Source organism: Tetrao urogallus, assembly GCF_951394365.1.
Source record: "Tetrao urogallus genome assembly, chromosome: 4".
In the NCBI taxonomy this organism is placed as follows: Eukaryota; Metazoa; Chordata; class Aves; order Galliformes; family Phasianidae; genus Tetrao; species Tetrao urogallus.
This window is the reverse complement of record NC_136817.1, coordinates 14405282-14527177: the sequence shown is the minus strand read 5'-3', so window position 1 is coordinate 14527177 and position 121896 is coordinate 14405282. Positions and strand designations below refer to the sequence as shown.

Below are 121896 nucleotides of genomic sequence, written 5' to 3'. Positions count from 1 at the left end.
GGCAGTGCCACGTCTTCCCCATATCATAGACGGAAGTGCTGCTCTGAAATTCCCTGGGGCATAAATCCTGTCCTTGCTCCCCACCACCCCCTCCTGCCTTTCCATTCCTCTACTTTGGTGGGAAGCATTTGTCTCTGTTCACAAGCCCCTTCTCCCACTGTTTCTTTGCCAACAAAACACACTGAAAACAACCATCAGATGGGAACACATGCAGGAACTCAAGGTTAACCAGCAGCTGACATGGAAGGTATCTTTTCCTCAAATGAATCTGTTCAGAGCAAATGATCGAGATTAAGAAGTGACCAGACATAAAGCCCTTCTACCTGTGAAAGGGACTTGCCCTACAGCGACTAAGTGATCAGCCTTGCAGCCACATCTTTAACCAAGAGCTTGGATGCTGGAGTTGTTGCCCCTTCCCATTCGACAGTACTGCTTAGTACAGGTTTAAACACTTAAAAGGCAGCATACATCCCTGCAAAGAAGGTACAGTGCCCGCATTCTGAAGAGCTAGTGATTCCCATGTGCCTCATGAAGCATTTTGAGGTAGCCTGTCAACCAGGGAAATGATTACAAAGTCATTAGCGACAGTGTTATTGGGGTGGTATTTGGGTACGTTGATGTTGGGCCAATGTTTGTACCTCTGAGGATGGTACAAAAACAAAACACGTTCAACACGCACAAAAAGGCCAGAGCGTAACACCAGTGTATAGATTTCCAGAAGTTAATGTAAAGACAAGGCCCTTGAGGCTGCTGGCCTACGTTTTGCACGGCGCCTTGGCATGCAGCAGGAATAATCTAATCACATTAATCACAGAAATGACAAAGCGCCATCCAAGTTCTGAAACCTCAGTGTATGCTTTGACATTTCTAAAAAAACAATTTTTATTCAATGTCACCTACCACTTTCCTTGAAATTATTAAAGAAATTAAGATGTAAGAATTCTCTGTTGGAGAAGCCAGAAATTAAGATGTAAGAATTCTCTAGCTTCTCCATTAAGTGCCAGCAAGAAAAAATACCTGGTGATACCTACAAGTAATTCCCCTGCCATATTTAATTAGGGGAATGCCAGTGGAAATGCACTGCTTTGGCCACGCTGCTGCAGCCAAGTTGCAGATGTCAGAACCTATCCAAGCTCTCTGTAACTCCTGGCATCCTATTTTATCTTGACGCTTTAAAATATCATCAACTTGAAGGAGATACAGGTGGGGAACCAAGCATGAGCACGAGAAAATATTAGGAAGAACAACTCCAGCACGATGTAGCACCAGAATTATCGTGTAAAAACTGGTGTCAGCCTATTAAAGCTTCTTTGGGTTCGGGAAAAACAGAGCGGTGAGAGATGTGGCTTCAACCTCTTCCAAATGCCTGAGTCCTGAAGCACCTCATGCCCTCAAGCCCAGGGTGTTTTCCTGTGATCGTATGGATTTCAGCCAGTTTTAGGCAAGGCTGAATTACCACAGATGTTCACTGCTGTACACGCATAGCCCCAACAGGCCAAGAGATAAGAAGCCATGAGCACCTTGGACAAGGAGGGAGAAACTGCAAAGCTTCTCAAGAACTGCAGCCCCATATGGGCTGCATGCCCATCAAAGAGAGCAAAGCACAGCAGGTAGGTCTTGCTTCTCCACCTGCTCAAATCTGCTTGGTTTTGCAACCATGCAATGAAATTTTCACAACTCCAGATGACAATAACACAACAGTGGGGTCAACAAAAGACATCACTATGGGTAGTGTGAAAAACAAAAAGGTGACACAGCCACTGCTGATCGGAGACAATGCCTTACAGCCCCATGGATAGAAAAAACACCATCAATTGCCATGCATGTAGAGCATCATTCCTAAAGACAAGAAGAACAGCTTCAGCCTGCAGCCACTTCAGGCTGCTGCCTGTGTGCCTGTCAAGCACGATGAGCTCTGAGGCTTGAGCACAACAGGGCAGCTACACAAGCACATCAGGCTCGTGCCCAGCAAACACCATGTCTGCAACCGTGCCGCTGTCATCTTTTCCAGGATTTCTGCTCAAAGCACCCATGAGGAGGACTAACATGCAAGTAGCTTGTGATGCGTTCAGTGTAGCCTTTATTTCCAGTCTTACTTGGAGAAACTAGGTATTTCAAATGCAACCTTTGTCTAAAAGGAATGGAGGAGCAGGAGGGGGAAGGCAGATTTTAGGGGTCACAATATGTTAAGTCACTAAAAATAAAGGACATTTTAATTTTGGAGGAAACAGCGTAGAAAATTAAATTGAAGGTATACTTTTCTTTAAGAATTACTTTAAAATGTATATATATATACCATATGTACAGCAAAAAGTATGCAAAAGAACTAAAACCTACTTATTCACTAATTTTACATAGGGTGCAAAGTCTGCACAATAAAAATACACACTAATAAACTCTTTTCTGCTAGAAAAATTAATACACGTGGATAAAAGAGCTGCAAGTCAAGCAAGCAGCAGGCTTCCTGGCCACTACCAGCTGCCTTTCCCACAGGTTTAGGTCACCGGCACAGGCCTTGGGAAATAAACAGTGCAACCATTAGACTACAACATCTTCAGCAGAAAAAAAATGGATGCCAACTCTGATTTTGGTAATTGATTGGGATTTTTTTGAATAAAGGACAGGTTTTTTTAATCTTTACAATGGCATATTTTATGAATGTAAAGGTTTGCAGAGTAGAGGGATTTTAAAACGGCGTGGGAATGCAACATGACCCGTGGGGCAGCAACGGGCTGATACCTGCAGCTCTTGCTTTACCTGCACTGCGCCTCGAAGTAAAGTTTTCCCTTCTCTTGCCTATGTTTTCCTTGCAGCCTCACTGAAAACCTAAGAGATGAAAGTGCTTAAAAGCCAAAATCTTAAAAGGGCGATGATAAGCAGCAGGCAAAGTGCTCTCAGTGAAATAATGCGCTTATCCAAACTGATAGTATGAGAAACTGCCTTTTAAGCCCCATCTTTAGACTGTGTACTTCAGATAAATAGATTATTTTGTTACGAGCTACTACAGGCTACAATATACTCACATAAATATATCAATGCCTAGACGTGAATATGAATTTTTATATATTGAGTACATACAAGAAACACGACAAAGAGCAGATTACTGCCACGGCTGCATCTTTCAGGGTGGAGCCCACCACGCGTGTCCCCAAGACATGATTTTCGTCACCTTCAAGCAGTGCCATGTGGGGAACCTGGCCACAGGAAGCCTCCAGTCCCTTGTTAACATGCTTTTCTGCTAGCCCTTTGCCAAGAAAGGCAGCTTCTTCACAGCAGGTGGGGGTCAGCTGGCAAAGTCTCCACGACACCTTATTCTCAAAGCAAGACCTTGAGGGATGGCACAAGCATCTGTGCCAATGGAAGGGAAAGCTAAGCATAAGAACTTGGTGTGGCCTTGAAAATCTTGTTTGTCAGGCTCAGCAACAGCATTCAGAGCGGACCTAAACTGCCGGAGAGCCACAGCAGGCACTGCCACCAGCTCAGGCTGTTCAGCAGCACTGCATACTACATCTCAGTGTCTCGCTTTGACGAGCTCAGAGGATCTGTACCACCACACCTGTCCAGGAGCTGGGTCAAGAAGGTACAAGAGGTCCATATCAGACACGTGCACACAGGATACGACCTCTTCAAGATTCAGATTACAATGCTGAAGCACCCCCTGCCAGACCAGTGGCAGAAATATGCTCCTATTATTTACACAATATAAAGTGCATTAGGATTTTCTTATTGAACTGACAGACTTCTATCTGGACCATACAATTTTGAAACAGAGTTGAGGACTTTAATAGGAATTCTCTCGTGAGAAAAGAGGTTCAGATTGGTACTCTTCACCCTGTCCTCCTAGAATTGTTTTTGGCCGTTCTTTCTAGTGCAAATAAGCTTGTGTTTTCTCAAGTTTAAGGGACATGGCAGTTTTAGGGCACAGAGAATGAACATTTGAAATGCATGAGGAACACAGCATTCTCAAGCATTGCAACGGGCCCTTCTGCACACAAGCAGCTTACATTATTGCTGCTCTCAGAGGTTGAAAATGCACTGCCAAAAATAATGATGAACCCGTTTCCAAATCTAACTGGTACAATTTTGCATTGCTACATTTTGAGTTAGTCTGTTTTATCCTCCCATGACAATATTTGCAAGCACCAGTAGTTTTTATATTTCTGTGGAAACCTGTCGCTAGTGGTTTATCCATTGGTAGTCGGTTGTGAACTTGAAGATCCCATCCAGTTTTGGATACTAAGGTGCATCCCACACAGGGAGAGTACATGCATTAGTGAATCCTGTGGAACCAGCCCTGCCACACAGCCAGCACTGGATTCCTGGCTGCTATTTACAATACACTAATGCAATCAGAAGGCCAATTAATTAACTCAGGAAAAAGATTTAAAAAAAATAAATGGGTTAAACGCACAGAGATACCAGTCTTACTAAGATACAGCCAGCTGCATTTAGACACCCTTTTATCAAAATGGCAAGTGAGTAGCAATAACAAAAGCCATTTTGCATCTCATCTCATCTTTTTTCTTTTTTTTTTTTTTAAGCAAAAGACAGGATTAATAAACAGGCCTTTTCAATCACTTTGCCCATTGCAAGTATTTTCCTTACTAACACCAAAGGAACAGAAGGAATGCATGACCACTTACAACACACAGCTAACCTAAGCAAATTCCAACGTGGTAGCTTTTACGATGCATTGACAGACGTGGGACTGGAAGATGTCAAGGGCGTAGGGGAGGAGTGCCACACGGGAGCAGGAAGGCGAGCATAAAAGAGTTGTACATTCATAGCTCCAGTTGGTTAGGATCTGTGATAAGTTCATTGTAACTCCAGGCACTGTAAAGGGCAGCAGCAGCCAGCGACGTGCTGACTTGTACATCCGGGACTTGCTTGCTAAACTCTTGTTTCACACCAACTGGGACAAGAAGTTATTGTAATTGTTTGCTAACCAAACCTGTTACAAACATTGCGACCAAAAGCCTAGAAGCAAAGATGAACCAGTACCCCATAATGCCTCTAGCTGATTCATTGTGGTCTGCTAGCAGTTCAAGTGGTGAAAATCTCTTACAGACTTGAAAAAGTACCTGAAAGAGCAATCTGTGCAGAAATGGATGGTTGTTGTGACACTAAGCCAAATGTTTGCTTGCTGTAACTGCTATATGTAGTTTTATGTAAAGGGCAAATCACCTAAAACAGTGAAATTAACTTTCTTACTTTCTGTCACAACTGTGACATTTCCTAAAGATTCTTTGGTGATTTTGATGCAAGCTTTTTTTTTTTCTTTCCTCTTTTTCTTTTTTTTTTTTTTTCTTTTTTTTAAAGTTAAAACAGATTGACTGTTATTAGTACCCAAAGTAAAGCCCAGATTATCCTCTCAGTTCCCACCCCTGCCTCCCTAGCTTCTCTTGCTACGGTTAATATCATAACAGGCAATAGCTTTTGGATTTAGCGTGGCCATGCAGCGTGCAGGTGGGTCCAGACTAAGAGTGAAGATAAAAACCTTTCTGAACAGATTTAAAAAACAGTGGAATGGTTGAGTTGGAAAACATCTGGTCCACGTGCACACTTGGCCACTCTGCAAAATACAATGCAAGTGATTATAAATATCTGACTAGTCACGCATCCTTCAAAAAAACCTTAGAGGTGGGAAACACATTCTTTAAAGTACCTGGAACTCAACCAAATTCCCAATGATTTCAGAAGGCTGAAAAAGTCCCTTGAATGATATGTATCCATTTGCTAAGAAATGACCAAGAATTTTCAAAGTCTTCAGGCCTGCTAATTCTATGCATTTTCCCTCCCAGCAGAGAATTCTTCTGACAAGGACTGTAAGGTTCAGGCTGCAGAGCTGCCAGTAGACTTTGCACAAAGCTAGAAATCAAATTGCTGGATTTCAGCTCCAGCTTTGACAGGGCGGGAAGGAGGTGATGGCAGGGCACTGGTCTTATGTTGTACTAATAACATCTGTAAAGTCAACGTGACAGAAAATCTGATGCAGCCATGGCTTTGAAAATGCGTTACAGATCAATAGGACAGAGATGCATTTTGATACGAATCAAATAATGCACCAGACCCCCCAGAGATCTTCCTCACAGCAGGAGGAGAGAAGTGCCCAGGTGTTGTCCTCACGTGTGTAACATCGTGGCCGCATTCATTTCACAATTGGGAGGGAACTCTGGAACCTCAATCACAGCAGCCATCTGGCTCAGCACACCCGTTGCACAGCCTCCTGCCAGAACCCACAACACCCCGGCTACAAAAATAGCTTCTGAAATTTGGAGGAATGCATTAAAAAAATCATCAGCCCCGTGTGGGCAGAACACGGAGATGAAGAATGGATTATGACTTGTTGCCATGAATTTGGAAGGCTTAGCACTCGAGCACAGTTTCATATCCTGGGATACTCAGGTTATTAGGTTAGCACAAAACTAAGGGATTAATAACAAATCTTCTGCTCTCCACTAGCACAGTATTAAAGGTCTGACTGGTTACTGAGATTTCTCCCACAAAGAACATCATTTCAAACTCAGTAACCAGCAGATACCAATTTTTAAACATCTCCCTCTCCTCATATATGTCTGAGCAATTAACATGAAGACAGTTTTTGCAGTAAGTGCCCTATGGCTCAGCTCTTCAGCCTTCTTACCGAGTACAGGCAGAGTTCAGTTCCAGAAAAACTGCCATAAGGAGAAACCGATACATTTCAGTGTGAGGGCTTTTTTTGTACCACGCTGAAGTGCAACACAAGCCTTATCTAGACTATTTAAAGGTCAGAATGCCGTCTTTTTTGTGCTGATACGCATAGTTTCATAGTCTTACACACTCAAAGAAGCTGACTCATACAGACTTGGGAGGTTGGTACTTTCTTAAGAAATACAGAGATATTTTGGGTGTAATATAGCATGATAACCAGACTCCCATAACATTATGTACTGACTACCAGAAAAGGACTTTAAAAAAAAAAAAAAAAAAAGGGCAACTTCAAATTACTATAGATCAGTCCCTCTCACCAATATCTGCTTTTTGTTTTATTTTGCCAGACGGCCAGTTCAGTGCACTCTATTCGAGACCCTCTTGCTCTTCACCACTGTCCCCTCTGATATCCATCCTTTTTTCTTTATGGCTGTTGCAAATTCTCCTCATCTCTTCTTCATACTTGATAAAATTTTCCCCAAACCTTGTCCATGCTTTGTATGGAACTGTGATGGTGTTACGGTAGGGTGGTCTCACCTCACTTACCTTCAGAAAAATGCCATACCTGTTGGATCCCACATCAAAGTAGAACCTCTTGTTGTCCACCCGAAAGGAGGTGCCCTCAGGGAGCTCAGGGGGCTCATCTCCCCCACCCCTGCGATCCTCCATGTCCCCCTCGCCGTATTCTTCAATCAGCTGGACCAAAGCATCCCTGAACTCGATCATCCCTTGCGCCGGAAGGACAATAGTCTGCTCCTGTCCCAAGCTGTGGCCAAAATAACCAATCATGCCAGGTCCCCGGCTCATCGTCTGCCTGATCCGCAAGAAGCGGCCCCGCTGATTCTCCTTCAGGTCAAGGTAATATTTTCTGTTGTCCCTCTCGATGTACTCTGTTTTGAGGACGCTATGAGGGTGCTCTTCAGAGCCCACAGAGCCCGAGGGTGAGGGCGGCGGGTGCTGCTGGCGCTGCCTCGAGTGCTGCTCCTTGCCATTGCTGTGCTCATGCCTGTGGCCACTTTTCAGGCCCAGGTGGGCGTAGTGCTCAATGAAATCGCCCAGGCAGTCCTTCAGCTCGGCGGCCACGGACAGGGAGAGTGTCAGCTTGCTTTTCCTGATGTTGTCCTGCCTGCCTCTCCCAATCCAGACCTCTGCGATCTTCAGGAATCGGCCCCGGGAGCTCTGCTTCACATCCAGATAAAATCGCTTCTTCTGGATGTCCACCCTCTTGGAGGCCAGCTCCTGGATCTCCATGCAGCCCCCCTGAGAGGGGGCCGTGTAATGGTACTGCTGCTGGGACTGGGAATAGATGCTCCTGTGCAGGCCGGAGCCTCCCACGTTCCTTCCTCCTCCGCCTCCTCCTCCTCCTCTCCCTCTTTCCATCTTTACCAATCAGCTGGAAATAACACATAACAGAGACGCAGATGACAACATCAGCACCAGGGGCCTGTTCTGCTTCCTGGCGGCGGCTCTGCTCGCTGCTGCTCCCCCTACCCACGCTGCTGCCTGCATCCCAGCTCCCCGCTGCCAGCCGCCCCCGTCGAAGCTCCGTTCCCCACCCTGGCAGCCACGTGTCCCCTGAACCCCATTCTCAGCAGCCAGTGCTCCCGGCTCTGCGTCCTTAGGTTCTGCCTCCTCGCACCTCTCGTGACCTTTTTGCCTCAGTATTGATCGCCCACCGGGACCCCCGGTGCCACAGACCTCCCTGCGTCTCCAGCCCACCCGTGGTGGGCACCCCATGCCGTTTCCCTCCCAACCCCACGCATCCCGACCCCTACACCCACCCCAACGGACGCCGAGCTCCCCCTCCCCCGGGTGCTCCTACCCCTTTCCCCCTTTGGGTGCTGCCGCTGGCACTGCCCTCAGCGCTGCCCCCAGCATCCTGGCCGCCGGTGCCCCCAGCACGGCTCCTCTGCCCCCCCGGCACCACATCTCCTCCTCGGTGCCCCCAGTGGCGCTTCCCGGCGCCCCCGTAGGTCCGCTCGCGCCCCGCAGCGCTCCCCAGCATCGCATCCCCGCAGCATTGCTCCCCAGTGCCCCCACAAGGGCCCCCGTGCGCCCCCGGCTGAGTCTCCCGGCACCCCTCAGCACCGCATCTCTCCCGCCGTGCCCCCAGCACCGCTCGCCGGAGCCCCTCCTGCTCTCTCCGCGCCGCGCCTCCCCCCGCCGCTGCCCCCAACTCACCCCATAGCACCCATCGCCGTCGTTGCCCTTCACCCGCCGCCGCCGCCACCGCCCGCAGCCGGCGGCCCCGCCGCCCCCCGCCGCGCAGAGCCCCGGGCTAGCGCACCCCCGCCGCTCCGCTCCGCTCCGCCCCGCCGGCCCGGCCCGGCCCCGCCCGGTGGAGAACGACGACGACGACGACGGCGGCGGCGGCGGCGGCGGCGGCGGCAACGCGGTGGGCGCCGCCGGCTCGCCGGAGGGTGCGCGGCCCGCCCGGACACGGGACTACAGCGCCCACAATGCCCCGCGGCCGCTCGTCCCGCCGCGCACGCGTGTCACCTCGGGTAACCTCCCGCCGCCGCCGCTAGAGGTGACGCGGGGCGATGCTCGGCAGGAGGCTGTTTCGGTGACGCGGTCAGCGTGCGACGCGCGGGCTGGATAGGCGCGGAGCCGGGGCCCGGTGAGCGCCGGGGCTGCCGCCGCTTTAACGTGCCTCCGCGCAGGGCGCGGTGTGGGTGCGCGGCGTCCTGCTGTGGCAGGAGCGGCCCGGTGTTGTGGAAACACGCGGCACGCGGGCGGGGGGCGGGAAGAAGCGGGTTGAGAGCCTCGGTCCGCCCCTGAGGCGTCTGTTCTGCCGCCAGCACGGCCTCCGCGCCGGGAGCCACTCTGCTGCCCTGCGAGGAAACCGTAGCTGTGGAGCGGATGCCTCTCTGAGGCCTGCCTGCCCGGCTCGGCCCGGGGCTGCCCGCTTCGTCGCCTTAGGCCCGGCCTTAGGACTAGGCGTAGGCTGACGCCTGACAGCAGTAGAGCCTTACGGCTCTAGCGGTTTGGCTTGGGCAGCGCCGCGGGTGCCCTTTTGCCTGGAGGGCTGATTACCGCCCAGGTAATCTCGTTCTGGCCTCGTCGTGCTGATAGCTACGCTCTGTACAGACTTTTGACTAATCTACTTCTTTATTTTTCAATGGAAAGGTAACACGAATGTGGATAAAATGAATAAAGTGGATTTGGAGAACAAGTATCCCCAGTGGATGCGAGCACGTAGCCAGGAGGGCATTTTGGGTGATAAGAAGGTATGCTATCACAAGGGGGGGAAATTGATTTGGTGTTAGGCTGTGTAACAAAGCAGTGTGGGTCTGTGTGCTTGTGGTGCCTCTTTTCCTGCTCAGAGAGAATAATATATCATAAAGATTGTATCTAAATTTCTAGTTTTCCGAGAATGCTAAAGTGACCTTGGATGCATTTATCTCTGCACATATAAGCAACTTTAGGTATAAAATTTCTCACTAGAAGGGACACAGCCCTGTGACGTCACAGACTGCTTTGATAATTAGAAAGCTACATCATGAGAGAAAAGCAGAAGACTCACTTAAGCAGTTTTTCTTGCATTAGGTGATAAGAAGGAACTGGTAGCATAGGCTTTATTTCATGAAATCATAGGATGGTTTGGGTTGGAAGGGACCTTTAAGATCACCTAGTTCCAGCTCCTCCCATAGACCAGGTTGTTCAAAGCCATATCTAGCCTTGCCTTGGATGCTCTAGGGAGGGAGCATCCACAACCTTGCTGGGTAACCTCTTCTAGGGCCTCACTGCCTTCACAGTAAATAATTTCTTCCTAATATCTAGTCTAAATCTAACCTCTTCCAGTTTAAAGCTATTTCCCCTCAACCTGTCGCTACACATTCTTATAAAAAGTCTCTCTCCAGCTTTCCTGTTGACCCCTTTCAGATACTGGAAGGCTGCTATGAAGTCCCTCTGGAGCCTTCTCTTCTTGAGGCAAGAGTCCCAGCTCTCTCAACCTGTCTTCACAGGGGAGGTGTTGCAGCCCTCTGACTATCTTTGTGGCCCTCCTTTGGACCCACTCCAACACCTCAGTGTCCTTGTGCTGGGGGCTCCAGAACTGGATACAGTATTCCAGGTGGCATCTCACAAGAGCAGAGTAGAGGGGCAGAATCGTTTCTCTTGACCTGCTGGTTACGCTTCTTTTGATGCAGCCCAGGATACTGTTGGCCTTCTGGGCTGCAAGCACACATTGCTGGCTCATGTTGAGTCTTCCATCAACCAGCGCTCCCAGATGCTTCTCCTCAAGGCTGCTCTCAAGCCATTCTCCACCCAACCTGTATCTCTGCCTGGGGTTTCCCCAGCCCAAGTGCAGGACCTTGCACTTTGACCTTCTAGTAAGTTAAACCAACAGTTTTTGGTTAAGCTTTAACCCTTCATTAACTGAAATAAATGTTTCATTGTGTGAGCATAGAATTATCAGTATCTTTTCTGTCGTTTCAGGATTGTCCTCTTCCAGGCAATTTATTGTTTCTGAATCTATATTATAAAGCTGTTTTGCATGTGATGACTTGTGGTGATTGACAGATGTTGTTCTTCAAGTCTTACTGTGCAATGCTGTTGTATTTGTTAGTACTGACATCTCATAGCTTACCTGTATATTTTTAAGTAACTTGATGATTTTGCAAACAGGTGAATGTTATCAGTATTCCTAGAGTTCGAGATAGTTTCTCAGTCAATAAATTTTAGTAAGTAGGTTTCTGGAGAGGAAAAGGAAAGAACTGCCTGGAGCCATTGATGTCACCTTTTCCTGCAGGCTTAAAATTTCAATTTTTAAACCAGCATTCAGTTGATGGAGGATCTCTCTCTTTTTAAATGTCACATGTAGTTTTAAACTGGGTTTTACTTCATGCATGGGGAACTTAACAGAGATCTGTTGTCTTGAAGTGCAGTGGGCTAGTTGAGATGTGGGACCAAGGAAATAAGGGGACAAAGCTGTGTGGTACAGCCAAACACTTGTAGCCCTGTGCTTTTCCAGTGCACAACTGCACCGAACCACAGATCTTATCTCGTGTTGTTCCTTCAGTGTCCTCTTCAGAAATTCTTGGTTTGTTTCTGTGCTTTGTGTGTTCAGAAATTCTTTGATGTGCCTGTGAGTTACTGGTTTACGTTGAATTCCTACTGAAATAGGGATTTTTCCATGGATTATAGCTGAATGGGTTTGAATAATTCAGGCAACTACTTAAATTTAAAAATTATTGAACTTTGGAAGTGCTGTAGCATTTTAAAATAGCATTGAGGAGCTTGTGACACTGTCAGAAATAAATATTTTTCCTAGCCTTGTTGTTGAAAGCTGCTGAATCTCTTTGGCTGGAAGAATGCAGAGAAATAAAATGGAGGTGAGAATTTAGCCTGCTAGCTTTCAGTCCGAGTGCTTGAAGTTTGGGAAACAGATCGGGGGTCTGAACACTTACGTGTCATCTACATCAGTGCTGGGTTTGCTGGGGTACAGCACTGAGGCAGCACTCAATGGCTGTGGTGCTGATGTGTCTCTGTGCTGAGGTTACATCTGACCAGTAACAGAGTCTTTTCCAAATGCTGTCCCACAGACTTCTAACATTCAGAGGAGCATTTTGGAAGATGGGCTGCCATTCCTAGAGTTCCGTGGCTCCATCATTTACAGCTATGAAGCCAGTGACTGCTCCCTTCTCTCAGAAGACATCAGGTAATAGCTCTTTCTCTGTTCCTTTGGAGAACCCCTTACTTTCTGAAAAGGGATTGGCTATTCTCTCTCTACTTCTTCTTGCTGATTGTGCGTTCAGAGTGCCTAGAGTTGAACGGTTTGACCAGAGAAACCTCTGGTTGCACAGGCTTTTTTGATCTCCGTGCCAAATATGTCTTGTGTGTTGGCTATAAGCACACGCTGAACCTATTCCTGGTGACAGTGAATTAATTATTTCTCTGAGGATGACCCTGGCTGGTCTATAACAAGTAGTGTTTTCAGGACACCTCTTTCCAGCGTGCTGCACAGTTGTAGCTTCCCCAGTTGGAATTCTTCTGGCAGATATCCTGCCTGCACCTGGCACTCTCTTTAAGAGGAAGCATACAGTGAAAAGCCCTACTGCAGTTTCTCTGCTTTTTATGGTATTTATAGTTTCTTGAGCCTTGCTGACTTCATTGGGAGATAAGAGCTGCAGTAAATCAGGTGTATATGTTATTTCATAATGGGAGTGTAGGTTTGAAGGTCATTCATTCGTGATGCAAATAGATTTTTTTTCCCCAGTTCTTGCATAGCACAGCTTACCTTACTAGGGGAAGCAGTTGTGTTCAGGACTATCTGTTGTAGCATGATAAATAAAAAGCAAGTTTTCAAGGAACTAGAAAGTTCCTTGAATTAGATCCCCTTTTGTATCTGTCTGTTTCCTGAGGTTTGCTATGCTGCCATCTGTGTACTGTGAGATCTGCTAGGAATCTGTCTGGTTTGGGAGTTACAGTGTAGCTTTCTGTACCAGCAGGAATTTCACTTGCTGAGGGTCTTAGTAGTAAAATGATTTGTGTCTTACACATGTGCAGGAGAAGATGCACTGTAGCTGTGCATCCCTTAGTCATCTTTGTGAGACGACTCACGCGTGCCGTTCTATGTGCTGGTAGAAAAACAGTTAAATGTGAGGAATATCCATTTCTTTTCAGGCAGACTTTATCAGATGGGGCTGCAGTTGGATTTGATATTGAATGGCCGCCTTCGTACACTAAAGGAAAAATGGCAAAGATAGCTGTAATCCAAATATGTGTAACCGAGGAAAAATGTTATTTGTTTCACATCTCTTCAATGTCAGGTACTGTACTGCCTCTATTCCTATTACTTAGGGCTCTCTCTTTCTTGTGATTTACTGTGAACCTTAGCATCGAGCAGTAGTATATTTCACATTATGTTTGATAGTGAAGTTTAAAAAAATACATCCATCTTCTTCCCCATGCTGGGTATAAAGCAGGGAGTGACTCACTGAGCATTAACTGTGTGTTACAATGTCTTTAGTCCAAAGCTTGAGCAGCACAGTTCTACCGTACAGCATTTTAGGTTCTGAGAAGGGCAAAAGAATTAAGGATTATTTTTTCTTTCCGGGAAAGAATATTTTCATTTAGTTTTCAAAAATTGAATTCCCTGCTCACGTAATGAGCTTTCATCTCTTTGGTGCTAAAATTAACAAGAGCACCTAAATTTAGCAGGCTCTTTCCTCTTGGTTTGGTTTGAGTAACAAAACGCCTCAAAAATGACGGCCATCACGCTGCTTCTTCCTATTTTTGTGCCATTCTTTCCCAGAAAGAATACTGAATACCTGGTGCGAGGCAGCTGTGGGTAGAGGGGGGATGTGTGCCCAACATTCTGAATCCATTACAGCTGTGAACAAAAGCACCCAAATTGGAAAAATAGAAAAGCAGGGAAGGAGGCTGCAATTCTATAACCTTTGGTTTGAATGTTAGATTGAAACTGTGCATGTGAGATGTCTCTGATTTCCCTAGGGTGTGCATGCTGAGGTATAATAGTGATAATTTAAATGTTGGTGTTCGGTCTTTTGTCATTTATAGCAAATGAGGTGGAAAATTTAATTGCCGGAGGCTGTTCAGTCCAGGAGGCAAAAATGTACAGATGCACAGAAGAGACGTTTGAAGAAAGGAAGAGAAGGGGGGGAGAGATGTTTGGAGCTGAAATGCTTCTGATTCTAAAGTGAAGGTGTTTGCCTGTTGATGCCAGGCATGGATGCATTTATGCTACAGCTAAGTGCGTAGCAGCAGAAGATGGTGTTTCTGCCTAAATAATCTTTTAAAGCTTTATGCCGAAGAGAGATGCACTTTGAACTGGGTGTGATGCCAGCCTTTTGGCAGGCACCACTGCCAAGTTTTGCTTAGTCAGAATGACTGATTTACAAAAACTTAGATGTGAAACAAGGCTTTTCAGTTTTCACTGGGGAAAAATGAAAATACTTTCTCCTGCAGGAGGGAGGTCTGTGTATAAACACATCTCATAAAGGACAAAATTTAACTGTATGTACTTATCAAGAAGGTTCTTGATAACACTCCGCTTCTGAATGGTCTGGAACCCAGACTTTTTAGATCATACAATACTTTTTTTCTAGAAATGAGATGGAGGAAATGGAGCAGGAGTTGTCACCCTTGAAGATTTTCATATATTTTTAGACAGAGGAAATCCCTCATTCAGTAAGTCAGCTGCAGCTGCTGTGCCTGTATTCTGCTCTCCTAGATTTGCCTCTTCAGAGGAATCCCTGTGCTGCATTATGGTGGAGGTGCTCTGGATACCGCATTTCTTTCTAAGGAAGAATAACTTTTCTGGTGACTCATATCTGAGCTGCAACTTTGCAGTCCACAGCACCCTGCTGCTTGTTATGGCTGCACGTGTCTGTATTGTGTCAGCAGAATCCATACAAGTACAGAGGTCAATATGGTCAGTGATGCAAAGTGATTGTTGAAATACGTAAGTAATTATTACAGTAGAAAAATGTGATAGTAAATCAAAGCCAAGCCAGATCCTAAGTGCAAGTGTATATGGGGAAATTATGAGTAGTATGTATTTGTAGAGAGAAGAAGAGAGAAGAATTAAGCTCGAGACTAATTCAGGGTATTCAGCTTTGTGCTCCTGAATGTATATATTTAAATAAGATGCTCCTGCAGAGGCAGGTATGACAGCTGTGTGTTTTTGCCTGATTCTGTGAACTTGAAAATGCCGTTTGATCCAGGATTGCTGTGTGATCAGTTGGGGCTGAATCAAAATGTAGCACGTAGCATCTGTGTGCATGCTTGCATGACTTCATTTTTTCTTTTACTCACAAGAATGACTTATCTGGGCTTTTGTGGAGCATGTGGTTGGTTGATTTTGTTTTCCAAATGCTGTTCTTGGACCAGCCCACAATTAGCACTGAAAATGCATATGCAGAATCAGTCTTCCTGGTCATTCTCCATGTTTTTGGGTTAGTGCTTCCTCTGAATGTGGAGCAGCACTAACTGGGGAAGAATACTCTGTGGAAAACAGTAAAATAAATAAATAAATAATGCATTTGGTGTCATGAGCATCCAGGGCTGAGGATTAAAATATTTTTTCTCCATGGAGGGGTTGCTTTTTCGTTGTCATGCATACTACTGATCAGTTAGATAAAATGAGGTCTTTCATTTTTTGTTTTTTTTTTTACTTAATTTATTTTCAAATACCAAAAGAATTTGCACATTTCAGAGATTTCACTGCTGCTTGCTTCAAATGATACATTACAGCAAATTGGTGTTTGTCATCCCAGTGCACAAGCAGGAACATAAACATAACTTCTTGAGCGTTTCCTCCTTAAGAACAGGTTTTTGCAAGCAGCCTTTTTGCAAGATTTTGTCATTTCCATTTGTCTATGTGACGTCTTTCAGTATCTAGTTTCTCATGTTTGGGCTTAATCTATTTTAGGTTTTCCCAAGGGACTCAAAAGGCTGCTGGAAGATGAAACAATTAAAAAGGCTGGCGTAGGAATTGAGGGAGATCACTGGAAGCTGATGAGTGACTTTGAAGTCAAATTGAAGAGCTTCGTGGAGCTCGCTGACGTTGCTAATGAGAAAGTAAAGCTTAAAACCTTTTTGTTGTGGAAGGGAACCTTATTAATGTGCTAAATGAAAGGAGGCTTCCTCATCTCTACAGCATATTCTGTAGAATAATGCAGAGAAATGGTACAGCTTTAAAAAAAAAAATAAATAAAATAAAAATGCTCCTATTTCCAGAGAACTCTAGGTCTGCATAATTAGGCTGTGTGTTTCAGTGAGCTGGTTCTTAATGCATGCGGCCCCCTTCTCAGGTCTGTCCACATTTACAGCCTTTTTAATCCAGCTGCAGATGCATTTCTTGTGTTTACTAATGATGGAGATTGCCAGATCGTGTCACCCTGGGCTTCTGTCAGCCATGGCATATGTGTCCCAGCAGTGGCCAAACCCACAGAGTCTGATGTGGCCAGTTATTCTGCCAGTCTCTAGTCTAGAGCTGGTTGTCGCCTGACCTGCAGCACTGCAGATATTTTTCTTCGTGGCTCTGAAGTTGGTGCTACCTGCTCACATGGGGCAGCTTCCTGCCCGCTTAGGAGCGGTGTTATGTCAGGTACATCCCAAATCACAGTGTGGCTGAATGCTACTTTCATTCTGTCTGGCATAGGTAAACCTGTGCCATCACTGAAGACAGAGGGCTGTGATGCTTTGAAGCTTCAGTTCCTTGTGGGCTGGAAACTATGCAGAGTAAATAGTTTGCTCAAGCAATAAAAGCTCTTTTTAGATTTGGAGTTTCCACGTTTCACCCCATGCTTTTTTTTTTTTTTTTTTTTTTTTAATCTCCCAACATCCAACACCAGGATATTTTTTGAGGATAAGCACTTGTGATCTCTGATTGCAGCCTTGAAGTCTTTTGCTAAGGAGATAACAGACCAAAAATGAACTTGACAGTGAAGGTTGAGAGAACAAAGAAGAACATCTGATGTAATGGTACAATGGAAGGAGGAGAGGAGGGGGCCTAAGATCAGCCATTGGTAGGCTTTTGATTCCCAGTTCAAGGGAATGAGCTGATAATGCCAAGCTGTTGCTACTGCTGCCGGACTTGACAGTCTGCATGTTTTGCAAGTGCTCTTGGGTTAGAATAGAGGAGATCTGTGCCTGTGAGCCCCGGAGCTGGAAAGAAAGCTGCCCAAACTCTGAGAGAGCCGGTCCCGACAATAGCACATAGCAGCTGTGATTGATGACTGTGATTATGAAAGCAATTGCAAACAGCAGCATAGCAGGGTGATTTCTGGAGTCTTCCAAGAACTGCTTTGTAGTACACTGAATAATGGTTAGCGTGGTATAAAGCTGCTGTCTTTGATGCATGCTTGGTTTCTCAAACTTGCTATAGATGACAAAACAGTTACAAGCTGACTTTGATATTCGTGCTTTTCTATTAAATAAAATCTTGCTATTATTTGCAAATACTGATATCCTGGAGGAGAGACGGGTTGGTGTTTAAGTTTCAGGCTTTTGTTTAATCAGCCTTGTACTTACATTGTACAGATGTTTCTTTTTTGCATGTGCTGTTGCACCACCTCACAGCACATGGACTCACCTGAACCTAGGGTAATCTTTCCAGGATGATAATGCAGGGATGCCCTACAACTGTAGTTTCAGGAGTGGAAAGTAGAGGTTCCCAATGACCAATATGATGAGAACAGAGCAAGGCCTGAAGAACAATTGCTGTTTTGAAGACGTCATTTGTTCTGACTAATCCAGTGCGCTCTCTGCTCCTACTGAAGTATTAGGTGTGCTTTGTGGTTCCTGTGACTATGTTTTGACAAACAGTTATTTTCCCCTTTTAAACAACTTTTTTTTTTTCCCCAGCTGAAGTGTAAGGAGGTATGGAGTCTAAATGGCTTGGTAAAACATCTCTTTGGGAAGCAGCTTCTGAAAGACAAGTCTATCCGCTGTGGCAACTGGGAAAAGTTTCCACTCAGTGAGGAGCAGAAGTTGTATGCAGCCACAGATGCTTACGTACGTGCCAAAAAAAATCTACTACCACTTGCTCTAGCATACTGTTTGCTGCTGTTTTTAATGCCTTTATGTTACAGACCATTCTGAACACTAGAATGTCCCATGGTCTAAAGTGGCTATTAGGTGTTTGAAGGTGGGAGTCCTACAGTGTAGTTCACAGTCTGATTCCTTGTTTGTTTTGATTTGCTTTTTAATCTTCAGTGTTTGTCATAATATCTTCTATGCAGAAGATGCTACCTCTTGTATTTGACTCAGCAATGAGACAGGTTACTGAAATAACTTGAAGAGCATATTGTGTTGTGTGTTTCATGTATAAAATTCAGTGTAGAAAGAAAAGAGAAACTCAATTCCACAGAATCCTTGAGCCTCTTGTGAGGCGGTATGACGTTGCAAGTTTGCCTTTTTCTTGAAGCCCATTTGTGAATCAGATCTCTTGGAAGCTCTGCTGTTACCGGGTTGTGCCAAGTAAAACAGGCATCAAAAAGTACGTCAGAGGAATCTCTGTCCACTTGGACTGACTGGGAAGTGAATTTTGATGTAGGGATCATGTTAATTTTATCTGCATTTGTATGGAGTGAGCCTGAGGTCTTTCTGAGCGATTATCTCGCATGACACAGTTGATGCATATTTCTCAAGAGTGATAATTGCTCAGTGCACTTGGAGTAGTTTTTCTTGGGTTCTGTTGTCTGCTGCTGTGTGCTGTAGCTTGTTAGTGTTTGCAGATATGTTTACTGTTGGGGGCTTCTTAGTTATCTTTCCTGAGCTGCTTAAGGACCAAAATCCAGTTTTTTCAGTTATTCCTAAATATGATACACGAGATGAAGTTAATGAGAAGCTTTGAAGAAATTTAGCCTCCTCCAGTGGGTAATTCCGCAGGGCCAACTTGCATGTGAATTATTTTAACTCTGTAAAAGTCTCTGATTTTTCACCATTTTGAAAGGAAAGGGATGTTCCTTCAGTTCTGAGTTCTGTAAAGAGATTTATCCATGTGCAGCTGGGTGCTACCTGCTTCCTAGGAGAAGATCTTTCTTTGTGATGGTACTGGAATATCACCCTTCATCTCTTCTCTCCTGAGGATTTTATTTCTGTGGCCAACTTGAACAGAGGAAGGGAAATGGGGCAATGTTCCTTGTTCTCTTTTCTGACTTAGAAAGCAGTGCACGTTTTCTAGTTAAACATTAAACTGTGGAGTGCTTTGCTCTTGTGAAGACATGGGACACAAACCAATGAAGAAAGGAGCAGTGTTTTTGATCTTCAGCTGTATTTTGGTGCAGCAGCTTGAACCAGCTTTTTCCAGGCAAAGCCTCTTTCTTGCCCTGCTGTCTTTACCACCCAGCCTGCCTTTTGGAGCCTCACAGGGAAATGTTGGAATGTAACTCCTTTCTCTTTTGTCTTTGAGATGCTTTGATTAACATCTGTAGCCTAATCAGCACATTGCTGGCTTTAGGCTGCATTTTCCTGTTAGATTCTGTGTACTTAATATTTCCCTTGTTATTCATAACAAGTTCTGTCTTAGTAGATTCACAACTGCTCTCTTGAAGCATTACAGTAAAGTCTGGGTGAGGTGGAGCAGATGGTGAGACTGGAGGTGGAGCACTTACAGCTCTTTGTGGCTGACTTTGTAAGATAACCACTCTGGGATCTAGTCATATGTGTCCAGTATGATGCAGACCAAAATCAGGACGTTGCCTTTCGTAAAAGGTAAAGTGGTTGTGATTACCAAAGCAATAAGGCAGACCGCTGGCTGTTGTATGACATGACCCAAGAACTCAGAATTTATGGGATTTGCAATAAGTTAATGCCATGGCTTGCTGAAACAATTTTTGACTTTTTTTAATTTAGTCTTTAAGATGTGGTTTCTCTGCAGAGTATTAATATTTCTTTCTCTTTTACTTGCAGGCTGGCTTTATCATTTATCAAAAACTGAAAAATATGAATAGCAGTGACAGGAAATTATTTGGGCAAAGAAGAGGTAAGTTACACAGTCAGGAATAAAGAATATATTCTATTTCCAAGTAGTTCTCTTTATATTATGTGTCAGAATCTTTTGGTTTTTCGGGAGATTTGAGACAGTTTTCAGATAGATTAGGCTGTAAAGGCTCTTAGATGATCTATGTTACTTTACAGATATTATTTCACAGTGAAATGAGAGTGCAGTCTTGGTATGTTGTTTGCCTCTGCGTTATGAAGAGTCTGTAAGAATTCCTGCTGTCATTCCAATTTGTTTCTGGAAACATGTCAGTGAGTTCATGCCAATTCTGCTGATCCAGTGAGGAAAATCTAGCTTAAGAAGAAAAAAGACCACAAAATAAATACATATGAAGTAACGCTTGTCTTGTGGCATATAAATAGTGTCCAACTTTGTTTTGAAACAGTTCAGCTCTGTTTGATCAGAGAAGTGATTCTAAAGTCTTGGTTGTCCTTCACTTACGTAAGGAAAGCTGAAAAGCAGATGCAGTTTATGGCTTAAAAAGAAGGGGAAAAGTTTATTTCATTTTTGTACTGGCTGAATTCTTGCAAACAGTTAGGAGTAGGAATTAGGAGTACAGTCTCTTTAACTGTGAGATACAACCGTCTGGCTCTGGTTTAATCAGCACATCTATGTTTGCAGCTTTGGTAGGGCTGATATCTGGAACCTATGGGATTAACTTCTCTTTTCATGAGAACAGGGCTGAGTAGTTATGTTATACTAAACTGAATTCTTTTGTTACTGCAATCATCTTGAAGTGTGCTCATGCTAAGTAGAGAGCTGTATGTTTCAGGCAGCTGCATTGTGTTCATTAAAACAAAAGCCTGCAGATGAGCAACAAGAGCACCCAACAAACTCATTTATAAATCTCTACTGATGTATATGAGTAGGGACCTGGTGTCTCTGATGTGACATGTCAGAGCTGCTCCCCAGCACACAAGATCACACTGCACGCTTTTCTCCCAGCTGATGAGGGGTAGCAGTGCAGGATGCAAGGATAGCACTGTGTTAATACAACAATGTATGTAACAAGTAGGGTTTCATCACTTAAGAAGTTGTTAAGAGCCTGACAATTAACTTGTATTGACAATCAGGGAGATTGTTTGCTCATCCTAATTACTGAATTTCTGTCAGTGGGGTGGTAGTTTCCAATTGTGCAAAAGAAACTCAGTGAACAACTTGAACTCTGCCACTACAATGTACTTGGCAGCTTTGTGCATCTGTCAACATTGAAGCTAGCAAGCAGAGTGTGTATGTGTGTCCAGGCTTTGGCTGGGAAGAGGAGATGGGACACCTTAAAACAAACAACAAAAGAAACAAAAAGGTAAACATCTCGAGTCATCTGTAGAAGACGAAGATGGAATGATGAGTTAGTTTCTTACAGCTGCAAAATCTGAGAGATTTCAGGTGTAAGTGCAATTGAAGTCCTAGGAGCATGCATATATAACACAGCAGTGTTTGTTTAGGTATGCGAGTTGGTGAAGTAAAGCATACAGGCAGATTCAGAAAGCAACAAGACAAAGTTCAGACAGACTGATCACTGCAGACTCCATCCTGCTTAGCTGCTCCTTTCTCAAAGCTGGAGGGTATTCTGGGGAAGAATCTACTTACAATGGTCTTTTTTTGTATCCTCGTTTTGTAGGTGTTTATAGCAGGCTGCTGAAAAAGACTGTCTTATTAGCTGTAGATCTGGTGGAAATGCAGTGACTTGTATGAACTTGTTTGTGTGTAGATGTTAAACCTGAGTTACTGTGAAGTAACCCTGGTGGCACCTCTTCTAGATGACGCGTTGTCAGATGACGTGAAGGAGCGCTTGACTTCGCTAGCTGAAGAGATGGTATACCTGGCTTCCAAGATCTCTGACTCTTCGGGACAACTCAGAAATTTGCAGAGGTTAGATTTTCATTAACCTGGTTGTACTTTATCTTTTGAGATTCATGTTAATTGCTGAGGTCCAGAACCACGAAATGTGTCGATAGCTGTCTCTGTTACCTGTGCATCTTTTCTTAAGAAAAGGAAGCACAGTTCACTTAATGGGATCCTTTTGCCCTTATACATTAATATGGTGGAATGTAGCTTTTCCCTGATTTTTATTTGCAATGGGTTTGACACTGAATTATGCTGAATCTGTTTGGTTTTTTTTTCTTGCTAAAATGCTCACGAGACGTTTTTAAATAGAAACTTCAGACTTGTGTGTCTACTTAGAAATCCGGAGACTGGCCTAGAGTTGTGGGGACAATACAACACACATATATGGAGAATCTTTGCAGTCTTCTTCAGCATGAAGAAATTTGATCTTTCTTCTGATGACAGAAGATTGCTAACTGCAATTGTGTGATAAGCTTTTGCATATGAAATTTTAGACAAAATTTACCTGGAGAACCTTTAGAATTCTCGTTTCTGTTTGTAGCTGGGATGTATGTAACAACAGTATTTACTGTTTTGGTTCAACTTCTTGTTTTACCTGCAGGTCTGCAGAAATACTAGCTGACATATCAGAGAACGTAAAAGCCTTAGGAAGTACACTCTTTGCTGGTTCAGGTTCTCCTTATGTCCTGGAGAGGAGCTGTGGTGCAACTCTAACCAAACTTGAAGCAAAGTCAGTGAATGTTGAAGCACAAAAAGCTGAAATGCCTGAATTTGCTAAAAAACTTGAAGGTGACTTCAACATCTGCTCTGATGCTACACTAGCTGGCCTCTGGGAAGGAGAAGTTGATGAAGGTGAAGCAGAGGGAGGTCATGCTGTTGTTGAATATGGGATTATAGCAGCTGGCTCTAAGGACACAGCAGACAGAGATGACTTCATGTCATTAGACTTTAATGAGCAAGAGCTACAAATATTGGAGCGTCAGGCTGCAGAAGAAGTTCTCAACAAAGCTGTGCCTGAGGTAATGTGAAAGTCCCTCATTAGTCATGGATGCTCACCAGAGGAACTGATCTTATCCTTACTTTGCCATAAGATTTAAAAAAAAAAAAAAAAAAAAAAACTTGGTGAGAGCAATTTAGGGTGGGCTAGAGTAGGGGCTCAGACTCTGGAAAATATTTCTGTAGGTGATCAAGCACTGAGTTGCTCTTCAGTTACGTAGTTGGGAGAACTACTGAATACGGAAGCTGATATATTCATTTAGTTCATTAATTGATATTCTGATTAGCTTTCCTCTTGTAGTTACTAATGAATTGTGATGTGAAGTTTCTGCAGTATGGGGACAAATTCTGCATTCAAACATCTCAACCTTGGTCATGAATAAAAAGCAAATCTTTGGTGTTCTAAATGACAGCCTTCTAGTGACTGCTTTATGTGGATTGATGCCTCTTAAATGAGGCTGTAATTTCTTTGTGTTCCAAGTCTTTTCCACATTTGGTAATACTGTTGTTTTTGCCTCTTATTATAGGGCCTTGTTGTGTGTTAACAATTTGCAGGTTTGCATTGTTTTCCTGGGCTTCAGAGCTGAATGTTGAGCTTAGTTTATTTTTTTTTCCACTGAGAGGTAAATGCATACAGAGGATAGTTTGTAGCAAAAGGGAGGTAAAAATAGAAATATCTTTATACACGTGTATTTTCTTCTTAGGAGGAATGCTTAACAGACAATGAACAAAATACCTCCTGTGTCATTGAAAGTGATGAAGAACTGGAAATGGAAATGCTTAAAGTGAGTACCTTAGGGGTTTGGCTTATCCACTTTCTGTTTTTTCCCCAGTGGTGATGCTTTCAGGTCACAGCATCATAGAGTGCAGGGAATTAAATAAATAGGTGTTGCTTACAAAAGGTGGATGGAAAAATATGTGGGTAGATGAATTACATTTACCATTGTAGGATCTCATATGATTGTATGATTTTGATATTCCATGTTTTGTTACATCTTCACTGTAGCAGCATAGGCTTTTGACCTACCCATTTCCTGCACTTCAGTTGATAATCATGTGTCAGTTGTCTTGCTGTGTGTCATGCATTCAGACCATTGCAGGTGCTGTTAATCTGAACAATAGGTCAAATAGATTGCTTCATGGCTGTATGTTTTACAGGCACCTTGGGGAAACAAGTGTTACACCATTAAGGCACTTAAGATTATTCAGATGCGTTGTGTTTTCTTTACGCTGCTTTTTTGTCCCGATTCCACAGAGTTCATGCACTTCAAGCGAAGTGATCAAATGGTGTCAGTAGAGCATTCACAGGTTTTTTTAATATTTCTGTGTATATGAAGATTAAGTGTGGGAATACAACTAAATAAGAGGCAGGATAGAAAGGCCTGTAGAAAGAAAGGTTTAATTTTGTATCAGGGAAGGACCAGACCTTTTAGATGGATGCAGTGCTTCAGGTCCATCTTCCATGCTGTAGTCGCATGCCCTTATGTCTTGTTACCTCATGTATTTGTGGTGTCTACCCTTTCGTATCTTGAATTAACTTCTTCTGAATTCAGTCTTTAGAAGATGTGGACAATTCTAAAGAAGGTTTAACTGAAATGGAGTCCAGCAAAGCCAGGAAAACTCCAGACACAGAATTGAATGTTGCACCAGATGGGGATGAAGATGAAGTCATTGAAGAGGAGGAGGAGGAATGTTGGGGTACGTTTTAAATTGTAGTGCAGAATTGAGAAGGTGTTCTCTGTAGAATTGGTTGTGTAAAAACAGTGATATTTTGTGCTTAGTTTCTTAAAGCAGAGAGTAAAAGCTGATCTGGATTTTGATAGGAGTGATTGAGGATATGTCAAGATGAAAGCTTAAAGGTGTCCTTGGTGAAACACAGTTGACTCTTCCCATGATCAGTAGACTCTCCATCTCTTTAAACCGTTATTCAGCAAATGATTACAGGGAACGCGTGTTTGCTCAGCAGACAAAAACTAGATGTAAGTGTAATGCATTTCTCTGCTGAGTAATAGCTATAAATTTAAATGGAGTCTTGAGTGTTTTTCTTCGTCGTTTGCAGCAAGATCAGGATTCTCCCCTATGACATTTTCAGACCATGACTTTGTTAGCAAATTGCAGTGTCAGGTGTTAAATAACGTGACTTCCATAAGGTCTTAAAAGGGATGAATGGTAGAACATCCCTATTACTTCTTCTGAGCATGTCCCAGATAATGTAGTTATGCAGAGCCCATTGCTTTATTATCTCATTAACAAAGCCATATTCTTTCTTCGTGAAGAGTCTCTGAGGTGGGTGTTTGTTCCTCTGTTCGTCCTTTATTTTAGCCTGTAAGTATGTTCAGAACTTGATGCATCTCTTTCTGCTGGGGTTGTCCAAAGCTTAGGCTTAAGCATCACTAACCACAAGCAGAATGTCAAGACAAAGCTTCATCTGTTTAAAATTTAGTTGCGTATAAGGCCTTTTCTGTCTCCCCCTAAAGATCCATTGCTGTCAGTACCTACTGAAATCCACATCTCATGTCTGAAGATGTATTTTGGGCATTCTTCTTTTAAACCGTAAGTATGTTTTCAATTCACTTTCTTTCCTTTTTTCAGCTTTTTAAAATCTATTTTCTACTTTGAGAACCGCTAACAAACTTGGACCTGTGCAAAATCCCTAGTGAAGGCAGCCTTTGCTGGAGTGAAATAGCAAAATAAAACTCATTTACTACAGTACTGTATTTTCATAGTAGAGGGTAAATTTCTTGCTTTATCTGATGGCAAGCCTTCTGCAAGTGAATGTTTCTGTACCTGGTCTAGCTCAGATATTTCAAAGAGAAAACACTGTAAACTAGCACAGATGTGTTCTTTGCATGGTGATAAACTTCCTTAGTCTGATTATCCTTTTGATATGTGGCTTTAATTAAACACAGCTCTTATTTGTCTCTAGAACATCTAATGGGGCGTAATTTCAGTGTAGCGTCTGCTCATAGATTCCAGCATTGCTGGAATTGAGTTCCTGATATCAAGGGGAATGGAGTGAAATCATCCTGAATGACTTGTTTTAGAACACGTGTTGCACAGAACATGTCGAAAGAGCAATGGTTGGGGCTTGAAAGGTGAACCAGCACAAAACAAACAAAACAACAAACCACAACTGTGTAGTAAACTGTTAGAAATTACTAAGGGGATAAATTTTGTTTTAATTCTCTGCACATTATATAGGCCTGTGAGACCATTAAAAAATGAAATTTGTTTGGTAACACTGAAGTCCTGTTTAGAATCCTTTTATGAGATATAATTGTAGTTTCATGAATATTTGTGGATCAGTTAATGACATATGGGAGACATTCTTTTGCAGTCATCATTAAATGACTACATCAAATGCTGCTTACTTTAGTCCTGTTAAGAAATCCCCACTGATCCTACACTGGTAGGACTAACTGCAGTAAACATGGTGTGAGTGTTGCAGCATGCAAAGAGAAAACTGTCAGGCAGCCAAAAAGGTTTCATCAGCACAATTTGCATATTATACAGGTGGTGGCAAAAATAAAATATATTCTTCTTCCTTTAATTCAAAGGGTTCAGTGGAAAGTGATTCGTTCTGTTTTAGAAGACAAAAGAGACAATCTTGTTGTCATGGCAACTGGTAAGTTATTTTTGCGTCTTAAAAGGTGGCAAGAAATCTTTCTCTTTTAGGGGAGGTTAGGGCTTTGAAACTTGAAGACTGTCCACTCTTAGGAGCACAGTGCTCAGGGCTCATCTTTTCTGCTGGAGGCTGCTGATCTTGGCCAGCTATGCTTGCTGCTTGTATTTCTGTCCAGTTCTTTTTCCACCGACCTTGGAGGGAGTGGCACTGAGTGGATGCTAGCAGTATTTATCCTGTGTTTTTGTCTGCTAATGGGGCACGCATCAACTTCCTTCTTAGGGTTCAGTCAGGTGTTAGTACAGAAGCATAAGACAACTCTGCCATAAAATATAACAACTATATGTTGTTTCACTTCTACCTTTGTGTTTGTTTGTTTGTTTTTTAAGGATATGGGAAAAGTCTGTGCTACCAGTTTCCTCCTGTTTACACTGGAGGTACAGGAATAGTCATCAGTCCTCTTATTTCCTTGATGGAGGACCAAGTTCTGCAGCTGACGTAAGTAACACGGTTGTAACAGGCTGATGTTGTGTTTCTTGTGGAAACCCACGGATTCAACTTGTGGCATTTCATAGTGTTTAAGGCTGCAGATTCGTACAGAGAACTGTTTGTGTGTCAGCTGTGAAATATATGTTTCTCCAGAAACATGTGCAAACTATAAATTGCTTGAGATCACTGGATTTGCCAGCTATGGAAACTGTAGGCTGAATTTGCAAAGGATCTGTGCTGGTGGGTGGTTCTTGAGGGTGCATCCTTCTCGATTCTTTTTGTATCCAGAGGCTCTATTTATGTAGAACAAATAGCTGAACAAACTTGGTGTATTTTTTAAGCTTGTCAGAACTATGTCAAAGCTTCATAGAGCTTCTTGTAAGTCTAATCACTAATGTCTGAGCAGATGGAAGATAAAGGCCTTTCAGATCAAGGTTATAGCACAGATGTTGAAGATGGACAGTGAAATAGGTCTGCTAATATCTGGCATCTCCACTTCTTACAACGTCTGATGTAGCACAGTAGTAGGGAATTTGACTTAGGTGAAAGAGAAATGTTCTTAATCTGATTCCTTATTGCACTAATGAAGTATGTGTCTGTGAGAAACAACAAGACGGGAGTGGATGAGCATGTGGCTGTCAGGAATAGTGACTGACTTGTACTGTTTGCTTTTAAAAAGGCTTTTCCCAAGGAGATCCTTGGAAAAAAGTAGTCTCAGGCCCCGCAGCTTGAACTTATTTACCGAATGCTGGCAGTAGGCTAAAACAACAACAACAACAAAACCTGAGGTGGAAAGTTTTTATTTATGAGTAAATTGATACATAACTGCTTTTTTTTTTTACTGCAGAATGTCAGGGATTTCATCTTGCTTGCTTGGTTCAGCTCAGTCGAAAGGCGTCAAAGAGAGCATTAAAGCGTAAGTCTTGTCTAAACATTGTGGGGTTGCAGTTCCTGATGTATTTGAGGGATGGAATGTGTCATCTGATCTGTCACAACAAAGTCTTGGTCCTGGCTCAGATCAAGAATCAGGCAGTCAGTCAAGAGTGTTTGCATTTACCCACTATGCATTTTGGAGGCATAGAGGCACTTTCTTGTGCCCTGTGCATTTGCGGAGACGATGTTTGCTGACTCTGCTTTATGCTGTGATTTATATAGGAATAGCAGGTTTTAAATCTGTTTTTGTCGAAGTCATTACAACTGCTCCTTCCAGTTCTAAGGGCTACAGTAAATCTGTGTTTATTCTCGTGTCACGCTGTCTACTGCCTTGCTTTCCTTCTGATCTGGAATGCCTTACTCTGCCTTCATTGCCTTCCTTTTACTGCTCATCCAGATGTCTGTCCTTGTTCTCGTTTACGTTTTCTAACAATCATGGTTTCATTTTGTTTATTTGAATTCTCCTCCTTTGACACTGTATTCTCTTGATTTTGTAGGGGTCTATACAGAGTTATATACATGACACCAGAGTTCTGTTCAGGAAATTTAGAGCTACTTCAGGATATTGACCAAACTATTGGTAAGTTGGGAATAAGGTTGATGATGAGGTGGCAGACAGCTTCATTTCATAATTAACTTGTTTTAATGCTCTGACAGTGTTAAACTTGTTTCTCACCTTGAGCTTGTAGCTAGGGTAGTGGCTGCCAATACGTAGTGTCAGAAGACTCTGTTGTTAATCAAAAAAAGATGATTATATGCAAATAGAGTCTTTAGCATGGTCTCGGTATGGGAATGTTTGCTAAGTTCCTGAGAACAGAGAGGTTAAAACACTGTTTAAGTTGCAGGAAGTAAGAAATATGACTAAATATTTTGAAGTATTTTAAAACATCCTATTTTTTCAGAATGTGACCATAAACTTGTTTTGAAACACTGTATTAAATCTTGGTAAATAGTTTTTTTTGAACTAGTGACATCTGTTAATATTGACAGTTGGCGAGGAGGTCTGGAAAGAGACGAAAAGGACTCTATTAATGATAGTTAAGATTTCTGCCTTTTGTAGAGATGTACTTGGAGACCTGAAACTTGGAGAAGGAATCAGAGGTGGTAGTACTGGAAATCTGTTAGAGCTCTTAGACATTTTCACAAATGAGGTCAAAATGAAAATGGGCTTGGTGAGTCCTTACAGCAGAAGACATCCGAGGAACAGAACTGAAAGCAGATTGCTGGTACTTTGAGAGGAAAGCTTGAGATTGAACAGAATATGGCGTTTGTATTTTGTAACTTCCCATGTTGGTTTGCCTTGGAAGTGCTGTGTCCATGCTGTGGTTTTTGTCTCCACCAGGTATTGCTCTCATAGCTGTTGATGAAGCTCATTGCATTTCTGAGTGGGGCCATGACTTCAGAAATTCCTTTAGAAAGCTGAGCTCATTAAAGAAGGCTCTACCATCGGTGAGGTTTTAATATGTGCTTGATTTCCAAATTAAGAGAAGGATACTACTTCATTTCACATGATAGCTTTAAGTTTCATCTTTTGATGATGTCTTTTGGGTGTACCCTACCATGCCATTTTGGGAGCTTTTGCAGTCCCTATGAGGACTCAATGAGTGAGTTTTGTGGGCTTTTTGTTTTTAACTGTTACTCGTAAAGGTTTAAATGGAGGGCATTCAGAATCTGGGCTATCAGGAACATTGAAAAAGAGTAATTCTGTTGGATCTCTGTGTGCTGAAAAATGTTGTTCCTAAGTTCCTGGTTTAATACTGAAACATTTTGTTTATGAACCTGGCCAAGCAGCTTGCAAGGAAAGTCAGTTATAACTTCCAAACTTTCCTGAAGTGTTTACTGCACAAACTCCAAAATTTAGACCTGAACTTCAGATTTTATTCTCGAAAGTTTTGTACTATGTTCTCAGAATTTAGCCATCTGTGTCAGACAGCTGCTGCAGCCGCAGTGAAGATGCGACTAAAGGAGACATTAATTAAGAAGAAAACCATGTGTTTCAGGTGTTCTGTTGCTGTCTGTGCTCCTTAACATTGTAGACTGAAGCTCTAGAAGACTAAATATTAACTGTTTTTTCAAATAGCTGAGCTGATCTAGTGAACATGAACAGATAAAAGTGCCTTTGGACATGCTGATCAGTTTTGACGCATCTTAAATCATTGAGAGGTATCTGACTTTTTCTGCTTTTTTTTTTTAATTTCAGGTTCCCATTGTTGCATTAACAGCAACTGCAAGTCCCTCAATTAGAGGAGACATAGTGAATTGTCTGAACCTAAAGAATCCTCAGATCACGTGTACTAGCTTTGACAGACCTAATCTGTACTTAGAAGTTGGACGACAGAGTGGAAATATTCTTAGGGATTTGAAACAGTTCCTTACTAGGAAAGGAAGGTAAGGATTTAGGCCGTTTTTGTTGTTCCTGCAGATATACTTGAGTACTTACGAGGTTATCAGTAGTGCTTACCAAAAACTGGTAGCAGTCTTAAACTGATCTGGTGGGGTGGAGCTTGGGCTCTCACCCCAGCCCGCACCCGATACCATGTTAATCATTCATCGTATCTGCACCCCTGCCCTCCATCTTCTCCCAGTTTAGGAAAAAAAAAAAGTTTGAGGTATCTCACAGTTTGCATGCTGTTAACTGAAGGATCTTCAGGTTCATTTGATGCTTGGAGAAGTTTAAAGCATTGTGGCAGTGTATGACGGTGATGAATCGGCTGGTGGATTCCTTGCTAAACATTGTTGTAGGTAATAAGTGAGTTGGTTATGAATCTGAAATCAGATTTCTTTATGAAGGCTAATTGAGCAGAGCAATTGCAGTGCTTTGGATAGCATGCCCACCGGTGTACCCATGACAGTGGGTTTCCTGCCCCTTTCCTCTCCTTGTCACAAGCTACAATGTTTGCCTCTACAGCAGTATAAATACATTTCACTAATTTGTATGTTGTTACATATATATTGACCTTTTAAAAATGACAGCTGTAAAAGCACATTTCCTGATGACCTTCAGGAAATGGCAGGCCTTATGCTGTTAATCCAGCACAGACCAAAATCATCTGTTTTTTGGCACTAACGATCACCATGTAACTTTCAAGTCTATTTTTACAAAGGATAAACAATTTGTATGTAAGTACCCAATTTTTGTAGAAGGAGAAAAACACCTTCCCTTTCTTGCTTAGCAAGAGCTCATTGGCAAATTCTTCACTTTAGACTGTGAAGTCTGAAGATCGGTCTCGACTGCTGAAAGCTGTGTTGTGCATAATCTGGGAGCACAAATTTGCTTCCATTTGATACGGCAGCTTCACAAGAAGGTGCTAAGCTGTTTTTCATCTGTGGTACCTCTAACGTATGTGAGGTGATGGCATTTCGTGTAAACTGGTATTATCTCTGCATAATAATATATAAAATAAGGGAGCTACAGAATTCAAATCTGTTTATATCTGAGATGAGAATCTTTATATCTAAGATGGTTAACTGCTGCAAAAAGCTGTGTTTCCTTTTCAATTAGGGCAAGGCAGAGTCTTTGCCAAATGGTGGCATCTTCTGTTCTGCATCTTTATGCACTGTTATTACTTGTAGCAGTTCTACGTATGAGTTTGAAGGCCCCACTATTGTCTACTGCCCTTCAAGAAAGGCCACTGAACAAGTTGTGTTGGAACTGAATAAACTTGGTGTGACTTGTGGTGCATATCATGCTGGCATGGGAATTCAAAAAAGGAGAGATACCCATCACCAGTTCATGCGGGATGAAATTCAGGTACTTGGGAAACAAAGTTTGTGTGTTGTTAGTTATAACTGTAGAATTTCTGGTAGAGGAAAGAATTTGGAAATATCAGCATGTTTTGAATTTACTCTGTACATCTCCTGTTCTGGGACAGAAATTTCTGGTCTGTGTTGACAGTAATATAGTTCCTCGTTTATGTTTCTGATTCCCTTAGTAAATCTCTAAACATGTATAGCATGTGAAGAAACTGGTAGCTGGAGTAATGCCCTCCCAACTTCTGTGAGCTACCTTCTTCCTATTGCAGCTGAGCAGGCACAGAGTTATCTCGAGGTTTATTCTATTCCTTTTCAGGGCAGGTTTATCATCCTTTGCTTGAGAATAACTACCTGAAAACACTGCTAACATTTGCCAGGCCATAGCAGCACTCTCACAACTATAATCCTGTGCTCATGTTGTGACCAAAATCAGGCTCCTTACTAAAAGTGAAGTAGAATTCAAGTGCGAGTTTGAAGCTGTTGTACCTTAAGCTGAATTTTTGAGTCTGTGGCAGAAAATTGTCACCAGCAGTGTGAGCATTAATAGAAACCCAAATGTATGTTCTTGTTGATCCTCTGAAAACATCTAGTGTATGGCTTCTGTTTTGTAGTGTGTTGTTGCTACAGTGGCGTTTGGAATGGGCATCAATAAAGCAGATATCCGGATGGTTATTCATTATGGTGCCCCTAAGGAAATGGAATCCTATTATCAAGAAATTGGAAGAGCTGGTCGTGATGGGCTTCCTGCTTCTTGTCACGTCTTGTGGACTGCAGCAGACTTGGTTTTAAACAGGTAAATGTCTGAAGACTGCTGCTTTGACACAGATAGCTAAAGGAAAAAATGCTGTTGATGAGGCACAGGAGAATAGTGGTCAATATTAAGGTTCTTTTTTTTTTTTCTTTTGGCTGGTAGGCGTCTTCTAAATGAGATATACAATGAGAAGTTCAGATTGTACAAACTTAAGATGTTAGAAAAAATGGAGAAGTACCTTTCCTCAAACAGCTGCAGAAGAAAGTGAGTACTGCGAACAGCATGTTATTGCATGTATCTTAAGTTAGCATTAATAAGAGTTGTTGTGACTGTCACAAATGTAGCTTGTAAACATAAGGCTTCTTCAGTATCAAGAAATATAACCTACAGCATATTTATATGAATATTTCAAGTGTTCCTTATTTACTTTTCGGAAATGAACCTTCCTTTTCTTTAGTGGAATCAGGGCCAAAATTGTCTCTGCAGTGAATTAATTATGCTGATTTCTATTCTGTTTTCTGCAATGAATTTAATGACTAAGTTTTTGTTCTTTTATTTAATTCCCTGCTTTCCCTTGGGTAGAATCATCCTGTCTCATTTTGAAGATAAACAACTCCGAAAGGTCTCCTCTGGCATTATGGGCACAGAAGAGTGCTGTGATAATTGCAGGTGCAGGTAAGTGTTCTCCCCTTAAAGGCTGATACAAGAGGATGTGTTCTCTCAGGCTGACTTACAAGGCAAACTATCTGAAATTATTGACTTCTTATGCATTTGGTTTTGCAGATGTTGAGCCTGAAGCTTATCTTTGTTTGAACAGCTGTCCCTAACTTGCTATTCAATAATTCAAGAAGCCATGAGGCAGGTTATAAGCAGTAAGTTCTGCTGTGGGAAGACCTGTAAACAAAGCATGGCCTCAGTTCCCAGAATGGTGTTTAGAGCAACTTTCTCAGACCACGCAAATACTCTTTATAGGTCCTGTTGGGTAATTAATCCCAGAAGAAACTTACTGATAGTGGGATGCAAATCCGCGTGTTTCAGGTTGAATTGCCTTACTTTAATAGGAGCTGCTTTCTTGTTATGGTGTGTGCTGACATATGTTCTTTCCAGCATGTGTAATAATTTCGGAAGTGCTGAGGGGAAACTGAGGGGATCAGTAGCCCCGCAGATTTGAGTAGAAACACTTTCCTCATCTCTTGTGTACATACATGCACACTTTCCTGAAGCTGTAGTAAATATCCATTGTTCTTGCTGGTAGCAAGAACTCTGTGATCAGAGATAAGTTATTACAGTGTGTTGCTCTCAGCAAAAAATGTACCAGCATGGTTACATACAAGGAATAAGGAAACTGTCTGGACCCTATCCCAACTAACCAAGAGTAGAACTTATGGGAGAGATCGCACCTTCAATTTGTTTGCAGTTATGGTGCTGTGCCCCAGTAAAGGGCACACAGTGAATCTGTATTGTTGAACTCAAATGGTTTGAAATGCAGAACACTGTTCTCTTTTTTTGGAAGTGTGTTTTTTTGGTAGGTTTTTCTACTCAGCAGCATGTCCAATAACAAGGCAAAGGAAATGGGGTAGCTCTTTCCTTCTGTTGTTTTCACTTTGTGTTTACTGGGAGGTAAGAAGCAACCTCTTGGCTACTATGTGCAGCTAAAACAAACAAACAAAAGTTTTATACCAAAGACTGTCCATATATTCAAATACTAAAGCCAGAAGATGGGTGAGATGATATTTTGCCATAGCAGGTATCATAAAAAACTGTTTAGTGTTTGGTTGTGCAGCTGTCCTAATCACACATGACATTGATCTTGCTTGGTCTCACACTTTCAGTTCTAGTTCTTTACACCTGTATAAGCAATTAATGATACCTTTAAATGTAACTCAAGATGTGTATTTTATTTTGTTACTACTTAGTAGACAGTGCTTGACAAAGAGGAGGCTTGGTTTGTTTATGCTTAATTTAGTTTTCTTTGTGTCTTTCAGAACTAATTGTTTGGCACCCTCCAGTGATTCAGAAGGTGGTTTACAGGACTTTGGAAAGCAAGCATATCAGCTGCTTTCTGCAGTAAGCGCCCTGGAAGAGAAGTTTGGAACTAGAGTCCCCATTTTGTTTCTCCGAGGTTCTGTAAGTGACACAAGAATTGTTTGCCCTCTGAGAGAAGAGGGATCGTTAGCATGTCCTGCCCTCTTTATTAATAGACAATACATTGATATGCATGTGTATTTTAGTACCTTTTTCTTAGAGAGCTATGTAACTGTGGAGAGGTAGGATAGATTTCCTGAAGCTCTTCAGCAGCGGCACTTCTCATGCAACAAAGTAGATTGTTGCCTTTACATGCAACGTCAATAAAGTGAATCTCTGAAGCATGCTGGACTTAACCTTTGTGTAGGTACAACAAAGGAACGGCTTCTGCCACTGAGCTGTTCTTCTCATAGCTCTGCTTTTCTAAAAGGTGTAATATTCAGCCTGTTACATGGCCCAAGATCTCAGCTTAGAAATGTGTGACGTGTTACCTATGCATGTTTCGTGGGTTACTTTGTTATCAACAGTTGTATATTAACCCAAGCAGTGGCAGAGCTTCCAAAGCTCTTTCTGAAAATCTTGAGCTCTTAAATTCTTTATGGCAAATCTGATGTCCTTGCAGAGGCAATTAAGTGACTTCTCAGTGAAAACTCATCATTTCCATTGTCCTGGAAGGAATAGCCTTTCTAGAACTGAGAACAAACAGGTCTCTGCTTGGTAGTCCATTGCTTTAAAGAAAGATCATGATGATTTGTTTTCTGGCTTTGTTCTGCTGACTGACTTGGAGTGGTGAGACAGGAAGTAGCATATTAAGATGAGTGTAAATGATTTATGCCCGTCTTCACATTCAAAGCATTTGGAATACTGAGGAGAAATGCACCAGAGAGAAAACACAGGAGTAAGAACAAAATCAGTTCAAATGTTTACAGTCTGGAAAAAAAAAAAACTCTTGCAGTGCTTGATAAACTTGGTGAATGATGTCATGCTTTCTTTGTGTACGAAATCTGCTAATTGTCACACAAATGTGCTTAGGGTGAAAATACATCATTGTAGATCTTGAAGTAGTTTGAATAATTTATTTGCTAGACGTTATTGGGAGAATTGTTAATCATGCCAAGCTTGCACTGCTAATGTGGAATAAATTCTTACTGCTTATGAGAACACTTTTCTCTGGACTAACATACCCTTTAAAAATGGTGTTTTTCTTTGCTTTTTGCTTCAGTTTGTCCTTGTCTAGAACAAATGTGTGAAATAATCCACCAGTATCTCTGAAAGTTATACATGCTATTTCTATCTGAAGATGAGTGGTGTATTGCTTCAAAAATTTATGTAGGTGATGGAAAAGTGATGCTTTTAAAGAAGTTAATGGTATCTTTTTACAACAAGCAAGTCCTGGTGGCCTCCAACAGACTTGAGGTAGACCATGGGAGGGACCTGCTTCATATTTGAAAGCTGAGTCAGGCCATAAAGTGAATAAGTTTCTCTGGGAAACCTGGAATTAGAGCTGCATTGGCAGAAATATTACACTAACCAGCTAAACCAAGAAGAATATGATGTTTACAACTGAGCTCCTTTTATCAGCCAACATGTGAATTTATAGCTATGTCAACAATGATTTTATTGTTAATACTAGAGATTGTTAATAATTTAGAGGTTGCCAATGGCTTTAAGTAGTAATTCTAATAATTTCTAAACAGTTAAAATTGTAGGTTTGGCATAGGACTGGCTGTCAGAAGCCAAAATGACATGACGTTGCTCATCCTGAATATAGCTGGAATGTTTACTGTGTTGCATCTTACTCCTTTTATAGAGATATCCAGAGTTGAACTCGCTCTCAGAGTTAAGCCCATATTCTGAAAATGTGCAGCTACTGGAGTAAATAATGTAACTGCAAAACTGAAAGGAATGTTGCTATGCTTTCAGATAATTCATGTTAAGAGTTGAATGAGGTCTCTCTAGACGTGAGGTTGTAAAACTTGGCTTTTACTGCCTCCTGGAGAGGTGACTCACTTCAACTCAGAGTCAGGACTCAGTGCCCAAGTGCCATTAAGCAGTAAGCTGTGCCCCCTTGCATGTAGCTGCCATTCCCTGGGTGCTAAGGCTGAATCAAGAACCTCTTCCTGCTGCTCCTCATGAGCTGAACAGGAATTGCTTGTCCGTCTCTTCCCTGTGAGCCCTGAGGATATGATGGAGCTCAGCAGGCCTCCCTGTGCTGACCATTGCACCATGCAGGCTTTTGTTCATTGCTGGCAGAAATGTATAGAAAATAGTGGTGACCATGTTGAGAAATAGCATTTTATAGCTGAGAACTTGCTTTATGAAAGTGTTGTAACGCTCTTTGTTGTTGTTTCTATGGAAATAAATAGATGGCATTACTTTTGGAGCAACCTGTGTATATACTAGAGCACATGTACTGCATATGTATATGTGTTTGTAATTCAAAAAAATTGCATATTGGCTCTCTCTGTGGTAGGGATGGTCAGCACATGGGCAAATGACAGTCTGAGGCATGTCTTCCTTTTGCTTTCATACACCAGTGGTAAACTGAAACTTCTTTTCCTCTAAGACGTTTTCACTTTCTATCACTTGGGCCCCTGTTACTTTCCTGTGTCAGAAATGTTCTGAACTTTTCAGGTTCATGGGAAGCTTCCCGTTGGATGGAAGGGGCTTTAAGCTCTCTACGGTCCCTTTGGGCATTGAGACTGGGGGATCAGAGAGGACCTAATTGTGGGGCTTTTTTCTAGTCTCAACCATTGATAAGAGATGGTGAAACCAGCAACCATTCCAAACAAAAAGAAATGTTGAAGTGAATGCCTGAACATTGTAACAGGCAGCTGAAGAGGAGGAGCAGTAGAGCAAGCATTTGCAGTCAGCTTGTTGCTGTTTCTGCACCCTTGTCCTGTCGTGTAACTTCCTCTATGTGCAGAGGCAGTTTTATAGTTCTGTCGTATCAGTGTAGTTTGTCATTTGAAGTCATAATGTTTTCACAGCACAAAAATGGATTACATTAGCAAAGGTGAAATCACTCCTTAAGTGGCATTGAACGAGGTGATAAGCATGGTTTATGCTCATCATTGAGTTGTTGTATGGTTGTTGTGGTTACTGTGTAAAGTTGAATTAAATTTTTTTTGGCTTGTGACTTTGCAGAGAAGTTCTTCTAGTAAGTTTATGTTCCTGGGGACTTGTTCCTCGTATCTCATGATAATCTTGCAGGGTATATTGAGAACTTCCTTCTGAAAGGACTGGAGAAACCTGACAGTTTCTCTCAATTTCAGAATTCTCAGCGTCTGCCAGACAGATACAGGAAACACCCTCTGTATGGTAGTGGAAAAGATTGGACAGAGAACTGGTGGAAATCACTCAGCCAGCAGCTGATAATGGAAGGATTCCTCAGAGAAGTCTCTGGGCGCAGCAAGTTTGCAACAACGTGTGGGCTCACCCAGAAGGTACTTCTTGGTGTGAGTCTACCCATCACGGGCTTCTGAGTAATCTATAGCTAAGCCATATTGTCTTTTCCTTACAGGGTAGAAATTGGCTTTTGAAAGCTGAATCTGCCCCAAATCCAAGTCTTCTGTTACAGTCCAATGAAGACTTAAACCTACAGAGAACTCCTCGAAGGTAATTATAGTGTGTGTTTCCTCTTAAGCACTCTATTTTTATCATCTAGGTTATTGGTCCCTGAGGACTAGTTCTGGAAGTGGCAGATTGGACAAGAGATTGCTGCACTGGACTTAGCAGCCAAGGCTTTCCCTTTGGTACTATCACAGTACTGAAAAAAAAAAAAAAAAAAAAAAATTGGAAGATATGCTGAAGGCAGGAAATATTAGAGCAAGATTTACTTTTTTTTTTTTTTTTGCTGCTGTGTTACATAATTGAATTGGTCTTTAACTAGAGCAGCTAACATTTTTTTTCCCAGTTTTGCAGTTGACCTACATTTTCATAAAATTTAGCTTTTCGGTTTCACGTTCTCAGTCTATGTGCTACACGCCTGTGTTGAAAAAAGAATTGATTCAACACAAATGTGTGATGGTTTTCTGTGTAGCTACTTCTGTGAAATCCTAACTTCTTCAGCTCTTGGTGAATAAATCTGCAAAAGTGGTGAGGTTGTTTTTCTTTTTCAGTGGTGGTCATCTGACTTGCCGCCAGAGTAAATTACTTTAAGGAAGTGGCAAGTGAAGCTTTGCTTGTCATCCTCCATTTCCAGCTGTACTTCATAAACAGTGTTCTGTTGGTCTTTGCAAACATGGGCTCAGGCCAACTCTTTTTGAAGTGAAAGATGAAGAACTGGAGGCTTTGCTATAGCAATAAGTAGTGCTGGAACAGAGTTGTTCAGTGCTGGACACCTTCTCAGATGTCTCAATTGTAATTATTTATTTTTCAGTAATGCAAAATGTAAGTGCCAGTTTTCTTTTGCCTTCCCTCTTGTTTCTGTTGTGACACTTTTTTAGTTGCTGTCTTTGTGCCTTCTAGAAGAAAAAATACCTTGTTTGTTTCTAAATAGGAAGTGGCAAAAATTGCACTCAGTGCAGGCTGGGAAGTTGATACTTGTTTTCTCTAGATGAAGAATCTAAAAAATAGATTCTTATGAAGACAGTTTAGTCACAAAACTTTGATTTCTCATAAAAATACCCCTGTTTTTCTCTATATGACAAAATTTTATGTTCCTCTTTAGCATTATTCTATTTTTATCAAACTTTGGGGTCCTCAGTGTTCTCTTTTTAAAAAAGGAGGAAAAAAAAAAAAGTGTATTTAGTAACTTAAAACAAAAACAAAATTGTTATTTGCCCAAAGTAGCCTTACACAAAGTTCTACTTAGTTTGCTTAGTAAAGTGTACAGTGACACGGCCGTGTACAAAAAATTAACAAATGATTCGGTCAATTTAAGCGAAAAGGAATTCTGTTTCATTACAGAAGCAGACCTTCACCTGCGGTCTCAATGCAGCACTCCCCAGACATGAAAGGAACAAAGCAGTCCCCAGTTAAGCAGGTCTGTATGGGTACAGCTACTCTTGTGTGCTTTGGCCCTTCCTTGTTTGTATTAAAAACCTTGCAAGTATTTATGGTGTCACAAATGTATGTTTTCCTGCTTACGGCAGCATCACTGGAAAATAGCATTAAATTAGCATTCATTTGTCTCATTCTTGTGGTTTTTTTATAGATGTCCTTGTATGAAATGTTTGCCTATGAGAGAAAAGCTGGAACTCTTCCAAAAAGCAATACCATGGTTAACAGGTATGCTCTTCTAAGATTTAGTAGTACTGATATTGTTGGTAATGCAGTTCTTCAAACCAGTATTCCACTTTGAACAGACCATAAAAATGTTTGATTGTAAGTAATTAGTATTTAAAGAAAATAAAGTAAAAAAAGAAGATTTTAAACTTGTAGAGCAAGTTTCGTGAACTGTAACAGTGCAAACTTGCTAACTGGCTTGAAAACCAGTACGAATAAAATTAAGAAAATGTATTAAAAATGGAGTAACTTTATATTGGGTACTTTTAATGTGGCCATTCTTTTTTTTTTTTTTTTTTTTTCCAGTCAATGTTTTCTATGTGATGGCTGAAACTGTAATGGATTTTTAATTGTGATTTAAATAAGAAATTAAGAATAATAGTTTTCAGTTAAATTTAATTAAGCCAAAAAGTTAGCAAGCTGTGACTGCATCTTAAAGATGGCAAAACTGAATGTATGTCCCATGCAGTTATTGCGAGTGTTGAGGTTTCTGTCTTTTTTGCAGTGATGTGGAGGAGACTGAGACAAACCCAGGTTCCTTGAGGTCAAAAGAAATAAAACAAGCTTTTGCAAAAGGCAGAAAAAGTAATTTGTTTTCCATGACTATGTGTAGCTTCAGGTTTAAACCCATCTTGCATTTCTGAAAAGTTCCATTCTTCTTTCCAACAAGTGTCCTGATGCTTGCAGAAGACAGGAAAACCAGAAGTCACTTAAGCTGAAAAACTGCCACTGTAGCTGTATGGAGAAAAATCATTTTAGGGACAGCTACAGTCTAAAAAGGAGTTATTTTGTACTTTGCTTGGCAAAACAAGGAGATACTTATTCTAGTTTGCCTGCAGATATTGCAGTATGATGATGGCAGCCTAATTAGAGGTAAAATTTCCTTAGCACGTGAGCCTGTAGGCTGGTCGCTGTGATGTTCTTTCTATGCAGACATGCCTAGAGGTAACATCAGCTAACTGCTTACAGCACAGCAGCTGTGCCTTTGTTACTGATGCTTTTAAAGTGATTAGCTCTTTTTGGCAAAAATCCATGTTAGTGGCCACGGGTAGAAATGCAAGATGTTTCTTGTGGATGCTGTCAGAATACCATCATGAATGGACAAGTGCTTCTAAGAATACTTTTTCTTAACAGTACAACCATACAGATGCAGGCAGTGATACAGGTGGTTTGTTCACAAAATGGCAGTGTTTATCTGAGTTTTTTTTTTTAATAGCAAGAGGCTATTTTTAAGTTATAGGACCATTCACAGAGGAATTTTTCATGAATTTGGTTATGTGATACTACTATTTCTGCTCCAGTCAGCTCAAGTCTCATATCAGTGCTGCTGCCAGCGTGAGATGCTGGCCAAAATCTGACTGCACTGTCAAATACAGGCAAAAAAAACCTCAGAACACGAGAAAAAAAGCAAAACAAATAGAGCTGCTGCTCACTTAAATATTAAAGTTTGTGAATAAATTGATCGGACACAAGTGTTGACTTTATACGTGACTTTCCTCAGTCCCACGGAGAGCTCACCAGTGAAATCACCTTTGAGGTCCCAAGTGCCCACTGTTTCATCCCAAGAAAATGAACTAGAGGTAAGTCTTGAGAAGAGAGGGTGTCTGGGAACTGCAGTCAACCTGTAGAGCACAGTTCTGCAGTATTGGAGCAGCTGTCTTGGGCAGCTCTTTGACATTACACAGATGTTGTGAGTAGGAGTCCTGAAAGAGCATTTCAATGTGAAGTTCTTAAAGGGTTGCAGGATTTTTTGTGTATTAGTGGAAAGATGAGAGAAGCTATAATTTTTCAGCTCGATTTGAATCATTTCTACGTGCTTGATTTAAAGCCTCTTTATGAGAATTTGGCTCTTTTTCACAGACTGCTCTCTATGGCAAGTTGCTGACTGCTAGACAGAAGGTAGCTAATGAGAAAGTAATTCCTCCTGCTGTCTTGGCAACCAATAAGATCCTGGTGGAGATGGCCCGAACAAGGTAAAGCCAGCACACATACGTATTACAAAAACTCAGGAAAAAAAAGTCACAAGTAAAGTCACATTTTCTTTCTGCTTTTGTTAGGTAGCATGTCTCATTTGTAAAGCAGTAGCATTTTTCCTGATCAATTTAATTTGTTATAGTACCTTGTAGAGTACTTAGTAATGTAAGTTAGAAAGCTGCATATATCAGACTTGTGTCTTCATTCTAGTGTTGTTTGTTTGTTTTTAAATAAAATGCCAACTTTGCATGTGTCTCTTTAACTAAACCTCCTGTCAGCTTGACAGTCAGGGAGGAAAAAATGCATTTCCTCCAATTCTTAGCTTCCCAACTTCTCTTCAATGTGTTCTAGTTATTTTACTATGCCCACATGCTGGTAAGGGTTAATACAGATCAAGAACTGTCCCTTATATGGATAGGTGTGTAGCACAGAAGAATAATAAAAATTTAGTGTTGCTCTCAACTACTGAGAGGCAAAAAAAAAGATTTCTTTGATTTTAAGAGAGGGTATCGTAGCGCAGATCAGCATTTAATGCATCTGAAGAGCCTTCCTGAGCTGCTATGCAGCATTAGATAAGAGGAGTACTTGGAATGTGTATGTTCTTTCATGGAATATCTCTAGGCTTATATGCTTTCAGGAGGGAATAGCAAACAAATAATAAATGCAGTTAACACACACTGAAGTATTAACAGTGTATTTGAAATTTTTGCTGTAGTCGAGCTTCAAGATACAGAAGTGCAGGCAGAGAATTTAATACCAGAGATGATAGTACATTAATGAAATTTTCAAGTAGTGACTGATAAATCTGTAGTCCAAGTGCGTGTCACTGAGACACCTCATGATTCAAAGCATCAGTATAGGACATATCCATGCCTTTAATTGTTTGTCTTGGATCAGGCCTACAACTGTTGAGAATGTGAAAAGAATTGATGGTGTATCTGAAGCCAAATCAACAATGCTGGGCCTTCTCCTGGCTGAGATTAAGGACTTCTGCCAAGCGAACAGTTTGCAGGTATGGCTTATTTTTTAAGTGTCTTCTAGCACGCAGGTGCCCTAAGGGTCATAATTTGATTTGCAGCTGTTGGATTCCTCCTTCGGTGTTTGTCCTTAATAAGTTTTCCCATCCAGGCGGGGCAACCTTGCTTATGTATAGGCCTTTCAAATCCAAATGTGTTACGTAGTAATGACATCAGGACGTGGCTGATGTTATGGGTTGGTGGTGTTAGGCATATTTGTAAAGACCACCTGTCTAACCAGGTTGATGGTGCCATATTATTAATAGCTTGTAACTAGTTAATTATGATATGGGTTTGGAGACCAAGGGTATAGGGAATGGCCCCAATCAGGTTATTGCTTCAGTAGATGTTGATGGAAGGACTCTCTGTTTCTGTAAGCTTTTCTTCAGCAGATAGTAGAAGTCCAATGCCTGAATTTTGTCAACACTGTTGATTTACTTCTGAGATTTCCTGTGAAGTAGCTCTTCATCAGTCTTGCCCTCATAATAGTAAGAGGTACTACCAGAGAGGGACTGTGGAGCACAGGATTGGAGGTGATATGCAGCACTTTAAGGGGGTGAATTCCCATATATATCTGTAGATACTGGGATAAGAATGTCTAGAAAGCAAGTAGAGCAGTAATGCTACTTCTGCCATGACTGAGAAATTCCTCAGTGCGTTAAACTTCAAGTCATATTTCTCTTTAAGAGAAAGCTAATGGACCTAGGTATGGGGATTGAAGCCATTCCTGTTTTTCAATAAATCTTTGTTAAGCTTAAGTTGAAAATACATGGAGGAATTTCCCATACAAAAACAACAGGTGGAATACCACAGTTGGTTCTGATGGCATAATTTTACATGTGTAACGAAGACCAACTGAGTTTTGTGTTGACATGCTGTTTTTTGGCTTTTTCCTCTTGAGTTCATTGGGGCAGTCTCATACTTGTTTTATTAAGATGGAAATACACGAGTATCCATCCTGATTCTCTCTTTGCTTTTTTTTTGTGGTCAAAACCAGTCTGCATGGTGATGAATGACTCCATTTCTGTTACTTCTTTGGGTAACAGGAGAGTGATTCGTTAGTTGTTACTGAGATATGATCCTTTTACTCCTCTTTATCTGACTCAGACGGACATATTCCCCAAATCTGAATCTACAGATCAGAAAGAGACATCTCCTTGGAAGAACACTAAAGCTCTGTCTCCCTCAGAGCATGTCACTTATGTCCTGTTCCAAGAGAAAAATCTCTCCCTGGTAAGTTCCTCCCTATGGTGGTCTCTTCCTCTTAGAAAACTAACAGTGGTGACATTGTACCTAAATATGTAGGGGATTTGCACATTAGTTCCCTTTAAATCCTTTGCCAGTGTTGGGAGGGGTAGCTGTGAAACTCTGAAGTGGTGTCTTTAGATTGGCAGGACATGGGGCATAATTTCTGCCATTATTTTATTGGCACGTTTTAGTAGTTTTGGGCAATGTGCTTTTCTGCTACGAGTTCTAGTTCCATCCAGCACTGTATCTCTAGCGCTGCATCTTTGTGTTCACACAGTAAGGGCATGTAGAAAAATTTCCTGACCAGGAAGCCTGTGGGGAAAATACACTAAGCATGAGGCTGTATCCAGTCATGTTCTTAAGGCTAATTACTGCATGGATAAATTTCATTCTGTCACATCTTTAAGTAGCAAACCCCTGTTCCTCTGGCTGTGCCATGTCCATGTGTAAGATAGTAATGTTGCAAAGTGAAGGTCACATGGAGATTCAGTGTAAAGCAGTAAGACTACGTGTCAGTGTGACTTTCTCATTCAGACTTTCTAAAGGTGTGTCTCCTGTTACCAAGAAAAGCTAAGGTCAAATTGCATCTAGGTTGTTCAAGTGCTATGGGGCGTGTGCCTAAATGGATATCGTCCCATGTGCCCTGTAAAGATGAGCACACTGCACTTTACGTAGTGTCCTTTATTGCTTTGTAATTCTGCAGTAGAAAATTGTAGTTGTTTTGTATTTTATTTTGTCCTTTCCGAGAGTATGGATAATACCTGTCAGGTATTTGCTAACTTGAAGTGCATGCAGGGGCTAATTAGCAAGAAGCAATTGTATAGTTACTGGATGGGTAAATTGATACTCTGCTTCCATTAATCTTCATAATTTTATACATGGTTTGTGTATTATCTGTGGAGAACAGAAATAAATGGAGCATAAAAACATGAAGCCTGATCTTTAAAGGCAGAGAAGAAACCAGTCTGAAGTCTCTCCTTGAAATATGCAAGTTTAGATGGAGTAAGTTTCAGATGTTTCTTTTCAGTGCAAGTATTTCCAGATAATTTATCGAACAAACTTGAAATGGAAATTTGTTTAAGTACTGTTAAACATGTTCTTCTCTGGCTCTGTGAATCATGTGGACAACTAGCAGGTCAAGTGCATCACAGCTACTTAGCAGGAAACATCTGAGGCTTTGTCAAGGGAGTACCCCACAAAATAGGAGCTGTACTGATGTTCAACTATGAGACAAAAAGCATCCGTTTCCTTCGTAGTAGAATTTGCTGGGATTCAGCTTCTATTGAGGGTGGAGAGAGGACAGTGTTTAGTTGTGGCATAGGAACACGTGCTATAAAGCAAGCTGAAGGTGGTCACACAAAGCACCATTCCACAGAAGAGTCTGTTTTTGTATGAAGTAGTCTAAGGTCTCATCATGCTTGTGCTAAGAAAAGTATTAGTCTTGAGAGAAATATGCTCTTTATGAGCTGGAAAATAAACTTGAGAAATATTAGAAGAAATAAAGTGTTTGTCAGTTGTTGCACAGCTAGCTATGTGCTGGTATCCCTGGTTGATTTTTGTGGTACAGGAACTTGCCAGGCTTTCAGTTGTATTTCAGGTGCTTCTGCCACCTTGATTTCCTCTTCCTTTGTTTCCCTAGAGGACTATCAGTGAGACCAGATCTCTTCCTCTTACTGAGGTTGGCACTCACTTGTTCCAAGCGGTGAAAGCTGGCTATCCTGTCAATCTGGAGCGAGCAGGTTTGACTCCTGAAGTTCAGCAGATGATTTCTGATATTATCCGTAATTCTCCTATTGACTCAGGTGAGCATCACAGTCTGTCTGAAGCTTCTCATGGTAGTGACATGCTAATGAAGGGAATGAAAAATATCACAGCTCTGCTACTGCTTTAGGTTGCACCTATCATTTTTTTGAAGACTTGCCGCTGTAGCAAGGCAGAGCACTGTGAAGGCAGTTGTTGCTTGCCTTTCAAGTTGCCAGAATAGGGCAGTCAGGCTTCATTAAAGATCAAAAGAAGGTAGCGCTCTATAGATGCTTCCATTTGACTGTATTGTGCTGGAAAAGATCCAGGCACCATTCTTAGAAGTGTATATATTTACTCAGTTGAAAGGCAAGCTAAGAAATCAGTCTGGCAGAATCTTTCCATGTGTACTGGCTTATGGACAATATGATGAAGCAGAGCTGTAAAATTTCTGCAGGGAAGCTTGTCTGCAAATTACTTGTTTATGAGGAGGAAGCAGGATAGTGCAAGAAATACAGCTGTTCATCTTAACCCCGTCATCTGGTACCATGGGCTAGTTCAGAAGCTGGAAGCAACCACATATGGATTTGTGGCTGTGCACGTGAGGCACTGAAAGTTCAGTCTCATCCTTGGAGTTTAATTACTTTAGATTGCAGAATTCTTCTCACTTGCCACTTGCAGTACTCCTGTCCCATTGCAGATTTATGTGTCCTTTTTGCAGCAGTTACAGGCCCAACCAGACTCTCAGCTTTACTTTCTTAAACATACTGCTGTGCAAGTTCTTTCCAGCACAGCAGAAGATGGGAGGCTATTCAACCTGTGTATACAGTCTTCATCTCCATAGAAAATGGTTGACAGGAGAGGCAGGCTGGAGTAGGGTGATTATGATGTTGTACACTAAATGTGAGATGGTATGTTTCTGTGAATCAGTTGGGAATTGATCCCGTGAACTCGTAATATAGTTTCTTATGGGACTTCTAGGCTTTCTATGCCTTAATTCATCCTTTCCTGAGAAACAACTGACTATTTTCTTATATTGTAAAATAGATCAATGTGAGGCAGGGCAATTAAAAAAAAAAAGTCAATTGTATTTATATATTTTTTCCAAGACACCACCAAAATTCAGGAAATCAGAAAACTTGTTCCTGCAAATATTGAACTGTATCTCATCCAGATGGCTATTGCATTGTTGGAGAAAAAGGATGGCAGTAAATCTAAGTATGGTTCAGGTGCCAAAAGGATGCTGGTGTTGTCAGATGGACAGCAGGAAAAGACAGGAGCAGACCAAACGAGCAGGGGCAAAGCGTGGAGTGGAAGAAAGGTTAGTAAAAATCTATAGAACTGGTTTTGTGAAAATGTTTTGTCTTTTTAGAAGCAGGCCAAATGCTGTTCGTTGTTGCTGTACGCAATACTGCTTAGCATCTCCATCTTCCCAGTCCCCCTTTTCCTCAGCTCTGAGTAAGAGTCTTTTTCTCTTCTGGTATTTGACCAAGAGGTTCCTCTTCTGAAGTGCTGACCAAGCGAAGAGATCAGCCCCTGATCAGTCTTGCTGCTATGTATACCATTATAACTCTGACTTAATAATGGGCTCAGAATAGGGATGATCATCTTCTGCTCTTGTCCAGCCATTCAGGAAGTGAATGTAAAAGATTCCCTGTAAAATCCAGGAGTTTTGAGTAGCTGAAATAATGGAAGAATATGAAATTGAAATTTCTGCCCGGTATGAAAGCTCTACATAAGCTAGACCATTTATAGACAGTCCATTTCTGCCTTTATTGGCACCTGATCACCCACCTAATTTGGGAAAACTGAATCCCTTTCTGTCTAGAAAGTTCTAAGACATTCCTGAGTCCCTCTCTTGCTCAAGCCACTGGATGTAGCTATAATAACAAGAAAAGTGTCATGCTATAAGTCTGAGTCACTGGGAGAAATTTCCTCTAGAAGGAAATACTGAGCTTGCTACTGCAGTTGGAAAAGGCTAGGCCAGCCTTTCCAGCCCCATGGTTGCCTCTCAGTGTCTTCACAAGTTGCAGTTCAACACTTAATACAAAAGCCTGCCCTGAGTTGCTCCAAGCGGGATTGGTAAAAAGAAATGGAAAACTGTAAATCCTTCTGCTGCCTGCATGCACAAGGACTTCATATCTGTTCCTTACAGAGGTTTGGGATGGTTTCTTTAACTTGGGACTAAGATAATGTTTCGTGCCTTGCCAAACTGATTGTTTCTTGCCTTCCCGAGTACTGTTTTGTTTCTACAATAAGTGTCTGAGCATGTTTATGTTGTTTCCCAAAGTTGAACTGACAATTCAACTGTATGAGCTATGGTAACTTTTTTTTCCTGCTACTGGTAGCTTCTGGAGCTAGTAACAGGGACATACTAATAGAGATCAAATTCATGTTGTACAAATGAACAAACAGCAAATGTCAAAAAACTAATCAAAATAGACTTCATTCATTTCTAAGAAGAAATGCTCACTCTAGTAATTCCTTGTAGCAAACAGCTTTTGAAAATAGCAATGGATGTTATTTTCTTTTTTTTTTTTTTTAACATTATGTTGTTTCTTTCATAGGATAATTTGACCAATCCTACACTGAAAGGAGATGAAAAAAACCATCCGCAAGTAGTGCCATCAGCTTCGGTAAATAGGTGTTATTAATGTAATAAATCATGTAGTAGCCATTAGCCATTAATGGTTCTTTAAGTGAGATTGAAATTGTGAATCAGAGATGCATAGTTGATGCAAAAATCTTAGCTTCAGTTGTTTCCATCAGTAATGCACAAGCATGATGTAACAATCACAGGTTAATAGATTTCAATAACGCCTTTATCAACTAACACCTTAGCTTGAAAATCATGTCTGAAAATCACAGAATCATAGAACAGCCACAACTGAAAAGGATCTGGAAGGTCATTTAGTTTCACCCTCTGCTGTGGGCAGGGCTGCCAACCACAAGACCAGGCTGCTCAGAGCCACATCCAGCCTGTAAAATACAGCAGTGGTGTAAACATGCAAACAAGTATTTTGAGTTCTTGGAACCACTGGGACAGAGGATACAGTCTTCTTCCCCAGAAGGGAAAAGAAAAGGGGGAAAAAAAAAAAAAGGCCCTAGTGAAAATTTTAGTTCCTTTATTTATAATGAATGTGTTTCACTTGCTCAAATTTTGTTTTGGTGAAATGGATAAGAAATAGCTAGGGATATTATTAAGGAGAGGGTGTTGGAACTCCTTTTTATAATTTACTAATTTACTTCCACAAAATCTACTTTGTACTCTCATACTGTGATACATGTAACAGACTCCTTTGTTACTGTCCTATGCAAAGGTCGCCTGGAGCACAGATGATGCCCAGCCCTCAGGTAACAGGGGTACAACAGACCGCAAGGAGCCCATCGAGTTGGCCTCCAGGAACCAAACAGCCCTCTGTACTGACAAAGAACTGTTTGCTGACACTCAGCCAAAGGTGAGGTTGCCAGTAGCTCTGCCAGGAGCAGAGCAAAGAGGTGGTGATTTCAGCGTTGATCTTAAAGCAAAACCCAGCTTCTGTTTGAACTCTTTCTTGTGCATAAACCGTTACCCTGAATTGTCAGCCAGTTTCTTATGGTAATGTGCTTGATGCAGAACAACATGTCTTTTGTCTTGCCCTTGATGAGCCTGAGCACACTACTTCCACAGAAAACACCCTGCTTTAGGAAATTTTTCCCTAGTAAATCTTGGCAGCCCTCTAGTGGCAGGTGCTTCCAAACATCTCAAGGGGACGTTCAGCTCCTTCTCCAAGGTTGTGTTCGATTGCTGCTCATCACACCAAGGATTTCTGCAGTGGTATTCATGTAAACAAGCTGTATGAGCACAGACACTGCATTTCTCTAAAGATGGCTCGTATGGCTCTGAACAGCATTACTTGCTGTACAGCATGTCTCAACTTCCCAGCCTCAAACTGGAAATTGACGTCTGCATCATGTTTTGTGTTCACAAATCTATTATTCTGGTTAGGTTTATCCCTGTCCTTTGCTAAGTTTGTAGGTAGGTATAGGTCTGAAACAACACAGCAGCTATCTTACCAGAACACTGAATGTAATGGAACATTATTTACTTTATTGCCTCGGAGAGCTTTCAGAACATCAGTTTTAAGTCCACTTTTCTGAACCGGGAACGAAGGGAATCAGTGTAATGATTTGTGCCCACCTTCTGCTCCACCTGAGCTTGTGCTGGGAGCTTTGGTGGTGTACATATCTCTTGCTATTGTCTCTTCAGCAGCCTTTCTCCTGACTGCAGATCAGTCCTGGTGCAATTCCTTCCCAAGAGATGAACATCTGAACAGAAATCAGTCCCTCCATTTAAAAACTGGTGGCTGAATGGAGAGTGGAAACCCATTTATCTCATGGCTGTGTGCTCTTACTAAAATTCATGCCTTGTTTCTGTGGCATTCATTGAAAGATGCTCTGTGGAGTTGCAGAGAGCACAGCATGGTCTGCAGAACTGACACCCTTTCTGGTGAGAGGGTGAGGAGCAGGCATCTGTGGCATCACAGGTGGGCTTTAGTAGTCATCAGGGAAGGTAGCAGACACCTGGGTACCTCAGCCTGGTAACACATCTCCCTCGGTGTCACACAAAAGAACTCTTGTTACTTTATTTGCTCTTTTGACAAAATTATTTTGTTTTGTTTCAGTACAATTCCCGAGGATAACACTGGCAGAGGTATACCAGTGCTTTATGGCAGGCCTGATGTTTCCCTGCTCATTTATACAGTCAGCTGCTTGAAAAAAGCCCTGCAATTGAGGGAGACACAAGCCTTCCACTGCCCTCATTAAGTTGATGGGTGCCTCCTGACAGCCACTGTTAGAGGTACAGAGCTGTAAGTTACAACTGAATATAGAAATGTGTTTTTTTTATTTACCTTTTTCTCTTTGCAGAGCTCCCAGCCCCCGGCTAAGAGGAAGGTGCCCACATGGTTTGGAGCCTCAGCATCCTCTGTTCTCCCTGTGCCCCAGACCAAGAAGCCCAAAGCAGATACAAGAAGAGGCATCTTCAATTGAAGACTAGTTTTGTATGAAGTGTTTTCTAAGACATGTACAAATGTTGCGTGTATTACAGCAGTGGCTCTTTTACATGAAGCAGTGATGCTTGATCCTTTTTTTTCTTAATCCCTTGCGAGAGGCATTTGAACAGAAAACCAATTCTGTGTTTTTTTTCACTGTGTGAAATTCGTCATTAAACCAATCCGAGGCAGCAGCCTCCAGCCGCCCCTGCGTCCGCCATCTTTACCGGTCCCGCGTTACCCGGCGCTGCCCACTGCGGGGCGGTGCAGGCGGCGGCGCGGGGGCCGCTGGGAGCGCGGCGTTGCCCAATAGGAGCTGCGCGGCGCGGCTCGGCCTGCGCCTGGTGCTGGCGGGCGGGTGAGGCGGCAGGGCTGGGCCGGGACGGGGCTGGGACAGGGCTTGGGGGGGGAGCGGGCGGCGGCCCCTAGCTGGGGCAGGGCTGAGCCCGGGCTCGTCAGGCGGCGGGCGGGCCCGTGATTTGAGAGGTTTGTGCCCAAGGGAGGCAGCCGCTTCGGTGCGGGTACGGAGGACAGCCTCCCGTCGGGGCCCTGCCTGGCCTCGCTTCGCCCGGGCGCCGGTGCGCGGCGGGCTGCGGGCGGTGTGCTCGTGAGGGGGCTCTGTTGGCGGGCGTCGGGTCCTGGCACGCACCGCTGCCTCTCGTTGTGCGGGAGGCTCAGGGCCGGCTCGGAGCTGCTGGAGCGTCGCGTTGTGTCTCGGTGCCGGTCCCATCGAGTTCGTTCAGAAAGAGAAGGATGCGGGCAACGAATTTTCCTCAGAACGTACCCGTATCCTTAAGCAGCTAGTGGTCCTCTAATTCCCCTTTCTGTTCTGGTTTCCTGCACAGAGTTATGGATCCAAGCTTACTGAGGGAGCGAGAGCTGTTCCGAAAGCATGCCCTCTCCACGCCTGCGGTGGAGAAACGGCCGGCGTCATCCGCTGAATCCTCGAGCTCAAAAAAGAAGAAAGTAAAGGTAGAGCAGGGTGGCCCATCGAGCTCAAAACAGAGCTCAGGTTGGTAACAGTGCCCTGCTCAACAGTTGGTTGCTGTTTGCCACTGTCTGCTTGTGTGTTTGTTGGCATGAAATGGCTTGTCCAGGAGTTCTGCTAGCTGTAGTCTTTCTGAAATTGTCTCTTTTTACTGAGAAATGCAGTGCATGATGCAAAAGAATATTTCTGTCTGCAAGGTCAGACATCATTCAGTGACTTGCTTGCTGTTATTCAGTTGGAGGAACTGTTACTGACAAAACATTACTTTGTAGGCAGCTGGATTTTGCTTGGTGAATGTCAGTAAATGCTGGTGAGAGGATGCTGAAAACTGATTATCAGCTGAAAGTCGTAGACTGCTGTGAGGTGAATCTTGTTATCTGTCATGTCTGGCTGGTGCATAGTGGTTAGCAGTTCTCCTTTTACTTGGGAGCTAATTTCTGTTCATGAACAGTAGGGGTCCCATAGAGTTGTTTTCTGCCTTAGTCGGGAATTCCATTGTTTCCCTGCAGTGGAGGCACAGCTGACAGCATACCTCTTAAAATGAAGAAAGTAGTTCTTAAGAGCACTGCCAGGATTAGTAAGAGCAAATGAGAAGTGCAGTACAGAGAGGATTCATGTGCACATGGTGCTCTACTCTCTACAGTTTCCCTTTCTAGGGTGGGTAACTTGGGGTCATTATTAGTAGCTCTGCAAACCTTGGCGTAGTTCTCTGATGTGCTGTAAAGAGCAAATGTCAGGAATTACTAAAATACAAAATAATGTTATTGTGTAAACGCATCGCATGCTTGCATTTTGAGTGCCGTGTGCAACTCTTCTAAACTTTTAAAAAAAAAAAAAAAAAGCACACAACAAAACAACGGAACTAATAACAGCAGAGAAAAATCACAGAAGTTTGGAAAACACCTCTGAAATCATCTAATTCAGCTATCCACCTACCACCAATGCTGCCCACTAAACCATGCTCTTTAATGCCACCTCTGCATGTTTCTTGAACAGCTTCAGGCTCGGTGATTTCCACCACCTCCCTGGGCAGTGCCCAACCACTCCTTAGCAGAACTTTTCCTAATACCCAGGCTGAACCTCCCCTGGCACAACTTGAGGCCATTCCTTCTCTTCCTCTCACTAGTTAAAATACCAAGGGTAATGGGAGGAGCACAGCATCTCCGGTATGAGGGAAGAATAGGGAGCTTGTGTATCTTCAGTTTCTCAGAGCCTTAAGGACAGACACCAAATGATTTTATCAGCCAGATATTTTAAAATAAATCAGAAGAGGTGAGATTTCTATTTGCCACTTTTGCCATGCTGTTCTCCAGAAAAAATCCATGGGATATCTTAGTATGCACCTCCTGAGTGAGAGGGGTTTACAGGGAAGGAGCAATGGACATACAGTTCATCTGTGATTGTTCTGGAGGGTTTGAGTAGCTATGTGAGCAAGCGACTGAATAAAGAGTGTGATTTCTTGTTTTGTGGGGTAGGTTTTTGGTGGTTTTGAACATGAGAATGCATGACTGTGAGGAGATATGCTTTATCTTTAATGGTGCTGGTTTTGTTTCATACAATATCAGACAGCTTTCAGGAATTTTATAATATTTTTATGCAAAGTGAGTACAGTCTCCTTTTTTCCCTGTATTTACGAACTACTGCAGAATCATCAAGGGTTGAAGAAGAGTAACGAAGAGGGAATGAGCTTTTCTCTCCTTCTTAGGAATTGGCTCACACCAGGTGTGCAGAAAGCCAAATGACAGAAGGGGTCAGGCAGCCATGGACACCACAGTTTCCCCGTGGTGCTGCAGGGTCCAAGTCCTGTGCCTCAAAACCCAGTTTTTGTTTGAATAGTCAGATTCCTAGGTACCTGTCAGGATATGTGCATGGCACAGAGAGATCTTGGGGAGACGGAGTAAAAAGTGATGTTGAAGAATTCCCAGCTCCCTTTACCTTGAGAGAAGTGAAAACTAGGAGAATTATTCCTCACTCTGTTGTGTAGTGACCATAAAAATAATAATTAATGTCCCAGTAAACGTATGTGAGCACAAGTAACCTTTGGTTCTGCAGAGCCTCCAAATCCCCCATCATTCTTTGATTCTGACTCTGAGAACTTGCCTTTAGCTCTTGTTTGGGGAGGTGGGGCATAGAGATCATGCTAATCCTCAAAGAACCATACAGCTAACCGTAGCCTGCATCTGAAGATTCCTTGCGAGATTTCCAATGAGAGCAGTTGTCACTGTTGCCTAAAAACTATTGTTTGAACAAGCTATCTGACCAAGTTGAAAAGTGCCTTGTTTACTCACTCCAAAGTAGCAGTGAGAAAATAAACAAAAAGGATCATATCTTTTCATTTCTTTTTATTGATCAATAGCAAGTCTTTATCTTGAAATCTTTGTCTCGGTGGTCTTGGTCAGCAAGAGCTGAAATCTCTGGAAGCTTATTCCACAGCTTTGCTTTATGTGAGGAAAAGAATTCTCCTGAGGCTCTGGAGCTGTGCAAGAGGAGTTTCTTCTCAGTTCCTTGTTTGCTGCCTCCTGTATAAACCCATGAGTAGCTGGAGAGAGTCCTAAGACTTAATGTTGTGTGTGCTTCTCAGGAAGGCATGAGAACACAAATCCAGTGTCACAGAAGCTAGTGTTATTTCCCACGTGCTGCCTTCTCCTGTGCAGGATCCCAGTCTCTGAGGACTGACTATGAAACACAGTAGAAGGTAATGAGATGTCTCCCTGGTCCAGAACGCAGCAGTGACATCATCTTCACGTGTCCTGCTTTGCATCCTCAATTGTCTTGTACAAGTGTCCTCAAGTGTCTTGGGACACTTGATTCCATTGGTTGTGCTTGTTGTTCAACTTCAGTTAAGAGCATTCTACGCATGTTAGACTCATGCTGGCAAGGCTTAATGGTAGTAACTGTGTAGAAGATGAAAGTTTGCAGTGGTAAATGTGTTGGTTTGTGACTGAAGGAAGGAGATGACTTTTCTGGATGAACCATTGGAATTTTTTGGGTAGTGGTGGTCTGGGTCTTATTCCGTCTTACTGACCAGGAAGAGCATGAGTTGAATTGGTGAGCCTTTTGGTGTATGTGTGTGTCCAAACCTTTTGGAGCTTAGGCATGCTAACCCTGAGAGTGAGAGTTGGTGTAGTAAAAAAAAAAAAAAAAAAAAAAAGATGAAAGGTAGTGTTGATGGCACTGAGGTATTTCTGATGGGGATAAGGCAGCAGGAGCTTACTCGTTTGTAGGTTTTGCTTCTCTAATGTGAAGAGCATTATTTATGTAATTAACTATCTTGTCCCACATGTAGCTTCAGTCTGGTTGGGATGTTTCCTGCTGGCCTGTTCCTCTCTGTGTCCAGCAGCAAGACAGAGACTTAACAGGCTGTACTGAAGGCTGTGCTGTTGATTGTTACTATTACAGCTGTAATTTGTAAAAACAAAACTTTGCTATTTGAAAACCTATAGATGCAACACAGTACAGAGGAATGATGTGGTAAGTTACAGGTAAAAGCCGATAGTCCAAGTTTCACGTGTTCAGCTTGTGAGAGAGCTGAGAGGGTGAATTCTGGAATGTATCTGCAAGCTGATGAAGTGAGCTGAAGTTCAGTTGTGCAAAACAAAGTCGCGTCTTGCTGTGCATCCATTCCACTGTCTCTTATGCTAGGCTTATCATGATGCAGCCTCCTTTGTGAAGCATATCAACACCTGGAAACTGTGTGCTGGCTGGGAGAAATTATTGTCACTGCTCTGGGAAGATTGCAGTCTGTCAGCTTGTGTTTTGGCAAGAACTCTGTCAGCTGTAGTTCAGCTTTGAGAAGATGAGATAGGAATAAGATCATAAATATGTTGGATTCCCTGTAGTGTCATAGTTGGCACAGAGGCAGCAGCCTTGGGACAGAAAGATGACCCTGCTTCTTCTAGACCGTGATCCCACTTCAGTGTGCTTTTGTGGAAGCAGTAAGATAGTCTTAAGGTAGTGCAGTAGTCATGTCTCGACTCAAAAGACATTAAACAGGTTGAAAATGAAGTAAGGGGAATGTGGTTCTCTGGAATGGGAGAAAGGAGGAAGAAGAGGTTAAATTATATTGTAGGAGGTTAGAAAAGGCTATTTTAAGGATGGATTTCATCCTGGCTTGCTTCCCTCCCACCACCTATTTTCTTTAAGTGGTGAACCCGTAGTAAGAACAACTGCTGAAGGCAAAAATTCACACAAGGCTCTCATGGCATCTCTTGCCTTTAAATCTTTGTCTTTCATCTGTTTTTCCTTAATCCTTTATGTCTGTCTTGTTCCTGTGTGATTTCACCACAGTGAGAGAACAGTGCTCTATCATTGTGCTATGTAGAATTGGATTGTTGAGCATCTTTCTAAGTGTTTTCTCTGGCTAAGCAACATAGTTTTGTTCACGTTCAGCAACACCGTTTGTTCAGATAGTCAAACATCTACTCTAGTAACTCAATATGAACAACAAAAAATGATTTAAAAACAAACAGCTTTTCTTCCCCCATAACAACGGAACAGATCATCCTTCAGCTAAGTGCCCAGAAAGCCAACTGTTTAAGTTCACAGCTGGAGATGCAGTTGTAGCAGTTATCATTCTATTTAAGTCCAAAAAAAAAAAAAAAACCCAAAAAAAAACCCCCCAAAAGAGCATGTAACTCATTCGTCCATAAGGTACAAGTGGTTTGTTCAAGGTGTTACATGGTCTCCAGGTGCTGATGATCAGCCTTTCTTAAACCACCTCAGTTTCACGCTTTCTGAAGCTGTTCAGCATTGCTCTAACAGGGTTGGGTTCATTCTCCAGGTCTTTCACAGTTTTGTTTTTCACACAGCAGCAGCAGTCTAGCATTTCATAGAGGAAAGCCAGCACCACCAGAGAAACTACAGTAAAGATGAATATGATCAGAATAACAAAGCAGGCAGTGTTCCAGTTATCGTGAAAAGGGTAGATTTTTTGCACTTGAAAGCCCAAGTACTGGTAAATAGATGTTGTCTCGTTCCAGTGAGTGGCGTTGAGAGTTGCCATCCTTGAAGAGTTGTCGTAGTGTATTCCCTGTCACAGATCTGGGGGCTGAAACAGAAAAACAAAGCTGTTGAGGATTCTGTTATCAAGAACATGCTGTGTTTTGTTGTTTTTTTTTTTTAATCCTATATTAGAAAAACTTTATCTCAGACTGCTCTTGCACCTCCTACAAAAATACAATGCTGAATACACATACTTGCTCTCAAAGTATCAAACCAAAAGGTGCAACTTGGCAGTTTGTCTGGAATGCTGATTACTGTTCCCTAATGTATGAAGTAGCATCAGTTATTCCATACTTTAGCAGTTCATTTTACAAGTACATGTGAAGACAAGAAGGTTACTGTTTTCTGGATGTACGGGGGTTTCAACAGCCTGTGTCCTTACGGTTGACTTGTAGATTTGAAAGCAGTGCTTAGAACTTTCTCACTGTCATTTGAGTTTGCGTGCTTTTTTGTGTGCTTTTTTCCTCTATTGACATCAAATAAATCCTTTTTTAAAAAAAGTGTAAACTGTAACTGTCTTGGAGGATTTTTCCAAAGAACGAAGCTCAGCTTTTCATTGTTCTTCACATTCACAAAAACAATCCTGGTTTCTGAAAACTCCTTATTCTGGATTTGCCCATTAGTACTGACTTGTTAACACTACAAAGCCTTCCCAACCTAAACAAACAAACAAACAAAAACAAAACAAAAAAAAAACCCACAATATTTCCTGAGGTGTTCCCCAGTTGTTCTTTCTGCTGATATGAAATTTCAGCTTGAGAAATGTAGCTGCCTCTAATTCTGAGTATGTTCCATAGAATCGCAGAATATCCCGGGCTGGAAGGGACCCCTAAAGGTCATTGAAGCCTCTGTGGAGCCAGCAGTTGGATCACACAAACATCTGTGCTGTGTTCAGGTGGAAGGAACACCCAGCCCAACCCCTTCTGAGATCTGCCACCGTGTTTTCAGTCACCTTCTCCACTTAACTCATCCCTTATCCAGTGCTGCCTGTTTGTACCAACAGGAGGCAAGACTGCAGTGTGGGAGGAAGAAAGTGAGAAGCTGGCTTCAGCAGATGCTCCTTTGGCATGAGTCATATTGCTGTAAAGACGGTCTGTTTCAGAAAGGCCATTGCTAGGAAATGCGAAAGTAAGCAGTGTCTCAGTAATTGCTGCAGTTTATCTAGAACAAAAAGCAGTTTTGTCTGTCTCTGTATTTCTCTGCGTTACAGCAGATGAGATGTTTGACAATAGCATCTTTACAGTTGGGAGCCTTTCCCCAGTTTCTTTCTTTCCCTGGCTTTGTCTCCCAAAACAGAAGGATCTTATAATACTTTAGATATATTTTTATTACTTTAAGACTTTATACCAAAAGAGCTACACTAACTTGTGTTTATTTGGCTTAGCCACTGGAAGATGAGGTAATAGTCTTTGAGTCCTTTCACCAGTTTAAAACCAAGTGTGGGAGAAAGACATAGATTCAGTTGACTGTATTCTGTTGAGAAGGTAGCAAGTTTTTGGGGGCAGTGCGGTGCTGAGCAGTACCTGGGATGCCAGCCCCCTGCCTGGTGTGTAGACTCCTTGGTCAGCATGTGCCAGTTAGCAGACAGCTCCCAAAATACACTTTTGTCTGTTCAGGTGCTGTTGCAAACATGGGTTTGTGGAAAGGGAGAGAGCTAAGAAAGTGTTGACTGTGTGGAAACCTGGAGTTATATTTCCATGTCTTAATAAATGAGAGATTTTTGCTTTCAGAATGAAGCAAAAAGTGGGGGTTTTCCTACATTCATTGAAAAATAGTCCTGGCAATCTACACGTGGTAAATTCAGTAATTAAAACTGCGGAATAAAGGGTCAATGTTTTGTTCATTAAACTGAGCACGTAGATAATGCTGTAACAAACCTTACAGACATACTTCTGTAGTCAGCCTGGTGAGGAAGTGAAAACTTGAAAATGTCTGAAAGAGCAAGAAGTGGCAAAAGAGAACTGAGATGGTGTCTACTCAAATGGGTTCCTTTAATTCAGTTAAATTGCTTGTCATTATTTCTGTGTCATTATTGATAAAGAAAGGCGTATTAATGAAAACCAGGATGGTGCAGCCAGGTCAGCTTGTGACGTACATCTTGCTGTAATCATTTAACAGTTACACACTTCGCTCTTTATCTTTCCATCTTCACTGGATCTAATTGAAACAGATCAGCGTTGCTGTTGAGAGGGAGCCCTATCTCTAGCATGTGACAGGCATTTATTGGAGGAATTGCAGCACCTCACGCGCTGTTTCCTCTTTTAACTTTGCAGTTGAGGCTGTAGTGCTGGGGCAGGTAGGCATCAGCTGCTGCTCACTGTAATTACCAGTGTGCAAAGCTGGAGGAGCCATTGCCAAGCCATTCGAATTAGTGCAGCACTAATGAGGGTAGCATCTTTGAAAGCTGTCAAAAAATAGGCTGGTCTCACATGGGTTTCCTTCTGTTGTAATGGCACAATTTAAATTCATACTGTAAGCCAGTTCAATTTGTATGCAGTTCATCTCCTGCAACATTTAGTGAGTTAAATATTTAATGAATTTGGTTCTATAAAGAGGGAAATGACTGGCAAAAAAATGGTTTCAGAGCAGTGCTGAGGAAGTCCTGTTTAAGAAGCCATAATAGGTATCTTGGGGTTTACAAACCCCCCAAAATACATTAACAAATCTCGATGCATTCTCACCTTTTTGTGTGGCACCCAGTGCTCCAGTACTGACAATAGTAATGATACCCAAAGGGGTTGTCTTCCTACTCTAACATACTGATTTCTGGAACGTGTTTTTAGCATACCCACAAACACGCATTTCTTTTAGCTACTGCAATTGATGAGGTTTCAAAATACCCATTTCTGAGATGCATTTGTTAAATTTCAGCTTTAATGATCGCTTTATAAGGAAAATCCTTTCCACGTCATTTCTGCAAAAACATACAATCTGTAACGAGAGTGAGGCTGCAGAAAGCGAGCAGCCTCACCAGTAAGCATCAAACCCATTTTGTTTCCTGAATCTGGGCTTGCTGGGTTAGCTTTTCTCTAAGATGGAGTGGTCATCAGTTTGCCATGAGCACGCAGACGGTGGAAGTGTCTGACAGTGCAAGGCAAGCACCCTGAGTTTGGCAGAATAAAATCCAGCTAAACCTAGAGAAAAGCAGTCCTTGTTGTAAGAGGCTTTTTGCAGGCTCGTATGTTACAGGCATATTTTCTTGCAATCAAGGCAAACGTAAGGCAGCATTATAAAATGATGTGCACCTACCTCTTGTCTGTAAGGATGCTGAGCGGGCGCCGTGCCGTTCCCTGTTTTAATGCAGCCTATGGCACAGCTAAGATGGAGCTGTGCTGCGATTGGCCGGCGTGCAGTGCTGCTGACAACTTCCTTTATGCTCATTTCCATCTCCCCCTCACCCCCAGCAGGAAATCATTCACAAATATGACTCTTACTGCCCGGATTGAGAAAGCCACTCCTCTCATTTTTGGGATGTGGATGATGAGCTTGTTAGCCAAGGGGTGCACGGCAGCGGCCCTGAGCTATCTGCTTTGCACTGGGACTCAGGCTGTGACGTTTGGGGTGTTCCTCCCTGCAGGGCCAGCCTGGCAGCAGGGTAATGACGTGTCAGGGACTGCAGGCAGGCAGATTGAACGAGATAATCTTTGAGAGTCAATTGACAAAACAAACATGCAGTAAGTCATCTTAGCTGTAGCCCAGCCCTGATCTTTGTTTTAGGCACTGCCCATCTCTCATTATGCATATGATTTTACAATGCTTCCTGCAAAGCAATTGATTTTTTGAGTGCAAAATGAGATCCCATGGAGGAAAATCTTAATAGGCGGGGTTTGTAGGGAGGGCTGGCTTTTGCTGTTTCTCTCTTAATTTAGTAACCAGAATAGAATGTTCTTACGTAGCCGGAGTTCTGCTGGTTATCCTGCATGAATTTTAGAATTGGTATGTGTAAAAATGGTACTGTGTAAAGCCTCTAATAAAATATAGAATTGCTTCAGAATTTGCAATTTCTGAGTTTTGGGTTTGGATTTACCATCTCTCCACATTGACACCAGTTACTGTATCAGTCTTTACAGTAATTACTGAAATCGGGTTTATTTGACTGAACCCCAGGTTCCCACTTTGTGTTGCCTTTCATTAGTGACTTACAGATCAACTTAAGAAGTAAGCTGAGATGCAGGGGGAGAGACATTAACAGAATTTAGCTGACCCACAATGACTTTGGAAGCTTAATTTGCAGTTTCCCGTGAGAAACTTAGCGAGGGCTAAGTTAAACTTAAACCCAGGGAACATCACCATTTCTACCTGGTGCGTTTGGCAGTACTTCTCACAGCACGAGCCCCTGAGCTCTTCCTCTCTTTCTTGTTGCCACTCCCGTGCGTGCCTTCCAGTTGCCCAGCATGGCAAAGCCTTCACTCAGCAGTTCTGCAGTCTCTCCTGCAATTGAGGCACTTCCATTGCTCTTTCATGTCCCTGCGCTCATTTTTTACAGAAACAATAGGAACAGATGCAGGTACAGATTTTGAAATTTACAGTGGATTAAAAATATAGAATTAAAAAAAATCCACAAACATGATGACAACAAGGGGAATTTTGCTTTTTTGGAGAAGTTAAGGTTCTGAAAAACTATTATTGTTAGGTTTGAGCAACATTACGCTGGTATTGGCCCCCTGGCTTCTGGTAGCGGTTTGTGGATGTTTCTATTTAATGTACTGCATTGTGCAGTTAATACAGTGTCATTAACTCAACCTTATGAGAATGTTGAAACAAATTTTGTGCTGTAACAGACCTCGTGGTACCTGAATGCAGAAGCAGGCTTAGGAGCAGTGGTTGTGTGAGCAGTGTAACACACTGATCGATGATCTTGAATTTATGATTTCATTGTGATAAACTCTGTGCTAGGGTTACTTTTCAAACAACTGAAGAAAAAGCAAAACCACCCACACAAGCCCAGCACAGTAAGTACAACTTTACTTTACTGGATGAGTGTTAACTGAAATAAGTGAAACTTTCTGCTCCTGGCTCAGCAGTATGGAGCAGTCGGTAGGGAAAATCACTTTGAGTGTGCCAGTTTTATGGTGTAATACTGCAGTTTAATGCTGCAGCTGCTTGCTCTTTTCTTAGAGCTCATGTCCCAGTATCTGTATGGATAGTGAGTTCTGCTCAGAAGCATTCCAGAGCCAGCAGGTAGCTGTGTGTCTGAATCCCCATACTTACACACAGAGTCCATTGGGAGCGACTGCTCCCAAAACGTGTTTCTATTGTTGGCTATAGAATTAAGTTCTGACAAGGGTTGTTGAAAGCATTGTTTATTTGTTTATTTTCTCCTTTCGTAGATCACAGCAATGGCTCATTTAATTTGAAAGCCCTTTCAGGAAGCTCTGGCTACAAGTTTGGAGTCCTTGCAAAAATAGTGAATTACATGAAGGTACGTTGGTTTCATGTAAAAGTATAATGTTTGGAAATGCTGAATATTTCAGGCCTTAAGATTTCTTTACTGTGCAAGAGGAAGAATTTCAAGAAACTAGGCTGTTAAATTTAAAATGCTGTCAGTAAACAAAGGGCCCATTATTTGCTTCATTTCTGGAATCCCAGTTATTCCAGGTCTGCTTAAAACCAGGAGAATGGTTTTTGTTTGCATTAGAAATAGAAATTTGAAGATGCTATCAGCTTTCAGGATTCATGAGCTGTTTTTCAAAATAACTTGTCACTTGGGGCTTGACAGATAATTCTGTCATTTATCTCAGCTGACACAAACTGATTTTTCTCCTCATCATCAAAGACCTAACATTGGTTCTCATATGCTACGTGTGTTGTGTCGCTCTTGGTTTTAGGGAAATTGTTCTGTCATCACTTTCTGCCAGTTTGCATTACTCTCCGGTAACTGAGCTGCTGAATAAAGAACTACAGAACACTGATTGCTCCTCTTTATTCTTCCAGACTCGGCACCAGCGTGGTGATACACATCCATTAACTCTAGAAGAGATTTTGGATGAAACGCAGCATTTAGATATTGGACTCAAACAAAAGCAGTGGTTAATGAATGAGGTAAAGAAAAGCTTTTGGTTGGAGATTGAAGGATTGAATCTCAACTGTATATTTAATTGCAGACACTATAAATATTGAAGTTCTGCTTCTGAAAAGCTGCATTGGTTCATGTTTCTGTCTTGTGCCACCTGCTATAGAAATTACTGAAATGAAAGCTGTTCTGACATTTTTAAGGATCAATTACTGTTACTACAGTTAAGAGTAAGTTGTATGTCAAGTGAATTTCTTCATTGCTAGTTTCCATTCTTACAGTGTCACTGCAACTTGCTGCTGTGTTCATCTTCATGCTTTATCAATCCAAATGTCTTCATGGCATTGCAAGACTAGTAAATCAACAAAATCCTATATTTGGTATTTATACTTTATCAAGATCTCGTTTTGCTGGTATCATACTTAGAATCCTTGCAACAAAGTAGTAAAAGCTGTTGATACATGCTGGGGGGGGTCTCTGTAGTAAAAGTAGGATGTTTTTAATTATGTTTTTAATTAATACTAATATTCTGGAGAACAGAAAACTGGCAATGCTGCTGTTATGAAAACTTGGCTCTACTGAAAGCTTTGAAGAGTAGCTCCAGGTTGTTTCCATAACAAATCAGAATTTTGAGACTGAACCAAAAAGTTCATGTAAAATAATCACTGAGTTGGTAACCCGTGATGATACTGCATGCACAGCAAAACTGATTTGGACCAGATCTTAAGTTGTTGTCCATGAGTTTTGGTCAGCTTTACTCTGAAGCAGCATCATAAATAAAATCCTACTGTGCAGCATGTCTGCTCTTCTCAGTTTCTGCTACAGCTCCTGGTGCCAATTGGCAGCAGTTGGGGAAGACTGACTCGTGTTTTGTTCATACCAGGATAATGCCTTTCACATTCGTAGCATCCATACAACCCAAGTTTGAACTGCCAAGTTGTCTATTGGCACTTTATGTTCAACCAAAGCACACTTTTTCTTGTGTTCCACTTTTTTTTTTATTGTCATGCCTTTCTCAAAAAGGAACACATGCGCCTTTGAGACTTGAAGCTCTTTTCTGCCTAAAGGCATCAAGTGAACGATGCTAAGCATTTGGTTTTTGTGCTGTATGTCACCGTGAGTTAAGCCTAGGCTGGATCTGATATCTAATGACTTAAAGTCTGTTTCAAATTCAGACCTCCAAACTGTCAGTGATAAACACGTGGCTGACGTACTGTAGCTCGTGAAGTACTAATTTGTTCTCTTTCTGAAGGTTCGTAATTTATATTCCTGTTACAGGCTCTAGTCAACAATCCTAAAATAGAAGTTATAGACGGGAAGTTTGCTTTCAAACCCAAGTACAACTTGAAAGATAAAAAGGCTCTGCTCAGGCTCCTGGACAAGCACGACCAGCAAGGGCTGGGAGGAATCTTTTTAGAAGAAATTGAGGAAGGGCTACCCAATGCACATAAAGCTATAAAGGTGAGTCATGCCTGTCTGGGCTTCAGCAAAACTCTTCTGGGTAAGTTCTCAAAGGGGAAGTAAAAGCTATGAGAGAATTTTTTCAGAGTTCTTTTTGTTCATTTGGAGACTCAAGGTCTGATTTAGTACCTTTTCCTGTGTATCATCCTTTACTTTTACAGTTGACCTGACATCTCAGCACAGCTGTCAAAGCTTTCTCACAAAAGGTGCTTTATGTATTATGTTGCAACTGAAGGCATTGAATTGTGCTTTTATACCTTGATCTTGGCCCTCGGTCTCTCTTCTTAGTTTTATTAGTGCATTTATTGATGGTGTCCACTTTCGATGCTTCTTTTTGTTGCTTGTTACTTCACTGCTCTCCGATTCATTGATCTCTTTGTGGAACAGGATCTGGGTCTGTTATTCTGAAAGTAGAACTGATTTGAGATTCTTCTTTTGCATTTCTTTTCAAGGCTTTAGGGGACCAAATTCTCTTTGTTACCCGCCCTGATAAGAGGCAACTTCTTTACTACAATGACAAGAGCTGTCATTTCTCTGTGGACGAAGGTAAGTGTTTATTTACATCTGTATTCATGGTTTAAATTCAATGTAGACAATTGAATGTCTTTTAACGTGATAAGAAAATACTGGTATATCTAGGTTCTGTCAGCAGAATGGTATGTATTAATGTGATGATAACAACACTAGCAAACAAGTTCAGGGATAATAACCTCTGTTATCTATTGGATGCATTGGTACATGGCACCAGGAACCCAACAAATCAAGTATAGCAGAACAGACAAGAGGAAGAGTTGCCCATCTGTGGCTTAGATGACATCTAACATTTTCCTGCATAAAGGCAGATGAAGAACAACAAAATTTCTTGGTTTGCATGTTGCTTTTTTACCCAGCTTTCTCCCAATCATGTACTTCTGTTGGCAAATGCAATGAGGAACCAGAAGTTGAAGAGAAGGAACAAGCAGACAGGGAGGAGATGTGAGCAGAACTACTAGGAAGATGTGGTTTACAACTGGGAGGGCAACCTGAGTGCAGGGTGGTGCTGCTGCCTAGAGCTATAAGTGGAACTCCAGAGCTTCAGCATGTATTTTTTTAATCTAATGAATAGTGAAGTCCTCTGCAATCAGTGTGCCCATTGGCTGAATGCAGCAAGAGTCCAGGTTATGCAATAATATATATGTATCTGCAGAAATTAATTACACCTGTCAGGGTGTGTTGCAATGATGATGTCAGAGCCAATATCAGATATCTGTAAGTACAGAAGGGAGAAGGCATTCCCTGGGAAAAGGCCTTATTTTAAATGACTCAAGAATACTGAATACTTACTGTTGATCATTTGTTCCGTAACATGCCACATGAAGTCGTATTCTAAAGCATTACATTATGGTAAAAGAAAAAAATTTTAATTGGACCTTTAACTGCTGCATGTGCAGGACCATAAAACAAAACAGTAAAGTGCTTTTTTCTTTGAGTAACTCAGAGAAACTCTTTATTTTAAACAGAATCATGCGGCTTCTTTGTTACATACCAGACGTACTCTCTGTTAATAGCTTAGTTCTACAAAGATAATTTAGTAGATGTCACCTACAGCATTTAAAAATACAAAGATAGTTTCTAAATATCTTCAACTGTTGTACAGTCAGTGAATATACAGATGATACAGTATATTTGAGAGCTTAGCTTATGTAATTATTCTACTAGAGCAGAAAAGGACACTCACCCTCTCCTGGGCTCATGTAGGAAACTCTAGCAGAGGGGATCTCCAGAAGAGATCCTTCCCCCTCGCAGTCAGCTCTTAAATGGCTCTAGGAGAGGTGCAGCCAGGCTCCACCCCTTCCTGCAGCACAGGTGAATTGCCTTCACCTGTGCTCCGTGGCTGACTCAGTGCTCGCCTCAGGTGATCAATCAGAGGTTCAGGCTGTGATTCAGCAGCCCCATACAACTGTAATTTCTTTGTCTCTTTATGGTGGGCATCCTAACAGTGTGTGAAATGAAAGATCATAAGCCTGTCTGCCTTTATTGGGGAATTTGTAACTTCCCTACAAGTTTAGTATTAATGCTGTCAGCCTGTTCAGATTGTGCTTCTTCAGTCCATCAGCCCATGGCTTTTAGGATTCCTAACTTTGCCAAGACCTTTAGAAATCAGCTCTCTTGCAGTCAAGTTTTAAGTTTTTTTAGCAGCTACTGGTTATATTTCAGTCCCAATTGCTGATTATTTCTTTTCCAGATAATTGGTTGTGGATGTCCCACCCCCTGGAAGTGTTCCAGGCCAGATTGGATGGGGCCCTGGGCAGCCTGGTCTAGTATTAAATGGGGAGGTTCGTGGCCCTGCCTGTGTTAGGGGGTTGGAGATTCATGATCATTGCGGTCCCTTCCAACCCTGGCCACTCTGTGATTCTGTAATTGGCACCCAGCCATTCTAAAAGAGTTAGCAGAATCTCTATTCTGTTGCTTTCAGTTTATGATAATTCCTGAATTGATTGTGAAATTGAATCAAAGGGTCCATTTTATTGAGAAGTTCTGAAGAAATCTACCAGCTCTGTTAGGGAGCCAGTACAAATCCAAGGCTGTTCATATACAGTCTTCATATATTCTAGCACATGCAGTACTGATTGGTGGTTACGAGCAAGCAGTGCAGACCTTTGCTATAAAATAAGGGAGAATGTTTTGTTAAAAAAAAAAAAAAGCAGCAAAACGAAACACAAAAACAGCAATAGAAAACATAAAATGTTTAAGCCAGTTGGCTCAGTCTCCCAATGAGAAAGGCCCGAAAGCCCCTCATGTCTGTGATGAAGGGACCACGAGCATGCAGTGTTTGTAGTTCAAGGTGGCCTTGCTTGCTTTCATCCGCAGGTGGCAGCATGTTCCCATCTGAGCAAAGAGGGATTTTTTTGTTGTGCTTTTGTGCTTTTTCGGGTTTTTTTGGTCATGCAGAAGAAAATGCTTTGTTCTGAGAGAGGAGGCAGAATATTCTCTCTTTTGTGAGATTTGTGATCTGCCTGCATGTGCCACAACTCTTACAACGTTCCTGAGTGGGTTAACTTTGTTGTTGCAGCTGGAATAGGTCCTTTTTCCAAGCATGTTATCCTGAGATGAGAAAAACCCATCCTTCCTGAGCAGTCTTGCTTTGAGATTGTTTCCAGAGCCCTGGAAGCACGTCTCTTAGGGAGTCCTTGGCAGAATCGTCTGCGTACAGGATCAGCTATGACACGTTCCTTGCATTAGCTGTGCTATTTCAGCTCGTTATCTCCAGCAACATTAAAACTAAGTTTTTTAGAAGGCTGCAAATAAGCCTTGAAGAGTTCTCAGATTCTTTGATCTAGCAACTGATGATAGTTCAAAATATGTTTCTAGTTTAATGCTTATCCTTAGAAGTAAGGGCTTTGCACTCCTCAGAGCGCGGTTTTGCTGCATGACTCTCCAGTTTTGAACATATGTTGGCTGGTGTTATTGTCCTCCTTGATCCTCTTCCATTGCTGTCTGAGCTCCACCAGCAGTCAGTGGAGAGAGAGGAGCATGGCGTAGTTTGGAGGTTGCTGCCTAAAGCAGGGGGACGAACTGTCTGGCAGTGCCTGCGTTTGCCCTGACTGCAGTTGTTTTGGTGGCTGAACAAGCTTTTCTTTCTCCTCTTTTGAAAACAAGCCCCAGTGTACTTCAGCAGCGGTGCAGTACCCTATATCGTTATCTCCAGGGTACTGGGGAAGGTATGTGTAGTAAGGAACGGCTTTTGTTCTTCCTCTTATGTGATTAGCCAAAGAAGGTTCAGATTGCATGTGTTCCTTCTTCACTTCCTGACTAATTAATCTTCCGTCACTAATGTGTAGCTGAAAGGGTTTATAAAAGCCAGGCTAAATTTCAGGTGCTTCAGCCAAGGCAAGCACTGCCTTTTTATGCTGGGGCTAAGCACTTTGCATGTGAAGCAAGCTTTCACTGGGGGCCTGAATGCTGAAAGGCTATTCCAATTGCTTCACTGTTAGAATTGATGTCATTCACCTCTGAAGGCAACATAGGAAATACTGTAATGCCTAGAAATGTGGATATTTGATTATACAGATGTTTAATAGTCTTCCTAAGCACCTTTGAAGAGATTTTAATGAGTGGCAGAAGCCTGTTCAATTTCACAGTATAAAAATTGCTCAGGATCAGTTGATGACTTATGGTTTTGGCCTTGAATTCCAAGATGGTCCAGGCACAGCACCAAGTTAGAATCGGGCACCTTTTCTTTCTGGTTTAAATGTAGAACTGTTACAGAGCAGGACTTTACGTTCCCTACTGCTCTTCATTTCTTTCCTTCTGCCCTCTCTGCAGAAATGTTGTCGTCTGTTCTTGTCCTGTACTCAGGTTTTAGCTCAGCTCAGTGGAGACTCTTAAGCTATTTTTAATCTCTGACAGATTTTATTACCAGTATGATACAGAAGTTTATCTCCAGAAGCCATCTCAACCTTTTTGCAAGAGCGGGCAAGACAATCAGAGCTGCAGGGTAAGCTGCAGGAAGCCACCGTGCAGCCACTTACCCATGACACTGTATCCCAAATGTAAGCATTTATAGAAGGAGAGCATGTTAGGTTATAGTAGCTCAGGGAATGATGGTGAAAATTGCTTTTGTATATGAGGCACCCCAGGCAATAAATCTGCGGAAACATCCTTACCCCTCAGGTATTTCACAGAGGAAAGCCATTTACAAAACTTCTGTTGTGCTGCCCTCTATTCTGCTTTGTATATTTTTCCTGCTGGTCCAGGTTCATTGTTTTAAGTTTGTGCCTGCAGACACTTTGATGCTAGAGATGCTAGCAAATACTGAAGTGGCCTTTAGGTCAGCTTCATTCCCTCCTTCTTGATCTGGAGAAGCAGGGGAGCAGCCTGCGAGTTGTGCTAGTTCTGCCAAGCCTCTGAGTTGAAATATTTCAGTGATCAAGTTGCAAGATGCTGCATGCATCAGGATTTGTTCACTGAAGGTGCTGCAGTCACATCTCGCTGCCTGTTTTGGTGAAGATCTGCACTGCCGTCAGGACGTACGAGTCCTCTGCTGAAAACATACTGATCTCCCTTAGGCTTCACAGCCCATGTTGCTTTGGTCAGAAACTCTTTGGAAATTTCTTTCCAGGGGATTTTTTCCCAGCTCTACCTTGTCATAGCAACCTAAGTGACAGGAGTTGGCAGCCTGCTGAGGTCAGGTGCAGCCTTCCTTCTTGACTGCTGAACAGCCTTTGCTTTCCATAGCTGTTACTTGTTCTGGCTTAGCTGTAAAGTAGTTTTCTGACTCTGAATGAAGAATATACCACCTCCACCATGCTCTGTTGGCATAAAGATCACTCAACAGTTTACAGGACATAGGGAGGGAAAATACAGTGTACTTCAGGATTGCTATGGTTTTGTGTGCTGCAGGAATGCATGCATCTGAACCTGTTCTCTGTGCCTGGCTGGAGCAGACCGGTGTGCAGCGAGCTTTCTGCTTCAACAGTCCCCTTCCTGCTCTCCACAGCAGGTCTCTGCAGACCAGTTCCTTGTCACTGGCCCCTCTCGTGAACTACTATAAGTAGTGCCCCTCTTTTTTGCTAGGAACCACAAGAAAGTCCAGGGTGACTGTGTTTCAATTTCTTCTTCAAGCAGCTGGAGAAATCACATCCTGTCATGGGTTAAGGGTGTGGATTTTAGGCCTGGAGTTGGCTGAAATGTGGGTGGTTATTTCTTGAGAGTGGTGGTTATTGCCAGCTTTTCACATAGGCTCTCATGTTTCAGAGGGGATGTTACAGCAGTTCACAGTGTATTCCCAAGGTCTAAACTTTCAGTAGCTGATAGGGGCATAGTCCTTGGAGACTTTGAATAAATCTGACAGGTAATATGGAAATGGTTCACTGCCAGCCAGCCAGCTGCTCCCTCTCTTCATTTCCTACATTTAGTTCAGTATCTGGTGTGACACAGAATCGGTTTTGTGATGTGATGATAGATGTATTTCTTCGCTTTTTAGATGGAACCCTGAATACAAACCACAAGCATGCACAACCATGTGAATGCATCACCACCTTTATGCTGAGCCAACCCTTTAACACAGAATATTGCCAGGGGACAGTTTTATTGTCATTTCTCACTTTCCTGGGCACTAAGGTATTTTAATCCTGTCTATGGAACTTCACCACGGAAGCTCTATTGCAGTTACTGCAGTCAAAGCTACAGTGCTGAAAGCTGCCTGATTGATGGAGGAGTATTTAAAAAGAATGGCTAAATGCTGTGAGGTGATTCTGATGGGGCCAATTAGTGAATTAAACTATCTGTACTTAAAGCCCATTTTAGCGTTGCGGTATTGGTTCTTGGTGACTGTTAATTCATATTTCTTAACCGAGTTTAAAAGGTGATTGTGAAGCTGTAATGATGGTATAACACTGTATTACAAGAAATGCAAAATGCTGTGGTTAGATATTAACTGTAGTCTGCACTTCTGTTGTTGTTAATCCTTCAAGAGCTGACCATTTATTTTCTAGTGTTTAATTTTTCACTTCTGTTCTCCAGAAGAATGTAAGCTAGTTAAACTTAAGTACATATCCTCAGCTTGGTGGGGGTTTTTTTGCACCAGAGCATTTTTCCATGTATCGTGTAGTCTAACAAGGAGACAGGTCACTTGTGTGTGCAGCATAACATGCTAAGAAAAAGACCACTCTTTTTTAGAAGTGAATAGTGACCAATTCTCTTGATGCCGTCACCCAGCATACACTTGCCTGTCACATCTTAAGAGAACTGCCTGCATCTCTCACAGGGCTCGTCTGTGCACAGCTAAAGGCAGCAGAGTGCAGCATGGCCTGAAAGCATCTCTGCCTGGAATCTGTTTAATATTTATGTGTTTATATGCACTCTTCTCACTTCATGCATGAATTGCAGAAACGATGGTTTGGAATATGGTTTCTTTCAGAAGTGTGATAGTGAATTTGCACAGCCATCATGTGATCCTTATTTCCAGCCACCAGCGGGTCTGAGTGTCCTGCTGAGTCCCACTGGGGTGCTCAGGACAAGGAAAAAGGAAAGAGCCTGGAGGAGCATGCCCTGCTTAGCCTGAGGGATGCACTAGGACCCTTGCTTGGGCTGCAGCCTTTAAGGCTTATTGCTGAGAAGGCTGAGTGCTTATTGCTGAGAAATGTCCTGCGTGTGTTTGGCTTTGATCTTAACACAGCCTGTCCACCTGCTGCAACAGGATGAGGTGAGAGACGATCTGTGAGAGCAGGCACTGCAAGATACCCCTAAAGCCAGGAGTTGCACCAAAAATGGATGAGCGGACAGAGAATGCTTTGGCTACAGTGCCACTCCTTGCGTTACGTTATCTGAAAGTTCATGTCTCGATGGCGCTGTCATGCTGTACAGCCTGAACATGAGCAGTGGGCTAAGCACTATCTCCTTGTATCCAAAAGTGGCACTCTGACAGGATTCAGTTCTCAAAAGCACTGCGTTACCAAAAATGAACATTTGCTGCTCTTCCCTGGCAAAATTCCTTTCTTTTGTTTCTGGAGAAGCTCGAACAGCCCTTTACTGTTGGCAATGAAAAGAAAGAGAAGGAGCTGAGACTTAAGGCATGCCCATTCTTAGAAAAACAAGATGCATTGGGAAGGGAACGGTCCAAGTGAAGGATGGAATTCTGTTCTTTATGGCTCTGAACGGGACCATTTGGTTGCAGTGTGCCCAGAGCCGGTGTGTTCGCAGCAGATTGTCACTGGAGTGTTTCATCGCCTGCTGCATAGAACAACTTCTTACGCATGCAGAAGTTGTGGTTGTTTTGACAACTGTATACTAAATTTATCTGGAAATAAAGGGAAAAATTTAGTCTTGCGTTGCTATGCGCGCCTCGTGTTTTATTTATAGATTGTTAGCCAAACCTGCTGACAGGATATATCTAACTGACTGCCTGGGGAATGAAGGGAGGTAGAACTGTACCAGCCGCTGCCGGGAGAAGGCATTCCAGAGGCTCTGTGAAACTTTACATGAGGCAGAAAGTGCTCAGGCAGATGGCAGCTGCTCTAATTAAGACTTACTGCCTCTGCCTTTTTTCTTGCTGCTGTGGTTTTTAAGGTATCTCTCTTCTTTTTATCATCAGAGGAATTCTAGTAATTTATTATCCGTAAAGCATGGTTTGTATTAGATTACAGTGATAAAGGAGCTTACTACCACTGAAGTTAAATGTCTTCAATCTTCAGTAAATTGGACTATGAGATGGCAAGTCTCCCATGACAATGGCAGCAGAAGTTGTGTAAATGAAGTTGCCATTTATGGTTAGTTATTACCTTTCACCAGGACCAGGTTTGAACTGAGGCTTATAAAACACACTAACAGTCTGCTGTGCTACAAGGTGCTAGGCAGAAGGGTGGATGCCGTAGAAAATTACCATTAAACGCACACATTTTGCCTGTGGGTGCCCCTGAAGCTGGGATGCTGGGGTGCACTTAATGCAGATGTGAATCAGCTCATCTTTTTCCATGAAGTGTTGGTGGCTTTTGTTGTTGTCTGCTTTTGGAAGTGCATCCGTCTTTAAGAGTGGGTAAAGGCTGCACTAATTGGGTGCCTGCTGGCAGCAATAACTGCATTGCAGGCTGGCGTATCGGAGTACTTCAGTGTCTGAACTCAGATCTGTTTCATCTTTCCTTTCGTGCAAGGGCTTTGCCTAGGGTTTGTTCACTGAGTTGTGAAACGAGGGTTTGTTTGGTGTTTCAGAGTTTCGGAAACTGTGGAGAAGCATTCCCATGGATTCTATAGATGAAGACAAAGTTGAAGAGTACCTGAAACGACAGGGTATTTCTTCCATGCGAGAAGCTGGACCGAGGAAAATAGTAAGAAATACAAATTGCAGATCTTTCTGAGAAATCCCCCCCCCGCTGACCCTGTGATGTTAATTCCAAAATATGTTGCTGAGCCTATGTGCAGCTGCCTTCTGTAGCTCAAGGAAATGCAACCAATTTTAAGAAGCTGTAAAAAAACAATGCTGAAGCCAGCAGCCAGTGTTTTTATAACTTGTTTCAGCCAGCGTAATCCCAGAAACATCAAGAAGCGGGCAAATGCCAAAAATCCCTGAGAACTCCAAAGTGGAAGCTTCTGCTTAAAGCTGTACAGTACGTTAGGAGCAAAACAATGGCAGCTCTTCTGGGAGAAGGTTTTCTCTTCCCTTTTTCTTTTCTGCTGAACAGCCTTGAAATGTTGATACGAATTGTGTAACCTACCTCCCACTGCTCTTAGGCTGTTCCCCATACAGAGTGCAATATGCTCATGGTTTATTGGCAGGCCAAAATGGCATCAAGATCTCCAAAGATGCTTTCTTCCTGGCTTGTAACAAATCTGTTGTTTTTTTCTTTTTACACTTACTGTATGTGGCATACCATCTCTTTTCTGTTGTGCACCTGGCTTCAAACTGGCTTTCACAAAGCCCTTCCACACAGGATCTGTTCCTGGTTTCTGCCGTTGCTACAGTGGATGTTAGAACACCTGCTGTAATGTAGGCACTTCTCTTGTGTTCTGCATATTCTAGACGTGTCTTTGAGCACATCGTTGTGGCTGTGGGCTATCTAACTGCTTCTGTAGTTGCCTCGGAACGTTCAGGGATCCCACTTTTAAACAAATGCTAGCTCTCCTTCAGCACACAAGATACCAGGAAGCTCTGCTGCATCCCCAGTGCTAATTCCCCACCAAGATTCAAATTGAATACAGTTGCTTCCTGCATAAGTAAAGACCCCTCGCCTCCTGCCTACCCCCAGTTCAGCTGTTCAAGCACAGCTCTCCTTTGGAGTGAGGCAGTGGCTGCGAGCAGCACAGTGTCCTACGTCAGGTCAGATGTTGCAGCTGGAAGGCAGATCTTTTGACTACCGTTTATTTCTTCATTTAGGCTCCTGCTCAGAGGAAGAAACCCACTTCTCAGAAGAAACGTCGATTTAAGACTCACAATGACCATTTGGCTGGAGTCTTGAAAGATTACTCTGATGTCACTTCTGGCCAACAGTGACTGGCTGAATTTTGAAGCAAACAGACGTTTTTCTACAGGCTTTTTGCCACGCAGACTCAGCGACTGCTTGCAGGAAGACTGACTCTGTATAGTGATGTGTTTCCTTCATCCCAGTGACTGCCGAGATGGAGCAGATCAGTTTAAGAGCAAGTTTGAGCTACTAAATTTAGAGTTTAATTTAATTAGCTAATTGGAAATGTGTCTTCAAATAAAAGGTTCGCTCAAATTGCCTCTTGGCATAGAGTGATAAATGGTGCTCAGCATGAAATACAGGAGTTCCTGTTCAGTGCTTAACTCTGCTTTTACATTGCTTAATGGGTGTTACCTGGAATTACTTAAGAGGAGCTTTTTCATAGAATTGAATACAGCATTGTTGTACCTATGGCAGGGAAACCTATTCCTAAAATCACTGCAGGCAAGTTTCTTTTACAGTCAAATACACCCACAGTTTGTTTGTTCCTGCCTTGCTATGGAGTTGAGCTTTACCGAACTGATGGTACCTGAGGGTCTGACTCAGAACAAGCCCTCTCCAGAACTCCAGGCAGGCTGCAGGGGTGCACTGCAGCTGCTGCTTCACAATGCTCGTCAGAAATTGCCCTCTGCTATTCCTCCTCACTGTAGCGGATGCACCTCTGTTACACAGGCAATTTCTCCTCACTGTAGTGGATGCACCAGTGTTGCACAATTCTACTCATGGATAGGGGAAATAAATTGACAGTGTAATACTGCAACTTTTTTTCTTTTTTTTTTTTTAAGTAATAAACTTACAGTGCTGGTTTCCAGTGTTTCTTCCTTAAAGAATGTGTGAGTTCATACTTATGTTTTCTTTTTCAAAGAGGTAAAGGAGTCTCTGTTGTGTTTTAATCTTCTCAATGAATTACTGTTCTGGGCTAACATTGTCATCTTTTATCATTCTTGTTCGGGGGAGGGAGAAAACCACCTTAAAAGAAAGCTTGCTGTAGATGCCTGATGTCAGTTGCAGTACAGACTGCCTAACATGGAGTGTAGCCAAATTATGTTCTCTTGATAACTTGTTTTTACGTACTGAACCAAAGTCAGTCAATGCTGATATTGTTTTCACAGTACTGCAGCAGAGGGGCTGTTCCTCAGCTCTTCTGAGGTTAGGATCAAAGATAAAGCAGGTGAGTGTGATACCTGCCAACAGTTTGCTGCTGCCTGCGCATGAGCTGCTGTCTTGCCTGATGTATCAGGATTGGAGCAGAGGCTGCTGGATCTGGGCACACCAACAGATGAACAGAGGCTTTGTTGGTGGAGAGCTGAACAGACTACGTCTGCTTGGGAAAGCAGGAGAAATTAACTTCTGTAAGCGTAGCATTTATCCTTCTGTATAGTACACTGGCTTTTTAGAGAGTGCTCTTTTATGAAGCAGGCACTTTGAACATGGTACGTGTCAATCCTGTGTAAAGAGATGCTCAACACCAGTAGGAGGTTCCTTTTCTATTTATGTGTATATATATATAAAAGCAAGCAGCACACTGGTTTTGAGACTTGTTCTTTCCCTTTTCCAGGCTAGCACAAGTGATTCATCTTGGAGCTTTTTATTTTTCCATTCTAGTTCTGCTTTAAAGCACCCGTGGCACACCTGCAAAACTGTTCTCTTCTGTCATCTTCATTCAAAGACAAAGACTCCCTTCTGTGTGCTGCATTTTTGAGCCATGATTTTTCTGGTGGTGCTGCTTGGACAAAAGCAGAGCTCTTGGTGAGCTATGCGTTGCTTTTCACACCTTAATGTTAATGGAGTGCCTTCTCCAGTCATCTTGCACAGCCTGACTCTGTGCTGTGGGCTGAAGCTTGCAAGGCAGGCTGTGATGCAGTTACCTGTGCAGTTTCTCCACTGAAGTGATTAAGAGGGAGACTAAAGATGTCTCTGGCTACTTTCAAAGATGAAAATTACATTAAGTCAAGAAATAAGAGAGCAGGAAAGGAAGATTAGCTCAGTGTGCTGTGGTGGCATTGTCACGCTCCAGTGTTCAAAGGAATAGAATGGTCCAATTGATGTCCAGTTAGGAAGACTAGACCAGTTGCTTTCTCTTTTTTGCGGAACTAACAAGGAGGGCAAAATAGGCTTTGAAACTTGTTAGGGTAGAGTCATAAAGCTTGAAAAGAGCTGACAGGATGCCTATGCTAGCCCCTGAGAAGTAGCACAGATAAACAGTCATGAAGAAAACACAAATCCAGGAAATGAGCAAGAGCTCCTCTCTCCTGTGTGAATTTGAGGAGCTGAGTTCTATTTCTGTATCAGAGGTGCTCCCAGCTGTCAGTCCTATGTCTTAGGGGGGTATTTTGTTTGTTTGTTTTTGTTTTCCCCAATACCTCTTTAAAATTAAATGGTGTATCTTGAAAATGTCTCAGACAGTGCCAACGTGAGTCTGTTTGCTGAAAGCATTAGTAACACTCCTGTCCACTCGTTCGCCTCACAGCATAATGTCCAAACAGTTTTTTTGGTGAAGTTTAAAGTAAGAGGTCATAGCTGTTAAAACCTTAAGGCTATTTTATCTTACTCCACAGTGTTCCCATCTATTTTCGCCATGCAGGGTGCTGGCCCAGCTGCTGCATCTCCTTGTCTGGATTCGCCAGGCGCAGAGAGGTGTTCAGCTCCCCCTCTGTGATGCTGATGGACATACGGACAGGGCCCTGGGGAAGAGACAGCTTTCAGTGTCAGGAGCTCTCAGGTATGTCAGTGCTGCCCATGTCATCCTTTTGCTTGCCTCATTGAATCTTTAGCCTGTGGCTCTAAGAAGGCTGCAAGCTGTGGGGAGGAGGCATTTTGCCCTCTGCGTGGACAGCTGTAAACTGAAGTGGATCAGGAGAGGCGTGAACTGAGCCCGTTACTGCACACAAGTGGGCATCCAAGCCAGACACTGCTGGGTATGTGCCTGCTCCTTTCCACCCCCAGAACAAAAGCCCTGTATCTTGAAGCCAGTGCAGGTGAAATAGCCACAGGGAGTCGCAGCTCTGAGCGTGGAGGTCTCTTGGTTTGTCTCCTAGAAGTTGCTCTGGTGAGGAGCTATTCCTCCTCCTGTACAAAGATCATTCTGGAAGGGGGTGGAAAACAGCAGGATTTTGCATGGTTGAATGAGAAAATTGACATAAGACAGTTTGTACGAGAGCTAATCTATAATTCATCATGATCATTCCAGGCTTTTAGAGAGCAGGGCAGGGAGAGGCAGGAAGCCCTGCTGCGCAGCGTAAGGCCCCCACACGTGGATGCGGCTGGCCTGCACTGTCACTTTGATGAGCACGGGCAGGCATTGCTGGGCCACTGGGGATGGCCGGGCCCCGCTGCCTGTGGGTGAGGAGGGGCTGCAAGCTGCAGAGAATTAGAAGCAGCCTTGGTACTGACATCTCATTATTTCCAGCTTTGTTGCTTGCTTTCTGCTCGCTGCTTATGAACCAGGCTGAAATTCCTTAGTGTGTTACCGCCTCAGGGACTGCTGGCAGCTACTTTTCTGGGAAAGGGTGTCTGATAGAGCTGATGGCGTACCCGCCACCAGATGAGGATCTGATGGCTGTTGGGGAGAGGAGAGCTCAGCCCTTGGTAGGCCAGGCCCGAGACCCCGCTTTTGATTCCCTCGGTGCCACCCAGTTTTGCAGTAGAAGCAGGTCTTGCTGCTGCTTGCTGGCCTTGTCTCCACTGCTTTGGAGTGCCAGCACATGCAGCAGGTCTCAGTCAGACAGCCATGACCTTGAGAGCTTCATTTGGGACCCACATGCTATAGGCTGCGTCAGCCTTGTGAACTGAGGGTTGTGCAGAGCAGGGGAAAGGATGGTGAGGGCAGGAGGTTTTGTTAATTTTTTGACTGTGCCTGCCCTTCTGTGCTTACATCCAAGGCCTTGAAGTACTTGTGCGACTTCTTCCCATCTCCCTTAGTTATGTTGTGTTCTTCATTCCCTCCTGAGCTAGTTATTAATTATGGAGGCTGGGGAGATGAAGTCCAGACTCTGCTAATAGTTGACTTACCCATATTGTAGAGGCAGCATTTCAGCAAGCTGCTAATAGGCCTTCTCAGCTTTAAACCCTTCCACCACGTTGGTCTCTGGCCTATGGGTGGCAGTGAGCTCAAGTCCTGCAGTCCAGCCTCCAGATCTTTTGGGCCTGCCATGCCTCTCTTGTAGTTTCCCTCCCAGCCTGCCTCGGCAGCAACTGTGCAGCCTCACTTGGCCCCATGCTGCCTGCCTAAACCCTGGTGCCATCCCCTCTTTCCTCTCATGGCCCTGTTTCTCCTTCCCCCGACTCCAGCAGAGCACAGTGGGAGCACTGCCACTTGGCCTCAGGGCAACCCTGTCTGCCCTTTGCCCTCCCTCCCCAGTGCTCAGTGCTGTCTGTCTGGTCTGGGGAGCCAGCAGCAGGGCTTTCCCCCTCCCTTTGCCCTGGGGAGCGAGGGCACAGGAAGTGGCTGCTCTCATCCCCTGTACCTGGCTCAGCCTTGACCATTGGGGACTGGAGAGGGAAGGCCTTGGGAGAGTGGGAACATTGAGAGTGCCTCTTCCATCTCGTTTTTTCTAGTTGTGCCTGTGTGTACCCATGGGATTGTCCATGGCGCTGTGTGGCAGCACTGGCCTGGGGCTCCCCAGCACCGTTTTGCAATGCTGTCGGCGGGGCCTTCCTGTAGGCATCCAGCTGTCCCACGGGGAGTGCAGCCCCAGCCTGTGTGGTGAAAGGTCAGCGCAGGCAGAGGGGATGCCAGGCCTGGGCAGGCAGCCATTGCTCCCAGCCCTCATCAGCGAGTGGAAGGCCAGCCAGCACAGCACCAAAAACATTTTAGCATAGAGGAAACAAAAGAAGGGGCTCAGGATGTTAAATGTTTTCACCTTCTTTTTGCATGGCAGCTCTTGTGTGTAACCAGGCAAAAGCCATGAGCTCCCTCAGCCCGAGGCTGCTCACTGCTGTGCTGCTCCCCAGCATGCTGCGCCTTGTGCTGAAAGGGTACAGTGTGGGCTGGCTCCCATTGCTCTGAGCCAGGCAAGATGTGCTGCTCAGAGCGAAAGCTGTGACCTGCAGTGGCCGTGGGTGGATTAGCATCCAGCACTGAGGCCTTAACCCGTGGCTCATCTCTGCCAGATGTGCATGGCTGAGTGACACCGTGCCTCTCACCCGCCCCAACCAGCGAGCCGCATGTGCTCGCATCCTTCAGATGTGCTTGTGAGACTGAGCTTGCTGCTGGCACCATGCTGCAGGAGCCTGACTGCTGGTGGGACTCCTTGGGGGGCCACCCACAGTTATCAGGGTGGGATTTGATGGAGGAAGAACTCAGAGCTTGGTCTGTTGGGATGGTTTTTGAAAATTCTCAGCGTGTTAAATAATAATAATCTGGCCCATCGTCTCTAGGTTACATTTGCCTCATCTGCAGCTGAGCTCATGGAAAATCGCAGCTTAGCTCCCGCACTCAGTGCCAAGATGGGGAGTTTAGAAACAAACCGATAACATCTTTATAAACTTGGAGTGTTTCTTACAGCTTGCTGCTCCCTCTTCCTGCCTGCTGGAGCGCTCCTAGAGGCTGAAGGGAGCCAGGCAGCCGCCATCTACCCTGCAGGCCCTGCTGCAGTACTTGGCCGGCTGGGGGGCTGCCTTTCCCTCGAGTGTTTGCTGGGATTCTTGTCCCTGTCCGCAATTAGAATCACAGTACGCCACACTCCACGCTTAACTTACAATAATCACTGGCTTTATTTTTAAAAAATTACAATAGAAAAGTACCTTTAAACATATTTCCAAAAGCGGAGAAGACAACATGGAAGCTCCTTTCCTCTCCACAAAACCAGAACAAAACACAGGAAACGGTTTGCTACAATAGTCCATTGCTGGGAGCGCTGTGCTGTCCCTGCAGAGCTACCATGCTCGAGGCACCGCTGCCCAACCTGCTGCATGCTGGTGGCTCTGTGGCACCCCCTTCTTGCCCTCACCTGGACAGCTCTGGCAGCCTTGTTCCCTGCTGCTTGTGGCCAAAGCAGAAAGTAGAGGAGGGAGAGAGGCTGGGAGTTCTGCTCAGGCAGTTAATGGAGATGGGGTTGGCACCTCCTTTGTGAAGAAACAAAAGGGTTGATTTTTTTTTATTATTTTTTTTTTTTTGCTTTGCTTTACTCTTCCTCACGCCAGTTTCTCCTGGTGCAAAGAGGATGCCAGCATGCAGTCCCTGTGCTGGATCCATCCCACCCTGTGCTACCAGCAGCCTCCCTTGGGCTCTGCTCCACACAGACATGCTCTGCAGCCAGACTGGCATCACCAGGTGCTGAAGCTGCAGTAGAGCCCTGCAGCCATGGGTGCGTATCCCAGTCCCACGGCCTAGAGTTGGCGGGGATCAGAAAGTCCAGCTCCTTGCGCATCAGTCTGCATTGCCCTTAGCATCTTGGAGAAGCCATGGAATGAGAAGGCGAATTCTCACCTTGCTACGTGTCTGGACTGTCTCTGCCCATCCCTGAAGCGAGCATCACACCTTGCCGGAGCTGTGCAGCAAGCCGTTAGCATCGTGCCAAGGTAAGAAATCTGCCTGTCATGGCTGGCGCCACGTGCTGCAGACAAGAAGGGAACCCCAATGCTGGCAGAGCGTTGGGGTGCAGTGGCAATGCTGTCACCAGAGCACTGTGAACACCACAGACTGTGCTGAGGCAGCATGTGTTGTGGCCTTTGGTTTGTGGCCCGTGGATGGGGGGGCAGGCTGCTAAGGGCGTGCTGTTGGAGGTTGAGCATAAAAACTGTCATCCAGCCCAGTGTGAGATTGTCCTGTTCAGAAGTTTGGTACAAAAATACTTGCTCTTTGCTTTTTTTTTTTTTGCAGTCTGCTTTCCTAGGGGTGTTTGAAAATACTTTTCAAACGCTACAGCAGTGCCTGTCAAACCATGCTTTCATCAGTAACACGCTCTTTCTTACAAATATACAGTGTAAAAGAGGGAAATATATTGGGTATGCTTCTCACTTTCTTCTAGGAGAACAGATGTGTGATAGAGGCTGTGGGAAAGTCTTGGAGGAATCCAGACTTGTGTGAGGTTTCTTCCTAGCCTGCAACAAGAGGGGTACAGGTTACAAACGCAGCTGGGTTAGGTGATGCTGCCTGGGGGAGTAGCAGCCATTCTGTCCCTGTGCAGGCACATCTCATGGGCATGGCACTGGGACATGGCCGCTCACGAGGGCAGAGTTAAGTTGTTTTGTGTTTAAGAGGAGTGTGACCAGTGTTGCTGTAGGGCAGGAAGCTGTGTGGCAGAGAAGGGGTGGGGTGACAGGGCAGTTGGAACTCCCACCCCCGCTGTGGATGATAAGCATGAGGACAGCCTGTGCCCGAGCACTGCGCTCCTTACCAGCACACTGTGGTTCTGTGGAGAGCGTGCGTGCCCAGCAGCCGCCGGGGGGCTCTGTTCATACCCACAAGACTGACCGTCGGCCGCCATCACACACCCGAGACCTGTGGGTGGCACGGCAGGGCTCAGGGATGGGGCTGGCATGTCCCCTTTCCTGCCCAAGTTTTGGCTGGCACCGCAGGTGCGCTCCAGAGAGGATAGCCTGGGGACACCGAGCGGCTCAGGGGGCACTTACACAGCATTCAGCAGAACTGACGGGACTTCCAGCCCTGAGACCCAGCCTCGGAGGGAGGGAGCCAGCGCATCTGCAAGACATGGGGGCAGGGGGTGAGCAGGAAGAAAAACTGCGACCAATGGGAGTGTGGCTGTACCCTGGGGCTGCGGTGCTGATTCCTCCAAGAGCACAGGTGCTGCCTGTCAGCGCTGCCTCGACAGGGGAAGTATGAGGCTGCAATAATATTTACCGTTGCTCTTCCTCTGGGCAGCTAGCCCCAGAGCTCACCTCCTCTCCCTCCCTCTAGCTCTGCCTGTACCAAAGGCTGCAGTACTGTGGGCCAGCGGCATTACCTGGGCATGCAGCGAAGCAGGGTATGTGAACGCAGGAGGAGGTAGAGCAGGCGCCAGCTCCGCTGGGTACAGAGGGTACGGCCCCCACACTTCAGGGCTGCCGGGGTAAAGTGCAGGCACTGTGAGCTCATCTGCAGGAAAAGGAGGAGAATTAATCATAAAAGCAAGGGGGAGGTGAGCAGCAGGTATAAGCTCTGCCCAAATGGCACTTCTGCCCAGGCCACCGTCACCTGCCCATGCATCATCCCAAAGCACAAGGAGCTGGATTCCATACCCAACCACAGCTGCTGTGCCTCTCCAAAAGCTCCCCTGCACCCAGCTCCTAAGGTATCACTGCCCCAGCTGCTTGAGTAAGAAGGGGGCATTGCCATGGCCATGTACTGGCAGGACCAGGGTCAGGATGCAAGCACTCACAGGGCTCCCTGGCGATGAACTGAGGTACGGTGTTGGGGAGGGGTGCGCTGGGGTTGGGAGTGCCCACCAGCTTGCTCTTGGCCATCTTGGTGTTGGCCTTGGCAAACTCCAGCCGCAGCGTCTGGGGGATCTCAGGGTCAAAGCGGATGCCCTGTGGGAAGGAACAGGGCAGCAGAGGTCAGTTAGCCTGAATCTCGTGGTGGGATGCTGCTGGCATCAGGACTGTCCCCCCATTCAAAAAAGCCATTTGGACTAAAAGCCTCAGATTTTGTCCCAATATCCCCGTGGGCTGCTGGGGTGGCCGTGACCTCATGCGCTTGGCAGCGAGCATGGCCCCGCGGCTCACATTCCTCTGACATCCTCGAGCTCAGCACCATATTTGGTAGTCGGTATCCCGTGCGGCCACGCTCCCAGCCAGGGATTAGCAGCATTTTGCCTCAACGTGAGTATGGGGAGGGACCAGGCTTCCCTGGGAGGTCTCCACAGGGTAATAGATACTGGGATCCATCTCTTTTGGTGTCCCCCAGGGGCTCTCGGCACTCACGTTCAGTGCATTCTTGGCGGCCTCAGCCTCTGAGCGGCTGTCAAAGCTCACGAACCCCACGGGCTGTGGAAAGAGAAGGTGAGGGGCAGTCAGGGCCATGTCCCCAGCACATCCCCAGTTGCTGAGGGCAGAGCCCAGCAGGAGGGAGCACAGTGCAGCCCCTACCTGCTTGGAGGTGAGCTTGATAAGCGACCCCTCGTAGCCCTGCAGGAGAAGAGAGAAGCACCATTGGTCTCGTGTGGCTGCGGAGGCCCTCAGAGCCCCGTAGCGGGTGCAGTACCTTGAAGGGCCTGAAGAGCAGGTAGAGCTCCCGGGGCTTGATGTCCAGGGGCAGACCGCTGACAAACAGGGTTCTCACCTGCGTAAGGGGCAGAGCGTCAGCTGGTCGCGGGCCTCCAGGAGGCTGCCCAGGGCCTCCAGGCCACGCCACGCTCCTGCACACAGCTCTGTGCTCATGGCCTCAAGGAAGTGCCCGCTGTGAGCTGCGTTCCTGAAAGCTAAACCCGCCCGAGCCTGACTTTCCGGGTAATTTAGCCCCATGGCTGCACAGCAGATAGGAGAGATAAAGGCCCTGAAAAAAAACCCTCTAAAATTAGGCCTCACAGAGATGCGGCTTCTCCTTGGTAATGACTTGTTTTCTCTGAAAGTTCAAATGCAGGTCGGCCAAGTCGGGCCAGTGCTGCGATGCTCAGTGAGCAGGGAGAGAAGCGCAGATTACAGCGGGATCTTGGAAGGGAGGGAAATCCCACTTTGGCTTTCCCCCCTGCCCAAAAAGAGAGGACAGGCAGAGGCTGGGGAAGGAACTGGGATGCGGCCTCCCCGGCAGGGAGCCGTGGGGAAAGGCTGCCCTACTCTGCCATGGAGCGGGGCTGCTTCCTGACTGAGGCTGTGGCTCTGGAGCCTTCCCAAGGCCTCGCAGATGCCGTGAGTGCAGGCCGAAGTGGGCAGTGGCAGAATCCCCTCTGCAGGGGCTGGGGACAGCTCCCAGAGGGAATCCTCCACGCCAGTGGACTGACACCCTCCATAGCACCCGCCACCCTGATCCGCTCAGGCTTTCTGCCCGGCTCGCCTTTGCCCCTCGCCACTGTTTGTCAGAGCCCGGGGCTGTCACATGGTGAGGGCGGTGGACGCGCTCCTGGTAGCCCCGTGTCCCTGCCCACCCCACCCCACATCCTCTGTTCCTGCTGCTGCTCACGGCAGACCTGGGTACGGCCTTGCGCCTGTTTTGTCCCCTCCGTGCCGTCACCACCCCGCAGGTTTTCTTCTCGCCCTGGGAAGGGGACGGCGAGGGGGACCTGGCAGGCCTCGCTCCGGCCGAGAGCGGCCCGGGGGGGGGGGGGGGTTTGTCCCAACAGCAGCGGCCGTGAGTGGTGCGTGGGGCACCGGGGCAGCGCCGTCGCCCCTCGGCTGCCCCAAGGACGCGGTCACGCTCCGTCGCCCCTGCGCCGAGCTCCGCCGGTCAACTCGGGCAGGAAGGGGACCGGCGGGAGGAGCGCGGTGACTCATTCACCAGGCATCCGATCACCTTCCCCAGCCCCGGATCGCTTTAATGTTCCACCAGCGGTGAGCCGCTCGGCTGCCCCCGTCCCGACCTCCGCCCGCGACCCGTCCGTGCGCCCGGGCAGTCAGGGAGAGGGCGCAGCGGCGGGCGACGACCTCGTGGTGCGCCGGGAGCGGTCCCGCCAGGAGCCGAACGGAGCCGCCGTCCCGGTTCCCGGCGGCCGTCCCCTGCGAGGCTGCGTGCGCGGCTGCCCTGACACCCAACGGGGCTCCATGTCGTCGCCACCTCCGCTCCCGGGAGACGGGGCGGCGCGCCCGCACCCTGCGCGTGTCCGAGCGGCGTCCCAAACCCCTTCCGCCGAGGCGCGCCCAGCTCCGGGCCGCTCCGGCCCCCCCATCGACTTGCATCGCTTCCCGCCGCGCCCCGAGCCCCACGCCCAGGCTCACGCGACCCCGCGGACACGCGTGGGGGCCGCCCCGCTCCCGCCCCGGGACCCGGCCCACCTTCGGCGCCCCCCACCCCCGGCCCGCTACCTCCTCCTCGGGCAGGCCCGGCTCGGCGGGGCCCTCCCGCTCGGCGGCGCCGCTGCTCATGGTGCCGCCGCCGCCGCTCCGCCACCCGCCCGCGGCTGCCTCCGGCGCGGCCCTGCGGCGGGCGGGAGGGAGCGGGGCCGGGCGGGGCGGGGCCGGGCGGGCGGCCACACGGCGCTGGGGGTGGGACGCGGGGACACGGGGTGGGACGGGAGGTGGGGGCTGGACGCGGGGCTGGGATGGAGGACAAAGGGCTGCGGTATGGGACGTGAAGTTCGAAATATGGCACGTACGGCTGGGGACGCGGACGTTGGGGTTGGGACGTGGGACGCGAGGTTGGGTACGTAGCACGTGGGACTGGGAACAGCGTGGGGGACGCGGGCCATAGGGCTGGGAGCACGCCGTTGGGGATACGGCACACGGGCTGTAGGACGTGGAGCACAGGGCTGGGGGGACGGGACGTGGAACAGGAGGTCTGACAGGGCTGGCGACGGCCGGGAACGCGTGACAACGGCTGGCTGTGGGGAAGCGAGTGGGACGCTGAGGCTGCGCTCTCCACGCAGCGTGGCTGGCCCTGCTTTGGGGAGGCGGAAGCCCTTGGTACGGTGCTCTCAGCCCGTTTGGACTCAGCCTTAGGGGTGTCTGATTGAAATTGGCAAGGGCCACGTCCCAACCAAGAGCTGCAACGTGCCATCTTCCCCTGCACACAGATAGGATGGGCCGCGCAGACCGCCCGGCACCCAGGCAGCAGCAGGGCTCACCTGCCCGCACCCCGCTGCAATCTTGATACCTCTGAGCAGCCTCTCGCTCCAGCTCAGCACATGGCGAGGCCCGGCCTCCCTCTGCTGGCTGCTGCGGGATCTGTCACCACAACACGGGACTCGGGATGATTTCTGGCCCACAGATGTGGTACAGCAGCACCACGAGGTTAAAGGTGGTACTCAGCGCTCCTGGCAGCAGTTTGCAGCCCCCCACCATCACCCAGCCCTGAGCTTGGAGGAAAGAATGGCAACTGCACCCTGCAGCAAGAGCGGAACAACTTTATTCCCATAAAGCATGTGGAATGTTAGAGTTGGTGTGAGGGAGATGACAGGTCCAAAGCTTGTGGGAGCTATAAATAAAAGACACATGTGAGAATTGAAGGATGCAGAGCCCAGCTGCTTCCCGGGCTGTGCAATGCCCAAAGGACAAGAGATGCCAGGCATGCAACTGATGGCAGAGGGCTTTCAGCTCTTAACAGGTGTGGACGCAGCCTTCATCGTCTTCTTCAGGTGATGGTAATTGGGCAGGATTTTCATCAGGAAGTCTAGTTGCAGTGTCTGAGGCTGGAAGGAGAAACACTGTCAGCAATGGGCAGCCACGAGGGGAGCCTGGGGACAGGGGGACAGAACCTACCTGTGGCCGCTCGGTCTGCACGCGGCGAAGGCAGTCGGCACCATAGATGACGGTGTTCTCAGGGATCACCTCATAGGTGTTGACGTTGCAGCAGGCCCCGATGATGCAGCCGCTCGTCAGGATCACATTCCTGCCAACAAATGCTGTAAGGCGAGTCTCTGTGAGGGCCACCCTGCTTGAAGCCACGCACTGCTGCTCTAGCAGCAAAAACTCCAAGCAGAACAAAGACAACTTGAGCTCACCTTTGGATTCAATTACGTTGTTATCTCCCACTTTCATTGCCTGTGAATCTACAGGTTATTGTCAAAGGAAAACCTTTTGCTTCTGGTTCAAAAGGTGGTGCCCCAATGCCACTTTCAAACCAAAATCTACCCCGTAAGCACCCCCAGGCTGCCCGTGCCTGGGCAACATCCACACGTTTCCCTGCAGCGCAAGGATACAGCACCCAACTTCAAAGACATTGTTGGTGCCGATGATCATGGGCTTGGGCTCCACCTCCTCAGTTTCTGGCGTGATGTTTTCTGGGTACCTGCAAGACACGTGAATGTACTTTAGGTGTCAGCAGCAGCTGCCTTCAGAGCAGGGCAGGAAGAAGGTAGCCCTACACACACCCGTTGATGATAAGTGCCTGCTCCTCTATTAGGTTGCCTTCCCCGATCACAATGGGCCCTGCCTCCGCGATGATCCTGGCCTTCGGGTGTATCACCGTCCTCGGCCCTGTGGAAATCGCCCCACGTCACCAGAGCCACCACCATGTACCCCAGTGGGTGACCAGGGCCACCAGGTGCCACCCTTACCAATGGTGACATCCCCACGGATCTCGCTCTCCACACACACCACGGCTCCCGGTGCGATCTTCACGCTGCGGAGGGGACATGCAGGTGAGCGGTGCTGGGGACACAACACGGGGCAGAGACACAACACGGGGCACGGATCGGGGTCTGCAAGGAGAGCCTTGGGGGTGCAGGGGCTCGGGGGAAGGAACGGGCACTGGTGTACATGAGGGGCTGCCAGGGGACACGGGAGGATGCTGGAGATTGAGGGGACTGCTGTGGCGCTCCAAGAGACTGGCGGGGGGACATGAAGGGACTACAGGGACACATGAGACCGTTGTGGCACGTCAGCAAGCCAGTACGGGGGCGCATGGCACAGCTGGGGCGCACCGAGGGGCCAGGCGGGACGGTCAGGGCGCACACGGGAGCGCTGTGGCGCACGGGGAGCTGCCCGGGGACGGAGAGGGCCGCCGGGGCACACAGTAGGACCGCCGAGACCCGGGGGCAGAGGGCGGCGCTGCGACGCGCGGGGAGGTGACCGCCGAGGCCGTTGGGGCGCGCGGGAGGAGCGACTGCAAGGGGGCGCGCGGCGGCGGCGGCCCCAGCCCGATCTCACCTCTTCTGCGCCTTCTCCGCCATGACGCCTCCGTCTGCGCAGACGCCGGGCCGCGCTGGGCGGGGCCGCTCCGCTCCTCCCAGCCGTAGGGCGGCGCCGCCGAGCGATGGGGCGGGGTTCTCGCTCGCGGCCCTCGCGTGCTCTGCCCCCGGGGGTCTCTTCGCGGCCCGCCCGGCGGCGGCTTGCCCGTCTCCGAGCTCCACGCGAGAGACGGGAGAACGCCAAGGAACGGGAGGAGCCCGAAGCCGCGGATCCCACGAGGAAGGTAGGAGCAGAAAGTTTTGTCCGCCGATCGCCCGCTTCTACTTTCGGTTTCCCCCTCGGTCCGGGCGCTCGGAGAACCCGGCTCCTCGCCCGAGCTTCCCTGCGGGGCCTCTCGCCCCGGGGCCGGGCATCGCGCTTCGGCATCGCACCTGGGCCGGGAAGGAGAAGCATAGCTGTGCGGTGAGGCTGCTGGGAGGGAGAATGCAGCTGGGTGAGCAGTGTGGGGATCGGCTGCACTGGTGAATTCTTGCTTTACCGGGGGCTGAAACCCAGACTCACTGCCCTGTTTGGGGTTCGATGGGGAGATGAGATCGTTCGCCTTTAGGGGGCACGAAATGAGGTTCTTTGGACCGGTTTTCAGGCTGCAGGAATCGAGGCTGAAGGCCTGTGGTTTGGGGATCAAGCCCAGGCTCATTTGATGGGGATGTGGGGCTCTCAAGGAGGGACTGAGCTGTGCGTTCCCAGGTTTGGAAAGCAGAGATGGACTGCTGTGTTTCTGGGGCTTGATGTAGAGGTTTGAAAACAGACCAAATGCTGCATTTGGGACTCAGAATGAAGCTGGAATTGGGACTCAGAAACAGCAGCTGATGTGTGATTTTGGCACGTTGGGCTCACTGAGTGGTGCAAAACAGAGGTGAAATTTAGCATTTGGGGGGGCTCAAAACCAGGTTCTCTTGACCACTGCTGGAACTCGAACTGCAAGGCTACCACGCATTTTTCAGTCTTTGTAACAAGCTCTTTGCGCAGATCGAAAAGGGAGATGATCCCTATGTGTTTAAGCTCAGACATGGAGACCAGGCTGGCTACTTCTGGGGCCACTCTTTGCCGGGTAAGGAGCTGGCTGGAGGGCCAGGCCCAGAGAGTGGTGGTGAATGGAGTTAAGTCGAGCTGGCCACTGATTATGAGTGGTGTTATCCAGGGGTCAGTACTGGGGCCTAGCCTGTTCAGTATCTTTATTGATGACCTGAATAAGGGCATTGAATGCACCCCCAGTAAGTTTGCAGATGGTGCCAAGTTGGCAGGAGATGCTGATCTGCCTGGAGGTAGCAGGCCGGGGATCTGGACAGGCTGGATAGCTGGGGTGAAGCCAATGGGAGGAGGTTCAACAAGACTAAGTGCCTGATCCTGCACTTCGGCTGCAAAAACCCCATGCGATGCTACAGGCTTGGGGCAAAGTGGCTGGGACACTAGAAGAAACAGACCTGGGGGTTATTGGTTGATGGTTAGCTGAACATGAAGTAGCAGTGTGTGCAGGTGGCCAAGAAGGCCAATGGCATTCTGGGTTGCATCAAAAACGGTGTTCCCAGCAGGAGCAGGGAACTAATTGGAACTCTGTTCTCAGCACTGGTGAGGCTGCACCTTGAGTACCGGGTTCAGTTTTAGGTCCCTCACTGCAAGAAAGACATTGAAGCCCTGGAGTGTGTCCAGAGGAGGGCAACAAAGCTGGTGAGGGGTCTGCAGCACAGGCCTTATGAGGAGCAGCTGAGGGAGCTGGGATTGTACAGTCTGGAGAAGAGGAGGCTCGGGGAAGACATTATTGCTCTCTATAGCTACCAAAAGGGAGGTTGTAGTGAGCTGGGAGTCAGCCTTTCCTCTCGTGTACCATGAAAAGAGCTTCTTGTGCTCTCTAACATCTTTATCACTGACGTAGATGACGGAATCGAGTGCACCTTCAGCAAGTTTGCTGATGATACCTAGCTGAGTGGTGTGGTTGACACAGTGGAAGGAAGGGCTGCCATTCAGAGGGACCTCAGCAGACTTGAAAGGTGGGCCTGTGTGAATCTAATGAGGTTCAAAACTTTGCACAGCAAAGTGCAAGCTTTTGCACTTGAGCTGGAGGAATCTCAGGCATCCATACAGACTGGAAGGAGCAGTCCTTGAGAGCAGCCCTGCATAGAAGGACCTGAGGGTCCTGATGGATGAAAAGCTTAACATGAGCCAGCAATGTGCTCTTGCAGCTCTGAAAGCAAATGGTATCCTGGGCTCCATCAGAAGAGGGGTGGCCAGCAGGGACAGAGAGGCTTGTTCAGCCTGGAGAAAAGCAAGCTGCAGGGTGACCTCATAGCATCCTTTCAGTATCTAAAGGGAACCTACAAACAGGAGGGGAGTCAACTCTTCGAAAGGGTAGATAACAGGACAAGGGGAAATGGTTTGAAGTTGAGGGAGGGAAGATTTAGGTTGGATGTCAGGGGGAAGTTCTTAACAGAGGGAGTGGTGAGGTGCTGGAACAGGCTGCCCAGAGAGGTTGTGGATGCCCCATCCCTGGAGGTGTTCAAGGCCAGAGACTGGATGGGGTCATGGGCAGCCCGGTCTAGTATTAAATCCATGATGTCTCATAGCGTATCTGAAGTTGGTCCAGTGTATCATAGAGAAAAAAATGCCGACATAAAAGCTTAAGTAGTTTTCACTTTATTTCCATATGACCTTGTCAGAACTGACAGTCCAATATTTGCCTTCGCCTTCTTACTGGATGTCTTAAGTCAACTGATAGCTTACTGTATTGCTTTAAATCTTCGTTATGCCTCCCACATCACCATCTTGGGTTCTTATATCCATTTATCTCGTCTTTCTCACTGCTGTGCCAGCAAACAGCTTGGACTGGATGATCTCCAGAGGTCCTTTCCAACCTCGACGATTCTGTGAAATAATGCTTTTAGAACAGAGACTTGTTCCGGCGTCCATCTTTCTTTGTTCCTAAGTAGGACTGAGAAGAACCGGTTGACTCTTTCTGGTTATGTCTGGGAGCTTTACGCTTATTTTTTCACCTACTTAACTGTGAGACTTTTTTCTTAGCCAGACAGTGAAGTTGGTGTTGGAATGGTATCTGTGTGCTTTGACAGGAACTTCTTTTCTTCATTATCTCGTGCAGAACATGAAGATGGAGTTAAGAATTGAGCACACATGGGATGGTTTACCTGTGAGCCACGACCCCGTAGCAATTGCACTTCAGTCGTATGATGCAGGACTGCTAATGCAAGTGAGTGCTCCCTTCTTCAATGATCCTCCAGCACCACTTGGAGCACCAGGGAAACCCTTCAGAAAACTGTGGTACTATGAAGGTAAGTGTAACTTCTGCTGCAAGCATCTGCTGTGTGGAGCCACTGATGTTCCTATGCAATTCCCATACCTGGTCTTTATTTAAGATTCTCTGGTTATTTTCTAAAACTTGTTCTAGTTTGACAGCTTTATCCTGAGCGCTCTGGAAAAGGCTGCTGACAAAAAAAAACGTGGTTGTAACCAGCACCATGGTTAAGAAAGCTCCTGAAGTAACTTGAACATCATGTTGTATCAGCTATAAATCAAGAGAGAGACTCTAGTTTTCCTCACATAAACGACAGCAAAGTGAGCGGTCAATAAATAGAACTGTGCTGTTGCCTTTACAAAAGCCCTCGAGGTCGGGATTACAGCACAGCTCTTGAATTAGAAAGCGTCAGTCGCATGCACACAGTTAGTCAAAGTCAGGGACGGCACGGGCCAGAAACCTTTGTGAAAACAATTGATTGTGAAGGTCTTGGAATATAGCAGAACTGACAACTAGTATAAAATATTGACAGCTTGTCTCTTTGTAAGTTGTAGAAGCATTTTTCTTGAGTGACGGAAGTGAGCAGTATCTAGAAGTTGAACTTTGTCCGTAAGTACAGCTTGCTTAAAAAGTCGTGAGTGCAATTTATGTTTCTTGTTTCAATGCTCGTGAAGTGTGCGCATGGTGTGGTGTGCAGCGCATGCAGTGCAGGGTACAGGAACGACTGCACTACGGAGGATGTACATTGTGGCAGATAAATACACTAAACTGGGCGACACGGTATGACAAGCGTGGCTCTGATTTTTGGCAGTCATGGACAACACTTACTGTTGCTGCTTTCTGGCAAAAGAAGAGTGTGGAAAGTAAGTGGTCAGGGGCATTCATAGCATACAGAACCTCACTGGTTTTGGATACCTGTTGGTTGAGTAAAAGATAAATAGCCTTTTTTTCCCCCTCACGTGTAACAGGAAGAACTTCCCTTAGAATTCGATGTGACCAGAACGGAAACCAAATGGAGGGGTAGAGCTCATCTGCCTTGGAATTATTTTCCACCAGGCATTAACAAGTTCAATGCCTTTGCAATCCACGGCTCAGGAGATCACAGAAAATATGAAGCACTTTATCCTGTGCCTCGACACAAACTTCTGGAAGGCCAGAAACCAGACTTGTAAGCATAAAATCAGTTCTTCTGTAATATATTTGCACTCTTCTTGGAGTACTTGTAGAAGACACCAATCCAGGTGCCACTGATATTTTAACTATACTGTTCAGCCCCAGATCCACTGTACTTCATGTAAAGAACTTCCAGATAGAAATCAAGCACTAATTACTGCTGTGTTATCCCCTAGCTGCAGAGCAAATGATGCATTCAGTGTAATTTGCATCTGTTATCACTTTCTCATCTAAAAAAAAAAATCAGAGATGGTCTGCTCTTTTTTCTCCTTGCCTACAGCACCTCTTGAAGTGCTATTTAATGTTAATTGTACCAGAGTAATAATATCCAGTGAGTCTCTTTTGCCTTAGAGATGGCTCTGAGTTATGGAAAAACTGGAGAAGACAGATGGAATTTGAAGTGTAATGAAAGGATGCCCACTATCAACAGCAAAACTAGAGCATGTTTACATTGTGCTGTGAGGGGGCTTGTTCATTTTCTGAGTCTGAAACAAGTTAATACAGGCTGTTACTTGTGTGTGGGCAGTTAGTGCAAATGAACTAGCTCTACAAGAGTGCTGCAGTTCTCGTGAAAACTTGGTACTCAACATAGTGATAGATGAGTAAACTGCAGAATGCCTGTAATAATTTTCAAGAAGGGTTGTTTTGTTTTTGTTTTCTAAGAGTACATCTTCATAGAAATCCTGACTAGTTCAGAGATGAACAGTAAACGTATTTATGGGAAGAGGTCGCTCCATGCTGCTTTAATTGCTCTTAGCTGGCCTTCGCATGTAGAATGGACACGACCTATTTAGAGAATTTCATTTACTTAAATGATGCTACCAGGTGTTCTATTTACTGTTTGGCAGCTGCTTAAGTATTACTAAGAAATGAGCCTCAGTTGATTCTGCTTGGCAATGCAAAGGAGAATTCCTAGCAAGAACCAGTTTGTAACGTTTGAAAGTGAGATGCGGCCTTACAGGAGAAGAATACTTATTAGCTTCATTATCCTGTTCTGTCTCCCAGTTTTCTGTAAGGAGAGGATCTCCTTGTGGAATGACTTTCCAATTGGTCAAAAGTTGTAAACGGTATTTGGCTGCAGTGCAGATACGTTGTAGAGCAGGTAGTCATTTTGTGTTTGCTCTGACTGCATTTTTGGTCAACGTAAGAGCTCACCTCTAAACTCTGCCTTTTAACTTCATACCGTTGTTCCTGTTTGTAGCTCAGGATTTTGCCTTCTTTCCAGTACAAGGTTTTCAGAAACAGTGTTTACATTCCCAGAAAGGATGGGAAAAAACATCAGCGAAGCCTACTGAGAATGTTCTAAGATGGTACTTTGGAACTTAATGTTTTTTGTTTCTCCTTTGTCTATAGTCATCGCCTGGAATTTTTCCAAGAGTTGAATCTGAAAGAACTAATGGGAGAAGACTGGAAGCAGCCTGAATCAGACATATGGACGTCTCACACTAAATAGCAAACTGGATTGAGGCTTACGTTTTTGCTCGCATTAAGTTTGGATGCAAGTGTATGAGAACAAGTGATGTTGGGCAGAAACTGTGGGCATGGAATGTTGTTTCTGCACTAGAAACTACATTAGAACTAACGAGATAAATATTTTTCTAAATAGCTCTTTTTGGGAAGGTCTTTTTACTTCACCAGGGGTCTCTGGTAGTCTTCGCATGCTCAGCAATAGGTGAAGTAATTTATAGCCACAGAAATTAGGTAGATGGAGTAACTTGTAGGTGCACAGACTGCAGCTCTGGTCTGTCCAACCAATTCTTTGAAAGATATTTTTTCAACTACAGCGTCTGTTTGTTAAAGCAAGGAAAATTGCCCCTCCTCGGTCACTGAGACACAGGTTATGATGCTCACCTTTCATTCTGATAGCAGACTACTTGGTGCAGGACTTGGTGACTGCTTTGAAATCTACATAGTTTAAGTTCTAGATGAATCTTGCGATGCAAACAAGCTGGCAGACTTTGTGCAGACAGTAAAACCGTAGGTCAGATGAACTGAGACAAATCTACCCTTGGAGAAGTTTAAGGTTAGCTTCAGTTCACTCACTGTTGATGAATTATAATAACGTAGATTTTGGCACTGACAGTAACCCATTTTTAAAGAAGAATTATCTGCAATATTATAGATCATACTCAACTGTGTGTAAATTGTATTAAACTATCTACTAAACCACGATGTCTCAGTATTGCTTTTTCTCATAAACTGTCATTTACATAAGTAAGCTTTCTTTCAAAAGCCAGTGTCCAGGAACCGCTCATGTAATTTCCATAACAAGTTCTGAACCAAAAGTAATGCATCCAAATCCTTTTTGTTTGAACACACTGATCATCCACGAATCAGAAATGTTAGCATGTGACCAGTAGTGCTAAGAAAGGAGCATGTGGAGAACCACACCAAACAGTCCAAAGGCCCAGGGGAGATGAAGTAGTGCTACATCTTCTAAAAAAGCATACTATGCTAGAAGTTTTCTGGCTGAGTCTTCCTCCAAACCTTGCCTGGAGCCAGCCGTTCTTACAGCATAGACAGGGCTAGAAATATGCCTCACTTACCCTGCTTTTCTGCTTTCAAGAACAAGGAGGAAGAAGGAGGTACGTTGAGATCCCTGCAGTGAGGAACTTGAAATTGTAGGGGAGAAGAAACAGCTACCTGTTTCTCCGGTTGCAAACAGTGGAAAGTAGTGGGAAGGACTGAGGGCAGGAGGAGGCTATGTGAACAGCCAGCAATGAGACAGAAAGGCTGACAACAGGCGCAGACAGAACCAGGACAGAACACAGCAAGCTGCCCACTCAATCAAGGTTTTTTCATTCTACAAGCTCAAATTGCTGCTTTCTTAAAGCTCCGACCCAACTACACAGGCAAAAAGGAAGGAGATGCGTTATTAAAAGCTCCTTTGCAAATAAAGGAGCAGGGGCACATTATTTCTGCCTACTTAAGCACATACTGGGACAGAGACAATTTTCTAAGTCTGAGAGAAGTGAGCTAAGAAAGGAATCCGCGTGGGCCACCTGGTGGCTGCAATTCATTTTATACCACTTTCGTACATACCCTGAAAGAAGACAGTTAGCTAGACTGTGCCTTTCCCACACTACAAAACAAGGCTACAAAGCAGACAGCTCAGTCCCATAAACAGTGATTCCAGTAAGGAGAAAGCTTAGGATTTGCCTGTGGAGGTCGAGAGATCATCCCAGCACGGGAACACAGCAGAGCCAGTACAGCTATCTCTATATTGCTGCTGCCTGTTTGCTGCAGCATTCCCAGTCAGCTGAAAGGCCAGGTGTACAGAATAGGAGGGAGAGAATGAAGACTATTTGCTTGCATTTCTGGTAATAAGGTACTGCTGAGATTCTTAAGAAGAAGTCCAGTTCTGCACGTATGAATTTTTAAAGGTTCAAGGGAAAAATACCACGACAGCTCTCTCCTGCTCAAGCAGCTTGTTAATACTCAAGTTTCTTTCTCGCTGCATGTCTGATATTATCTAACATAAGCAGAAAGCCATCTATCTAGAAGCACCTCCTGCGTTTGCTTGGCTTCTCCCCTCGCAAAGTAGTGAGCAGACATCCCCAAAAATCAGCAAACAACTGCAACCTGTTCCGGAAAGCTTTCATACATCCCTTTCCCTCAGCAGCTCCTCCACGGAAAGCTGAAAGAATACTGCAGAGAAGCATTCACTCGTGGGATGGTTTCAGCTTTCATCCCTCTGCTTTTTCCATCAGAACACCAAGGCAGAAATCCTAATTAGCAATCTGAAAGTACTGCACAGGCAATGAATATTTACATTTGCCACCACGTTTGTAATATTTGCACGCTGTTCTGGTGACTTGTGATTACAGAAAGGAGAAAGAGGTCTGAGTCTGCCTTTCAAGCCTTGTGGCAGCAAAAGGAGGGCTGTTATCTGAAAGCTACTCATTTTCTGTATGCTGTGCGCTGCTTGCTGCCCGTGTGCAATACAACACAGCTGCCAGATTTGATTTAACCACGTCAGCCTGCTTCCTCCATTAAGCAGCAGAGATGACAGGGTGAAGTAGCCAGCGTGTTCATCTGTAGCTGTGGCCACTTCAAGCCTTAAACGAATATCATGAGTTTATTGCTCTTGAAGAAAGAAATAAAACCAACCAACGTTACTTGCAAACAAACAAACAAACAAAAACAACATGCAAAAGCATTTCAGAAATGGGAATCCATACTTGCCTTCAGTGACTTTAAAGTAACATTGAAGAAATGGCTGTTCTTTTTTGTCAGTTAACAAATCCTAGGAGTTAATTCCTTTTCAAGACATCCTGATCTTTAAAGATACACGTTGCCAAGCAGCACGTGCTCATACCTCCAAAGAATGAAATCATTCACCAACAAAACAGTTGAGAATTACTCCTTTCCACGAGGAATCATTTCCATACCTGTCTTTGCTGACTTCTCTCAGAAAAGCAGAGTCAATACAAGGGGGAAATTCTCATTTACTGCAAGATCTTTTCCTGCACAGCATTTCCCAGAGACCTGGACTTTCTTACCAGATGCAATCGCTTCCGTGCCAAGGCAGAGCATCTGCACAACCAGTTCAGTGGAAGGGAGGGGCGAGCAGAGGTTACATGCCAAGAGAAGGTGCCAGTCATACAGTCCAAATCTATGCACTAAAAATAAACCCAGAAACGTACGGCTGAACTTGCAACAGGGCAGGGATGCTGCAGAGATCACACGACATCTGTGTGCATCTCTCTCTCTCGTTTACATTTCCCTCACTTTCCCTGTCTCAGCAAGGAGTGGTTTCTGTGGGAATACAGACAGTCGGTTTTCCCCTCGGAGAAAGTGTCACTACAGCAACCTTACGCAGCGCATGTGGCCAGGGTATATTACTTCACAGTAAAGCAATGGCCTGGAATCCACTGCCTCCATATGCCCTTTCTCACAAAGGCTGACTGACAGGAGGCAACTTCATACTCAAAGGTCAAATATTCAACTCTACCAGCATCCAGATGAAAATGTAGCCAACGTTCCCTTTTTAAAATGAGACCTTTACAGGTTATTCTAAGGTAGGATTCTTTCTGAAGCTGTCCTGCTATTAGCAAATAATGGAGTGATGAAGAGAACAAAGATGCTGTGCAGCTGGGTTGTTAAAGCACTAGCCTAGAGAGTCCTGCATCTGCTTCAGACATTGGCTGCTCACCAAGAGTAGAACCAGGTTTTAGTATCCCTGATGGCAAAAGCATTTATGAGCTCGGTCAGAATAGCAGAGATTAGAGTAATTTCCATCTTTTGCATGCAGAGGTACTAGAATGCAGGAGAATGAGGAAGGTAGACAAGACAAGTGACACTGGTCGCTCGTATGCTTTTCAAATAAAACTGCTGTATTTGCTTTCTATAGATACCCCTTCCCATGTGTACACTAATAACTCAGTTCCACTGCTGTCCTTTAGTAATGGTAAGCAAAGCAAACAACCTATAGTATAGAAAGGAATTCAAACATGATCTATCTCTCGTGTCAAGCAAGTTTTCCAGGTACTGCTACCATCAGCAGTATACCCAAACAAGCAATTAGTGTAACAGAACTTATCATAAGCAAAAGGGAATTAAAATCTCATTGTTGACTCGAGAGTGAAGCAGGTAAAAGTTTTTCATTAGCATTAGCATCTCACTTGCCTTATATTCCTCCCCCCCAAAAAAAACCAAAATTAGTTGAGAAGAGCCCACGGTTCTCAGCTAAGTGTCTGCCTCCAGTTTCTGTTTGGGCACTTAGTACACAGTGACTTTACTCCTTCTTTAATTAAGGAAACTCTAGCACAGATTTCCACAAAAGCATCATTTTCTTACTATGAACAACTTGCATCTCAGCATAAAAGAATTTCAAATTAATATTATCTAGTAAATATTTAAACTTCATTCATCTTCCTTCTTTAAGAATATCAGTTGCTTCTTTCAGACCTTACTGACAGCATCAGGGAGGGTGATAAGGACACTCTCATTTCATATTCTCCCAGTCCCCTAAACCTTAATTCAAGCCTACACACCTCCATTCTGGTACCAGCTGGCTCCATAACTGTGCTGAGCCAATTAAACCCGGCCATCAGGACCACATTCAAAGTTACTGACTAACAGAAGATTGAGGTCATAACCACTGCCAGATAAGCAGCTGGTTGTTGTGATCCCAAGTACAGCAGAGCTGTGTAGCAGTGTTCCCCCAGGGGTCAGTGATGGGTCTGGTCTTGTCCAATATCTTCGTCAGTGACCTCAAAGAGGAGATAGTGTCCACTCTGAGCAAGTATGCTGATGATACGGAGCTGGGAGGAGTGGCTGACACACCTGATGGCTGTGCTGCCATTCAGCAAGACCTGGACAGGCTGGAGAGCTGGGCAGTGAGAAACCAGATGAGGTTTAACGAAAGCAGGTGTAGAGTCCTGCACCTGGGAAGAAACAGCTGCAATCATCAGTACGGGTTGTTGCATGACCTGCTAGAGAGGAGCTCTGCAGAGAAGGACCTGGGGTCCTGGTGGACCAAAGGTTGGCCCTGAGCCAGCAGTATGCCCTGGTGGCCAGACGCCCATGGCATCCTGGGGTGCATAAAAAGGAGCACAGCCAGCAAGAGAGGTGCTCCTCCCCCTCTACTTACCCTGGTGAGGTCTCACCTGGAGTGGGTGGGGAAAGTGGCTGTTAGGTGGAGCCTGGGAAGTTCTGTGCCCACATGTGAAGGATGGAGGGTGATGGAGCACTGGGTCAGGCTAACCAGAGAGGTGGTGGAGTCTCCTCTGGAGGTGTAGCTGTGCAGCCTGCTGTAGGAATCCTGCTTTGGCAGGGGGTTTGGAAGCAGTCTCTAGAGGTCCCTTCCAACCCCTACAGTTCTGTGATTCTGTGATTGTAGGCATCAGGTGAGGCAGTGATATGTGGATTGCATATGGTGTAAGGCTTCTTCCCAGGGCGTTTGAAGTTTCTGAGACCAATTTGAGATCATTTTGGATTTTGCAGTAGAACCTGTGTATCCATTATTTTTCTGTAAGCCTCTGTTAATGAAGTCTTCATGAGTTTGAATAATCTTCAACAGACTGCTATACTTGTAATCAATCAATATCAGCTTGAAGAAAATCTGTCTGTGTGAATTCTGACATAGGGCTGTTTCACAATATCTGCTTACTGCTGTTGAAATATTATTGCTGAAGCTTAGACTTCTCTGCATTGCAGTCCTTATCGACTAATTTGTCATTACAAACTAGTTAATTGGTTGGGAACTGGCACGTTGTGGATTCCATCAGTGGCACACAGCACCGCTTGCTGAGGCAGTGCAGAAATTGCCCTTACTCAAATGTGTAAGACTGAGATGTGCTGGACCACGTGGCATTTGTCTTGACAAAGGTGGCTTTGAATGCTAAGCAGAGGACCATGTAGTAGAACAAAGAATCTCTGTATGGTGATGGTCTCCCCTTTCTGTGTTTTTTCGATAGGACTGTAAGCTGGCTGGGACCTGCTGGACTTCTTATCAATTTATTGCATGAATATATTCAGCAATTGCATAAGTAAATTTAGCAATTAATCTCAATATGGTCTCAGGTCAGCGCACAAGTGACATTAAAGACACAGCATCTATATTTTGAATACAGGCAGTGTGCTGGATATATCCTTACAGCAACTTTTGTCCTAAGGATCATTCAGATCTCCTCAGAGAGGAATGCCCCTAAAGCAGTGGTGTTAAGAGAGTATATTTGTTTTGTACAGGTTGTTTACAATTTAGTGGTCTGCCAGAGAATTCCCAGGAAGTTTCATTTTCTGCAATGTGGCTCAGTGCCCTGCTATGCTCTTGAAATGCAACCGATGAGTTACTGCTGTGGTGGTGCATATGGATAATTTATTCAGTCACTATGATTACATCATGGAGTCCTTTAGACTTAAAAAATCTCTTTGGTTTTTCTTTCCACGTTGTTTGCAGATCCTGAAAACTATAAGTTGCATGAGCGTTAACAGCCAGACGTGACAGAATTAACATCTGTAGAGACTGCTTAACGTTTGCTTGTATTTAAACCTTGGAGTAGCTTTATTGCTGGAGAGGGAAAAAAAGCAGGCAGAATACTATTTGATTTATCCTAGTTATTGTGCTTTGGTCAGTACGACTGGAATTGGATTCCTCTAGGGTGAGCTTTAAACTAGAAGGCAAACTCTCGGGGTCTGGTCAGAGCACGCATCAGTTGAGTTTGGAGTAAAATGATAGTAATAAATGTTGCATTTGTATTTTTTGACTGTAATGCCTAGCAGAACTGAAAAACAACCAAACAAAACCAAGCAGCAACAACAAAAAGACACCTGTACAATTGAATATAGGCATTGTCCAAACGACGTTCCTGGAGCTCTGAAACTAATCAGTGGTGCTAAAACCACTGGACGTTATTCTTTCTTACAAGCATCAAAGATAGAACTGTCGCCAGGGTCTTGGGAACTATCAGGTGGCAGTGACCTTCTGCCTCAACCTGTGATCATCTTATCGGCAACGATAGCTAAGCATTTCAGTTTGTCATTTTCTTTCTATTATTCATTTAGCTGTAAGAAGAAAGGAACTGCAACTCTGACTTTTGACTCTGGATGTCAGAAAAACATCAACCAACTGTTCCTACCAAACGTTTGAGTTGTCTTAAGACAGACCCTTTAAACTCTATGGATTCCAATGGGAAATCCCACTGCAAAATTTAAGAAGCCTGATTACATTGCCCTCGTTTCTTGAGTCTTGCAAGCCAGACAGTTCACAGGAAAGGGGCGAAGAAGAGGTCTAGAAGGATTATATCATTTTTCTGAGTTGCTCTTTGTTATGCCTAAGGGAATACAACCTATCTTTAGCAACTGACTTTACCATTCCCCGAAGGTTCATCTGAAGATGTACTTGTGTTGCACAGCAGGTAATAGCACTGTGGTTTAGAGATGCCCGTAATTTAAGCGGTCTGAGGAGAAGCACGGATGTCTTGTGACATTTTGTATTTACTGAAAGCCTGTTTAAGGGTGAGTAACCCAACTACTCTATTGCACAGCACAAACAGCTTGAGGAGCAGGACCGGGTGAACCTTGTGAGGTTCAGCCAAGTCAAGTGCAGGGTTCTGCACCGTGGTTGTGCTAACTCTTGCTATAACTACGTGCCAGGGGACAAAAGGATTGTGCACAGCCCCGTGAAAAGGATTTGGAGGTACTGCTGTACAGCAAGCTGAGTGTGAGCCAGCAGTGTGCCTCACAGCCCAGAAAGCCAGCTGAATCCTGGGCTGCATCCGAAGAAGCAAGGCCAGCAGGGAAAGGGAGGTGGTCCTGCCCCTCTGCGCTGGTGAGACCTCACTTGGAGTCCTGCATCCACATGCGGAATCCTCAGTGCAGGAGAGACACGAACCTGTTGAAGCACATCCAGAGAAGGGCCACAGAAACAATCCGAGGGATGGAACACCTCTACTGCAAGGACAGGCTGAGAGAGCTGGGGTTGTTTAAGCCTGGAAAAGAGAAAGTTCTGAGGTGACCTGATAGTAGCCTTTCAGTATCTAAAGCGGGGCAATGGGAAATAAGGGGACAGACTCTTTGGCAGGGTCTGTTGTGATAGGAGAAGGGGAAATAGTTTCAAACTACCAGATGGATGTAGACGGGATGTGAGAAAAAGGTGTTTTAAAGTAAGGGCGGTGAGGCACTGGAACAGGTTATCCAGAGAGGTGGTGGATGTGCCCCATTCCTGGAGACTTTCAAGGTCAGGCTGAACTGGGATCTGAGCAACCTAACCTAGCTGTGGGAATCCCTGTTCGTTGCAGGGGAGCTTCGAAGGTCCCTTCCGACTCAAATGATTCCCCTGGCAATCTATGCACTTGTCTTCCCAACAATAGTTCTTATGGAGTAGTTAGCATACATGATCGTCCTCCAGAATAACAGCTATGTTCTATTGGTTCCATTTCTCTACTTTTCCAGAGTTCAGGTCTCCAGAGGTGAGCAAGAAACAAATAGGAAGACTGATGGGGTGGCACTAGAAGGAGAAATCATTGCTGTTCTTCAGTATCAAACTACAGATGAAAAGGGTACAGTCTTTTCTTGTGACTTTTCTGTAAAACTCTTCTACCTGAGCTCAAGTAGGTGTCATTGGAGTGAGCTACTGATACTACAGCTCTGAGAACTGTTTCTCTGCTTTGAAGTGGAAATAAGGCTGGGGCATGCCCCTCACAGCAAGTCTTTCTGTGGTACGTAGGCAATGAATAGTACCAGAACATGTCCAACCAAACCTTTAAGAGCTAGGTTACTGATTAAGGCAGCAACATGTTCTAGAATTTTTTGGGCAGAAGTTGTTCTAACGTACATGACTGTTAAAGACCTGAACGGTCTTGAGTATTATGTATTCATGCAGAGTGGGAACAGACCCTGCTGGATAACCTGCTGGTGCCAACAAGATCCATTTTAAGAACAGAATCATTTATCTTTATTTAAAGAACTGTACTAAAATATTGAAATAAACTTGTCATGATACTGCACTAGAATATGTTCCTCTGTATATGCACTTTGGAGTGCTTGCCCCCAAACGAGCAATGGCAGTTAATTTGAATACCAGAAGCATGCATAAAGGTTGTCTGAACTTTCTCTCAGTGCCTAATCCGAGCCCAGCGGTGCTGGCCTGGGTCCGGGTGTTACCTTACCTTCTCCTATTCATCTAGCAGGCTGTTACTTTGTACGTTGGTAGTGTTTAACAGCAAACTGCGGACAACAGGAGTTACATTTTAACAACTTTCCCTACACGTGCCAGCCAGTACAAAAAACCAAAATACAAAAAAAACCAAAAGGCTTTTGAATTTCATGCCACTCCAGTGGATTCTGCTATTTTTTCTTTTAATATCAAATTAAGACTGTAGAGTTCCACGATTTTGCTGGCCCCTTGTTTTACTTTGGTTTGTAGTTGCCCTTGAGCAGTGAAGGTCAGCATATTTGTTGCTGCAATTCTTATTTTTCTTAAAAAATGAAATCATTTATGTGCATTTCACGTCGTGGAGGCTTTGACAATAGATGATTTTGTGATTTTTATGTCCTCTAAAGAGAATTGATATTGTCAGTGCAAACGTGCTCAGTGTTGCAGCTTGCAGGTAAAAGACAGGAGGGTGGTGCTCACTGAGCATAAAGGATGCTGATGTATTCACACAACACTGTTTTGAAAATAATATAAGAATGGCCATGTGCTAAGCTTTAGAAATGCATAACATCCTTCATCTTCAGTTGGATAACATTGTTTAACAAAACTTGTTACAGTTTTGTAGGCGTCAAATCCGGAGGTGTTTCTGCCTCTCGGGAGGTAACTGTGCCACCATTTAGGAAACACCTGCTACTCTGCAGCTTTGGTTTGTCTGTACAGATTTGTACATTGCTTCGGCACTGCAGATTCCAGTGGGTTTGTAATAATTACCGCTTCTGAAATCATGCTCTGTGCTATAAAGATACATTCTGCTTAAAGGAACAACAACAGTTTGCATAGGGTGAGGAGCCTTATATACAGCCTATACTTTTAAATGGCACTTAGAAAACGTTTTTTTTTTCTTCTGTTATCAGGTAAGCTGTGGGATAAATTGTCAAGGAAGTTTCTATGATTTTTGGCCTTAATGCTAGATAAGACCAAGGTAAGGGGGAACCAGAAAGGGCTTTGGGCTAAGGGAATCACCAGAGGCTTCTGCCAGTTTGGTTAGCTGCCATTGACCCCAGGGTGCTTGCAGCCTTCAGTACAGCTTGACCCTTATTCAGAAGGGTTAAGCAGCCTCTCATTTGGCCCTGGAGAGAGGCCTGTACATAAACGCAGCATGCAGTGCAGCTCCAGACAGATGCAGCAGTTTCTGCTGCAGCTCATGCTTGTTGTTGAGCAGGTGTCCCTGTCAGGGAAGAAGCTGTGACCCAAAAAGGGACCCAACAGGAAGACCAAGTGAAATGTGGCTCTGTTACTAATTGATATGGGACCATGGGTCCCTTGTGATGCAGAACAGCAAACGGGCTGAGGACTGAATGCTTCCTTCACTCAGCTTTTTACTTTGCAAGACTGCCCTCCAGAAATTATGTCAATGGCAGTAAGCAGGGAAGAGGAAAAGTAAACCTCTTCAGTGTTTCTTTATGCACAGTGATGTTGCTCTAGAGAAATGCTCCCTGGCGCAAGCCTTCCTTTACCACTTATTGTACAATCGCACAGAAAGTTCAGCTGTTATGTACGTGACTCACAGCTGAGGCATGGCTGCTGCTGCTACACGCTGTTTTGGCTTTGGTGGGGGCCACATATACTCTGTATCCACCGTTGGTCTCTTCCGTAGTCCTCGTTTGTAGCACTGCTACAGTGAGAAAGCACGCAGCTGGGGGCAGAAGGAAGGGAGCTGAGCAAATGCTGCAGAGCGCAGCCATCAGGTGAGCATTTCAGCCCCGGTGTGTGAATGAGGTACAAAATAGAAGCAGCTCTGCAAAGTGAGAGCATCCTGAGCTGACAGATCAATGGCAGCCTGCGTACAGCTGCCGCCTTGTTTCACCCTTTCGCTTGGTGAAGACATTTCTGAGCTCAGAAGGGGTTTGTGCTGTAGGGGCAGACGGGAGGGGTCACAGGGAAGAATTCCTTAAAAAGATATAAAAGTAGTTTTAAATGAAGTTGGTGGGGATCTGTAAGTCAGGAAGGACCGCCTAATGTGTATATGCCTGTTAAAAGCAACGCTGCAATGGAAGGCACGAGTTGCACAGCCAGCTCTGCCAGGTGCCGGGCTGTGGGCTGAGATCACCTGTGGGGCGGTGCTGCTCTGAAGGGCCGGGCGGCGACACCTGTGAGCGGGGCCGTGACCTTCAGGTGACCCCGGGGCGGCCGCCGTTAGGAAGAAAGGGCGGGAACGTCGAGAGGGGTGGAGAGAGAGCGGCGGGAAGAAAAGCGCGGGAAGCGACAGCGGCGTTCGGGGCTCCTATTGGCTGGCGGGCTGAAGGGACAGCTATAAAAGGTGCGCGCGCGGGCAGGTGAGTGAGACGTCCTCCACAGCGCGTGAGAAGAAGCGGCGTGCCGTGAGGGAAAGGCGGCCACGACGGCAAGCGGTCTCCAGAGTTGAGGAGCGGCGGGGTCAGGGTACGGCGGATCCGAGGCAAGTCGGAGCGGGTCGGGGCGGGGGCCGGGTCGAGGCGGGGCGGGGTGGGGGACGCCGCCGCTGCCGCGCGGGCTCCGACGGATGGCAACCGAAGCCGGGACCGCCGCGTGGGCATCGATGGCGGGCGGACGGAGCCGGGGCTGGAGCCGCCTGTGGGGCTTCGGTGGCGGGAGGGAGCTGGGGCTGGAGCAGCGTCTCACGCTCCGCTGGCGGGCGGACAGAGCCGGGGTCTCCAGGCGGCACCGAGTGCAGGCAGCTCTGAGCGCGCTCCCAGAGGAGGGGCGCAGGCGCGACGAGCGGGGCGAGTTGCCACATGGAAGAAGACGCAGCGAGGCAGCGGCGAGCAGCAATAATAAAACAATAAGGAGTGCTATTGCAGTGTTGAAGCGCGCGGCTTTTACTCTCTGATTTCTAATGGCGTGGTGTAAATGGGGGAGGACGTGAGAAGTGCGTTCCTGATGAAAAGGGGGAAGAACTAAAGCGGTGTTGTTGTGTTTAATAATAAAAGTGAGTTAAAGAAGCTCTACAGCAGCTAAATGGGTGGATGCTAAGAGAAAAACTTAGCCTTCAGCGCCACATTTTGTATTCTACTTTAAGATAATGCATGGCAGTAGACGTTATAAGCTGAAAATTCCCTTGTAACTTCACGCCACTTATGGCTATGAACTGGTGAATGACAAATGAGAGGAATTTATAGCAGCAGGAATCTCAAATCAAGCAGAAGAGGAGAGAAACACGAGGCCAAAGCACCTCCTGAACAGATGGAAAAGACTGACAATTCAGAAGTGCCAAGATGGCACAGTGGTTGCATTTCATCAGACCAATTAATATAATAAGAGCTGTTGTATTTCCAATGAAGTTAGAGATTGGGGGTCTGCTGTAAGCAGGGCAGCTGACTCTGGCTGCTGCAATTTGTATTGCCAGATAAACTTGGCCAGTCTGCCCAACTCTATGATCCCCCGCAGCACCGGCAGGAAGCGCACTGTGCTTCAGTGAGGTGAGAAAAGCTACTCTAACAAGCTTTTTTGGAATGCACATGTGGTGCCGGAGGGGGCAGGGAGGAAGGAAGGAGGGAAGGTCTTCCTTGGCTGGGTGGTGGTGTGCTGAGTTCCTCTGTGATGCTGGGTTTCCCTTTTCCTTCCGGTGGTGACCTGGCTGCTCTGGAGGTCTAATGGTGTCCTCGCTGATGTTTCAGGAGCTGCTGCAGGAGTCAGGAGCAAGCAAGTGGATGTGGAAGCGTGCAGATGTGGGGGGGAAGGAGAGAGGCACCCTGGGCAAAGCACCTGTCCCGTTAGCAGGGCCGCAGTCACATTTAATCCCATTAGAGTTTGAGCATTGCCGGCGGCTTGGCCGGCTGTGTGCTGGGCGACCTCCCTGTAAGCAGGGCTCGGGTCTTTGCTTTTGCTGTAGTTGGGCTTTTGCCTTGCTGCTCCTTCGGCTGCCTGGGGAGCGTGGCCCCCTGTAACGCAGGGCGAGAGCCACCTCTCCGCACCTTGGTGGGAAACGGAGCTCGCCGGACCCCAGGCCGCCCTGTAAGCAGGGCAGTGCCGTTTCCCCGCCCGTCTTCCTCCTCCGGCCCCTCGGCATCGTTGCCTGGTGGTGGCCTGTCAATGCGACGGCCCCGTACTCGGGGTGCGCGTCACGGCATCTGGCCTTTGGCTTTAGCTGGGAAGCCCCTTGGCACGTTGAGGTCTGCGGCCTCCGTGCAGGCTAGGGACAGGTCACAGGCTCTTGTCTGTTGCCCGCGGTTGTGGGTTTATTCCCAGGGTTTGGCTGCGCTGCGTTGTCCTTCCCTTCTGGAAAGTCGCATCTGTGTGCGTGTGTTCCCCTTCCTTTCCATGTTTGTGACTGTGGTGTGACAGAGCGACTGAGCTTTCCCTTTAGGCTCCCACAAAAATCGCTGCAGCCTAGCTTCGACTTACCAGGGGGGAATGGAGGACTGTGGTGCACGCCGCAAAAGGGGTGTTCCCTCTCAGTCCCGCAAGCGCAGCGAGTGTCCTGTCTTCCTCTAACTTATTTAGCATAGATCAGAGCCACGTGGTAGTTCTGTGGCCGAGGCCACCCTGTATCCGGGGCTTGGGCCAGTCCTTTAGTGGGCGCCTGCTCCGCTGGCGGCGTGACAGCCCCGTAGTCGGGGCGTGTGTCCCAAGCTGCGGAGCCCTCTGTCCCCCGAGCAGCCCTCCCGCCCGCCCTGTAATCAGGTGCGGGGAGGCTGCGGCATTGCAGCCGGCTGCTCTAGCCATCCAGCTGGTGGGAATGACCCCTCCCTGTCCCGTCAGAGGGTGCAGGTTGAGGTTCTGCTTGAGTGTGCGGTGACCTCCCCACTCGGTGGGTGGAGGTTGCTCCCCGGGTTCCCAAAGACGAGAGGTTGGTGATGTTGTGCTGCTGCCGGGCGGGCCAGCCTGTAGCCGAGGCGTTGGCGGGAGCCTCGTGCTCCGCGGGGCTTCTTGGGGAGGGTGGGGTGTGGGGGTACCGTCCTGTAGGCAGGGCTGCGCGTGCCCCCCGTGAGTGCTTGGTGAGCTGCGTTGTGAGAGACCCCCTGTACTCCGGCGGGAATGTGGCCCCGGCCTTTCAGAGGCACGGGGCCGCGAGATGCGGGGTTGGGCTTGCGCCCTCCCTGGAATCAGGGCTGGGGTCCCGACCGCGGCATTTGGCCGTGCCGCCCCGCTGCCTGGCAGCTGAGAGTCGCTCCCGCCGCTGGGGGGGAAACCGAGCTCTGTGGCTCCAGGGGTGTCGTCCACCCGCCTGTAATCAGGGTCTGGGTGCGCGAGCGCTTGTGCTCAGCTGGCAGCCTGTGCGGGGTGACCGCCCGGTTAGCGGGGTGCGGGTCAAGGTGCCCCCGGACTGGGAGAGAAGGAGCCTCCCGCGGCCGGTAGGGATGGGGGCTGCCCTGTAAGCCGGGGAGCGCCAGTGCCCCGCAGTCCCAGGCCCTTTGCAATGGATGCAGTGGCGGGGGTCCCCTGTAATCAGGGAAGCTGACTCTTTGGCCGCTGCTATGCGTGTGTGCCCAGCTCCATTTGCCCAGTCTGCCCGCCTCTGTGATCCCCCGCAGCACCGGCTGGAAGCGCGCCGTGCACCAGTGAGGTGAGAAAAGCTGCTCCACGTAGTTTTTGCTGGGATGGACTGGGGAGGGGGGATGCTAGGCCTCCCTTGGCTGGGTGGGGGCGCGCTGAGTTCTATTGTGATGTTGGGTTTCCCTTTTCCTTGAGGTCGGGGGGGCTTGTTGCTCTGCAGGTCTAATGGTGTCCTCGCTGATGTTTCAGGAGCTGCTGCAGGAGGAAGAAGAAGAAGAAGCGGCGTGGGGACGCGGGAGGCAGGAGCGAGGAAGAGGAGGATGCCGAAGCGTGCCGACGCGGGGGGGAAGGAGAGAGGCACCCTGGGCAAAGCACCTGTCCCGTTAGCGGGGCCGCAGTCACATTTAGTCCCATTAGAGTTTGAGCGTTGCCGGCGGCTTGGCCGGCTGCGTGCTGGGCGACCTCCCTGTAAGCAGGGCTCGGGTCTTTGCTTTTGCTGTAGTTGGGCTTTTGCCTTGCTGCTCCTTCGGCTGCCTGGGGAGCGTGGCCCCCTGTAACGCAGGGCGAGAGCCACCTCTCCGCACCTTGGTGGGAAACGGAGCTCGCCGGACCCCAGGCCGCCCTGTAAGCAGGGCAGTGCCGTTTCCCCGCCCGTCTTCCTCCCCCGGCCCCTCGGCATCGTTGCCTGGTGGTGGCCTGTCAATGCGACGGCCCCGTACTCGGGGTGCGCGTCACGGCATCTGGCCTTTGGCTTTAGCTGGGAAGCCCCTTGGCACGTTGAGGTCTGCGGCCTCCGTGCAGACTAGGGACAGGTCACAGGCTCTTGTCTGTTGCCCGCGGTTGTGGGTTTATTCCCAGGGTTTGGCTGCGCTGCGTTGTCCTTCCCTTCTGGAAAGTCGCATCTGTGTGCGTGTGTTCCCCTTCCTTTCCATGTTTGTGACCGTGGTGTGACTGAGCGACTGAGCTTTCCCTTTAGGCTCCCACAAAAATCGCTGCAGCCTAGCTTCGACTTACCAGGGGGGAATGGAGGACTGTGGTGCACGCCGCAAAAGGGGTGTTCCCTCTCAGTCCCGCGAGCGCAGCGAGTGTCCTGTCTTCCTCTAACTTATTTAGCATAGATCAGAGCCACGTGGTAGTTCTGTGGCCGAGGCCACCCTGTATCCGGGGCTTGGGCCAGTCCTTTAGTGGGCGCCTGCTCCGCTGGCGGCGTGACAGCCCCGTAGTCGGGGCGTGTGTCCCAAGCTGCGGAGCCCTCTGTCCCCCGAGCAGCCCTCCCGCCCGCCCTGTAATCAGGTGCGGGGAGGCTGCGGCATTGCAGCCGGCTGCTCTAGCCATCCAGCTGGTGGGAATGACCCCTCCCTGTCCCGTCAGAGGGTGCAGGTTGAGGTTCTGCTTGGGTGTGCGGTGACCTCCCCACTCGGTGGGTGGAGGTTGCTCCCCGGGTTCCCAAAGACGAGAGGTTGGTGATGTTGTGCTGCTGCCGGGCGGGCCAGCCTGTAGCCGAGGCGTTGGCAGGAGCCTCGTGCTCCGCGGGGCTTCTTGGGGAGGGTGGGGTGTGGGGGTACCGTCCTGTAGGCAGGGCTGCGCGTGCCCCCCGTGAGTGCTTGGTGAGCTGCGTTGTGAGAGACCCCCTGTACTCCGGCGGGAATGTGGCCCCGGCCTTTCAGAGGCACGGGGCCGCGAGATGCGGGGTTGGGCTTGCGCCCTCCCTGGAATCAGGGCTGGGGTCCCGACCGCGGCATTTGGCCGTGCCGCCCCGCTGCCTGGCAGCTGAGAGTCGCTCCCGCCGCTGGGGGGGAAACCGAGCTCTGTGGCTCCAGGGGTGTCGTCCACCCGCCTGTAATCAGGGTCTGGGTGCGCGAGCGCTTGTGCTCAGCTGGCAGCCTGTGTGGGGTGACCGCCCGGTTAGCGGGGTGCGGGTCAAGGTGCCCCCGGACTGGGAGAGAAGGAGCCTCCCGCGGCCGGTAGGGATGGGGGCTGCCCTGTAAGCCGGGGAGCGCCAGTGCCCCGCAGTCCCAGGCCCTTTGCAATGGATGCAGTGGCGGGGGTCCCCTGTAATCAGGGAAGCTGACTCTTTGGCCGCTGCTATGCGTGTGTGCCCAGCTCCATTTGCCCAGTCTGCCCGCCTCTGTGATCCCCCGCAGCACCGGCTGGAAGCGCGCCGTGCACCAGTGAGGTGAGAAAAGCTGCTCCACGTAGTTTTTGCTGGGATGGACTGGGGAGGGGGGATGCTAGGCCTCCCTTGGCTGGGTGGGGGCGCGCTGAGTTCTATTGTGATGTTGGGTTTCCCTTTTCCTTGAGGTCGGGGGGGCTTGTTGCTCTGCAGGTCTAATGGTGTCCTCGCTGATGTTTCAGGAGCTGCTGCAGGAGGAAGAAGAAGAAGAAGCGGCGTGGGGACGCGGGAGGCAGGAGCGAGGAAGAGGAGGATGCCGAAGCGTGCCGACGCGGGGGGGAAGGAGAGAGGCACCCTGGGCAAAGCACCTGTCCCGTTAGCGGGGCCGCAGTCACATTTAGTCCCATTAGAGTTTGAGCGTTGCCGGCGGCTTGGCCGGCTGCATGCTGGGCGACCTCCCTGTAAGCAGGGCTCGGGTCTTTGCTTTTGCTGTAGTTGGGCTTTTGCCTTGCTGCTCCTTCGGCTGCCTGGGGAGCGTGGCCCCCTGTAACGCAGGGCGAGAGCCACCTCTCCGCACCTTGGTGGGAAACGGAGCTCGCCGGACCCCAGGCCGCCCTGTAAGCAGGGTAGTGCCGTTTCCCCGCCCGTCTTCCTCCCCCGGCCCCTCGGCATTGTTGCCTGGTGGTGGCCTGTCAATGCGACGGCCCCGTACTCGGGGTGCGCGTCACGGCATCTGGCCTTTGGCTTTAGCTGGGAAGCCCCTTGGCACGTTGAGGTCTGCGGCCTCCATGCAGGCTAGGGACAGGTCACAGGATGTTGGCTGTCCTTTAGTGGGCGCCTGCTCCGCTGGCGGCGTGACAGCCCCGTAGTCGGGGCGTGTGTCCCAAGCTGCGGAGCCCTCTGTCCCCCGAGCAGCCCTCCCGCCCGCCCTGTAATCAGGTGCGGGGAGGCTGCGGCATTGCAGCCGGCTGCTCTAGCCGTCCAGCTGGTGGGAATGACCCCTCCCTGTCCCGTCAGAGGGTGCAGGTTGAGGTTCTGCTTGAGTGTGCGGTGACCTCCCCACTCGGTGGGTGGAGGTTGCTCCCCGGGTTCCCAAAGACGAGAGGTTGGTGATGTTGTGCTGCTGCCGGGCGGGCCAGCCTGTAGCCGAGGCGTTGGCGGGAGCCTCGTGCTCCGCGGGGCTTCTTGGGGAGGGTGGGGTGTGGGGGTACCGTCCTGTAGGCAGGGCTGCGCGTGCCCCCCGTGAGTGCTTGGTGAGCTGCGTTGTGAGAGACCCCCTGTACTCCGGCGGGAATGTGGCCCCGGCCTTTCAGAGGCACGGGGCCGCGAGATGCGGGGTTGGGCTTGCGCCCTCCCTGGAATCAGGGCTGGGGTCCCGACCGCGGCATTTGGCCGTGCCGCCCCGCTGCCTGGCAGCTGAGAGTCGCTCCCGCCGCTGGGGGGGAAACCGAGCTCTGTGGCTCCAGGGGTGTCGTCCACCCGCCTGTAATCAGGGTCTGGGTGCGCGAGCGCTTGTGCTCAGCTGGCAGCCTGTGTGGGGTGACCGCCCGGTTAGCGGGGTGCGGGTCAAGGTGCCCCCGGACTGGGAGAGAAGGAGCCTCCCGCGGCCGGTAGGGATGGGGGCTGCCCTGTAAGCCGGGGAGCGCCAGTGCCCCGCAGTCCCAGGCCCTTTGCAATGGATGCAGTGGCGGGGGTCCCCTGTAATCAGGGAAGCTGACTCTTTGGCCGCTGCTATGCGTGTGTGCCCAGCTCCATTTGCCCAGTCTGCCCGCCTCTGTGATCCCCCGCAGCACCGGCTGGAAGCGCGCCGTGCACCAGTGAGGTGAGAAAAGCTGCTCCACGTAGTTTTTGCTGGGATGGACTGGGGAGGGGGGATGCTAGGCCTCCCTTGGCTGGGTGGGGGCGCGCTGAGTTCTATTGTGATGTTGGGTTTCCCTTTTCCTTGAGGTCGGGGGGGCTTGTTGCTCTGCAGGTCTAATGGTGTCCTCGCTGATGTTTCAGGAGCTGCTGCAGGAGGAAGAAGAAGAAGAAGCGGCGTGGGGACGCGGGAGGCAGGAGCGAGGAAGAGGAGGATGCCGAAGCGTGCCGACGCGGGGGGGAAGGAGAGAGGCACCCTGGGCAAAGCACCTGTCCCGTTAGCGGGGCCGCAGTCACATTTAGTCCCATTAGAGTTTGAGCGTTGCCGGCGGCTTGGCCGGCTGCGTGCTGGGCGACCTCCCTGTAAGCAGGGCTCGGGTCTTTGCTTTTGCTGTAGTTGGGCTTTTGCCTTGCTGCTCCTTCGGCTGCCTGGGGAGCGTGGCCCCCTGTAACGCAGGGCGAGAGCCACCTCTCCGCACCTTGGTGGGAAACGGAGCTCGCCGGACCCCAGGCCGCCCTGTAAGCAGGGTAGTGCCGTTTCCCCGCCCGTCTTCCTCCCCCGGCCCCTCGGCATCGTTGTCTGGTGGTGGCCTGTCAATGCGACGGCCCCGTACTCGGGGTGCGCGTCACGGCATCTGGCCTTTGGCTTTAGCTGGGAAGCCCCTTGGCACGTTGAGGTCTGCGGCCTCCATGCAGGCTAGGGACAGGTCACAGGATGTTGGCTGTCCTTTAGTGGGCGCCTGCTCCGCTGGCGGCGTGACAGCCCTGTAGTCGGGGCGTGTGTCCCAAGCTGCGGAGCCCTCTGTCCCCCGAGCAGCCCTCCCGCCCGCCCTGTAATCAGGTGCGGGGAGGCTGCGGCATTGCAGCCGGCTGCTCTAGCCGTCCAGCTGGTGGGAATGACCCCTCCCTGTCCCGTCAGAGGGTGCAGGTTGAGGTTCTGCTTGAGTGTGCGGTGACCTCCCCACTCGGTGGGTGGAGGTTGCTCCCCGGGTTCCCAAAGACGAGAGGTTGGTGATGTTGTGCTGCTGCCGGGCGGGCCAGCCTGTAGCCGAGGCGTTGGCGGGAGCCTCGTGCTCCGCGGGGCTTCTTGGGGAGGGTGGGGTGTGGGGGTACCGTCCTGTAGGCAGGGCTGCGCGTGCCCCCCGTGAGTGCTTGGTGAGCTGCGTTGTGAGAGACCCCCTGTACTCCGGCGGGAATGTGGCCCCGGCCTTTCAGAGGCACGGGGCCGCGAGATGCGGGGTTGGGCTTGCGCCCTCCCTGGAATCAGGGCTGGGGTCCCGACCGCGGCATTTGGCCGTGCCGCCCCGCTGCCTGGCAGCTGAGAGTCGCTCCCGCCGCTGGGGGGGAAACCGAGCTCTGTGGCTCCAGGGGTGTCGTCCACCCGCCTGTAATCAGGGTCTGGGTGCGCGAGCGCTTGTGCTCAGCTGGCAGCCTGTGTGGGGTGACCGCCCGGTTAGCGGGGTGCGGGTCAAGGTGCCCCCGGACTGGGAGAGAAGGAGCCTCCCGCGGCCGGTAGGGATGGGGGCTGCCCTGTAAGCCGGGGAGCGCCAGTGCCCCGCAGTCCCAGGCCCTTTGCAATGGATGCAGTGGCGGGGGTCCCCTGTAATCAGGGAAGCTGACTCTTTGGCCGCTGCTATGCGTGTGTGCCCAGCTCCATTTGCCCAGTCTGCCCGCCTCTGTGATCCCCCGCAGCACCGGCTGGAAGCGCGCCGTGCACCAGTGAGGTGAGAAAAGCTGCTCCACGTAGTTTTTGCTGGGATGGACTGGGGAGGGGGGATGCTAGGCCTCCCTTGGCTGGGTGGGGGCGCGCTGAGTTCTATTGTGATGTTGGGTTTCCCTTTTCCTTGAGGTCGGGGGGGCTTGTTGCTCTGCAGGTCTAATGGTGTCCTCGCTGATGTTTCAGGAGCTGCTGCAGGAGGAAGAAGAAGAAGAAGCGGCGTGGGGACGCGGGAGGCAGGAGCGAGGAAGAGGAGGATGCCGAAGCGTGCCGACGCGGGGGGGAAGGAGAGAGGCACCCTGGGCAAAGCACCTGTCCCGTTAGCGGGGCCGCAGTCACATTTAGTCCCATTAGAGTTTGAGCGTTGCCGGCGGCTTGGCCGGCTGCGTGCTGGGCGACCTCCCTGTAAGCAGGGCTCGGGTCTTTGCTTTTGCTGTAGTTGGGCTTTTGCCTTGCTGCTCCTTCGGCTGCCTGGGGTGCGTGGCCCCCTGTAACGCAGGGCGAGAGCCACCTCTCCGCACCTTGGTGGGAAACGGAGCTCGCCGGACCCCAGGCCGCCCTGTAAGCAGGGTAGTGCCGTTTCCCCGCCCGTCTTCCTCCCCCGGCCCCTCGGCATCGTTGCCTGGTGGTGGCCTGTCAATGCGACGGCCCCGTACTCGGGGTGCGCGTCACGGCATCTGGCCTTTGGCTTTAGCTGGGAAGCCCCTTGGCACGTTGAGGTCTGCGGCCTCCGTGCAGACTAGGGACAGGTCACAGGCTCTTGTCTGTTGCCCGCGGTTGTGGGTTTATTCCCAGGGTTTGGCTGCGCTGCGTTGTCCTTCCCTTCTGGAAAGTCGCATCTGTGTGCGTGTGTTCCCCTTCCTTTCCATGTTTGTGACTGTGGTGTGACAGAGCGACTGAGCTTTCCCTTTAGGCTCCCACAAAAATCGCTGCAGCCTAGCTTCGACTTACCAGGGGGGAATGGAGGACTGTGGTGCACGCCGCAAAAGGGGTGTTCCCTCTCAGTCCCGCGAGCGCAGCGAGTGTCCTGTCTTCCTCTAACTTATTTAGCATAGATCAGAGCCACGTGGTAGTTCTGTGGCCGAGGCCACCCTGTATCCGGGGCTTGGGCCAGTCCTTTAGTGGGCGCCTGCTCCGCTGGCGGCGTGACAGCCCCGTAGTCGGGGCGTGTGTCCCAAGCTGCGGAGCCCTCTGTCCCCCGAGCAGCCCTCCCGCCCGCCCTGTAATCAGGTGCGGGGAGGCTGCGGCATTGCAGCCGGCTGCTCTAGCCATCCAGCTGGTGGGAATGACCCCTCCCTGTCCCGTCAGAGGGTGCAGGTTGAGGTTCTGCTTGAGTGTGCGGTGACCTCCCCACTCGGTGGGTGGAGGTTGCTCCCCGGGTTCCCAAAGACGAGAGGTTGGTGATGTTGTGCTGCTGCCGGGCGGGCCAGCCTGTAGCCGAGGCGTTGGCGGGAGCCTCGTGCTCCGCGGGGCTTCTTGGGGAGGGTGGGGTGTGGGGGTACCGTCCTGTAGGCAGGGCTGCGCGTGCCCCCCGTGAGTGCTTGGTGAGCTGCGTTGTGAGAGACCCCCTGTACTCCGGCGGGAATGTGGCCCCGGCCTTTCAGAGGCACGGGGCCGCGAGATGCGGGGTTGGGCTTGCGCCCTCCCTGGAATCAGGGCTGGGGTCCCGACCGCGGCATTTGGCCGTGCCGCCCCGCTGCCTGGCAGCTGAGAGTCGCTCCCGCCGCTGGGGGGGAAACCGAGCTCTGTGGCTCCAGGGGTGTCGTCCACCCGCCTGTAATCAGGGTCTGGGTGCGCGAGCGCTTGTGCTCAGCTGGCAGCCTGTGTGGGGTGACCGCCCGGTTAGCGGGGTGCGGGTCAAGGTGCCCCCGGACTGGGAGAGAAGGAGCCTCCCGCGGCTGGTAGGGATGGGGGCTGCCCTGTAAGCCGGGGAGCGCCAGTGCCCCGCAGTCCCAGGCCCTTTGCAATGGATGCAGTGGCGGGGGTCCCCTGTAATCAGGGAAGATGACTCTTTGGCCGCTGCTATGCGTGTGTGCCCAGCTCCATTTGCCCAGTCTGCCCGCCTCTGTGATCCCCCGCAGCACCGGCTGGAAGCGCGCCGTGCACCAGTGAGGTGAGAAAAGCTGCTCCACGTAGTTTTTGCTGGGATGGACTGGGGAGGGGGGATGCTAGGCCTCCCTTGGCTGGGTGGGGGCGTGCTGAGTTCTATTGTGATGTTGGGTTTCCCTTTTCCTTGAGGTCGGGGGGGCTTGTTGCTCTGCAGGTCTAATGGTGTCCTCGCTGATGTTTCAGGAGCTGCTGCAGGAGGAAGAAGAAGAAGAAGCGGCGTGGGGACGCGGGAGGCAGGAGCGAGGAAGAGGAGGATGCCGAAGCGTGCCGACGCGGGGGGGAAGGAGAGAGGCACCCTGGGCAAAGCACCTGTCCCGTTAGCGGGGCCGCAGTCACATTTAGTCCCATTAGAGTTTGAGCGTTGCCGGCGGCTTGGCCGGCTGCGTGCTGGGCGACCTCCCTGTAAGCAGGGCTCGGGTCTTTGCTTTTGCTGTAGTTGGGCTTTTGCCTTGCTGCTCCTTCGGCTGCCTGGGGAGCGTGGCCCCCTGTAACGCAGGGCGAGAGCCACCTCTCCGCACCTTGGTGGGAAACGGAGCTCGCCGGACCCCAGGCCGCCCTGTAAGCAGGGTAGTGCCGTTTCCCCGCCCGTCTTCCTCCCCCGGCCCCTCGGCATCGTTGCCTGGTGGTGGCCTGTCAATGCGACGGCCCCGTACTCGGGGTGCGCGTCACGGCATCTGGCCTTTGGCTTTAGCTGGGAAGCCCCTTGGCACGTTGAGGTCTGCGGCCTCCATGCAGGCTAGGGACAGGTCACAGGATGTTGGCTGTCCTTTAGTGGGCGCCTGCTCCGCTGGCGGCGTGACAGCCCCGTAGTCGGGGCGTGTGTCCCAAGCTGCGGAGCCCTCTGTCCCCCGAGCAGCCCTCCCGCCCGCCCTGTAATCAGGTGCGGGGAGGCTGCGGCATTGCAGCCGGCTGCTCTAGCCGTCCAGCTGGTGGGAATGACCCCTCCCTGTCCCGTCAGAGGGTGCAGGTTGAGGTTCTGCTTGAGTGTGCGGTGACCTCCCCACTCGGTGGGTGGAGGTTGCTCCCCGGGTTCCCAAAGACGAGAGGTTGGTGATGTTGTGCTGCTGCCGGGCGGGCCAGCCTGTAGCCGAGGCGTTGGCGGGAGCCTCGTGCTCCGCGGGGCTTCTTGGGGAGGGTGGGGTGTGGGGGTACCGTCCTGTAGGCAGGGCTGCGCGTGCCCCCCGTGAGTGCTTGGTGAGCTGCGTTGTGAGAGACCCCCTGTACTCCGGCGGGAATGTGGCCCCGGCCTTTCAGAGGCACGGGGCCGCGAGATGCGGGGTTGGGCTTGCGCCCTCCCTGGAATCAGGGCTGGGGTCCCGACCGCGGCATTTGGCCGTGCCGCCCCGCTGCCTGGCAGCTGAGAGTCGCTCCCGCCGCTGGGGGGGAAACCGAGCTCTGTGGCTCCAGGGGTGTCGTCCACCCGCCTGTAATCAGGGTCTGGGTGCGCGAGCGCTTGTGCTCAGCTGGCAGCCTGTGTGGGGTGACCGCCCGGTTAGCGGGGTGCGGGTCAAGGTGCCCCCGGACTGGGAGAGAAGGAGCCTCCCGCGGCCGGTAGGGATGGGGGCTGCCCTGTAAGCCGGGGAGCGCCAGTGCCCCGCAGTCCCAGGCCCTTTGCAATGGATGCAGTGGCGGGGGTCCCCTGTAATCAGGGAAGCTGACTCTTTGGCCGCTGCTATGCGTGTGTGCCCAGCTCCATTTGCCCAGTCTGCCCGCCTCTGTGATCCCCCGCAGCACCGGCTGGAAGCGCGCCGTGCACCAGTGAGGTGAGAAAAGCTGCTCCACGTAGTTTTTGCTGGGATGGACTGGGGAGGGGGGATGCTAGGCCTCCCTTGGCTGGGTGGGGGCGCGCTGAGTTCTATTGTGATGTTGGGTTTCCCTTTTCCTTGAGGTCGGGGGGGCTTGTTGCTCTGCAGGTCTAATGGTGTCCTCGCTGATGTTTCAGGAGCTGCTGCAGGAGGAAGAAGAAGAAGAAGCGGCGTGGGGACGCGGGAGGCAGGAGCGAGGAAGAGGAGGATGCCGAAGCGTGCCGACGCGGGGGGGAAGGAGAGAGGCACCCTGGGCAAAGCACCTGTCCCGTTAGCGGGGCCGCAGTCACATTTAGTCCCATTAGAGTTTGAGCGTTGCCGGCGGCTTGGCCGGCTGCGTGCTGGGCGACCTCCCTGTAAGCAGGGCTCGGGTCTTTGCTTTTGCTGTAGTTGGGCTTTTGCCTTGCTGCTCCTTCGGCTGCCTGGGGTGCGTGGCCCCCTGTAACGCAGGGCGAGAGCCACCTCTCCGCACCTTGGTGGGAAACGGAGCTCGCCGGACCCCAGGCCGCCCTGTAAGCAGGGTAGTGCCGTTTCCCCGCCCGTCTTCCTCCCCCGGCCCCTCGGCATCGTTGCCTGGTGGTGGCCTGTCAATGCGACGGCCCCGTACTCGGGGTGCGCGTCACGGCATCTGGCCTTTGGCTTTAGCTGGGAAGCCCCTTGGCACGTTGAGGTCTGCGGCCTCCGTGCAGACTAGGGACAGGTCACAGGCTCTTGTCTGTTGCCCGCGGTTGTGGGTTTATTCCCAGGGTTTGGCTGCGCTGCGTTGTCCTTCCCTTCTGGAAAGTCGCATCTGTGTGCGTGTGTTCCCCTTCCTTTCCATGTTTGTGACTGTGGTGTGACAGAGCGACTGAGCTTTCCCTTTAGGCTCCCACAAAAATCGCTGCAGCCTAGCTTCGACTTACCAGGGGGGAATGGAGGACTGTGGTGCACGCCGCAAAAGGGGTGTTCCCTCTCAGTCCCGCGAGCGCAGCGAGTGTCCTGTCTTCCTCTAACTTATTTAGCATAGATCAGAGCCACGTGGTAGTTCTGTGGCCGAGGCCACCCTGTATCCGGGGCTTGGGCCAGTCCTTTAGTGGGCGCCTGCTCCGCTGGCGGCGTGACAGCCCCGTAGTCGGGGCGTGTGTCCCAAGCTGCGGAGCCCTCTGTCCCCCGAGCAGCCCTCCCGCCCGCCCTGTAATCAGGTGCGGGGAGGCTGCGGCATTGCAGCCGGCTGCTCTAGCCATCCAGCTGGTGGGAATGACCCCTCCCTGTCCCGTCAGAGGGTGCAGGTTGAGGTTCTGCTTGAGTGTGCGGTGACCTCCCCACTCGGTGGGTGGAGGTTGCTCCCCGGGTTCCCAAAGACGAGAGGTTGGTGATGTTGTGCTGCTGCCGGGCGGGCCAGCCTGTAGCCGAGGCGTTGGCGGGAGCCTCGTGCTCCGCGGGGCTTCTTGGGGAGGGTGGGGTGTGGGGGTACCGTCCTGTAGGCAGGGCTGCGCGTGCCCCCCGTGAGTGCTTGGTGAGCTGCGTTGTGAGAGACCCCCTGTACTCCGGCGGGAATGTGGCCCCGGCCTTTCAGAGGCACGGGGCCGCGAGATGCGGGGTTGGGCTTGCGCCCTCCCTGGAATCAGGGCTGGGGTCCCGACCGCGGCATTTGGCCGTGCCGCCCCGCTGCCTGGCAGCTGAGAGTCGCTCCCGCCGCTGGGGGGGAAACCGAGCTCTGTGGCTCCAGGGGTGTCGTCCACCCGCCTGTAATCAGGGTCTGGGTGCGCGAGCGCTTGTGCTCAGCTGGCAGCCTGTGTGGGGTGACCGCCCGGTTAGCGGGGTGCGGGTCAAGGTGCCCCCGGACTGGGAGAGAAGGAGCCTCCCGCGGCCGGTAGGGATGGGGGCTGCCCTGTAAGCCGGGGAGCGCCAGTGCCCCGCAGTCCCAGGCCCTTTGCAATGGATGCAGTGGCGGGGGTCCCCTGTAATCAGGGAAGCTGACTCTTTGGCCGCTGCTATGCGTGTGTGCCCAGCTCCATTTGCCCAGTCTGCCCGCCTCTGTGATCCCCCGCAGCACCGGCTGGAAGCGCGCCGTGCACCAGTGAGGTGAGAAAAGCTGCTCCACGTAGTTTTTGCTGGGATGGACTGGGGAGGGGGGATGCTAGGCCTCCCTTGGCTGGGTGGGGGCGCGCTGAGTTCTATTGTGATGTTGGGTTTCCCTTTTCCTTGAGGTCGGGGGGGCTTGTTGCTCTGCAGGTCTAATGGTGTCCTCGCTGATGTTTCAGGAGCTGCTGCAGGAGGAAGAAGAAGAAGAAGCGGCGTGGGGACGCGGGAGGCAGGAGCGAGGAAGAGGAGGATGCCGAAGCGTGCCGACGCGGGGGGGAAGGAGAGAGGCACCCTGGGCAAAGCACCTGTCCCGTTAGCGGGGCCGCAGTCACATTTAGTCCCATTAGAGTTTGAGCGTTGCCGGCGGCTTGGCCGGCTGCGTGCTGGGCGACCTCCCTGTAAGCAGGGCTCGGGTCTTTGCTTTTGCTGTAGTTGGGCTTTTGCCTTGCTGCTCCTTCGGCTGCCTGGGGTGCGTGGCCCCCTGTAACGCAGGGCGAGAGCCACCTCTCCGCACCTTGGTGGGAAACGGAGCTCGCCGGACCCCAGGCCGCCCTGTAAGCAGGGTAGTGCCGTTTCCCCGCCCGTCTTCCTCCCCCGGCCCCTCGGCATCGTTGCCTGGTGGTGGCCTGTCAATGCGACGGCCCCGTACTCGGGGTGCGCGTCACGGCATCTGGCCTTTGGCTTTAGCTGGGAAGCCCCTTGGCACGTTGAGGTCTGCGGCCTCCGTGCAGACTAGGGACAGGTCACAGGCTCTTGTCTGTTGCCCGCGGTTGTGGGTTTATTCCCAGGGTTTGGCTGCGCTGCGTTGTCCTTCCCTTCTGGAAAGTCGCATCTGTGTGCGTGTGTTCCCCTTCCTTTCCATGTTTGTGACTGTGGTGTGACAGAGCGACTGAGCTTTCCCTTTAGGCTCCCACAAAAATCGCTGCAGCCTAGCTTCGACTTACCAGGGGGGAATGGAGGACTGTGGTGCACGCCGCAAAAGGGGTGTTCCCTCTCAGTCCCGCGAGCGCAGCGAGTGTCCTGTCTTCCTCTAACTTATTTAGCATAGATCAGAGCCACGTGGTAGTTCTGTGGCCGAGGCCACCCTGTATCCGGGGCTTGGGCCAGTCCTTTAGTGGGCGCCTGCTCCGCTGGCGGCGTGACAGCCCCGTAGTCGGGGCGTGTGTCCCAAGCTGCGGAGCCCTCTGTCCCCCGAGCAGCCCTCCCGCCCGCCCTGTAATCAGGTGCGGGGAGGCTGCGGCATTGCAGCCGGCTGCTCTAGCCATCCAGCTGGTGGGAATGACCCCTCCCTGTCCCGTCAGAGGGTGCAGGTTGAGGTTCTGCTTGAGTGTGCGGTGACCTCCCCACTCGGTGGGTGGAGGTTGCTCCCCGGGTTCCCAAAGACGAGAGGTTGGTGATGTTGTGCTGCTGCCGGGCGGGCCAGCCTGTAGCCGAGGCGTTGGCGGGAGCCTCGTGCTCCGCGGGGCTTCTTGGGGAGGGTGGGGTGTGGGGGTACCGTCCTGTAGGCAGGGCTGCGCGTGCCCCCCGTGAGTGCTTGGTGAGCTGCGTTGTGAGAGACCCCCTGTACTCCGGCGGGAATGTGGCCCCGGCCTTTCAGAGGCACGGGGCCGCGAGATGCGGGGTTGGGCTTGCGCCCTCCCTGGAATCAGGGCTGGGGTCCCGACCGCGGCATTTGGCCGTGCCGCCCCGCTGCCTGGCAGCTGAGAGTCGCTCCCGCCGCTGGGGGGGAAACCGAGCTCTGTGGCTCCAGGGGTGTCGTCCACCCGCCTGTAATCAGGGTCTGGGTGCGCGAGCG

General features: G+C 47.4%; 7 protein-coding genes across 7 annotated transcripts; 3 read left to right on the top strand and 4 right to left on the bottom strand.

Moving 5' to 3' along the window:
- Positions 1 to 7056: 7056 nt before the first annotated feature.
- On the bottom strand, positions 7057 to 8070 carry PURG (purine rich element binding protein G; the record flags this gene model as incomplete). The annotated part of the gene is made up of 1 exon (XM_079534316.1): positions 7057 to 8070. One exon carries the CDS (start codon positions 8068 to 8070, stop codon positions 7057 to 7059), a length of 1014 nt encoding a protein of 337 aa, XP_079390442.1.
- Positions 8071 to 8425: 355 nt separating this feature from the next.
- On the top strand, positions 8426 to 50819 carry WRN (WRN RecQ like helicase; the record flags this gene model as incomplete). Its single annotated transcript, XM_079534659.1, has 38 exons — positions 8426 to 8659; positions 9035 to 9256; positions 9354 to 9537; positions 9820 to 9920; positions 12237 to 12352; positions 13318 to 13463; positions 16088 to 16236; positions 18025 to 18174; positions 20074 to 20146; positions 21925 to 22036; positions 22614 to 23031; positions 23713 to 23793; positions 24562 to 24706; positions 25486 to 25561; positions 26566 to 26633; positions 27020 to 27128; positions 27967 to 28035; positions 28550 to 28632; positions 29395 to 29501; positions 30253 to 30440; positions 31626 to 31803; positions 32417 to 32598; positions 32719 to 32820; positions 33139 to 33231; positions 34542 to 34683; positions 37857 to 38027; positions 38105 to 38199; positions 39493 to 39568; positions 39740 to 39813; positions 41312 to 41390; positions 41671 to 41783; positions 42682 to 42796; positions 43908 to 44033; positions 45688 to 45850; positions 46898 to 47109; positions 48356 to 48424; positions 49082 to 49246; positions 50697 to 50819. The coding sequence occupies 38 exons, from the start codon at positions 8426 to 8428 to the stop codon at positions 50817 to 50819; spliced, it is 5109 nt and encodes a 1702-aa protein (XP_079390785.1).
- An 851-nt stretch (positions 50820 to 51670) lies between these two features.
- Positions 51671 to 74251, top strand: GTF2E2 (general transcription factor IIE subunit 2; the record flags this gene model as incomplete). Its single annotated transcript, XM_079534317.1, has 7 exons — positions 51671 to 51833; positions 62141 to 62232; positions 62745 to 62852; positions 64102 to 64284; positions 64737 to 64830; positions 72973 to 73088; positions 74135 to 74251. The coding sequence occupies 7 exons, from the start codon at positions 51671 to 51673 to the stop codon at positions 74249 to 74251; spliced, it is 873 nt and encodes a 290-aa protein (XP_079390443.1).
- Positions 56518 to 56811, bottom strand: SMIM18 (small integral membrane protein 18; the record flags this gene model as incomplete). Its single annotated transcript, XM_079534321.1, has 1 exon — positions 56518 to 56811. The coding sequence occupies one exon, from the start codon at positions 56809 to 56811 to the stop codon at positions 56518 to 56520; it is 294 nt and encodes a 97-aa protein (XP_079390447.1).
- Positions 74252 to 81804: 7553 nt separating the features above from the next.
- Positions 81805 to 85181, bottom strand: RBPMS (RNA binding protein, mRNA processing factor; the record flags this gene model as incomplete). Its single annotated transcript, XM_079534319.1, has 7 exons — positions 81805 to 81867; positions 82130 to 82260; positions 82544 to 82694; positions 83088 to 83150; positions 83253 to 83291; positions 83368 to 83445; positions 85122 to 85181. The coding sequence occupies 7 exons, from the start codon at positions 85179 to 85181 to the stop codon at positions 81805 to 81807; spliced, it is 585 nt and encodes a 194-aa protein (XP_079390445.1).
- Positions 85182 to 86344: 1163 nt separating this feature from the next.
- On the bottom strand, positions 86345 to 87925 carry DCTN6 (dynactin subunit 6; the record flags this gene model as incomplete). The annotated part of the gene is made up of 7 exons (XM_079534320.1): positions 86345 to 86443; positions 86514 to 86656; positions 86756 to 86803; positions 86954 to 87042; positions 87125 to 87230; positions 87311 to 87375; positions 87903 to 87925. The coding sequence occupies 7 exons, from the start codon at positions 87923 to 87925 to the stop codon at positions 86345 to 86347; spliced, it is 573 nt and encodes a 190-aa protein (XP_079390446.1).
- Positions 87926 to 91038: 3113 nt separating this feature from the next.
- On the top strand, positions 91039 to 93814 carry LOC306945578 (UPF0462 protein C4orf33-like; the record flags this gene model as incomplete). Its single annotated transcript, XM_079534318.1, has 5 exons — positions 91039 to 91225; positions 91737 to 91797; positions 92000 to 92051; positions 92157 to 92356; positions 93715 to 93814. 5 exons carry the CDS (start codon positions 91039 to 91041, stop codon positions 93812 to 93814), a joined length of 600 nt encoding a protein of 199 aa, XP_079390444.1.
- Positions 93815 to 121896: the final 28082 nt, after the last annotated feature.